Source organism: Saimiri boliviensis, chromosome 15 (genome assembly GCF_048565385.1).
Source record: "Saimiri boliviensis isolate mSaiBol1 chromosome 15, mSaiBol1.pri, whole genome shotgun sequence".
NCBI lineage: Eukaryota > Metazoa > Chordata > Mammalia > Primates > Cebidae > Saimiri > Saimiri boliviensis.
In genome coordinates, this window is record NC_133463.1 from 33,871,853 (window position 1) to 34,016,031 (window position 144,179).

Below are 144,179 nucleotides of genomic sequence, written 5' to 3' on the forward strand. Positions count from 1 at the left end.
GAAGACTGACTCAATGAATTACTGCATGAAGTAGAGGCTTCATTGCCTATTTGTATTTCACTGAGGTGTCAGCAGGAAACAAATCTTTACTGTGTTAAACCACTGAAATTTGACTGTTGTTTCTTTTAGCAGTTAATCTAGTTTATGTATAAGAACAGCAACAAAATCTTTTGTTTTGACTTGAACCGAGATTTTCCTCTCATCTGTCTGCCTCTGCTTTGTGTCTTCTGTGACATTATTTCTATTTCAGCAGTCTGACAAAACTAGTAGTGTCCCAGGAAATGGGTAACAACCCTGCTCTCTTCATAATCTAGCACTTCTAGAGTAAATAAAAATAATTTAGAATCAATTTTAATTTTTAAAAATATACAATTTCTACCAAGGGTTCATTATATTTGTAACTTTTCAAACATTATCTTATTTAATTTTTACAGCAGCTGTGTGAACTGTATATCATTATCCTAATTTCATAAATGAGAACATTAAAGCACAGAGACATTGAATAATCTACCCAATGTGTCACTTATGGATTGACTAGACCTAGCATTTTCAGTAAAGACCCGACACTCTTCAAAATGGATTGCCATGGGTTTCAGCTTTCTTTAAGCACCACCTTCTCTTATCTAGGAGGAAGAAGAAGAGTCTTAGTGTCACATCACAACTTCATCCTACTTCTGGAGTTATAATGTGACCCTTTTGAGAACACATAAAAGCAGATGAGGGCTGCATTTAAAAAGAATGTAACAGCTCTCATTGATATTTGCAGCATCTGATTCTATAGGAACACTTAGAAGACCTCTCAACCATTTAACAATAGCAAATTTTTTTTTTCTGATTTTTGTGTCGCATCTGGCTTATGCTCCAGGACAAGAAAATTGTCTGGAGAGCAGCCAGTCAAAACTTCTCCTACATCCTAGAGATTCCCTTCTGCTAAACAAGATAGAGTTAATTGAGTAAATGTCAGATTACTGAAGAAATGTTGTCTTGTACTGTTTATTGAGTTTTCAGAGTACAGTTACATTTTAATATTCTATAAGAAATACATGATACATAAATCTTTATTTCTATTGAAATTCAAGGAAGGTACACTACTAAAATTAATAGTGGGTCAACTGTCTCATTTTTCCTTCTGTAAATCTCAAAATTATATATTCCATAGAAAAATATCCAGGTGACATAGTATTGAAAATTATGAAACTACTAGTTTACTAGATTTCAAATAAAAATTGCTAGATAGATGTCCAATTTACAAAATTAATAATGTTTATTCAATAATTATTAATAATTTTAAATATTCATTTTTCTAAGGAAAAACAGAAAACCTTATTTAAACTTATTTTTAGATATCTTGAAGATAAAGTGTCACTGAATTGTTCATAATATATATTAAATTTGTTATTTTCATATAAAAAATAATACCCTTGAGATGTCATAGTAAACTGTAAGTCTAAAAATGCTACAATGGCGCAGTAGGAAAATGCTTTACCCTCTCTTTCTATTTCAGATCCCTGGAGTTGATTGTTAAAATGTTTTTAAAATATACATGATTATGCTGGAAAATAAGAAGGATATCTCTTTTTAGTATAGAAACTATGAGAAATTTTAAAAGACTCAAATCAGACTGAATTCGTTATTTAAAACAAAATGACACAGAAATATTGGAGTAATAAAAAACAAAATGAAAACAAACTAGTAAATTGTCAAAAAGTATAGTAATATTAATATCAGACCTTTAGAATTTACAGTAAGCAGCATTAAAGGGTCAGAAATAGATATTTTATATAACAGGAATTTTAATAGCATATAGCAGTAATGGTTTTTTATGAACCAATCAGCATAATTACAAAATATATAAAGTGAAACTAACAAATTTTTTTTAAAAAAGGCTAAATCCACATTCTGAGTGAGAAATTTTAAAACCTGCTATTAGAAACTATTGATTTATTGAGTTTGAAATGCAAACATATAATAAATAATGATGTAAAATATTTGTGTAACACAAGCTTGATCATATATATATATATATATATATATATAATTTTTTTAGAAGTTTATATTCAACAGGGGATTTAGCACAAAGGAGACACATTTCATTTAGCAAAAGAAATCTGAAAATTGGCCTTATATCAAACTACAAAAAGACCTTAAAAAAGCCACCAAAAACTGACCTCATGAACAGGCTATACTCACTGAGGGTGCTGCAAGAAAATAAGAAATTAACCACAAAACATAGCTCTGCTTTAGCTTCCCATCAAACCTATAAACCTATCAAGTAAGGAAGATGCTTCTAAATACTAATTTATTAAGAGGAAAGGATACTTTAATTATAATCTATTTTCTAAGAATATTTATCAAAATGTGTACTCCATGCTCATAATAGAACTCAGAGAAAAATGTATGTACCTAAAAGCATTATTATAAAATAATGAAGATAAATTAAATTAAAATACAGAGCTTAGAAAAATCAGAAAGAAATTAATAAAAATGAAACATATTTTAATACAATAAAAACAAAACAACAAAAATATTTCTAAAGTTATTTAACAGAAATAAAAAACTAGCTTTTAACAGAAACTAATAATCAAAAAACTCTGAAAATATGATTATAAAAAAAGTAAAGGAGAAACACATTAGGAACCCCCAAACAAGAGATCAAGACCATTCTGGTCAACGTGGTGAAACCCCGTCTCTACTAAAAATACAAAAAATTAGCTGGGCATGGTGGCCCGTGCCTGGAGTCCCAGCTACTCGGGAGGCTGAGGCAGGAGAATTGCCTGAACCCAGGAGGTGGAGGTTGCGGTGAGCAGAGATTGTGCCATTGCACTCCAGCCTGGGTAACAAGAGCGAAACTCTGCCTCAAAAAAAAAATATATATATATATATATACATATATACATACATATATACATATATACATATATATACATGTATACATATATACATATATATATATATATACATGTATACATATATATATACATATACATATATATAAATAGTATTTCTCTGGATAAAGTAAATTTCCATATTAGAATACCTATCAATATTTATTAACATACATTATTTGTTCATTTCAATGAGTAGTGAAAAACATTTATTGGAAATAAATACTCATTAATAATAAATACATTTACTAAAAGAAGTCCAAAATAGAGCATTCTTAAGTACCATTTAAGTGACCATCAGATTTAATGGTAAGACATAAAACTTTCTAATTTTTCATCACATGCATGATTGTTACCATTCACCTTCATTTTGTGCAATTGCAGCTTTAAATGAAAATATAAGAGCATTTACCAATATCCAGAATCACTGAAATTAGACAGTTCATATTTCATAGTTCATAAATGCATATGTATATTGTTGTTACTGAACCAGTAGAAACTGCAAAAAAAAAAAAAAAAAAAAAACCTTGAAACTCTTTTTATTTTACTTCTTGATATACACACATTCTACGAATACTCCATGGAAGTAAATGACTTTTATAGCATGTTTACCTCACATTTGCTTTGAGTCTCACTGAACTCCCACCTATGATGGGTCCATCAGAATTCTGCTGTCATGAGACATCATAACTCTATGTCCAAGTGGAATCACAAGAAATGGTAGAGAACTTATTGTGAATATCTCTTCTGCTCATACACATACTTCATTATCCCATTAGATTTCTCTTACAAAAAATAAGTTCAAAGATAAAAATTATTAAAAATTTCAGCAGGGCAATAGCAGATCATTTATCAAACAGGGGAATCTTCTGACCATGGGTGCTGTGGGACTGTATAGTTCTTATACCATGAAGCTGGCCCTGAGTTACAGGTCTTGAAACAGTAAAGATCAGATGGAAGTTTGGGTTTTTGTTAAAGGCTCAGCACTGTTTAGCCTTCTACTTACTGGGATTGGCCTTATCTACTCTTCTACTTCACTGTCCTGTTTTCTTGGCCCAGATATAAAAGTTAGTGTTGTTACCCTCCTGGTTGGGGCCATGCCAAATGGCATAATGTTCAAGGAAGTAGAAAGTTGGAGTTGGGGAGAAAACTGGGGGTGGGGAGGAGTGTGAAGGAAAAGCATAGGGAATTATTCTTAAAACATAATATTAAATGGATACAACATTGATGATTCTCAGCATACGAATATACATTGTTAACTCTAGAATAAAATAATAAAACAAATATAACTAAAGAACTATTATAAGCATAATCTGGAAGTCTAAACATTTTTGACTAAAGCAAATAAGAATAGGAAAGGATAAATGAAGGAGAAAAGTAGAAATGAAAAATAAAACATACATAGAAAAAAATGGTAGACTTATACCTTCCATATTAATAACTATGTTACATGGAAATTGAATAAATATTTTTATAACAAATCAAAGATGGTCAGACTGGAAAAAATGAAAATTCAACAGTATGTTGTATACAAGAGACAGACTGAAATATAAAGCCCCAGATAGCTTAAATGTAAAGACATGGAAATGGATCTAGTAGAAACAGTAGGCATAATAGACCTAGTCTACCATTATTAATGTCAGGAAAACAGACTTCAAGACCAAGTATAACCTGAGATAAAAAGATTAGCACTTCATAATGATAAAATGATTGATTCATCAGGAAATCGTAATAATCCTAAATGTGTATGAGACTAATAACAAACCTTCAAAATATATAATGAAACAACAAAACTAAAGAAAATACAGTGTGACATTGGATAGCGTGATGCCTCTAGCTCTGTTCTTTTCTCTTAGGATTGTCTTAACTATATTGGCTCTTTTTTGGTTCCATAGAAACTTTACAGTAGTCTTCTCTAACTCTGTGAAGAATGTCAGTGGTAGTTTAATGGGAATAGCATTGAATCTATAAATTACTTTGGGCAGTATGGCCATTTTCAGGATATTGATTTTTCCTATCCATGAGCATGGAATGTTTTTCATTAGTTTGTGTCTTCTCTGATTTCCTTGAGCAGTGGTTCATAGTTCTCCTTGAAGAGGTCCTCCAATTCCCTTGTTAGCTGTATCCCAGGTATTTTATTCTTCATCCCAATTGTGAATTGAAGTTCATTCATAAGTTCTCTGCCTGTCTATTGGTGTATAAAAATGCTTGTGATTTTTGCTTATTTATTTTGTATCCTGAGACTGTGCTGAAGATGCTTATCAGTCCAAGAAGCTTTTGGCTGAGACAGTGGGGTTTTCTAGCTATAGGATTATGTTATCTGCAAACAGATAGTTTGACTTCCTCTCTTTCTATTTGAATATGCTTTATTTCTTTCCTTCTTTTGCCTGATTGCCCAGGCCATATCTTCCAATACATTGAACAGGAGTGGTGAGAGAGGGTATCCTTGTCTTGTGCTCTTGAGTCTGTTACTTTATACTACAAGGCTACATCCTACCAAAGTAGGATGGTACTGGTTCAAAAACAGACACCAACGGAACAGAATAGAGATCTCAGAAGTAAGACCACACATCTACAGCCATCTGATCTTCGACAAACCTGACAAAAACAAGCAACGGGGAAATGACTCTCTATTTAAGAAACAGTGCCGGGAAAACTGGCTAGCTATATTCAGAAAACTGAAACTGGACCCCTTCCTTATGCATTATACAAAAACTAATTCAAGATAGATTAAAGACTTAACTCAAAATTGTGAAAACGCTAGAAGATAATCTGGGCAATACTATTCAGGGGAAATAGGCACAGGCAAGGATTTTATGACAAAACATCAAAAGCAATTTCAATGAAAGCAAAAATTGACAAATGGGACTAAATTAAACTAAAGAGCTTCTGCATAGCAAAAGAAACTATCATGAGTGAAAAGACAGCCTACACAATGGGAGATAGTTTTTGCAATCTATCCATCTGACAGGCCTAATATCTAGAATGTATAAGGAACTTAAATTTGCAAGAGAAAACAACCCCGTTGAAAAGTGGGCAAAAGACATGAACAGACACATCTCAAAAAAAGACATTTATGTGACCAAGAAACATATGGAAAAAAGCTCAACATCATTGATCATTAGAGAAATGCAAATCAAAACCATAATGAGATACCCTCTCACACCAGTCAGAACGGCAATTATTAAAAAATCAAGAAACAGATGCTGTGAGGCAGTGGAGAAATAGGAACACTTTTACACTGTTGGTGGAAATGTAAATTAGTTCAACTGTTGTGGAAAATAGTGTGGTAATTCCCTAAATACCTAAAAGTAGAACTACCTTTCTACACAGCAATCCCATTGCTTGCTATATACCCAAAGGAATATAAACAGATCTATTATAAAGATACATGCACACACATGTTCATTGCACCACTATGCGCCATAGCAAAGACATGGAATCAACCCAAATGCCCATCAATGATAGACTGAATAAAGAAAATGTGGTACATATACACCATGGAATACTCTGCAGACATAACAAGGAATGAGATCCTGTCCTTTGCAAGAACATGGATGGAGCTGCAAGCCATTATCCTCAGCAAACTAATGCAGGAAAAGAAAACCAAACACCAAATATTCTCACTGATAAGTGGGAGATGCACAATGAGAACACGTGGACACAGGGAAGGGAACAACACACACAGGGTCCTGCTGGGGGGGATTTGGGGAGGGAGACCATCAGAATAGATAACTAATACCTGCTGTGCTTAATATCTAGGAGATGGGTTGATAGATGCAGAAAACCACCATGGCACACATTTACCTGTGTAACAAGCCTGCACATCCTCCACATGTATCCCAGAACCTAAAATAAAAAATTAAATTTTGTAAAAAGGAAAAGAAAATATAAACAAATGCACAAGCATGGTTGGAGATTTAACACTTGTCTTTCAGTAAGTGATAGAATGTTCCTAAAACCATTGGTAAGGATTACCATGGTACATGTATACCTATGTAAAAATCTGCACATTCTGCACATGTATCCCAGGACTTAAAGTTAAATAAATAAATAAATAAATAAATTTAAAAATGTTCTTAAAAAAAAAGCCATCAGGAAGGATATAGACTATAATCGACATTTAGAGAACACTGCATTCAACAATTTCAGAATACACTTATTTTTTTCCAAATACACTGAGAACCATCCTCAAGATAAACCATATGCTGGACTATAATATAATGTCAATAATTTCCAAAAGTTTGAAATCTTACGAAATACATTTTCTAACTACAATGGAATTAAAAGACAATAACAATAAGATATTAGAAAACTCTTGAATACTTGGAAACATAAAAACACAATTCAAATATGTAACCAACTGATAAAATAACTCAGAAAAAGGGAAATTAAAACATGTCTCCAAGTGAATGCTAATTAAAATACAATATATCAAAATTTATGAGATACCTCCAATGCAGTTCTTAGACGTAATTTTCTCATTTAAATGCCTATATTAGAAAAAATAAAAGTTTAAATCAATGGTCTTAGATTATACCTTAATGACATAGCAAAATAGAAAAATTATGTAAGTAGAGAAAAATAATCATAAAGAAAACAGTAGAAATCAATAAAATAAAAAGCAATAAAGTTAAAAGCCAAAGTCTGGTTTTTTGAGAAGATTAGTATATTCAAATCTCATAAACACTTCTGTTAGGCAGATAAAATGGTACAATACTTTAGGAAAATAATTTGTTATTATATTTTTATTTAGAATATGAACATGTACTACAAATTTGTGATTCTACTCCTGTTATAAATCAAAGAGAAAGTCTTGCAAATCTACACCAGAGCTCATGTTTATAACCACCCTGTTAACTATAGAAAAAAACTAGAAATGACTCAAAAGGCCTACAACTGGAGGATAGATTACTGAGTCATTACCTGGACATTAGGAGGCTACCAACTATAAAGTGTATTATTATTACGTTTACACTAAGAAAGGGAAAAATGCCATCTGGGAATTATTTGTCAGTGGCACCATGATTCCAGAAATGTTTTGGAATCACTGACATATACTAAATGTTCAAGGAAGTGAAAAAAAGTAATTGTGAACACTTTCAATTGGTTTTTAAGATATTCCTTTCCATGTCATTTGTTAAAGAAATGGCTGGCAGCTACACATTTGAAATTATATCAATATATTTGCATGTGTGACTCCATCTTTCTTCCACCTGTGAAATAATTATCTATATAAGTTCTTATATCTGAAATATATTTTGAGATAATTTTTTTTTAGATTTCGGAGATAATCTTGAATTCAGTTCTTCAGAAGGCAAATAAGCATTGGACTATGCATTTAGTAATGTAGGTCCATTCTTTCTGAGGTAGGAGGCAGCACTAAAACTCTGGAGTGGGGACTTGTACACTAGACCAATCTGAGGACTAGCTAAAACAGTTTCCGGGCAGAAGCACCTCCCCATAAGACATGCCCACCCATGTGCCAAGTCAGTTTACCATTGCCATGGCAACCCTCAGAAGTTACTGCCCCTTTCCATGGCAACGACCCTACACCCTGGAAGTTATCACCCTCATCCTAGAAATTTCTGCATAAACCGCCACTTAATTTGCATATAACTAAAAGTGGGTATAAATATGAGTGCAGAACTGCCTCTGAACTGCTCCTCCGAGGACACTGTCAAGCAGTACCTCTGTTGCGGATGCATACTGTTTGTTTAGTAAGAGTTGCTGTCACCATCAGCTAGCCCTTGAATTCTTTCTTGGCAAAGCCAAGAACGCTTCCAGCCTAAGCCTCAATTTTGGAGCTTGCCTGTCCTTCATCCTTTCCATGGAGTTCATTCTGCGTAAGTGCTATGTAGCTATAATTTCAAATAATATACAAGTCAGTGAAAATGTTTTTATGGTTTATTAATATTCTGAGTTTTCAAAAGGAAATTTTTCTATAAGAAAAGCAAACCCATTTTCCAGTTTTTATTAAGTAGTTTAAAATATAGTACTATAAGTTAAAATCAAGACTTTTGAGCATAGACTTTGGGGATTACAGGGATTTCTTAAATGAACTTACATGAGAAATCATTACTTTAAAAGTTTTAAACAAAATTCATTCTGGTTGCCTCCCTGATATTGTTCTGGGGTGACTGAAAGGAAATAGCAATATGTATGTTTGATCTATTAAGTGATCCAAGCTACTCAGAGAGTTAGGTTGGATAATTATTTTGTCTTACAATTTAGAGCAAAGGACTGCTGAATAAGATTAAGTAATTTGATATTGTATTTATCATGTTAAAATATTCAATATGCATCATTCACTTTTGACAGAATCAATTTTGTTAAGATATTTAGCTTCATATTTCTAAAACAAATTTTTTACAAATGATTCAAATATTTTTTTTTCAAATTTCAATCAATATGCATATTCATCTAGGACAAAGGAGTTAGCACATGCAATTATTAAATTCTAGTTTACATTTCAACTTGCCAGAATTTTAAGTCAATAATCTATGTCTTTATATGGTGAATAAATAAGCATATAACATACATCTAGATGTTTTAATTTTACATTAAGCTATTTTCTTCTTTTTCAGTGTCCCTAAGATATAGTTATTTATTTGATAAATTATATTTGCTCTTCATAAATTCTTCCAACATACATTTGGGCCTATGGAGGGATTTCAAATTATACATGTTCCAAGTTTTATAATAGAACATGAGGTAAAAAATAAATAATTGAAGTGTGAATAGCATGAGACTCTTCTACTCCAAAAGTTACAATATATGTGTTCTATCTACAAATCATTTGTAAAAGAAATAGCTGGCAGCTACACACTTGGAATTATGTCCTACTTGGGAGTATTAATAAGAAATATTTAGGAGTTTAGTTATTTTGAAAAGCACTTGAAAGACTACTTTGCAGTAGTTAAATGCATGTAGAGTAAGATGGCTAGTGCCCATTTTATAGATTAATAAACTGCTTGTAGAACAATTAGCTAGGACAAGCTCATCTCACAAAAATGTGTTCATAGTAAGAAATGCAGTGGTAGAGACTCACTATTTGCTGTTCCACCCTTATTTTGAAATCGTGGATACAGTTTTAAAATGTATTCCTATGCATATGTAGAACATATTTTCTCCTGGATGTTTAACTAGACACCAAGGTGTAAAGTTCCAGCAATTTGAGTGCATGCTTCAAACATCTGGAGCTATACATATGGGTAGTATACAGCTGTGTTTATTTCAATGATTACACATTTACATGCATATAATACATTTATTTAAATGTATAGTATCTTATATATGTGAGAATATTCAAACAAATACATTTGCATCTTTAAATATGTAATGAAAATGGACTCAAGTACGTTCACCACTTTTATTTAAATCTTACAGCATTTATTTACATAATATACTTACTAATGTACAATCATAACTCTTTTCTTTTAGTCTAAAACCAATTTTTTTGTTGATGTTTTTGAGACAGAGTCCTGCTCATTTGCCCAGGCTGGAGTACAGTAGTGCAATCACAGCTCACTGCAATCTCCACCTCCTGGCTCAAGCGATTCTCCTGCTTCAGCCTCCCGAGTAGCTGGGATCACAGGCATCTGCCACTGTGCCTGGCTAATTTTTGTATTTTTAGTAGAGAAGGAGTTTCACCATGTTGACCAGGCTGGTCTTGAACTTCTGATCTCAGGCATCTGCCTGCCTGTGTCTCCCAAAGGATTACAGGCGCGTGCCACCATGCCAGGCCACACCAAATATTTTTAAAAGATTAAAGAAAATAAAGAAAGTTTTATAGAGAGTTATTCACATTTAGCAAGCTTTCAGAAGAATTTAGAAGCTCAGCAGGTCAAGAATGTAAAGTTATTTGTAATTGGAATGAATTTCTTTTATTCTAACAATTGCATCACAGTATGATGAATATTTTAATTGAATCTCAAGGCACTTTTCCAGAAGTACTTTTTTTTTTTTTTTTCGTTACTACAACCGCATCAGACAAGATAAACACTTCTGGGTTTGGTTTAATATATAAAGGAAAAAAATTTCACTATTTTAAAGCCACACACATAATAATCTAGTTAAGAGTATTAATATAATCTCATTTAACTCTACCTTTATTTCTGGCAGAGGAACTGGAGACCAGAAAATGATTTAGGAGGACAGAAAATAAAATTAAATTTTGGATTCAATTCCTGGCCATAATATCCTGTGCGATTTCAGAAAGCCTTCTGGTTAGTCTATTTATACTTGCCTTTTTTTTTTTTTTTTTTTTTTTTTGTATACTACTTTCTTTCTCAAGGGCTTTTTAAAAAAGATATGATGGGCTGGCCTAGAGGAAGGTAACTTTTATGTGAGCGAGAGAAAAATTACATTGGATGTTGCATAATATTTTGAAGGAATTTTAGATTTAGTTTACCACAGTATTAAAAATAATGGCTGCAGGCACTTAGATTTGTTGAATGCTTGAACAAACCTAGCCTTTCCTAGCCTGTGTTTCATTGTTCATAGGCTGTGGATAATACTCTCCGTGGGTTTTGTAAGGATTACGTGAGTATTATGAATAAAGCATTCAATATTCGAATGCTTTTCAAATAACATCTTAATATTTCATTCCCATTTTGTAGATGTGAAAATTGAGTACCTAAACATGAGCTCCTAAATCTTAATTGTCGGTCGTGTTTCAGCAATCTTTCCTAAGTTGATTAATCTCTAGTTAATGTTAATATACACTGTTTTCTTCTATTTTGCTGTTTGAATGGTTAATGAATTCATTGTGTAGGCAGACAACGTACACTTCCACCTACAGATGCTCCTGGGAATGTGAATTGGGGTGTGTGTGTGAGATGGGAAGGGTTCAATAACCAAAATAACATATTTTTCCATTTTATATTTACAAAACAAGTCACAGTCTTTGTTTTTAATTTCTGCAGTCACCTTGTGAGACGAATATTAGAACTCCAGGGTCGCAACAAAATGAGGGAAAGGCCACAGGGCGGGCGCCTTTGCGTCCTGGTCCCGCGTAGAGGCGGGAGAACGACCGACCAATCCGAGAGCCGGTTGAGGCCTGGTCCCGCCCCTGCAGGCAGAGCCCCGCCACTTTTCCGCCTCACCCTTTGGGAGTAGGAGTGTGCGGCTGGCTCGTCCCGCCCCTACCCCTGAGTGACAGGACTGTGGACAGCAACATTTCCAGCCGGACAGGAAGTTTGTCGGCCCTTGCCTTGGCAGAGCTGAGGTGTGTGTCCGGCGAGTGCGAGGGGATTTGGGGAGACCTTGCCCAGGATGCTAGGGGTCCGGGACTGAAAATGGGCGCACCTCCTTAGCGAGCCTTAAAGCTTTTAGGAGACGATCGTTCCGTCCCTGGGAGCGGCACTTGGGCGGGCTGGGCGGAGGGAGGCTCTGCAAGAGAAACCCGGAGTCCGGGAAACCCAGTAGGTACGATGATCACTGAAGGACCGGTTCCCGCGGATCAGGGCGCTGGATGCGGGGTGGGGGATGGAGGGTGCCGGGTTCGGTGGGCGTGGCCGTTGCGGTTGCTAAGGAACTCGCGGTTCCCGCCCTGCCAGCGTGTCTGGCGCCTGCCGCTGGGCCCCGATACGTTAGTCCCGCCCACTACCCAAGGTCTTCCATGCGGCTCGGGATTGGCTCCTTTGTGCTGTCAGATAACTTGCGGCAGCTTACTATTTCTCTGTGCAGCTCTTCGAGTTCTGCAGCTCCCTTTTGGGCCCCCCTTTTCCATGGTACTCCTCTTCACTCTTTCTCCTGCTTCCTCTTATTCATGAACGAATATTTGAATGCCAAAACTTTTGCACAGAGGCGATTCAGACAGGACTAGGTGGCTTTATTGGTGGTGGTAAGGCGAGGGGGATTACTTTTCCTAGAGCTTGGTGAATTCTGAATCCATCAGATGTTGGTGTCCACGTGGATGACTAGGAAAAGGGGATTGGAGATCAGGTTTCTTCTACTTGGAGTTCTCTGGGGCTTGTTAGAGCTTAATAAGCCTCCCGAAGAAGTCGAAGCAAGTTATTTCTAGAGAAGCCCCAAGACATAATCTCCCTTTCATTCTCTATTGTGGAGAGGGGTGCTCGACCAGTAGAGCTGTTTTTGCTTCATTCGGCCCATACTTAATGATCAACGAGTATGGGATGAGTTGATAACCTCAGATAACCACTTCAAATCTCCTTTTGTTTGCTCATGTACTCTTGCCCCTAATGATTCAGCCACAGCAAACATTCCAGAGAGAAAACATAAAAGAGCTAAAAAACCTTCCTGGAGGAAGGAAGCTTGTACTACTTGTTAACATCGGAAAGAGCATTGGCCTACCAGTCAGGTAACTGGCAGGGTTAAGAAGTGTTTGTCCTTGGGCTGTAACTCTCGCAATTGTTTTCTTATCTATAAAATGGGGACTGTAAGATATGCCCTTCCTTCCTAAAAAAAAAGGAAGAATAATTGATTGTGAAAGTATCATTAGAACAATGATTACACAAATGTGAAGTCTTATTGATTACACTTTTAATCTTTTTGTCTATATGATCCAAATGCATAAACACGTGTAAATATTGCCATTCAGCTTAAAGTATTTTCAAATTTCCCTTCTGATTTTTTTTTTTTTTAATCTTTGGGTCATTTAGAAATGGGGAAGAAATTCACTCATCTATTCATTATTGATTCTGTATTGGTTCTGTTTAGGTAGCACCTGTAATATCTTGATTCACACTTTTTCCTTTTTAATATCACTAGGTATAAATGTACCTGAAAAGATTGAGATGGAGTCTCGCTCAGTTGGCTAGGCTGGAGTGCAATGGCACAATCTCAGCTCAGTGCAACCTCCGCCTCCTGGGCTCAAGCAATTCTCCTGCCTCAGACTTCCGAGTAGCTGGGATTACAGGCACACACCACCGCACCCAGCTAATTTTTGTATTTTTAGTAGAGACGGGGTTTCACCATGTTGACCAGGCTGATCTTGAACTCCTAACCTCAGGTGATCCTCCTGCCTCAGCCTACCGAAGTACTGGTATTACAGGCATGTGCTACAACGCCTGGCCGGAAACATTACCTTTTAATGCAAGGATGACTAACCTTTTTGGTGTCATTTACCACTTTGATAAACCAAGGAAAGGTATTGACTCACTCCTCAGAAAAACACGCAATTTGAAGCCCTGGATTAAGAACATCTGTTTTTGTTCAACTTCTTTAGGAATAAGGAAATTATTCTCTGCCACTGCCTCATCCTACAGAGAGACTAAGTAACTTTTACCCAAGGCTACATACCTGGGAAAAGAGTGGGGCTTTTGTCTTTCTTCTACAATGCCTCTTACCATAGCATACCTTAGTTCAGAGTCTTCAGTCATCCCCCTATCATTTTTATTTTTTTTTAAGTGCTAATAAACAGGACTAACAATGTTCAGCCAATTGTTGCTATCTTACAAAACCATGTAATCTATGTTTTATTTCAAATGCCCTTTGCTCATAACCTCTTAAAGCATATTCTGGTATTTAAACAAGTTAAAAGAATATTGTCAAATATTTTGAGAAAAATGTGAAATTGTATTTTTGAGATGAGCATTAGATACGTAAACTTTCTCATCTATCCAAGTCCGTTTTGGACAAAGAAAAGCTTATTACTTTTAATACATGCCACTTGAATATCATTACTTGATACTTAGAAATCTTTTTTTTTAACTTAAGTGAATAATCTTTTATAATGTTTTGATTCGTAGATAAAAAATATTGTGGTGGTTTTCACTGTGGCTTTTTTCCTGATTTCTACATTCATACAGAAGTGCATAAATAGAGTTCATTATTTTCTTTGTTCCAATTCTCTATCTAGCTTTACCAATAAAAGTGGGCGTCAGTAGTAGATATAAAAAAAGTTGTTATTGGATAAGGAAAAACTTAAAGAGGTAAAGATCTATTGTTTTTGTAATATGCATGAATGTGTATAGGAGTACCTGTTATTTCTTTAGTACTTGTAATTTTATTTGAACTGTTCGATACTTGACTATTCCTTTCTGTACTCAGCTCAGTTCATTTCTGGTAGAGAAAGAGGGATAAAGACAAGTGGCTTAGAGAGAGCATTACAGTGGATTTAGAGATTTTTAGAGGCTCAATAATACCTTTTTCCATCCTCTCTTGAGTTTGTAAACAGACGTGTGGAGTTTGCCATATCAACTTCAACTTGCAATAACAAGTCGATAGGGTACAGTGCTTTATCCAAAAATCAGACCAAAAATGACTACCAATACTTCCTACCTCCTTTTACTCCTACTCTCTTTCCTAGAACCTAGACTTTAGTTCAGCTGAGATAAAAATTTCAGATTGCAGGACCGATATGCTTACGCACAATTACTGCTTTTCATGGTCTAGGGCAGAGAGGGTAGTAAAAGAGGGCAAATCTTAAGTGCTTACTGGTGTATATGGGTTAGCTCTACGGGTGGAGTAATGTGAACCAGTCACTGATCAGATTAGTCTCTTTTTGGTAAACTTGAATAAGAATTGGGATCTGAGGCCAGGTCTGTAAATCTAGGGCTGTGGTTTTCCATTCTGGGTGACACCTCTGGAGTATTTGAAATATGTCAGGGTGTTTTAAATTATTCTAATGTCTTTAGAGGAAGTACTACTGACTTTTGGGACCCTGAAGTTTAGAGATGATAAATATTGTGTAATGTAGAGGGCTATCAGCTCAATGAAGAATTTCCTTGTCTTACGCCAATGCCAAAGCATCTCCATTGAGAGCCCCTGCTCCAATGGAAGTTCCTCTATGTAGAAACAAGAAACTAGGCCAGATTTCCCCCTAATCTTTGTTCATATGTATCTGCATTTTTTATATCAGTAGATTTTACTCTAACTGTGAATGTCTTAAACAGTATTACTTAAGATTTCGTGTTTTTCTGATATTTGTCCAGAGTGACTAAAATAATACTAATGGAAAATAGCGATACATATTTGATCATATTTGATATTCTCAAATTTCCTATTAAACAGGTAAGGATCATGTAGGCCTAGAGGTAATTTTTCTTTTTTTTCTTTTTTTTTTTTTTTTTTTTGAGATGGAGTTTCGCTCTTGTAACCCAGGCTGGAGTGCAATGGCACGATCTCGGCTCACCGCAACCTCCGCCTCCTGGGTTCAAGCAATTCTCCTGCCTCAGCCTCCTGAGTAGCTGGGATTACAGGCACGTGCCACCATGCCCAGCTAATGTTTTGTATTTTTAGTAGAGACGGGGTTTCACCATGTTCACCAGGATGGTCTCGATCTCTCGACCTCGTGATCCACCCGCCTCGGCCTCCCAAAGTGCTGGGATTACAGGCTTGAGCCACCGTGCCCGGCAAGAGCTAATTTTTTAATACCAATTACATATATTTATACCCTTTTATGTGGTAGAAATGTTCAGTGTATTTCCAACAATAGAGTGAGATAGGTATATGCTTTCGTGAAAAAGAAATGATTCCTACCTACCTCATAATTTTGAAATGTTAAACAACAGTAAAAAGGTAAGAATTCCATACTCAGTGGTTTAACAGTTTTGTTGACTTAGAAGGCAAAGACAGTCTCATTAATGAGACTCTTGTCAGTTGCATGTCTTTTAAGCCACCGAAATTGAGAATGGACATCAGCATAAAGTAGCTTTGTTCTTTGAAAGTAGTATTATTTATTGACATACTTGAAAAAATACCAGCTTAATTATATGGAACAATTTAAAATTTTGGCAATGACAAAAGAAAGATAGGTTAATCTGAATAACATTTGTTTTACATACTTTGAATCTTAAAATATTCAAATAATGCAGGGTATAGAATAATGAACTATGTGGATACCTGTGGCAACGTCCTAATTGTGGATTACAGTTTATTACCTACAGCAGGTGGAAGGTGCACTGCATTGAAAGTTTTAGACTTAGCTCTGGAAGTAGAAATATCCTCTGTTATGTAAAAACAAATTTCCAACCTTTTCCACATACATAGTTAACTTGACTTCCAGTTAACTTCCAGTCAAGTTAACTATGCATGTGGAAAACGTTGAAGATTCGTTTTTTTAACAATATGTATATTATAATACATTGCCATCATTCACAGTGACTCAATATATAATACTGAATCTCTCTGGGCAGAGGTACATCAGATGTTTTTTCAAGATGGGAAGGTACAGTTTTAAAAAGAACCTCCCAGTTTTCAATTCTGCTTTGTCTGTGTTCCTAGGGAGTTAATTCTCCGTCTCTTCTCTCCTCAACACCATCCTCTTTATACATATATGGAAAACATTGGCTTATGTAGAAATTATCTATAAGTTTTTTTTAGTGTCAAAATATTCTGGATAAATTTGCTTTTGAAAATGAATCAAGTGATACAAGACATCATACAAAATCAAGGCAGATGATATCAGCGGAAGATTCAGACGTATACCTATGAAACTCTAAAAATAATCTTAAGCTAAGGAAGAACATCGCAGAGTTATTTGCTATCCAACACATTCAAGACTACATGGCTTCTATGGATAGGAGAACTTCATGTAAAAAGAACTGACAATGATGAAGTGGCAGAAAGAAGATATTAACAGAAAATAAAAAGATGAGAAACTAAAAATATGAGAGCCAAATAAGCTTTTGGTTCCTCTTGTAACACATTACTCCACATTTCGTGATTTAAAACAACACAAATTTATTATCTGGCAGTTCCATAGTTCAGAAGTCTGACATAGGTCACTTTGGGCTGAAACAGAGGTAAGGACGGGGCTGCATTCCTTTCTGGAGGCCTCTAGGAGAGATGATCAGTTTCCTTGTCTTTTGTATTTTCTGGAGGCTGCCCATGTTCCTTGGCTTATGCGCCGCCCCCTAACTTCAAAGCCAGAAACATTGCAGCAATCTGACTTACTCTGTAGTCACATCTCCTTCTGACCACACCTGGAACTGTTAACTACTTTTGAAGACACATTCAGATAATTCAGGACAATCTCTTCATTTTGAGATTCTTCATTGAATCATGTTTGCAAAGTCCCTTCTGCAATCCAACTTATTTGTAGGTTATGGGAATTAGGTCTTGGACATCTTTGGATTGGGGGACATTATTTTACCCACCACAAAAGCATTAAAAATCTATATTTGAGGCAGTAACATTTAAAATTGATGTTGTTATATAGTCAGTGTGGAGAATAGACTTGAGAGGTTATTGTAGTTAAAAAGTTGTAAATCATAAAAAGATGATATATGGAGAATAAAGAATAGAGTCCACTGTATGGCTATTTGGAGTTTCTGAATAAGAGACAAGAAAATGGATAGATAGATGATAGATAGATGGATAGATAGATAATAGATAGATAGATAGATAGATAGATCAATAGTTGTTGCTAAAGAAGAGAACAGAGCATTTGAAAGAAAACTAATTTTAAAAATATAAGAGAAAAAACTTTCCTGAGCTGAAGAAGACCTATGAAGGAAGAAAGGGCCTTTTTAATGTAAGGCATGACAACTTAAAGAGACAAAATAGTCACAAAATTATCAAATTGTGATAATAAAGAAAAAAATGTTTTCCACGTCAAGAAAGAAAATAAAAAAGCATATTATTATCAGGAAATGAAAATTATACAGGCCTCAGACTTCTTTTCTGTAGTATGAAATGCTAGAAAACAATAGAGCAACATGTTTATAGTTAAAAAAATTCCCATGCAGTTTGTAATTCTTGTGTGATGGCAACAGAAAACCACTCTTACTGTATACAGTCCATTCCTGATTTATGATGGTTTGACTTATGATTTTTCAGCTTCATGATGGGTTTATTGATATGTAACCCTATTAGTTGAAAAGCATCAACTTTTTTTATGATGGTTTGATTTACAGTATTTCATTTTTACTGTGGGTTTATTGGGGTATTAGATGAGTTTTCAGTTTAAGGTATTTTTGACCTATGATGGGTTTATCGGGACATAATCCCATGGTAAGTCGAGGAGTATCTGTATAAAGGAATCTAACCTACTTCACGTTTGCTTTTGAGGAAAAAGACCTGAAGATACTAGCTTATTATGAAATAATGCAAGATCAACACAAAAGCCATTGTGTGTGTGTGTGTGTGTGTGTGTGTGTGTGTATAACTGATGGTATACCCCAGATTTTAAGTAATTTGGTTAAATCTAGCTAAAAATTGACTGCTAATTAGAAAAATCATTTGCACGAGAAGATACATACTATAAAAATTAATTCAAAAACAACAACCTAGATTTAAATAAAATTTTGTGAACTTCTGACTTATTTACATCAGAGGGGAAACCTGATAATTCAAGAGTATGAATAGATATAAAAAGTATCCCCAAACCATTGATTAGCAAACTGTGACCAGCAGGCCAGATCTGACTCACTGTATGCATCCTATGATCCGTGAGCTTGAAATGGTTTGTACATGTTTAAATGGTTGAAAAATCAAAAGGATAATGACATTTTGTTACATGTGAAAATTATGTAAAATTCAAATTTAATTGTTTATTAATAAAGTTTTATTGGAACACAATCACACTCATTTGTTTACATATTGTCTATGGCTGCTTTTACAGTACAATACAGTATAGCAGAGTTGTGTAATTGCCACAGAGCCATACATGGAGGCACTTTCATTGGCCTGCTCTGGATCTCAGCACACTAAAATTACAGTCACATTGTTATAATTTGATTTTCCTTCTTGACATGCAAAGCCTAAAATATATGTATCTACAAAACAGAATAAGTTTTTCAACTCATGACCTGAATTGTAAACCTTAGTGGTGTACTTTTCTTTTCAGTTCAAGGGACTCAGATTTATTCAATTTTTGATAAATAAAAGTTTGACTTACCCCAGCATCTCTTTGGTTTTATATGGTTAAGATTAACCTCAAAAATTTATCATTATTTGTATTTTATAATCCACATCTTAACTTTTCCATCTCTATTCCATAAATGAAACACAATTCATGTAAATATTTTATAATATTATTTCCAAAGATGAAAATCAGGTAATATCTCAATATTATAATAAGAAACAATGGGTACTATTACATGCCAAAATTCTAGATGTTTTTGGAGATAAATAGGTACAATATTTAATAAGTGAGTTACATATCAACCAGATAACCACAGATTTTTCTGACAGGCATAGGTGAATTACACAGAGAAAGTATGTAATTAAATGGGCTCTTGAAGAGTACCTATGAATTCAAGTTAGACAAGGCTAGGACTGGACTGAGCAACATTAAAGTAAGTATAATAAGATTTGTGAAACTATTAAGTTGTAAATGGGGTCTTGTGGTTGGAAAACCAAAAGAACTTTAGTTATTGGAGCCTAATCTAGAGAAAAATAGCTGGAGTTGAGGCAGTATGAACCTGCTAGCCCAGACTGAGAAGGCTCTTATATGTCATGCAAAACTATTTTAATCTTGCAAGCAATGAGGATCCATTTCAGGTTTGCAAATGGTAGAGCAATATGATCGAATTGTTATTTTAAAATGGTTCTGAAACTTTTTCAAATACTGTACCATACTTTCTAAAATTCTTTAATTCTATGATTATACTTCCATGGAATAAAAGTTGTTTTGAGGTATACGTAAGTTTTCCTTTAAGGGGGAATATATAAACAATCCCTTAGTTAACCTAGGAGCTTACATGGTAGGTAAACTTATGTGAGCAGACTGTTAAATAAACTTAAATCATTAAAAATGTTCAGAATATTAAGACATTACTTATAAAGTAAAAATGTAATCTGTTCTGGCTTCTTCTGGGTAGAACTGCTTTAAGACAAAACATAATGTATATGCGTGCACACTGCACCACTTTTATATAGGACTTACAAAAATTTCATGAAAGCTTGAGATGGTAGAAGTTTAGCTATAGACCATTTGGATATATTTAGATTTTCTTTGTTTAGTATTTAAAAACAATTTAAATTAATGCTTAGCATTTTTTCTAATAAAATTAATACATTTGTTTGGAATGCCTGTGTAGAATTTTACTGAAAACTTATCTCCTTTGAACCTCGATTTAGATATATAATGAAAATAGTTATTCAGATGATGTTGTCTCATATTTATGTGGACCTTTATATTTAACACATTATTTTCATTGAAAGATTTTATTTCATTCTTCACATATATATGTGTATATGTATATGTGTATCTGTATGTATATGCATACATAAACACATACATGTGTATACCTACACATATGTACATATATGTATGTTTATATGTATACATACATATAGGTGCAAGCATATATGTACATATGCATGTGTACACATGTATACACACATAGACATATACACATATAGACATACATGTATGTGTTGATATATACATATGTATATATACATATACACATGCACATATATGTATGTATACACATAAATTACACATATATATGTGAAGTAAGAATGAAAATCTTTTAATGAAAAAATATGTGTATGTATATGTATGTATACATGTACGTATATGTAAAAGGGCTCTTACTCCATTTTACAGAGGTAGAGTCTGTAGTTCAGGTGAATGATCTGAACATACTCTGATACATAGAGGAAAGAGAGTAAGCTCTATGATCAGACAGATTTGAGTTTAAATCTGTTCCCTGTCAACTTTACATGCTTGGGTAAATCACTTAATCATTAGGAAACTCAGTTTCCTCAGTTTGGAAATTGTACCTATTATACAAAAATGTTATAAAAATTTATGATAGTGGTGTGCTTACCACAGTGGTTGCCACATTAGTTGCTAGTCAACAAATGGGTAGTTGCTGAGATTATTACTAATATTAACAGTCATCACGAATAAGGCTCCAACACCCATCATTTGCATTTTCAAAATCCAAAAGCTCTGCAAAATTAAACTTTATCAAGTTTTCTGCAAACTTAATTGAGACAGAAAACAGACTTGAAATGACATGGGACTATTTATGTAATTAATAGGCATAAGATTTTTCTATAAAGTATTAATGTGCTTCCTTTCAGGAGTATTATGCAATTATGGTAGATGGAATTTATTACCTTTTTATAATCTAAAAACATTCAAGTCATATCTGGCCCAAACATTTTAGATATGGACTGTAGACTTGCATTTTTATGACACTTGTATTTTAATAACCACTTTATTGAGCTATATTTCACAAGCATAAGATTTATCACTTTAAAGTGTAAAATTCAGGAGTTTTAGCATATTCCAAATGTTGTGCAACTACCTAATTTTAGAACGTTTTCATTATCTCAGATAGAAATTCTGTACCCATTATGTCCATTTCCACCCCTTCTACCTCCAACCCCTTAAACAACCACTAATCTATTATCTTTCTCTATTGAGCTTCTCCTATTTGGCTCCATAGAGAAAGACAGAGAAATTCTATTTCCTATAAAGGAAACAATAGAAGTTATGTATTAAGTGGACTTTTGTGACTGACTTCTTTCACTTAGACACATGTTTACAAGGGTCATCCATGTCGCAGCGTTATCAATATTTAATTCGTTTTAATATTCCATCACATACATATATGCCACATTTTATATACCAATTCATCATGAGTTGTTTCTCCTTTTTGGCTATTAGAATAATGCTGCTATGAACATTCATATGTAAGATTTTGGGAAGAGATGTTTTCCTTTTTGGGGGGGGTATATACCTAAGAGTAGAATTGCTGGCCATGTGATAACTCTGTGTTTGGATTTTTGAGGAGCTGCCAAACTTTTGCAAAGTGTGGCTGTATCATTTTACTTTTCTACCAGCAATGTATAAAGATTCTAGTTTCTCCACATCCTCATCTCCACTTGCATTTTTTTAAAAACTCATCCTACTAGGGGTAAAGTGGTATATCATTGTGGTTTTGATCTGAATTTTCCTAATGATAATTATGTTGAGCATCTTTTCCTGTGCATTCTGGCAATTTGTATGTCTTCTCTGGAAAATTGTTCAAATACTTTGGCCATTTAAAAATTGTATTATTTGATCTTTTATGTTGAGTTGTGAGAGTTCTTTATATATATTCTGGGCACTAGACCTTTATCATATATATGATGTGCAAGTATTTTCTTCTATTCTGTGGACTGCCTTTGCACTTTTTTGGTCATGTTCTTTAAAGCACAAAAGTTTTATTTTAATGGAGTGCAATTTATCTATTTTTTTTTTATTTTATTGCTTGTGCTTTTGGTGTTGTATGTAAGAGAATATTTTCTAAATCAAAGTAATAAAGTTTTATTCCCATGTTTTCTTTTAAATGTTCTATAGTTTTAGTCTTTGGATTTAGTTCTGTGATTCATTTTGAATTAAATTTTGTGTATGGTGTGAGGTAAGTGTCCAACTTTATTATTTTGTTGCACCTTTGTTAAATGAAAGTGATCATATACTTCCATGATCACTGCAGCAGTGGAAAGGGAGAGTGGCTCATTATGCACTGGTATTTAGTGTTTCATTGGTCAAATAAAAGAGATTATTCTTTCATATTATTACTCTTGACTTGGATCGTTAGCACTATTTAAAAATAACCTAAAAATTGCTATTTTTAATTATCTCATTGGAATTAGTAAAGCTTGTGTTCCCAAACAATTGGGGTTAGATTTTGAGTTGGTATCATGATTAGACAGCAGTTTGAAAATATTTAAATCTGATGCTCTTATCCATATGAGAGTAATTGCAATATAAAACTAGACATAACTTCATTGCCTGGCATTTAGTAGGTTTTCAGTAAATATTTAATGAACAGAAATGAATAAATCATGCATTACCTGCTTATTATTCCATGTTGCTTTTAAAATGGGCATTTAGAAAGTCACATATATTTTAACATTTATGACTGAATAGATATAATTTTTAAGTCAAACTTGTGCAACTTAAAATAACAGAAAATAATTTTATATCAGTCTCTTTACATTTCTGCCTGACTTTAGAAAACAGTGGAAGCATCTCCTGCTACTTTTCAGATAATTGTTTAAGACACACTAGGTCATGTAAATTTAAATAGATTTTTCTGTTATGGGACTTCTCAGAGCCTTTGTTATGAAAATGTGCCTTGTTAAAATGGGGCATAATATGCAACATTTTTCAAATATATTTGGCATGGAAACATATTCAGATTGAATAAACAACAGTTAGCAAAGTAAGAAACACTTTTTGGAAATGTTTTCACTGTGATTTAGATTCGTGGACAACTAGGGAACTGGACATCATTCATTTACTATTTCTATATACTTTGTTTTGAATTGCAGTAAGAAAAATCACCAACAACATTATTTTTGGTATTTGGAATTGAATTTGCCAGGAATGCAAGCACAGCTACCTAAGTAAAGACCTTGGCTTTGGAAACATCTTACCCCTTGGCAGCTTTCCAGGGTTTAGACTTGGCAGCATCAAAGACACAACGCAAGGTGTGTTTATTTGATTTAACATTTTGCAAAAGGTGTTTTGATTTGTAGTTTGTTTTCTTTCACTTCGTACTTCTTGCTTTGGGTTGTTTTCTTCTGGCAATGAACCTGGGTTCCAAGTGGAGGCTTTTCTTATGGAAGGCAGTATTACAATAAGGAAATGTTTTTACTTGTATTTATTTTGTGACATTTCAGCAAATCCAAATAAATGAAGTAACATTTATAAAGTTATATACATTTATAACTAATTTATTTGTTAAATGTTTGGTATTTTCAATTGCCTAGTAAGATATGTTGCTACATTAAATGCTTGGTCTGTCTTGACATTCAGTACATTATTATACTTTGGTATATTGCAATATTTTAGTAATTATTTATTGGTTTTAATCACTGTTCCTGTATATGAAGTAATGAACAGATTAATATCATCATAAAATATCATTTATTCAACAATGTTTCTTAGTAAATTGATACATTCATTTTTCTCATGTATTGTGGAGAGAGGAAATATGACATAAAAGAAAATGAAGAATATGGGTCCCTGTTTATCTTTGACCTCATCTCGTCCTGTTCTTTCCCACTCCTCACTCTATTCAAAGCCTTTCAATAGCTTTCCATTTTACACAACATAAAATCTAAATAAAGCTTTTAGACTGGCCTAATTGTCTCTACAAGACGTGATCCTTTGTTACTTCTCTAATTTCATCTTTAGCTGTTCTCATCATCATTCACTTGCCCTGGACATACTGCCTCCTTGTTGTTCTTTGTACATGCCAGGCATTTTCTTATCTCAGAATTTTTGCACTTGCTATTCTTTCTACTAAATTGCTCTTCCTCCATATGTAGGAATTGTATGACCAATTTCCTTCCTTTTTTTGTTTTTTTTTGGTCTTTATTAAAAGTTCACCTTCTAAATGGAGTCTTACCTGATGACCATCCAACACTTTATATTCTTTCTTTGCTCTGTAGTTTTTATCACTATCAATTAATCTGTATGTTTACACTTATGTGTATTGCTTATTATCATTATCCCTCATAAGAATATAAGGCATATGAAGGCAGAAGTTTTGGTTTGCTCTGTTTATGCTTTCTCTAGTAACCGGAATGGTCCCTGGCTCTTGATGAGTGCATGTAGGAATGATCAGTGAATTCAGTAAATGTTTGTTTGTTTTTTAACAACTTACTACAAGCTAGCCACTAACAGTTCCTACCTCTGGAGTATACTTTAAGAAAGGAAATGGGTAATTCCAGCAGCCATTTTACTATAGTATTGTGTTACAATAAGAGTATGAGTAGAATGCTGTCATCACTTGGAGAAGCAGCATTTAAATAAGACTATGTTGTACTTGTGAAAGGCTCTGGAGAAAAGTAATATTTGTATCAGTCAGAGGAGCTCAGGTTATACTGTAGAAACAAGCAAGCCCAAATTTCAATGTTTTAACACAACACGCAGACTAAATATCCAAAATGAGTTAGTAAGAAATTGAAGGTTTTATCTAAATATATTTCCATGATCACTGCAGCAGTGGGAAGGGAGAGTGGCTCATTATGCACTGGTATTTAGTGTTGTGTTGGACAAAGCAAATTGCTAGATTTTGAATGTGGAACTTTGAAGTGCAGTATTGCCTTCTATCCAGTAGGAAAGCAGAATTGTAAGTTTAATGAGTTGAATTAATGACTGCTATACCTTTGTACTGATGTAAAGAAGTATAAGATATCCAGATAAGAGGTATTTAAAAGCATTTTCAGATGATATACCTAGGTGGGTTTTTTGTGGGTTTTTTTTTTTGACATTTATCCTTTTTGGTGGTTTCTGAGCTTCTTGAATCTATGATTTGGTGTCTGAATTTATTCTTAATCATTATTGTTTCAAATATTTCTTCTGTTCCTATTTCTTTTTCTTCATCTTCTGATATTCCCATTATATGTATATTATACCTTTTAGAGTTGTACCAAAATCTTTGGGTATTTTGTTCTGTGTGTGTGTATGTGTGTGTGTGTGTGTGTGTGTGTGTGTGTGTGTGAGTGTGTGTGTGTGTATGTGTGTGTGTGTGTGAATGTGTGTGTTTTCTGGTTTTGGAGGTTTCTGTTGATTAATCTGAAGCTCAGAGAGTCTTTCCTCAGCTAGTGTTCAATCTATGAATAAGCTCATCAAAGGCACTCTTCATTTCTGCTGTTCTTTTTTTGATCACCAGCATCTTTTGGTTCCTTCTTAAGATTTCCATCTCTTTGCTTACATTCTCCATCTGTTATTATATTGCTGTCTATTTTACCCATTAGAGCCCTTAGTATATTAATCATACTTGTCTTAAGTTTCCAGTTTGATAATTTCCACATCCCTGCCATGTCTGGTTCTGATGCTTGCATCTCTCTTCAAATCGTGGGTGGTTTTTTTTTTTTTTTTTTTTGCTTTATAGTATGCCTTGTTATTTTTTCTTGATAGCCAGATATGATGAACTGAGTAAAAGGAACTGCTGTAAATAGGCCTCTAGTAACATGGTGGTAAAGTATGGGGTGACAGAGTGCACTCTGTAGTTTTATTATTAGGTCTTGGCCATTTAGGGAACATTGGCTTTTGGACTGTGAACTTCTCAAGTGTTTCTGTTATTTTTCCCCCTTTACTGAAGACAGGATGGCAAGAGTGGGCTGGAGTTGAGTATTTCTCTTCTTCCACGTGGAAAGCTGGAGTGGGCTAGAGTTGGGGGTTTTCCTTTCCCCAGGTCAGTTAGGCTCTGAAAGTACCTAGCAAGTTAGCCTCTGATTAACTAGTTTCTCCTGAGGACAGACCTTGTTAAGAACAGGCTGTAATGAATTTCAAAATGGTTCATTTTCCCCTCCCCATGGATTTTTCTCAGATATTTACTGTGAGAAGCTAGTCGAGCTCTTGGGGGTAAAACAGAGTGTGGGAGTCCTTTCTGTCTTGGTTCAGACAAGTTATTGAATTCAGACTTTTTCATCCTGAGCCTCCAGCAACTTGTCAATTACAGTTCAGGTTTTTCTACCACAGCACTGGTTCCTGTGACACTTTCTACTCATGGGTTTCTGTCTGGTGAGCTGTGACTCTCTGCATTTGCCTCTTTCTCCAACCTTGAGGGGCAGAATTGTGCTCTGTGTGTGTCCTCATTCTTCTTATGAATTCAAAAAGAATGCTCACTTTCCAGTCTGTTTAATTTTTTACTTGGAAAAGGGATGGAGTGCTGACTTCCAAGCTCCTTACACAGAGAAATAGAAACTGGAAATAGATTTTTTAGTAAAAATTTTTCAGTTGGCCCTCCATATCAAGGGGTTCTGCATCCATGAATTCAGCCACTTATACATCAAAAATACTCAGAAAAAAAACCCCATAAAAATTAACTAAGCAACAATAAAAAAATAGAAAAATATAGTAAAATAATTTTTTACATAGCTTTTACATTGTTTAAATGTTCTACAGAATCTAAAGATGATTTAAATATAAGAGAGTGTACAACATAGGTTAATGCAAATGCTACACCATTTTATATAAGGGAGATTCCAACATCTGTGGATTTTGGTTTCTGCAGGAGTCCTGGAACCAATTTCCCCATGGCTATGAAGGGAGACCTGTATAATGATACATGAAAGCTTAATATTCAAAAAGAAAATAGAAAAGTAGAATATTTATATAATTTTTCTTGAAGGTTTTTGGAAGTTATGGTCAGAATGTACTATAAGGGCTTTTCTAAAATTGTATTTCTTGTTTGCCATTATGTGTTAGATCTAGGGTTATTTTAAGTATTTGAGATGCTAAACTTACCATTGAAAATTAAAGGCTTGAGGCCTTTATGGCAGAACCACTTTCATCTAAAGTCAGGCTATTGCTCTAATAGGAGGAACAGTATTGACCTGCACAATGCAAGTAGTGGATATATAAGTGGAATTGTGACTTACAGACTTAGTAGAAAAAACATCAAGAAGTTTATAACTCCAGAAGAGAATATAGAATAAAGTAAACTGTGGAAGTGTTTACCTGGGAAATTTTCTCTTAAAAATTTGGATAATTTGGAATTTTCTACAATGATTAGAGATTAAGTTGCCAGCTTTAAAAATGGGGACTAGTGTGCAAGCTTTTTTGTGCTCACAAGTTTTACATTTTAGAAAGTAAACATTTTGAATACTCATTATTTACATACACTAGGTATGTAAATACATACATATTGTGAGACTAGGTTCTTACAGTAAGTATCTGAGAAAAATTCCTTGGGGGAGGGGAAAAGGAACCATTTTGAAATATGCCACACCACTCTGTTCTTCTTAACAAGGTCTGTCCTGAGGAGAAATTTGGGTATGTAAAAATATTTACTCTCTAAATGTAACTGTTACATGTAGAATGTAACTGTTACTGTGTTGATCCAGAGTTTCAAACATGTATGAACAAGATAGCATATATAATTTGGCATTTTTAAAGTTATCCAAAAATACTTTTGTTGAAGCCACTTAGCTGATTATAGAAGATATTTAAAAGATCAAATAATAGCAGAAACTGTAGATTGTATGTGTAATTAAGTTGTTATACACTTAGGTATTCTGAGACCATTCTTATATACTAAGAACATTAAATAAATGGAGCTCAAAAAAGAGTGTGAGATAATCAAGTTTATGTTTTGTTTTGTTTGTTTTACTATTTGGACTGCATACTGTCTCATAGTAATCAATTAAATCAGCATGATATAATGATGTTGACAACATTTATTTAGCACTTACTATGTGAGAAACGCTTAATATAAATTAACTGTTTAACTATTACAACGTAACTATTGCAACATATGAGATAGGTATTCTTATGAGATATTCTTACTGTACTCATTTTGAAAATTAGTAAACTACCCAAAAGGGCCAAAATCAGAAAAGAAACAAATAGAGAAGAGTTAACCTATCCTTTATCAGGCTCAGATTTTCATAAAATATAGCATCAATTGTTTCCTATTCTATTGGTTGCCGGTTCATTCTAATGATAGTTTCTTTTGCTGTGCAGAAGCTCTTATGTATAATTAGATCCCATTTGTCTATTTTGGCTTTTGTTGCCATTGCTTTTGGTGCTTTACTCATGACAAAGGGCTAATAACCAGAATCTACAAAGAACTTAAACAAATTTACAAGAAAAAAACAACCCCATCAACAAGTGGGCAAAGGATATGATCAGACACTTTGAAAAGAAGACGTTTATGCAGCCAACAAACATATGAAAAAAAAGCTCATCATCACTGGTCATTAGAGAAATGCAAATCAAAACCACTTTGAGATACCATCTCATACCAGTTAGAATGGCTATCATTAAAAAATCAGGAGACAACAGATGCTGGAGAGGATGTGGAGAAACAGGAACATTTTTACACTGTTGGTGGGAGTGTAAATTAGTTCAACGATTGTGGAAGACAGTGTTGCAATTCCTCAAGGATCTAGAACTAGAAATACCATTTGATCCAGCAATGCCATTACTGAGTATATACTCAAAGGATTATAAAACATTCAATTATAAAGACACATGCACATGTATATATGTTTACTGCAGAACTATCTACAATAGCAAAGACTTGGAACCAACCCAAATACCCATCAATGATAGACTGGATAAAGAAAATGTGGCACATATACACCATGGAATACTATGCAACCATAAAAAATGATGAGTTCATGTCCTTTGCCAGAATATGGATGAATCTGGAAACCATCCTTCTCAGCAAACTGACACAAGAACAGAAAACCAAACACTGCATGTTCTCACTCATAAGTGGGTATCGAACAATGAGAACACACGGACACAGGGAGGGGAACATCATACACTGGGGCCTGTCATGGGGTGGGGACACTAGAGGAGGGATAGCAGTGAGTGCGGGGATTGGGGAGGGATTACGTTAGGAGAATAACTAATGTAGATGATGGGGGAATGGATGCAGCAAACTATCATGGCATGTGTATACCTATGTAACAAACCTGCATGATCTGCACATGTACCCCAGAACTTAAAGTATAATTAAAAAAATAAAGAATTCCTAATAAAAAAATAAAAAATAAAATATAGCATTAAAAGAAAACCTTAGACAAATTAAATTTAACAAGTTTAACTGAACAAATAATGATTCTCTAATCAGAAAGCTTCTCAAGCCAGAGTAGGCTGAGAGAGAGACCAGCACAGCCATGTGGTGAAGATTTATGGACAGAGAAAGGGCAGTTATGGACAGAAAACAGAAATTAGGTACAGAAACAGCCAGATTGGTTACAAACTTGGTGTTTGCCTCATTTGAGCCTGGTTTGAACGGTTGGCCACCTTTGGCCAAAACTCAGTGATTGGCACAAAAGTCGACTACAGTCTGTTTACACACGGAAAGGTTACAGGTTACTGTGCAGAGAGAGACTGGATTACAGTTTACTGTGCACAGAGAAACCATTAGGTCAAATTTAGAATACATAAGGAGGCAGCATTGGGCTAAACTTAATTTAGCAATTGCTTATATTTTAAAACTCAAAGCATTTTCAATTAAGTTTACTACAAACACCAAATATGTATGTTTCAAGTTAAAGACATTCATTTTTGACAGACTCAAAAATGTCTGTCGAGTATGTACTATGTACAAAAATTGTCCTTATTGTTTGAGATTCTTCAGTGTAAAAAACAAAGGTCCCTACATTCTTGTTCAGGGAAGCAAGGAAATAAACAATGGACTAAATTTAATATGAAAAGAACTTTTTAATATTTTTAACTAGCTGATAAGTATAAGGTAAAACAACTTTCTCTTGCAACACTGATAATTTCATTGTTCATTTCATTTCATAATATCTACATAAATCATGAAAATAAAGCAATATTGATTGCCTTAAAATGGCCATTTGTTTTAAATGATTAGAGATTAAATATTGTTGACCATTACAGTGGTGAAATTTCTGTCTCTCCTTCCTCCTAACTGAAGATGCAGCCTTCCAAGTAAGCAATTAAATGTCCATTGCCATATGTAAAGCAACTTTGTTTTCTGTAACTACGAACCTAAGTGGTCCTTAGCTAAAACAGAATGAAAGTGAATTAAAAAATAAAAAAAGGTCCTAGGATGTATTTTTCCCATGAAGGACACATTTAAGCATAGTCTTTGTACCTTTACTACAAATGCTCATGATTAAAGATTCAGTTTTGTTCTTTTTGTTTGCAGTATATGGGTGTGTTTTTATGCATATGAGAAAAAGAATAAGGGAGAGAATGAATCTGAAAAGTAGAATGAATTATGTAAGGGCGCCCTATGTGCATTTGTTTCAGTAGCCTTTCAGAATCCTATCACTGTAAATCAGGGAACTGACTAAACACTTACATATATTGTTAAAATAGAAGATGCTGTTTTTCCCTGTCTTATTTTTCTTCTATTGTCCCTCAAGTGATCTCAGTGTTACCATATTTAACATTTCTTTATGTTAGATGTAACCAGTATAGCCCTCTGGACCTCTGGACTGCTCTATTTTGTGAACCATTTTTTATTAATTCTTTCTTGTGAATACTTTAAAGAGTTAAGTAATGGATGTAGTTATGGGCTTCATGATCAAAATAATAATGTGATACAGTGAAAAATTTAAGTGTTCAATCACAAGGCCATTAACAAAGAATGAAAAATAACGAAGGGCAAAAGAAGAAAGGCGGCTTTTTTTTTCTTTTTTTTTTTTTTTTTTTACCCCTAAGGCAGAGTTTCACTCTTGTTGCCCAGGCTGGAATGCAATGCGAGATCTCAGCTCACTGCAATGTCTGCCTCCTGGGTTCAAGCCATTCTTCTGCCTCAGCCTCTTAAGTAGCTGGGATTACAGGTGACCACCACCATGCCCAGTGAATTTTTTGTATTTTTAGTAGCGCCTGGGTTTCACCATATTGTCCAGGGTGGTCTCAAACTCCTGACCTCAGGTGATTCACCACCTCACCTCCCAAAGTGTTGGCATTACAGGCATGAGCCACCATGCCCGGACACGAAAGAAGGCTTTAAGGTAAAGTCCAAACTTAAGTATAAAAAGAACATTGTTGAGAGGCATAGGAAGGATTTTTGCAGAGGATAGAATCTGTATTAAAAGAAAAGTCCAGTCTGTTGGTAACTAGATTTTTGTAATGGAAGAGATAACATGGAAGTCTTTAGAATAGGCTCTAAAAAACCTTCAGAAAAAGTAGAGGTGACACATGTAGTTAAAAAATAAATGGTAGGGAGTATGACACATAAAGGAGAAATACGGTTCAATCAGAAATTATTATTATGGTCAATAATGTGAAAAGAGTTAGAACACAACACTTTAAAATATTAATTGCTTTAGGCAGTTTATTCATGAAATAAAAGTTGTTTACTTTCAAAAAATCCCATTTTCTGATCTGAGCTCAATAGGGCAATTGTAAAAATAGGGGTTCAATGTGGTTCATAGCCTTTTTACTACATTCATTTTTAAATGCCTTATTTTAAAGGGAATGTCCTGGTTTATGATTTTCATACTTTTTCCCTTTTGGAAAGAGGCAGATGGTATGAAAACTGGACTCCCTTATTTAAAGGGAATGTTGATATTTATAACCAAGCTTATCTCCAGCAAGATTTGTTTTTTGCAGCTGTTCCAGGTTGGAAAAAAATATTATATTAAAGCTCTGGCTTGTTTTTCTTTCCATATTTAGGGGGGGAAATCTTCAAAATGTGAAAAAGTGATGTTTGATTTTAAACATGAATGCAATGTAAACTGTGATTTTTTTCCGTCTATATGTGAATTTTCTGTTTGTATGCTGTGATATTACTCTTTTTGTTTCACTGATCTATTTCCTAGATACATCACACTTGAGAAATAATTTACTCATTATTTTCTATATATCATCAAAATATCCTAGGAAATGCAGTAGACTTTCATTAAGACTTAGCCTATGTTATTAAATAGACCACTGTCTAATTTTCTATTTTGATATTTTAGTTTTTTTTTTCTTCCCAGAACATTTTTTTCACTGGGAAAGTAACTTTATTTTTAGTTCTTAGTTACATTATTTAAGATAAGATTTTCTTTTCTTTTTATTTTCTATTCTTTGCTTCTATTTTTAACTAGAAATGCTGCTTTTTTTCTGGACAATTCTGGTACTATTTTATATAACTTAATTGATAATTAACTTTATTTTTTATCCTAAACATAATACATAGATCTACCTCTTTGGGTACATGTTAATATTAGAATGAATATCCATGCCTACATATGCATATAATCTTTGAACAGATGTATATCTATATACATACCTATACGGTACATAAGGAGGAAAAAACAAATATAAGTTGGTTACTAAGCTGTCCACAGCTGCACGAGCAAACACAGACTCTGGCTTAGTCATGTGAGACATCTCCAGACAGGCTGTACAGGATGAGTCAGTTAGATTGAGAAAAGAAAATATATTTATCTGCCAACATCTTCCTCTCATTTCACATTGGTCAAAGCTCACCTCATGGTATATTACTGTCCCTATACTTGCAGATTGTATTCCATGACCCTAGTAGGCGATTGTTGGGGAAGTCAGATCCTACACTGTATGCTTTGTGGCTTCACTGGAATCTGGAAGTGGCAGGAGGAACTGAGCTTCTGTGGATCAGGGTGTAGATAATGCTGTGGCTGTGAAGGTGGTGATAGGACTGTGACTTCACCTTCACTACAGAGGAGGCCATGTCAATCAGTGGTACTGAAAAATGAGTTGAAGGTAATGGCTGGTGCTGTCAATCAGACAAGTGACTGAGAGTCCAGCGCGTAGTGAATCGAGTGAGATACATAAATTGCGCCCAACATAAGATAATGGGTAATGACTGCATCTGGCCAACTTTTTAAAAGATTTTTTATCATATGTAAATATGCCTTTGACAGTACCCATATCACACTTAGCATTCATTATCCATTTAATTTTTTATTTATTAACTTTGTTTTATTAAGATATAATAAATATATATATTTACAGGGTGCAGAAAGATGTTTTAATACATGTATACATTGTGCAAAAACCAAATTAGGACATTTAACCATCATATCCCTCATTTTACGTATTTATTGTTTATTTGTGGTGAGAACATTCAAAAATCTCTTCTCTAGCTATTTTAAAATATACAAAACAATATTGTTAACCTTAGTTATCCTAATCTACAATAGAACACTCAGAATTTATTCCTTCTAACTGTAACTCTGTATTGTTAACCAAAATTTACCTGTACCCTCTTCCTTTTCCCTCCCTCGCCTCTGTTGAACACTGTTCTGCCTTCTGTTTTCATGAGATCAGCTTCTTTAGATTCACATGTCAGTGAGATCATGCTATAGCTGTCTTCCTGTGCCTGGCTTATTTCTCATAACATAGTGTCCTCAAGATTTATCTATGTTGCCATGAGTGCCAGGATTTCATTCTTTGTTATGGCTGGATAGCATTTCATTCCATATACATATGTCCCATTTTTTAATTCACTTATTCATTTATGGACACTTAGGTTGATTTTCATCTCTTGGTTATTGTGCTGTTATAAACATTGGAGTGCTGATACCTTTTTGATAAACTGATTTTGTTTAATTTTTGGATGTATACCCAACAGCTGGATCATATAGTAGTTCTGTTTTTAATTTTTGCTTAACCTTCATACTTCTTTCCATAATGGCTGTGTTAATTTACATTTCTAGGATTATATGTCTATAATCCTAGCACTTTGGGAGGCTGAGGCAGGCAGATTGCCTGAGCTCAGGAGTTCAACCAGCCTGGGCAACATGGTGAAACCCCATCTCTACTAAAATACAAAAAATTACCCAAGTGTGGTGTCACGTACCTGTAGTCCCAGCTACTTGAGAGGCTGAGATGGGAGAACTGTTCAAACCTTGAAGGCATTTGTTATAGTAAGTTGAGATTGTACCACTGCACTCCAGCTGGGCAACAGAGCAAGACTCTGTCTAAAAAAAAAAAAGAAGAAATACTACTGACTTTTTGTATGTTGAATTCAAATCCTGCAGCTTTGATGGAATCTTTAATATTTTCTCCATATAAAATAATGTCATCTGAAAACAAGAACAACTTTAATTCTTTCTTTCCAGCTTGGAGGTCTTTTAATTCTTTCTCTTGCCTAATGGCTCTGGCTAGGACTTCCAGTACTATGTTCAGTAGAAGTGGTAAAAGTGAGCATCCTTGTCTTGTTCCAGATCTTAGAGGAAAGCTTTAAATTTTTCCACATTCAGTATGTTAGCTGTGGGTTTGCCACGTATGGCCTTGATTGTGTTGAGGTGTGTACCTTCTATACCTAATTTTTTGAGAGTTTTTAATCATGAATGGATGTTGAATTTTGTTACATGCTTTTTCTGCATCTATTGAAAAGATCATAAGGATTTGGTCACTCATTTTGTTAATGTGATATATAATATTTATTGATTTGCATATGTTGAACCATCTTTGCATCCCTGGGGTGGACTTCACTTAAACACCATTAATGAGCTTTTTAATGAGCTCTTGCTAGTATTTTGTTGAGGATGTTTGCATCTATGCTCATCAGAGTAGTTCTTTTTTTTGTTCTATCCTTGTCTGATTTCAGTATCAGAGTAATTATGGCCTCATAGAATGAGTTTGGAAGTATTCCCTTCTCTTATTTGGAATAACTTTCGTAAAATTAGTATTAGTTCTTTATTAAATGTTTGGTAGAATTCAACAGGGAAGGTATCATGCCCTGGGATTTTCATTGGTGAGAGACTTTATTACTAATTTAAGCTGGTCAGTTATTATTGTTCTGTTCAGATTTTCTGTTTCTTCATGATTCAATCCTTGTAGGTTGTATGATTCCAGGAGTTTATCCAATTCTCCTACATTATCCAATTTGTTTTCATATAGTTGTTCCTAATTATCTCTTGTGACCTTTTGCATTTTTGTAATTTCAATGTAATGCCTCCTTTTCCATCATTAATTTATTTGAGACTTTTTAAAAAAATGTAATTTGGCTAAAAGTTTGTTAATTTTGTTTATCTTTTCAAAAAATAACTTCATTTGTTGACTTTTTATATTTTATATTTTTTATTTCTTTCTGCTCTGATATTTATTTCCTTCTTTCTGTTGATTATGAGTTTAATTTGTTCTTTTTTTTTTTTTTTTTTTTTTTTTTTTGAGACGGAGTTTCACTCTTGTTACCCAGGCTGGAGTGTAATGGCGCGATCTCGGCTCACCGCAACCTCCGCCTCCTGAGTTCAGGCAATTCTCCTGCCTCAGCCTCCTGAGTAGCTGGGATTACAGGCACGTGCCACCATGCCCAGCTAATTTTTGTATTTTAGTAGAGACGGGGTTTCACCATGTTGACCAGGATGGTCTCGATCTCTTGACCTTGTGATTCACCCACCTCGGCCTCCCAAAGTGCTGGGATTACAAGCGTGAGCCACTGCGCCTGGCCCATTTGTTCATTTTCTAATTCCTTGAGGTACAATGTTACATTGTTTATTTGAGATCTTTTTTGATGCAGGCATTTATTGCTCTAAACTTACCTCTTAGAACTGCTTTTGCTGTATCCCATAGGTTTTGGTGTGTTGTGTTTTTATTTGTCTCAAGAAATTTTTAAGTTTCCCTTTTGGCTGGGTGCAGTGGCTTATGACTGTAATCCCAGTGCTTTGGGAGGCCCACCTACAAAAATTAGCTGGGTGCGGTGGCAGGCACCTGTCATCTTAGCTACTCAGGAGGCTGAGGCAGGAGAATCACTTGAACCTAGGAGATGGAGGTTGCAGTGAACCAAGATTGCACCACTGAAATTCAGCCTGGGTGACAGAATGAAACTCTGTCTCAAAAAAATAAAATAAAAATGGAAAAGTAAATGAATAAAAAATAAAATAAATTTCCCTTTTAATTTCTTCATTGACACATTCATTTTTCCGAAGGATGTTGTTTGATTTCTACATATTTGTAAGTTTCTAAATTCTTCTTGTTATTGATTTCTAGTTTTATGCCATTGTGGTCAGAAAAATATTTGACATTATTTTAGTTTTCTTAAATTCATTAAGACTAGTTTTGTGGTCTAACATATGATCTATCCTGGGAAATGTTCCATGTGTAGTTGAATAGAATGTATATCCTTCAGCAGTTGGTTGGAATATTATGTAAACATCTGTTAGGTTCTTTTGGCCTAGAGTGCAGCATAAATTCAAGTGTCTTTGTTGGTTTTCTGGCTGTATGATCTGTCCATTAATATAAGTGTTGTGTTGAAGTCTTGTACTATTATTGTGTTGGAGTCAATTTCTCTCTTTATATCTAACAGTATTGGCTTTATTATTTGGGTGCTCCAATGTTTGGTGCACATATATTTACAAACATCATATCCTTTTGCTGGAAAACCCATTTATCATTATATAATGACCTTTTTTGTCTCTTTTATGGTCTTAAAATTTAAAGTCTATTTAATTTGATATAAGTATAGCTACTCCACTCTCATTTGCTTTCCATTTGTGCACATATCTTTTTCTGTTACTTCACTATCAATGTGTTTGTGTCCCTAACAGTGAAGTGATTCATTTGTAGACAGTATATAGTTGGGTCTCTCTCTTTCTCTCTCTTTTTCTTTTTTCTTTTAAATCTATTCAGCAACTGTAAGTCTTTTAATTGGAGAATTTAATCCATTTACATTTAAGGATTTAAGGTGATAATTTATAGGGCTGTACATTTGAGAAGACAGCCCACTCTTCTCGCATTTACAGGTGTTCTATGACACGGATAGAACTTCATTATTTTTGTCTAGCCTGTGATTCATGAAGGGCCAGCTGCTGATTATCATGAAGATAATTTGTGTATTCTGTAGTTGACTGGGCCACTACCTTTGCTCTGATGTCAGATAATGCTACTCTCTGGGCTCTGCTGACTGGTGAGTCTGCCAACCAGGCTCTCCTATTAAGTGGAGCTGCTGGCTGGGTACTGTAATGGCTTCTTGTCAGCCCAATTATAAGATATATTTGTTGGATGGGTAATTCTGCTATTTGGGATCTGTGGTTAGGGAAGAGTGCAGGCTGCAAGTTTAGGTGGAGTTGCTGCTCTGAACAGGTGGGACCTGAGAATATGCTCCTTAGGAATGTATGATGAGGATTTGCTTCCCTCTGTGTGTGTTACTCTAGGATGGACTGAATTTAGTGGCTGTTTGACCTCTTGGATCAAGCAGGACTTGTGCCTACATTTCTCCAAAATGCATAGAGGTGGGAATTTCCCTGCCTGAGTTATGTTACAGGGTGGCATTTTTTTTTTTTTTTGGCTGTGTTGAGTCACTGCTTGCCTTCTCAGGTCAAGTAGGTATAGCCCCTTTGCTTCACTGAGGTCTGTGGAGGCATCTCTTTGCCTGGGTAGGGTTGTAGGGTGAGCTTTTTGGTTGTATGGAGCCATTGCTTATTTTCCTAGGCAAAGCTGGTGTGGTTTCTTTCCTTCTCTGATATCCCTTCATGTCTCTGACATCCCTTCATGTCTTTGACATCCATGAAGCTAGAAGTCTTTTAGCCTTATGGGGTCACTGGGTAGGCATTTTGGCTGTGTGGAGCTGCTGTTTACCTTGCTGAATCAAGCCATTCTAGCCCCTTTGCTTCTCTCAAATTCATAAATAAAACAATTCTGTGAGCTCACACAGAGTAGGGAGATATGAAGGTTTTGACGAGTCAGAATGGCATGTTTTCATAATGTTTTAGAAGTTGGCTGATCTATCCCTAGAGTAAAGGTTGCTTAGACACAACCTGGAAAAAAAACTTAAATAAAACCTGACCATACTGATCTTAACTCTCTTTCACCTCCCAACAAAAAGCCCCAAACGTTTTAAAAGAATAAAACAATATTTAGACATTAAACAATGTAACAATTAGAGTTTCATAATCTGGTAAAAATCACTAGTCATGTCACAGAGCAGGAAGTGTTAGTCATAACCAAGAGAAAAATAGTCAATAGAAATAGATCTATAAATGATAGATTTGGTAGAACTACCAGCAAAAAAATGTAATCAGTTATTGTATTTTGAAATATTTAAATAAAATCCTTAGCATAGAAGGAAAATAGAAGGTATTAGAAAGAATGAAAAGAACTTCTAGTGGTGAAAACTATAATTTTTGAATTAAAAATTTTACTCTATGGTGTTAACAGGAGATTGGAAACCGCAGAAGAAAAGTTCAGTGTGCTTAAAGGTATTGCACTATTCACCATGTTGGCCAGGCTGGTCTCAAACTCCTGACCTCAAGTGATCCACACAAAAAAAATAATAATAAAAAAAATTTAAAAAAAATTTTAAAAAAAGATATTGCAGTAACATTGATTCAGAATGAAAGACAGAGTGAATAATTGCCCCTCCCAACAAAAATTAATAGTGCCTTGGTTACTTATAAAACAAAACGTGGTCTCATATATGTGTAGATGTTGTCTCAGAATTGTGGCAAGGACAGGGGAAGAAAAAACAGTATTTCAGAAATCATGTCAGAAGTTATTTCAAATTTGATGAAACCATGAAATGTTACACCTAAGAAGCTCAGAGAAGCCTGACCAGTATAAAAATAGACAAACAGATAGGCACCAAAGCAATTTAATTAAAAAACTAAATTGCTGGAAACAATAATGCAAAAATCCTTAAAAGTAGCCAGCATGGACAAGGAATATAAACTAAAGATAAATTTAAGAGAGTTGGTAATGGATGTATTAATTAATTTGATTGCAATAATGAGTACAAATTGTATACATATATCCAATCATGTTGTATACCTAAAATATATGTCAATTAAATATTTTAAAATATAAAAAGATAAGCTTAAAGATAAGTTTAAAGACTGTTCCACAAAACTATCCCAGATAGTAGACAAAGGACTGTTAGCTTTCAAGTACTGTAAGAATAGTTGTGACCCTAGAGCCCTAGAAGTCTATGTGAAGAAAAATATTCTTTAAAAATTAAAGACAAAATAAGTTTGTTGTCTCTAAACAAAAGCTGAGAGAATTTATTTCTCAAAGACTTGCACTGCAAGTAATGTTAAAGGAATTCTTCAGAAAAAGGGAAAATGAAACATTAATCTACTCAAGGAACAAAGAATATTGGAAATAGTAAATATGTAGGTAAATACAAAAGGTATTTTTATCATTTTTAAGGTTTTGAAAAAGATACATTGACACTTTACAGCAAAAATATTAGCAATGGCTTATATTAATAAAAATGTACATATTAAATGTATGGCAATAATATCCCAAAGGATAGAAGGTTGAGATTGAAAGTGTATTATTGCAAGGTCTTATGTAATATGTAAAGTAGTATAATATTATTTGAAGATAGATTATGGAAAGGTTACATATATATTATAAATTCTAGAGTAACTACAAAAAAGGTAACACAAAGGGATGCCTAGTAAATTAAAAGTGAAGGTGAAATAAAATACTAAAAAATGCTCAGTTAATCTCAAAGAAGCAAGTAAAAACGAACAAAGAAGATGAGATAAAAGTAGATGGGACAAATAGAAAATAAATTGTAGGATGGTGGATATAAATGCAAACATATTGTTAATTACATTAAATAAAATAATAATTGTACATTTGAAACACATATTTTTAACTGGGTAAAAAAGCAAGACCCAACAATATACTGTCAACAAATCTGATTAAATAAATAATGCTGTACAAGCTATCTTAATTGTATCTTCCTCATTCTTGCTGTATAAGCACAGAATTTGGCGTTTATCATTTGAGTGCATATGTGTGTGTAGGTATACAAGTATTTTTCCTAAATAATATTGACTATTGATTTGCATGTTTTAAATTGTTTTGTTAAGTATATAAATACATGTGTCTTTGTTCACACATTTAATATTTATATTTATATGCTTTATATTTCACTTATGAATAAATTATGTGAACATACTGAGTTTTGTTTTTCCTTTTTGCTGTTATTAAAAACATTTTCAGTGAATGTATTTACTAGTATTTTTGTGCACATATAGAATTGTTTCCCTGGTTCATATAACTAGCAGTTGAATTAATGATTCTTGTATGTACATAATCTTTAACTTTACTGGGTTTTATCACATTGCTCCCTCAGATATTTTATTAATTACTATTCTTACCTTATTGTAATAATCTGAGATCCTATAAAAGTTCTACAAGTGACCATGCACATATTTTTTAGAGGAATTCATAGTATTTATAGCTACTTTGTAGATTTTGTTGCTAGAGTAAATTAGAATTTTATATATAAATTTTATATATCATAACCCGGCTGAGCTGTTATAAATAATTTTATACAGATCTAATATTTGTCTGCAGTTTCTCTCCACTTTACCATCCTGGAGTCATATTATTTGTGAATCATAATGTTTTATTTTTCCTTTCCAGTCCCCTGTGCTCTTTCCCCTTTTGTCTCACTGTGCTATCTGGATCTCACTACGTCTTTGTCTTGCTCATACTTTTTAAAACAGGACTTTTAATTTTTCTCTAATAAGGATAATCTTTGCTTTGTTCATTTGTCTATGTATCAACAGAGTAAAAAGTTATTTTCTATTTCAATTTACTAAATTTCTTTGCTTTCTCCCTTCCTGCTTCCCTCTGTCCATACCTCTCTATCTTCCTTCCTTCTCTCTCCCTGTAATAATGAATGCTATTGAATGTAACTTTTACTTTTCTGCATGGATTGAAGTCTGTCAGTATTTTCCTCCTCTAATCTGTTAACAAGAAGAATAGTATTAAGATATTATCTAATGTTAAATTGTCCTTGCATTTTTGTGATTAGCCCAGCTTCATCTTGGAAAATTTTATCATTATGATTATTCATACTGGATTTAGCTTTCTATTATTATGTTCAGGATTTTTATATCTTTGTTTATCAATAAGATTGGCTTGTAATTTTTCATTCTCATAATGACCTTGCCTTGTTTTTATTTCAAGATTCTATTAGCCTTATGAATGAATTGAGAAGTGTGCCAATTTTTAGGCTTCAAAATAGTTTATTTTTTTATATACCTGATGAAGCTTGTTATAGGAATTATGTGATCCTTGAATAGTTAATAAAACTTCCCTGTTGACCATTTAGTCTTACCTGTTTTGTATGTGTGTATGTATGTGTGTGTGTGTGTGTGTGTGCATGTGTGTCTTATTTTTTAAGGGTAGATTTTTAAACACTGATTGATTTTTAAAAAATAGGTATAGTTCCATTCAATTTTATTCTATTGGTTTTCTACCTTCTTGAGCTGCTATTGGGAAGTCTATTTTTTAAGAAATGTGTTTTTATTTTAATTTTCAAATTTATTGATATGAAATTTTTAATAGAATCCTCTTGTTATATAATGTTAATCTCTACTGAATATTGGGTCGTATTCTATTTTATTTCTAATACTGCTTGTATATATTTTCTTATTCTGTCAAGACAAAAGTTTCTTCCATGTTATTTTTGAAAGGCTCAGTTTTTGTCTGTGTTGATCATCTCTTTTGACTCTGTTTTTTATTTAATGATTTATTGCTTTTAGTTTATGACTTTTTGTAATTTATTCTTTTTCTATTATTTTCTTTTTGGTTAATTATGTTTCAATCTTGTCTTTCCTAATTTATGCTTACCCTTAGCATCACTTTGGCTTTGAAAAATTAGTATTTTTCAAAACTTTTTAAAATACATAATACTGTACATAAAGCAACATGCAGGAAACAGAATATGTAGATGGTGAATTTTCACAGAATAAACATGCCTTTAACCAAAATCCTGATTATTTTATTTTAGCAATAGCTTCTAAACATTTTGCAGTTGAAGTGTTTTAATATTTGTAGTCCACAACATTGATGAAGTTGGAATCTGTTATTACCCTTGAACAGGTTATTTCAAATTATATTTTTCATGTTTTCATTTGCTAGCTTTTCTTTGTTTATTAATTTTTGTGAGACTGAATGCTCTTAAAAAGGCCAACAATTAACTATCAAGCAGAACTTTGACATCTTTTTAAATGAAATACCTTCTAAAAGGCATGATAGATTTGATAGAATGGGAATTAGGGAATAGGAGATGAAAGATAAAAAGCTGGAACAAAGTAAAACTTCTGGGTTTTTGTTTGTATTTCAGTTTATGCGTGAGAAATTCTTTTCTCCATAAATGGTTACAGGAAATCTATTTATACTTTTTAGTATTGTACTGTCCGTCTATTTTTGCTCATTTATTTGTTTCTACACAGTAGAGTTATATTAGTTAATAGCCCAGTGCTTCTTTCCATTAACCTTTTTCCACATTGTTTTCTCAATTTTTTAAGCTCAAAATTCTTTCTTGTATTTTTCTAATAGAATAATTCAGTGGTATTTTAAAAGTGTAATTTGTATCATAGTTGATAAATATACATTATAATACCACAATCTGTTTGAAAACGACCAGTCTGCAAAATATTAGCAAAGTGCTAATGCTATAATCACATGGGACTTCACTATAATGAATGCATTTAGTACAGCTTCTATGAAATGGATATATACAAGTTGTTTTTATGCTTTTGACATTTAATTACTAATAAAGCTCTTTTGAATAAGTCATACAGCATTTGAAACTATTATATTAGAAGCAAAATTTCCATAAAGGCATTCTTCTTGTTGTCTTGAGCTCTTTGTTTCCTCTTATATATATAAGCTATTTTCAGTGCACATAACTTCTATTAGTTTTAAGATATATATGCTTAAAAGTTAGTTCTGTCTTAATGTACAAGGATGTGTATTATTCGTTCTAAAATGTAAGGACATGTTTCTAGGCATGAAAATAATTACCCTTAGTCTGATACATATGCTTATGTATTCCATGTTTTTTAAATTGGAAGAGAATTTAGGAATTATGTAAGAAGGGCAATTGCATGACTTTGTCAATGTCATCTAGTCTTGTATTGAAAAGATATGGCTAAAGTTTTATGCCTTCTTCTCTGGTACATTTCCCTACTATTATTTATTTTTTACCAAGGGATAAATATTGAATATCTTTTGGAAACTATCCTTGTATCAAATTAGAACTTTCTTTTTCAGTTCACCATTGAAATAGCCACCATTACAAAAAAAAAAAAAAAAATAGAGGTTTTTCTTTCTTTCACACTTCCTCTCCTGCTCTCTCTGTGTGGATGTAAGTCACTTTTCCTAGTCACTTAAGGATGTTTTCGTTGAATTTGGAAACCTAATTACTTGAAATTGATAATACACATAGAAATGACTAAAAATTAGCGTTAAGTAATGCTTTCTATTAAAATAGATCGATGAGGTTCAGTGAGTGATACGTTATCTGTGTATTTTATAGTCAGAAGTGTGAGAATAATTGTGTTTAAACCTTAGATTTAAGTGATGAATCAATATATAGCAACATCATTTCACAATATATATCTTGAAAGTTAGCAATCTGACATAGACAAGCTGTGTCTCTAATGTGTAAAGACTTATGTAAACCTACAGTATGCAGCTACACGTAGGAATGACACTTTAAGTTTTCTATCTAGAATCTTTGTGCCTTATCTTCAAAGAACACTGATTTTTATTATTTTATATATCTATTTTGCAGACAATCAGATGTTTAGGAGAAACAGACCCCATGGCCAGCTTCAGTAGTAGGTATGGTTGGTTTAAGCACAGTCTAAGTTTTCTTGCCATAGAGTGGAGCATATGTCTGTAAGGCATAAAATAAGGTGATATGTTTCTATGGGATATTTAATTTTTGGTTTATATGAGCATAGGTTAATTATTCTGTATATTTAATTCAAGTAGGTTCTTATCCTTTGTTTCATAGGTGATTCACAAATTTTAAAAATCTTAGGTATTAATTGTTATGCAATTATTACAAAATATTATGCAAAAATCAAATATGAAAACTTTACATTGATAATAATGTCTGACTCTGACAGGTTTCCTAATGTCAGAGACGAAAGCTATAAATATAAATGTGGAAAGGGCAAAGTAGAATGAGAGCTGTGTGATGTTGGATTGAAAATTGGAAGTACTGAGCTCACATCAATACATATATTTCCTAGCTTTCTCTACTTAGAAGGCCTGTGAACAGTATCATTTTATTAGCAATGAGCATGACTTGTCCTCAGATCTTGCTTTCTAAAAACTATACTCCACTAAAGGAGACCTGGGCTCCTTAGAGAAATGGCAGGTTCCTGGACATGAGCAGAGAAAACACATGCTAAACCATGAATATCTTATGTGTCAGAAAATAAAGCGGTTCTTAAAAAATGATGATGATATGCCACAAGGACACAAACCACCTTGAAGGAATTTTCATTGGCCAAATCTAGGACAATTTGGAAATCAAAAATTTTAAAATGATATACATGAATTCTAACTAGTTGAATAAAAAATCTACAAGTACATATTGCTGTAAACACGTATATGAATAAATAAATGAAGAGAAAAATGCTTTTTAATATAGTAAGATACTCATAAATATGGAAGAAATAAGGAATTATGAAATCATCATATGGCATCTGTCAGAATATAAGTAATTCAACCAAGAAACATCAATAAAAAGCTAACCAAGCAGTTGCAAATTTGATGAATAGGATATTCACATAGTTTCAAAGCAGCTCCACACCAAATACTTATTAATTACAAGGGGTAAAAGACTAAAATCTCAGTGAAGAAATTAGGCAGGTACCACCTTAATCAAGTGCCACAAGTTAACACCATCAGAAGAGGATAGCATGCAGTGAGAACACTGTATTGGTCAGTTTAGTTAACAACAACAAAAATGGGAGAAATTTGCTAGTTAAAAGACAATTGAGAATTTCAAGTCGGTTATGCTTTGTGAGAATGAGGCTAGATGTATGACTGAAGAAGTTGGGAGTAGGTATATAGGCCCTGGGAATATATTTGACAGAATGAGGTACCCAAGGAGGGCATAATATATAAAGTGAATGAACTATGGGGAACAAAAACACCATAGTTTCATAGGCAGCTAGAGGAAGAATGCTAGTGAAAGAGGTAAAGAAAAAATTGAAATCTCGAAGAAGAATCAGGAAAGTGCTGACTTGGAAGCCTATGGCTTGAAGTTTGAGGACAGAGTATTCAGTAGTGCCACGTGCCACAGAATGACTTTATAAATAAGGACAGTCTGTCTCAGCACAACCTAGTATTGAGATATTCTCGTATCTGCTTCAGGTATTACCTAAAATATTAATCTGTTTCCTGAAATGCAGTATTTTAAAAGAAGATTTGCCATTCTTTCCTTGTACTGCAGCACCTTATGAGTGATGCAACTAGCTGAGCTATGGTATGTGGTAAATTGTCCTTGTGTGCTTCATAGTTGAGGCAAGGGCTGTTCTGGATGGTCATGGTTTAAGTTTATCTTGATATAATGAATGGGCCCCTCTTTCATTTTCAAGAGTGTTCTGGCTTGGATGGTAAATTATATGGTCATCCTGGTATAGGTCTCTGATGACAGAATATTCCTTTCATTGTCACAACCTGGGGAACTGGTTGATAAGCATGTCTCTTAGCCAGTTTTTTATATCTTTTACTCATTAACCAAAATGCTTATTTCCTTCTGTTACAATCCATCTTAATTAGCTTTCCAATGATCTAGGCCTCCATTTTCCAAACTTTACATAAAATAGAGGCTTCATGGGATGATAATATGCATTTTTTGAGAAATTGGACAAATAACATTGGGTCAGATGGCTAATGTAAGCCCCCTCTTAGATTGACAGGGTACTTACAGAGACTCAGGAAAGTTTATCTGTAGGTTTCCTAAACTTATTAATAGTAGTTTTATCCTAGAACTACCAAATTTTGGGAACTTGGTTCATGTTTTGTTTCAATGTAAGATGCATGTAAATTAAGAAAAATAAAAATTTTAACATTGGATAAAACAAACTTGGTTATCAATAGCGATTTTGATAATATTTAGAGTGTATCAGAACATTTCATCTACACTGAACACAGATAAATTACTTAGAAATTCTTAGTCAAATGCATTTAACATTTGGGTTAAACATAAAAGCAGTGTCTTTTTTTGCTAGTAAATCTTTTTTTCAGAAAAATTTATTGAAAAATCTGAATCATAAGAACTCACTAATATTCCATTAGGGCCAAGAAAGGCAGTTCATAAAGAGGAATTATGATAGAAGAAATTATGTTCGTTTAGTCAGGAATTACAGAGATAAAGTAGATGTCATCTGAGATGTTTACATCTAGAGCTTCTTGTTTTCCTTCATTTTTTAAGCCCAGTTTTTGGTACCAGCTGGATGAAATAAAGTTTTTTATTCATATGATAATTCAATCTTGAGTTTTATTTAATTTTCTTAAGATAATCCAATTAGAGAGATTATAAGCATTGAAGACTCAAAGTTTGTGATCGTTAGATCAATAACCCCTTTTTCAATTACTCTGTCTTATCAGGAAAAGCAGTCTGAAGGTTTGTTGGGTAATAGTCAAGTGAATATGAAACTGCCCTTTCTGAACCTCAGAATCCCTGAAGCTAATGGTACCTTTGCTTCTCATTCCTTTTGTCTGTTTAAGCTCTTAGTATATAGTGGTACAAGCTGCCTGCCTTAGTGGCTTTATAGCAGAATTGTAGATGTCTGTTCTTTTTGCATGTTTGGCTATATATCTGCTCTTGTATTAGCACTTTGTAATCTTGAAAACAGGGTCTGCAGTTTCATTTGCTGGGTACCGTTTTATTTTAATCTTTAAAAACTTTTAGAAAGTTTATATTTTTTAAAAAAACTTTATTTAAAGGATAGTGCAATTTGTGTGATTAATGACTTTTTAGTTTGACTACTAAAAGTTACGTCATAAACCAATTCTAGCTTAACTAACCTATCTTATTTTGCAAATATAATCCAGAAAATTAACTCAAGTACATTTCCCATACTATTGAACTCAAACCCTGGTGAATCATAACAATCATTTTCCTACTTGAAAAAAATCACTGTTTAATAGAAGTTCTCTCTCTCATGTGGGCTTTGAGGTTTGAAGTGCCTATCTCTTTTATATTTGTGACAAGTCCAGAATTTTAAAATATTATTCCATGGGACCCAGCTAATGCAGCCCACCCCTCCCCCAATGATGAGCATTGTTGATGGTGCTTACAAAGCAGCTTTTTGTCTATTCTGGGCAGTATAAATTTAATGTGTTGTTTTCAAGTGTGTCATGTGTCCAGATGCCACAACAATCTGTGCATTAAAAAGACATTAAAATAAAAGTAAGTAAAATATTTGTGGATATTTTTTGGTGGGGGCTGGGTTATTTGTGATACAATTATGTTTAGGTTAATTAATTCTATAAGATTTTGTGAAAAACAAGTGTTTCATTTTCTTATAGCAGTTTTAAACTTTTTATAATGTAGATTTCTAATGCTCCTCAACCCTCCTCAGCCACCCCATACCTACTTCTAGATTACCTGTTTTGGTTAACGACATTACCATCTGTCTAACCCAATATTTTGCCAAGTATGGTCCACTGCCCACCTGAATTTGAAAACTGGCAGGGAGTAAGTGCTTGTTCAAAATGCTGCTTCCTTGGCTCCTCCCCGACATTACTGACTGGGTACTATGAAGGGTGAGACCTGGACTTTGTATTTTAACTATCACTAAAGTTGAAAAACATTGTTATCTTCCGTTTTTCCTCTCCCTCATTGCCCCCATCCAAGCTGTTCCTATATTCTAAAAAGTAAAACACCAAATAGAACTTCCTTTCTACTTATTGCCTTGATTTAGCACTTAGTGGATTGCTTTTGGAACTTAACTGGATCTTTTTTCTAGCCTATTAGTTAATGTCAAACCTCCTAGTCTTTCTAATCTTATTAAAAAGTATCTGATTTGGTTACCTTGCTGCACAAAATTCTTTTATGTCTTCTTGTTGAATTCAGGAAAAGTCTAAAGTTTTAGGGGATTATTAGAAACTTCAACAATTTAATTTTGCCGCCCAACCAGGCCTTGCTGTCCACTAGAGGCTGAAGGGTCTCACAGTCCCCACTCAGGCCTCCCATCTGCTTCCAGCTGTGTTTCTCAAATGCTAATATGCAAAAGAATTGCCTGTGAGCGTGTTCAAAATATAGGCAATGGTTCTCAAACTTTAATGACAGCAATTGCAGGGGAAATTTAAAAACAAAACAAAACAAAACTGAAGACCCATAGACCTTAGCCCCTAAGATTCTGATTCAGTAGGACTGTGATGGGGCCCAGAAATGTGCATTTTCATGATTATCCCAGACAACTCTAATGGTGATTATGGACCACACTTTGACAAATGCTGATCTGGACCCTTGAGTTGCTCCTAATGAATAAGTGATACTAACTAGACTCTTCAGATCTGAGGCTTTCATCTGTGGTGCTGAATTCTAGCCAACTGACCTTTTCTGGAGGGATTGGAACTCCTCCATTTTGCTAAGGCTACAGCTGACTCCTGGAGAGGCCTGAGTAATCATTGCGGTTTTGAGATAAAGCTTGTTCAAGATACTACACATCCTTGTTAACTTTTCTCACTGTCCAACCTGGTATTACAGGCACAAGTCACTGCACCCAGTTCATCATGTTTTCTTTGCAGAACTCTTTCCGTTCCTCCGTAGCATGAATTCCAGCTCTGCACTTGCAAACCCTCAAACTTCCCACCTTCCCTTCCTCTCATAAGGAGATAATGTTGCCTTCTACTTCATAGTGAAAACAGAGTTACTAGATAGAATTCTCTCTACTTTTGATTACCAGACCTCCAGCTTATGTGGAATTTAGCCTGTTTTTTCTTCTTCATGTTAAAGTGACAGATATAGTGGGCTATGATTATTACTTGAAGTGAATGGTGGATTCTTTGCTTTCTCCTCTAGTTCGAAACCTCATTCAATGTTACTTTTTAAAAATGTATCTTCACCCTCTCACTTTCTAGTTATTCCTTCTGTTTATTATTTAGACCAACTCAAATTTTCATTTTTTTATTAGAAACTAGCCCTAAGGAATAAAAACAAAGTATAACAAAAAAACTCTTCCTCAACCTCAGTTCCTTTCTACTTACTGTGCTGTCTCCTTACTTATGTGTATTTGTAATGGATTGCCACTTTCCATCTCTGCTTTCTCGCCTCTCACTTATTTCTTAGCACATAGGAAGTATTTTTTCAAGATTTCCAAGGGAGTAGAGATCACCATTGTCAAGTGACGCTACAAGGACAAATAACACTGATTAATGACCATTTAAATACAGAGACAGCATTGCTTCTTTTTCTCAGCGTATTTTTGAGATCGATCTCTATTGCATATGTTCAGTTTTTTTTGTTTTTGTTTTTGTTTTTTTGGCTAGGTAGTATTATACTGCATGAATAAACCACAGTTTATCAACTCTTCTGTTGATCAGTATTGGGTCTGCTTCTAATTTTTAACGATTATGAGTAAAGCCACTATGACCATTTTTGTAGAAAGTATTTTGTAACCGTATACATTTATCTCTCTTACATAAATATCTAGGAGTCGAACTGCAAAAATTGCTGCTAGTTAACTTTGTAGGAATTGTCAATTTTCTGAAGAAATTGTACCAGCAATTTTAGTTTCTCCACATTCTCTTCAATATTTTATATATGAAATATTTTTTATCTGAACCATTCTAGTAGATATGTAGTAGTATCTCAATTCCAATTTTAATTTGCACTTTGCTGATTACTAGTGGTGTTAAGAACTTTTTCATGTGCTTGTCATTTATGTATCTCGTTTGTTGAAGTTTCTGGTTCCTGTTCAAGTTTTTTACCCCTTTTAAAATTATTAGGTTGTATGCTTTATATTATTAGATAGTTTTTTATGCATTCTGGATGCAAATTATTTTGTCAGATACATATATTATGAATACTATCTGTCTGTAATTACCTATTTATTTTCTTAATTGTGTCTTTTGATAAGCAAATATTAATTTTGATGTAATCCAGTTCATCCTTTTTTCTCTTTTATGATACATCCTACTATGTTTTCCTCAATAAACATTTGCCTCTACAAAGTCATGAATATATGTTTCCCTAGTAACTTTATTGTCTTAGCTACTTTGTTCAGTTGTATGATCTATCGTCAATTAATTTTTGTGTATGGTATTGAGAGAGGGGTTAAATATTTTTGGTTCTTTCTTTTTTCATAAGGAAATATATCTGGTCTAGCACTATTTCCTGACACTGTTTTAGTTCCAACATTTGACTGGAAGGTGAGTCCCAAAAAATAAGATTTTTTTCCTGGAACATGACTTTCTAGGCTTACACAGATAAGGGTCATCCTGTACTTACTTTTCTTATAAATTTTCATATCAGTGTTGGCAAGTGATAAAAATTTTAGAAATCATTTTTCACATATTTAAGTTTTGAGATACTTTTTCTGCAGCTATAAAGGAAATTAATTTGTCAAAGTGTAGGTGAACTGGGCACTTTGATCTCTGAAAACTTTAGAATAAGAACTCTTTAGCGCTCCAGTTTTATACAGTAAGAATTGTTTCCTCGTTGTAATAATTTGTCTCAATGACAATATGGTATCATTAATTTGAGTAATACATATAATTAATTGAAATAATTAATATTACTTATAATATTGCATTTTAATGTTATAATTGTGTATACCTTGTGCACTTCACACTTGATTGTCTTTCAGATGATCCTTTTTTTTTTTTTTTTTTTTTTTTCATTTCCTTAAGTGTGGTGAGCTATCTCTGAAGGTCTGAATCATGAATGATCCCTTTTAGGCAAGATCTGAATGATTGATTACTCAGAGGTGACTCTTGTGTGCAATATTAAAATATATGTGTTCCACAAGTGGGGATGTATTGAAAGGAAATTTACAGTAAATTGCAGAGCATGAGTAAATTCATGGAAACATGAATGAGCTTGTCAAAATCATGGAACTAAAAGCTGAATTTGTTAGTGTACTGGAACATGAGAAAGGAACAAATGACAAATTCAGATCATTAATGGTTCTTTATACTAAGGATTTTTGCTTTATCTAGGAAATGTGTCATCATTTCAATGACTTAAATATGTTAAGTGAATGAACAATTTTAAATTTGTAATATTCTGTAAACGATCAATGTGTGATTAGATCAGGGACAAATATCTTCTGTGTTTATTATTATATCCTCAGCATCTAGCGTGAAGTTGTATTTTCACGATTGGTTCTCAACTTTGATCCAGTCATAACCAAATATCTTTTCTGCCTAATTATAGCTTCATGTTTAACGAAGAGTTTTCTTAAGTTAATGTCTTTCTTTTAGCCTTAAAAACTAAGATAATTATTTTTTCTTTGGTCATGGGTTGAACTTTTTTTTAATAACCTGTGTTTTTACATGTATTTAAATGTCACAGTCTGGATTTAATGCTTTTTCTGGAAGCAGATACATATGTGAAGGCTTCAGATTTCTCATTTCTTTACTTGTTCTTTCTGGATTTCATAAAAAAGGTATAAATGAGCAATAAAATAACTTGGTCGGAAGGTGATTGAATATAATACTACCTTTGTTTGTTTTTAAAGGTCAGATATTATGCTTAAAAATACAGTTGGCAAAATTGCTCTGCAAGATTCAGGTTAAGAAAACATAGTAAAAAAAATGCTGTATTTGATCTTAAAAGTCCTAACGAGTGCAAAATTTTAATTAGATAAAAATTAACTGAATTATTTTAATATCCAATTTAGGTATTAAATAAAATTAGCATTTTTCTTCTTTAAATATGTGTTATCAAGTTTCAAGAACGTTGGAAACTTCTGTGATAATTTAATCTAAAATCATTCCTACAGCAAAATTCATAAATAATAAATATTATCTTATTAATCCATATTTTAGTTTAGCTGGGTCTCAGAGCAAGTTAGTTCCTCAGGGAATGCAGTGTTCTTTATAAAAGAAGGTGATGAGACATAATCTCCAAGGAATTAAATTGTGAAAACAATCTTGGTATTGTACATGCTAATATAAATCTGTTATTCCCTTTCCGCATCTATCACAACACATTTTAAATTGTGGCTGATCTTGTATGCAAATAGCTGTCTTATTAGAAATTGTGGCTGTATGTGCTAATGTCTCCCTGGATTTCTTGGGAGTTTGCTATCTAACCATCAAAGCAATAGAAATGAATTATGATTACTGCAAGTCTTTGAAGAACAAAGAAAAGTCAGAACATTTTAAAGGTTCTGCATGTCTGAGTCATTGACAGTTTGCACCATGCAGATGAATGGGTATCTCTTTAGGTCATTTAAAATAGCCTCAGTGTGTTTATTAGTAAGGTAAAATGCTTTCTGTTTTTTGTGTGTGTTTCTTGCAGCTAATAAAATGTAAGTAATTTGTGTAAGAATGTGTTCTATCATTTTTTTTTGGTCTTATCATTTGGTAAAATGTTATTTTACTTACTGAATAGAATATAATAATTTCAAAGACAGTGAGAAAGTCTAAATTTTAATTAAATACTACCAAACCACTAAAAATAATTAAGAAAAAAAAATTTAAACCGGTTTTTCTCTAATGTATCTTGGCTGAAATCCTTTTGAAGCTTTGTATTCAGTGATTATTATATATATAAAATGTCTGTTCATAGAGCATAGGCCCCTCTAAAAATTTAGATTCTTCAGATTTTTCCCTGGTATAATTTTTTTATGTAAAGCATATTAGCATAAAAGTAAAATTCAGCTACTTGGGTGAAAATATATTTTTGATAGATCTCTTCCTTTTTTGTTTATTATAGGTAGTGAGTGACCTCTAAAGTGTTATCTGTGTTGGGATGTTGGTTTAAACGACCAGGAAGGAATTGGGAGAAGCATAATGAGTAAACACTTTGGCAGATAGCCTTAGTGATTTTCTTTAAAAAAAAAAAAAAAAATCAAGCATAGTCTGCAAAGGAAAAGAAGAAAACTAAATTGAAAAGGGGATAATATCTTGAGTGTTTATTCATTTAATTCAACTTGTTTTGTAAAACAGAGTGGCATCTTCCCTAGCTGCACACAATTAAGATTAAAATAACTTGATTCCTATTTACAATTAATAAATGCAAAATACTATGCAAATAGGATAGCTATATGAATAAATTACAATATATCTATTGACAATTTTTATAGTGCTTGTCTTGACAGAATTATTTTTAATGTTTTAAATTATAAGAAGACTATAAAATTAGTTGCTGTCTTAGTTTTATTTCTAGAATTTTAAAATGTTATCTTAATTTAGTAACTACATATTTTATTAGAAACAAAAATTTAACTTATTTGACTTTGTCTGAATTTGAACATACCTAGATATTGCAATAATACTATAAAGATTGTTATAATTAGAAAAATAGGTTTTTAGCTGACCTTAAAATTTTATTACATATGAATAAAAATTGTTAAGTTGTAGATGCTTTTTACTGCATTGGGTGGGATCATTGTTAACTGTCTGTGTGAAAACATATATAGATAAACAATACAATTTTGTCTGAACAAATTTCAAATGCATTTAGTGTTTTAGAATCTTAATAAAGCTCTTTAGAAAAATTACACTTTGATAATTACATCAGTTTATATGGAAACATCTATAATTATTTGTTTTAGTTTCAGTGATGACAACTATTGTAATAAATAGATGAAAAAAATACAGTACTGCAAATGCTGCAAACTTATTTCTTGTTATCACAGCAATATGAAAGAGAAAAACAATTTGGTTTGATAGCTCTCCTCCATGCAGTCATTCATGATCCAGGCTGTTATCATCTTCAGCACATCATGTTCAGAGTTACCCTAGAGGTCATCTCCATTTCATCTGGATAAATGAGTATACAAGGAAAGTTTTTTTAGGTCAGTACTAGAAGTAGCAAACAGTAATATACTCACATTCTGTTGGCTGAAAATAAGTGATGCACCCACAACTAGCATCAAAGGAGGCTGAGAAATATGGTCAAGTGTACCCAGAGGGGCAGGAGGGGGAAGGAGAACATGTATTTTAGTGAGTAGCCAATAGTTTTTATGATAATTTATCTTTCAAGCCTGAAAATAGCTATGCACATTATTTTTTTCTGTCTTCCCAATAGAGAGAACCTAAACTTTCCATTTATTGCATCTAGCTCCAAGCCAAGAATCTCAAGCTAACACAGAGTCCTCTGTCTCAATTTGACTATGACATTCTTGACTGGGTGCAGTGGCTCACGCCTGTAATCCTAGCACTTTGGGAGGCTGAGGTGAGTGTATCACCTGAGGTCAGGAGCTCAAGACTATGACATTCTTCTACTCTTCTTCAGCATCACAAAACCCTAAGAAATAATGATTAAGCAGTGGATAACTGCTTTGTACCTGCAATAATCATTGCCATCTGTAAAGGGAAGAATGGGACACCCAGAGGAGTCATTGGTCCATTGTGATAATGAAACCTGCTGCCCATGAGACCACTGAGAAGATCCACTGTACTGAAGTAGAAGTTTCAGTTTACGGTCTTTTTGTCCATTTGTCATGGCTCTCCCCTCTGGATGGTTCTTCCTTTCTAGTCATTTGTGAAGTAGATGTTTCAGACTATAGAGTTTGTCTTCCTTGAAGTCTGCTGTATGCTGATTTAAATGTATAGGCCCAAAAGTTGGCTTTCATTCAAAGACTTTTTTAGATTATGTTTCTGGTTTCTTCACAAATGCAGTTCCCTCACATTTTAGTAACATATTTACCATTTCTACTCAGTTGCATGTGCCAATAAATACAGAGCAGCTTCTTTTCTAGATCTAATTCTCATGTCCACTTTTTTTTCTGTGCTTCAGAACTCCTAGGCTTCGCTTTTTCTACCCAATAGTGTCTACTTTGAAGTAATCTGAAATAATAGGCTGAGGTGAGACAGGAAAACCCCTAATCTGCACTCTCTCTCTCTCTCTTTTTTAGCTGCTAAGTTTTAATGAGTCTTTGTTCTTCAAAACCTGTTTCTGGTTTTTTTTTTTCCCTGTTGTTTGGTTCTTAGAAGAAATTTGATTTTGCCAGCATTTTTAGTCCCAAATTACTAGACTTTCCTTTCCTTATATTTTTGCTTGTGACATGACCAGTTCTTGTCTGACCTCATCTTCATCTTTCAGCACCTTACTAGAAGGAATGAGGAACAACTTCCAGGTACCAGTTTGGAGAATACTTATGACTGTAACATTCATATTCTATAAATAATGACACATTTGAATTGAGGCTACAAAATATAGTCTGTGCTAGGAAGAAAAGGAGAACATGAATGTGGTGATCAGGTTGTACTCTCAGCTGCAATAAATTCAATAAAAACCATAAAACTTATAGAGCAGAAATAAATTTTAATTGTGACAAAAAGTACAAAAAAATCAACAAAACAAAAAGTTGATTTTTTAAAAAGATAAGTAGAACTAACAAACCTTTGCTTTCCCGAGGAATAATAGGAGAAAACTCAAATAAAATGGGAAATAAAAAAGAAACATTACAACTGATACCACAGAAATGCAAAGATTGTTAGAGACTGCTATGAACAACTATATACCCACAAATTGCAAAATCTGGAAGAAAAGAATACATTCCTGGGCATATAAAACCTACTAAGATTAAACAGGACAAGACAGAATAGTTGAACAGACCAATAATGAATAATGAGTTTGAAGTAATAATAAAAAAATCGGCCGGGCGCGGTGGCTCAAGCTTGTAATCCCAGCACTTTGGGAGGCCGAGGTGGGTGGATCACGAGGTCGAGAGATCGAGACCATCCTGGTGAACAGGTGAAACCCCGTCTCTACTAAAAATACAAAAAATTAGCTGGGCATGGTGGCACGTGCCTGTAATCCCAGCTACTCAGGAGGCTGAGGCAGGAGAATTGCCTGATCCCAGGAGGCGGAGGTTGCGGTGAGCCGAGATCGCGCCATTGCACTCCAGCCTGGGTAACAAGAGTGAAACTCCGTCTCAAAAAAAAAAAAAAAAAAAAAAAAAAAGTCTTCCATCAGAGAAAAGCCCAGGACCTGATAGATTTACTAATGACTTCTACCAAGCAGTTAAAGAACTAATGCTTTTTCTACTCCAACTCTTCCACAATATTGAAGAGGAGGGAATACTGCCAAACTAATTTTACAAGGCTGGCATTACTCTGATATGAAAACCAGAGAAGAACACAATTAAAAAAAAAAAAAAAAAAAAAAGGAAAACTACAAACTACAAAGTAATATTCCCGATGAACACAGATGTAAAAATCGCAGCCAAATACTACAAACCAAATTCAGCAACACATTAAAAAGATAATGCATCATGATCAAGTGGTATCACCCCAGTGATGCGGGGATACAGAAATCAATAAAAATGATGCATCACAACAACAGAATCAAGAACAAACACCATATGATCAATTTAATTGATGTTGAAAAAGCATTCAATAAAATTTAACATTCCTTCATGATAAAATTCATATTGTTAAAAGTTCTCTACTACCCATAGTGATCTACAGATTTAATGCAATCTCTATCAAAATACCAATGACATTCTCCACAAAAATAGAAAGAACAATCCTAAAATTTATATGGAACCCCATAAGATCCCCAATAGCTAATTCAGCTCTGAGCAAAAAGAACAAAGCCAGAGCATCACACTATCTGATTTCAAGTTATACTACAAAGTTATAGTAATGAAAACAATTGGGTACTGGCATAAAAACAGACTCATACACCAATGGAACAGAACTGAGAAACCTTAGAGTTTACTCATTTTTTATAAAAGTGCCAGGAACTTACAATGGGGAAAGGACTGTGTCCTTAATTAATGGTTCTGGGAAAACTGGATATCTATATGCAGAATAATGCAAATAGATTCCCTATCTTTCATCATATACAAAAATCAACTCAAAATGGATTAAAGACTTAAATGTAAGACATAAAACTATGAAACTACTAGATAAAACATTGGGAAGACACTACAGGACATTGGTGTTTAAAAAATTTGGAAGGGTAAGCTCTCGAAAGCCCAGGCAACAAAATAAAAAATAGACACATAGTGTTACATCAAGCTAGAGAGCTTCTTCACAGCAAAGAAAACAATCAACAAAGTGAAGAGACAAGTTACAAAACAGGAGAAAGTATTTGCAAAGTATTCATCCAACAATAGATTAATACTCAGAATATATAAGGAGCTCAAACAACTCAATAACAAAACACAATTCAATGAAAAATGGGCAAAAGAACTAAAAAGACATTTCTCAAAAGAAGATACAAATGGCCAACAGGTATATGAAAAACATACTCAACATCACTAATCATTAGGGAAATTCAAACTGAAAGCAGAGTGAGATATCATCTCATCCTAGTTACTATGGCTACTATCAGAAAGACAAAAAATACCAAGTGCTGGTGGGGATGTGGAGAAAGGGGAATGCTCATACACTGTGGATGAAAATGTAAATTGGGACAGCCATTATGGAAAACAATATGGAGATTCCTGAAAAAACTAAAAATAGAACTACCTTATGATTCAACTATCCTGCTCCTGGGCATATATCCTAAAGAAAGGAAATTAGTATATGGAAGACATATCTGAACTCTCACATTTGTTGCAGCATTAGTCAAAATAACCAAGATATGGAATCAAGCTAAGAATCCATTAATAGATGAATGGATAGCAAAAATGCAGTCTCCATGCACAATGGAGTATTATTCAGCCATAAAAATGAAATGCTTCCATTTTCAGCAACATGGATGGAACTAAGGTCGTTATCTTAAGTGAAATAAGCCAGGCACAGAAAGACATATATTATCTGTTCTCACTCATTTGTGAGAACTGAAAAAGTGGATCTAATGGAGAAAGAGAGTAGAATAGTGGCTACCAGAGTCAGGGACAGGAATTGGGTAGAAGGGTAGAGAAGCTGGTTAAGGGATACAACAATGAAGTTAGATAGAAGAAATAGTTTCTAGTATTTGGTAGTACAGTAGGAAAATTATGATTAACAGTAATTTATTATATATTCTAAATACCTAGAAGAGAAGATTTGTTACACTCCCAGCACAAAGAACATGTAAATGTTTGAGGTGATGGATATACTAATTATTCTGATTTGGTCATTACTCATTGTATACAGGTATCAAAATATTCCATACATTCCCCCAAAGTATGTACAACTATTGTATATCAATAAAAATATGTTGAAGATTAAATCAAACAGTGCATATGATATAATAAGCATGAAAATATTGATAAATGGTAGTAGTTTTTGCTATTTACATTAACAGGGGCAGAACTAGAACTGAAATTCATCTGCTTTCATTGCATAAGTCATGCTTTTTAAAATAAAATACAAAATACTTGAGATTAAACTTTACCCTTACATTTTATGTAATACAGTAAATATATATATCCAAAATATATATACTTGTAAATAAACATGTTGCCAAAAGCATGCCAAAAGCCCCAACTTATTTTCATATTTACAGATAATATTCTCTAACAGTGTGGTTTAATTGAGCACTCATAGTACTTGATAAGATAAATGTTACCAAAAACAAATGATTGAGAAATTTAATTACCAGCAATTATATCATTGATAATTTATTTGAAAAAATTTATTTGTTTTTTATGAATATTTAATAGAAATAAGTCAAAGGTACTTGTACCCATTGCTTTAAAAATAAATTTTATACAATTAACTATTTCCAAATTTTATAGATATTGCTGTTTTAAAAAGAATTTCATTATAATTGTTTTCTTTTCAGCAGGCATTTTGGAGATCAAAGATGGGTAAAAAAGATGCTTCTACTATAAAACTTCCTGTTGATCAATACAGAAAACAAATTGGTAAGCATGAATTATCTTTGATACACTCCTATGAATTAAGATAAAAACACAATTATGCATATAAATTTTCCTTAATACATATGTTACACAGAAATATATGAGTGAAGAAGGACTTTATAGAGTTTTATGGAAGCAAAAGTAAATGTAGTCCTGCTTGCCATTAAGATATGAACTTCATGTACTTACGATTTTTCAGTGTTCTCATAATTTTAATTAATAAAACAAAAAACAAATATTGTTATTATTAAGGATGAGTGCTTTTATACAGTCAGCATTTTTAACTTTTATAATACATTAAATCATTCCTTTGTATTAACATATTATATATTACAATTTAACATATTATAACTGTTCATTCTGTGACTTAATAATTTGATAACTTCAAAATTCTCCTGTAAAATATGCTAAATAAAGTAGAACAAATGTACTTTTAAGTGGATAGCTAAGCTCAGAAAAAAAAAAAGAGAGAATTTTCCAGAGGTCATACGTGAAAGAAGGATTAAGGAAGACTGCATACAAGGATTTCTAGTTGGAATTGAAACTTCCAAATATACTTGGACCCTCAAAGAGATATTACCCTAGTAGAATGGTGGACTAGAAAATCTCACTCAGCACAGGAAGATAACAGGAAGCTTACCTGTTTTAAATTAGGCTCTAGGTAGAGGGTTTTCTTTTCAAGGATACATGGAATATTTCTAAAAAATTACCTACCTACATACTAGTGACAAAGGAAGTACCTCAAGTTTTAAAGAATCAATATCCTATAACTTCATTTTTTAATCAAATATAGTAAATTAGAAATTAGTTAGAAGCAAAAAGGTAAATTTCCCTTCTTCACCCTACCCTCTCCTTTAGTGTACTTTTTCCCATCTCTATCATTACTTTGGAAATACAAAATAAATTAATAAAAATAACTCTTCTAGGCAACTAAAGGATAAACAAAGAAGTTACAGTAGAAGTCAGAATATAAATAGAAACACTTGATACCAAAATAAAGTATATGTTTATTTCATAAATAAGATACAAAAAGTACACTTTACAAAGAAAGATATATTTCCGCAAAACAAAAGACATGCAAACAAAATGAAAAATATTTGGAATACAGATAGCCAATTAAGAATTTTTATAGTACATATTTAAGGTGTACAACATGACATTTTGTTATACACACACATACATACACATACACACACACAGTAGATGATTACTACAGTCAAGCCAATTAAAATATACAGTACATCATTTCACTTAGTACCTTTTCTGTATGTGGTTAAGAGTTCTAAAATCAACTCTCAGCAAATACCCAGTGTAAAAATACAATATTATTAACGATAGTCCTCATGTGGTATATTAGATCCATAGTTTATTTATCCTACATAATTGCAATTTTATACTCTTGACCTACACCTCTGCATTTTCCCTTCCTTTCAACTCTGGTCACCACCATTCCACTTTCTTTTTCTAGGTATTTGACATCTGTTTTTTAAGATTGAAAATATAAGAGAGATCATGCAGTATTTTTCTTTCTTTGTCTGGCTTACTTCACGTAGCATAATGTCCTCCAATTTCATCTACATTTTCCCAAATGGCAGCGCCCTCTTTTTAAAGGCTGAAATATATATATATATGTGTGTGTGTGTGTGTGTGTGTGTGTGTGTGTGTGTGTGTGTGTGTGTGTATAAAATTTCTTGAGCCTGTCATTTGTCAGTAGACACTTAGGTTGTTTCCATATCTTGGCTATTGTGAATAATGCTGCAGTGAACATGGTATCTCTAAAATGTGATTTTATTTTCTTTGGGTATATACCTAGGAGAGGGATTGCTGGGTCATATAGTAGTTATATTTTTATTTTTATTTTTTTGAGGAACCTCCATACTTTTTTTTTCCATTTCTACTAACAATATACAAGGATTTCCTCTTTTCCATATCCTCGCTAACATTTGTTATCTTTTGTTTTTTTGAACATAGTCATCCTAACAGGTGTGAGACATTATCTCATTGTGGTTGGATTTGCACTTCTCTGATAAGTAGGGAGGTTAAGGACCTTTCCATGTACCTGTTTTTCATTTTCTTCCTTTTCTTTGGAAAAATGTCTGTTCAGATCTTTTGACCATATTCTAGTCAGGTATGTTTAATCAGGTTGTCTTTTTTACTATTGTAAAATAGAAGTTCCTTATATAAATACATGGCCTCGAGTACATATTTTTTATAGTACATATTTAAGGTGCACAACATGTTGTTTGGTTATACGCACATATACATACACATACACACAATGATTACTACAGTCAAACCACTTAAAATATGCATTATCTCACATAGTACCTTTTCTGTGTGTGGTAAGATATACACGGAAAAATATAAAAAATGGTAGGTGATTACTACACACACGGAGTAGGTAATTACTACAGTTTTGGGTTTAAATTCTATTTTGTCAGATGTAAGTATAGCTACTCTTGCTCTTTTTGGGTTACCATTTGCCTGGAAGATCTTTTTCCATCTCTTTGCTTTTGGTCTGTGTGTGTCATTAAATCTAAAGCTAGTCTTTTATAGAGAACATGTAACTGAACCTTTTTTTATACATTGAGGCACTCTATATCTTTTGATGGTTGAGTTTAATGTATTTATGTTTAGAGTAACTTTTGATAGTAAGGGCTTTTTATTGTCATTTTTGTGAATTGTTTTCTGTCTGTTTTGAACTTTTTTTGTCCTTTTCTTCCTCTCTTGGTATCTTCCTTTGCAATTTGATAATTTTTGTGGCGATATACTTTGATTCTTTCTGTTTATCTTTTCTGTATCTGTTATTAGTTTTTTTTTCTTTGTAGTTACCGTGAGACTTCCATAAAACATCAGTCTAGTATAAAGTGATAATAGCTTAACTCTAATCACACACAAAAGCTCCACTCTTACTTCTTTGCAAATTGATTTTTAACCTTGTTTTTTACACAGACAATGTTTTCTGTATGACGTCATTTTGATACTAATGTTTCCTCTCTGAATTAGTATGCAGTCAATTTTGTTAACATTCCCTGTGCTTGAAAGGAATAGGTATTCTCTATTAGGATGCAGTACTACTTATGTTAATTACGGTTTTCAAATCGATTTTGTACTTTTTATATAGCTGTCATTTTTGAAAAATGAGAATTAAAATACCCTAAGACTATAGTTTTCAATTCTTGTAATTCTATCCAGTTTCGCTTTGTATATTTGAAGCTAAGTTTTTGTTGCTGAGCATTTGTAAATTGGTCAATATTTATGATGAGTTTCCTTTTCTATTATATAATGGCCATTTTATTCATAAAGTATTTATGAAGCTTCTGTTTAGAGTTCTTTTTGTTTTATGTTAATATTGGTAAAATATCTTTATTTTGTTAAGTATTCTGATATTTTTCTTATCCCTTTATTTTCATCTATAAATAAATGATATAATTGATTTCTTAATACAGCTTGAGAATCTTTGTTTTTAAGCAAGTAAATTTAATTTTATATAATTTACTATGAATAAAAAATCTGGATATATTTTGATATTTTTATTTATATTTTTCATTTGTAGTGATTTTCCTTGAGTAATCACCACTCTAAGCTTTTTTCTTGACACATTTTGACCATGTTTTCTTTTGCATTCTCCAAATTTTCAACATTTTCTATTCATTTTTTTCTTTTCTTACCTTTTTTGGGAAAGGGGGAGAAAATTCTCATATTTTTGTGGCATATTTGACTTAATAAAGTATATTAATATTCTTATTTAACCTAGACAATAAGGATTTTAAAACTTTTATATGTGATTAATTTTTCCTATCTTTCATGTATGATTTTTAAAAATTGTACGTACTATAATTTAAATATTATTGATGACAGAAGCTCCATCTAATTTTTTTGGCATCTCTAATGATGTTCACAAAAGGTACTTAATAAATATTTAAATAATCAATAAAGCAACTTTCCTAATTCTTAGGTGATTCTTAGTTTTGTGCTATTCTTTTTGTTTTTGTCTTTGATTTTACTTCTCTAGATCCCCAAGGGTATCCTGCACATAAACATTTCTTAAATGTTTGTAGATTTTTTTTTGGTGCTAATCTTGCAAATTCAAGATTGACATTATTTATAATATCTTCTATTTAACTATAATCCCCCTCCATGTATAACTTGTTGGTTGGTTCAGATTTTTCATATGAATTTTCTTGGAAATTAATATATATTTTTTGAGTGACTTGATTGATATTTAGCAGCTTTAAACTTAGTGCTTGTTTCTTAGTACTTAATATGGTATTAAATGATGGTGTATTTTCTGTAATGGTAATGCATGACAAGCTGTTCTGTCCAAGCATTGAAAAAGTATCATTGGTTTGAATTGCTTCTATAAAATAATTAAAATGAAAATATTGCACAAGATTTTAATTTTTAATGATGAATTTACTAAGCCTACTGTCTATAGTCTGGATATTTCTAAATAGTTTTGAGAAAAGTTTTACTTTTTGCATAGTTTACTTTTGTAGATAACACTTACTTTTTTTCTTTAGGGAAATTATGGTATCATTTGCACGATTTATTTAATATAAAGATACCGTATGCTGATGGTAATCTACTGGCTTTGTAGTTATTTTCATTTTATCAATTTGATTGATTAATGTTTTACTTAGTTATTTTCCTGTGAGCATTTGTAATTTTATTCATCTTGAAGGTATTAAAATGCAGGCCATTTGTTTACTGACATAGTTACTAGAGTTTTTTAACAAAATTCCATATAAAAGACTATTGACCCCTAGTTTTGTAATGAGTCTTCTTCAGATATTTGTAGTTCCCAATATAGTAACTGAAAATAGTGTTCATATGGCAGTTGCAAATTTACTTTATATGACAAATTGTATTACTTTTATATGTAATTCAGGTAATGCAAGAAAAGAAAGATTCCAAGAAATGTTTTGCTTTTTGATGAAGGGAAGAGAGATTTGAAGCAGTTGATGAGATTTATTCTAAAAATGTTGAAGGAAATATAAAAGTCTTTATTGTTGATTACCAAATATTATTTGCCAGTATTTTTGGCATGCTGTAAATAACTCATCTTCCAATAATTCATTTGAGTAATTAAATTTAGATTGCAAATTTTTCTTTTCAAATATTTTGACTCTTATCTTTCTGCTTTACTATTGTATCTTAATTGGTGTGGTCTATATAAAAGGACAATAAATTATATATCTTTGTTATAGAGATCAGACAGTGAATAGAATTTGGTATTCATCCCAGACAGAACTATGATTGAATGTATTTGCAAGATTAAAGCACTGAATTTACTTTTTTCTAATTAAAGGCAATTAAAGATTTCTAGACACAAATAAAAGACAATGAATTGAGGAATAAGTGCAGGAGCAAGTCCATTTGCAGGTGAAAAGATGTGCCTTTGAAGCAGAACCAGCTGTATTTTCATTGAAAGAATAACAGTTTAGGAAGCTTTTCTGCATGTGCTTGCTTGATAGCATAATGTACTCATAAGCAGCTTATGCAGTATTCAGAAAATAACAGTGCATTAATTTTTAAAGCAGCAAAGGCAGAGGAAGAGCAGTACTGCCACATGATGATAATGACTGTGGCTACTGTAAAGTTGGCTGTTGAGAAAGAAACAGTGAGCTTCTAGAAAATGAACATTCATAAAACAATAACCAGATATTCACATGATAATGAGCTTGAGCAGCAATATCAACAAAGGGCAAAGATGTAGTCTTGTTTCTAGGCAAGGGTAAGGAATTGAACAGCAAAGAGTCAAAAGCAGTAAAGTAGTCTATTTTTTAAATTAAACTAAGGAAACTCCCATGAAAAACCATGTCATAGTTAAAATGATCACTTTAAATATGAAATAATTCCTGGCATAAAGAAAATTTTAGAACATATAAATGACTGTATTTATTCCTAAAATAGTGTAATATGAGAAATTGTAAATGATAAGGTAATACAATAGTTATAATTTGTATTAAATATATGTCTCATACCTATCAACATTAATATATGTTTTAGTAGGTATCTTTGTATGTACTTAAATGTGTGTGTGTTTGTTTTATAGGGATAGCACTAATGCCAGAGTTAAACATGTTTTATTCATACTAATATATAAGCAAAGGGACTTTTAACACAGGTAATATCTACTAATTAGAAATTATAATTTAAAATGGCTTTTATTTTGTTTACAAAGCAGATATTACAGATTTTCTGTATAGTACATGCAAGCAAAAATTACTAATTTGTGTGCTACCATCTTTGCTACCAAAAACTCCAGACATAATTTGAAAATTCCTTTGCACTGATGTTTGCTTTTTAATAATAACTCTACTTTTAGTTAATACTCATAATCCCTGTTTAAGACTTGAAGCAGGAAATTCTGTTGGTTATGCACCATGAATTTTCAATAATATATTTTTAAACTATATTTAACAGGAAGATACAGAGACAAACTAGTTTGGTTTGTTAAAGTTGCTTGAATTAGGAGCTGTACATACATTATTAAGTGAATCTTTGTCTTCTATTAAGATTACCTTCAATTAAGATGACCTCTTTGTCTTCTGTTAAGATTACCTATGTGATTGGAAGAAACCAATCACAAAGGTAATCTTTTAGGGATTGAGAAAGATGTTTAAAATGATCCCAGGAAGAAGTATGCATTCTACTTTGGTCTTACTTTTATAAGATGTGAGCCATGTAAGGAAATAGTCATGATTCCAGAGAAAAACAAAAAACAGAAATGATGGTAGAAAGAGAAAGTCCTTCAGTGTCAAAATTCCAGTTTATGTCAATCCCTTCAAAAATTGTTCCTTTTCCCTTATATTTTGGAATCAATCGGTCAATCTCAATCTCTTTCTCTTCCATTTTCATGTTATTTCAAGATGAATTTCTGTAAAGGCAGAGGTTGCAGTGAGCTGAGAGTACGCCATTGCACTCCAGCCTGGAGAGCCTGGTGACAGAGCAAGACTCTGTCTCAAAAAAAAAAAAAAAAAAAAAAAAGAAAGAAAAAGAAAAAAGAAATAATTCTGAAAATGATCTAAGGATATCTCCAGCACCCTCCACAGCTACCCAAACATATATCCCAATCAAGCTTGAGCTGCTGTTCACTAAGTCCAGGATCTTAAGTGGCATCGAGTCTTCCTTTTATTCTATTGTGATCTGGACTAAAAGAAGAGGAAGAAATGTTTTTAAATTTTTGATAATAGTGATTTTATGGAGAAATTGATTGTGTAGGGAAAATGAGTGTTACATTCCAGGAGCAAGCAAAGAAATACATGTTCCGGCTGTCATTCTCAGTTCTCTAGTTGGTCATAGTAGTTGTAACTTATGACTTTCCATCTTCAGTATTCATTTTAGATATTCTTAGTTTGAATCTCAGTTCAAGAATCTTAGTTTGCTGAGTGTTCTTGCCTTTGAAAATTTAAAAATTGTATGAAATTTTATCATTGGTCAAAGTAGTACTTGAGTTGTCCCTGGAATTTTCTTACATCTTCCCACATTCCTTTTGACATGCACTATATATTACCAAACCATTTCATTTTTCTTAGGTTACCTCTGTTTCCAGGTAAACTGAACAAAATGTAATACTCGAACTTTGGCCACTGGGGCAATTTCTCTTTTTCACTGTCCTTTGGGTTTATCTCCAATGATAGCTATATTACCATAGCAGTCTATTTCTAGCTGGTGTGAGAATATGATAAAGATCTATCTACAAATGCTTTTTAATATTAAAATTGTGTACCTAATCTTACACTTTATTGAACTAGATAACCTCCAGTTCATGACTGGTAGCTCAGGCCAGATGATCCCTGAGTCTCATGACCAGATCATCAGTTCTCCATTCATTTGGTAGCAATCCAGGAGTTGTTTCTTAGTGATGTTACTCACTGAAGGAGGTATGGTACTGTTCAAATATCCTAGAGACTGACACTTTTCTTTTATTGGGAACTGCTGAAGGCTTGCTTCTATGTCTCAGTTAGCTAACAGATTCCATTGAATCTACCATGTCATAGACTCCAAGAGATAGAGTATCTGTCACAGCAGTCTACTGGAGAACCATTTATTGTCCCATGCTCTGCTCTACTCTAGAAACTTTTCAGGTTCCCTACATAGATAAAAATAAGTATTGCAGGTTTAGAAAGCAAGAACATGAACAACCGTGATTCATCATCCAAGTTAAAAGTTGAAAATACACCAGTAGCTAAGAGGCCTTTTATATACTCCATCGCAATTGCAGGGCCCTCCATCTTTCTGAGAGACAACCACAATATTAATTTTGTATTAATTCTCTTTATGTATTTGCCACTTAAATTTGTGCCAATAATCTATTGTTTAGTTTTGTCAGTTTATAAGGTGAACTTCATATAAATGAAATCTCGTTGTATATATTGTTATAAAATTTGCTTCTACTGAACATCTTGTTTTACGGTTTTATTCTTGCTTATGGCCATCAGTATAGTTCATTTATTTTCTGTGCTTTATTGCATTCCATTTTTTTCTATATAGTGTTTTTTCCTTCTATTCTCCTGGTTTTGGACAATTATAGATTATTCTCAGTTTTTTTTCTGTGAGCGCTATATGAACATACTAACGAAGGACAGATTGTCACATTGAAATATTATAAAATTACTTAAATATAGGCTGTATATAAGAAATTAACCTCATGAGCAAAATAGCTGAATGGAATCTTCTAGTGCTCATTCCCCCACAGAAACACCAAACTGAATATCCACACAAAAATCACCTTCATGAGGACCAAAAATCAGGTGAACCAGAACCTGGCTTTAACATCATATTAAGGAAAGAGGCACTGAAGTAGGGGTTTGAAAGACAATCTTGAGCCATCTACACCACCCCTTTCCCATACTTCAGAATTGGCCATGTTGTGTTCAGAGAGAATCTGTGTAGCTGGAGGAGGCAGAGTGCAGTGATTGCAGGGATTTGCATTGGAACTCAGTGCTGTCCTGTCACAGTATAGAAAGCCACACAGGGAAGAACTTAGCTGGTACCCAAAGAGGGAGCATTTAGACTAGTCCTAGCCAAAGGCAAGTCTTCTATACCGGTGGTACATACCTGAGTTTCAGCAAGCCCCATCACCATGGACTAAAAGGCTTTGGGATTCTAGATAAACTTGAAAGGCAGTCTAGGCCACAAAGACTGAAATTCCTTGGTGAGTCCTGGTTCTTTGCTGGGCTCAGAACCAGTGGACTTGGTGTGCATGTCATCAGAAATGAAAAAGGAGACATTACAAGTGATACTGCAGAAATTCAAAAAAAGGAGAGGCTACTCTGGGTTACTAAATGCCAATAAGTTAGTTAACCTAGAGGAAATGGATAAATTCCCAGACTCATACAACTCACTATATTGAACCATGAAGAAATCCAAAACCTGAATAGAACAATAACAAGTATTGAGATCAAAGCCAAAATAAGTCTTTCAACAAGAAAAAGCCCAGAACCCAATGGCTTCACTGCTGAATTCTATAAAACATTTGAAGAAGAAATAATATCAATCCTACTCAAACTTCCCAAAAAATAGAGGAGAAAGGAATACTTTCAAACTCATTTTACAAGGCCAATATTACTGTGATACCAAAAAACAGAAAAGGACACATTAAATCTACAAGCTAGTATCCCTGATGAACACTGATGCAAAAATCCTCCACCAAATTTTTGTAAACCAAAGTCCAACAACACATTAAAAAGATTATTCAACATGAGCAAGTGGAATTTATCCAAGGGATACAAGGACGATACAATATACACAAATTAATCAATGTGATATGCCGTATCCATAAAATGAAGGACACAACCTTTCGATTAATAGTGAAAAGCATTTGATAAAATTTGACAACTCTTCATGATTAAAAAAAACTCTCAAAAAAACCTGGGTATAGAAATAACATATCTCTATGTAATAAAAGTCATTTATGACAGACTCACAGTTAGTATCATACTGAGTGGGGAAAAACTGAAAGCCCTTTCTTTAAGATCTGGAAAAAAATGAGACTGCTCACTTTCTGTCTCTATTATTCAGCATAGTTCTAGAAGTCATAGCTAGAGCAGTCAGACAAAGAAATAAAGGACATCCAGATTGTAAAGGAAGAAGTCCAGTTATCCATGTTTGCAGATGATATGGTCTTACTATTTGGAAAAACAAAAAATTTGACCAGAAACTATTAGAACCATTAAGCAATTTCAGTATGGTTGCAGGAGTTGATTTTTGTACAAAATCAACATACAAAAATCAGCAAAGAGTCTGAAAAAACTTGAGAAAGTAATCCCATTTATAATAGCTGCTAATAAAACAAAATACCTAGGAATAAACTTAAGCAAAGAAGTTAAAGATTTCTATAATGAAAACTATAAAACAATGATAAAAAATTGAAGAGAACATATAAAAATATTGAAAAATATGTATTTATGTTCATGGATTGGAAAAATCAATATTGCTAAATTGCTCATGCTACCCAAAGCAAACTACAAATTAAATGCAATCTCTAATGAAATACCAATGAAACTCTTTACAGAAATAGAAAAAAAATCCTAACATTTATATTAAACCAAAAAAACCCTTAGAATTGCCGTAGCTATCCTGAGCAAAAAGAACAAAAGTGGAGGAGTCACATTAACTGACTTCAAATTATACTGCAGAACGATAGTAACCAAAATAGTATAGTACTCACATAAAATCAGACATATACACCAATGAAACAGAATAGAAAACCTAGAAACAAATTCTTATATCTACAATGAGCTCATTTTTGACAAAGGTGTTAAGACATACATTAATGAATGGACAATCTCTTCAAAAAATGGTGCTGGGGAAATGGGATATCCATATTCAGATGACTGCAGCTAGCACCCTATCTTCTACCATATACAAAAATCAAATCAAATGGATTAAAGACTTAAATCTTAAACCTCAAACTCTGAAACTACTAAAGAAAAATATTAGGGAACCTCTCCAGGAAATTGGGCTGGACAAAGATACCTTTAGTACAAACAGACAACCAAAGCAAACATGAAGAAGTGATATCACATCACATTAAAAAGCTTTTCCTTTGCACAGCAAAATAAACCATCAACAAATTGAAAGGGACAACCCACAGAATGGGAGAAAATATTTGCAAACTATCTAACAAAGGATTAATAACTGGAATACATAAAGAGCTCAAACAATACAATAGAAAAAATTTAATAATCTGAGTTTTGAATGGGCAAAAGATTTGAATAGGCATTTCTCAGAAGCATGCAAATAGCAAATAGGTATATGAAAAGGTGCTCAAAATTATTAATCATCAGAGAAATGCAAATCAAAAATACAATGAAATATCATCCCCAGTTAAAATGGCTTTTATCCAAAAGGTGCAAGAACAAATTGTTGGTGAGGATGTGAAGAGAAAACCCTTATATCCTGCTGATGGGAATGTAAATTAGTACAACCGCTATAGAAAATGGTTTGGAAGTTCTCTAAAAACCTAAAAATAGAGCTACCAGATGATCCAGTAATCCTACTGCTAGGTATATACCCAAAAGAAAGAAAATCAGGATATCTACACTCCTATGTTTACTGCAGCACTATTCACAAAAGCCAAGATTTGGAAGCAACCTAAGTGTCCATCAATAGATGAATGGATACAGAAAACATGGGATTTATACACAATGAAGTACTATTCACTCATGAAAAAAGGAATGAGATCCTGTCATTTATAACCACATGGGTGGAACTGGAGGTCATTCTGTCAAGTGAAATAAGCCAGATACAGAAAGACAAAGTTGGCATCTTCTCACTTATTTGTGGAGCTAAAAATATTTAAACAATTGAACTCATGGGAATAGAGAATAGAAAAGTGATAACCAGAGACTGGGAAAAGTAGTGGGGAGGGGGAGGAGGGACAGGGAATTGTTAATGGGTACAAAAATATTGTTTATTAGAATGAATAAGATCTGGTATTTGATAAAACTTACTGTACACTTAAAAACAATGAAAAAAGTATAATCGGATTGTAACACAAAGAAAGAATAAATTCTGGAGAGGATGGGTACTCCATTTACCCTATTGTGATTATTATGCATTGCATGCCTGCATCAAAATAGCTCATGAACTTCATCAATATATACACTATTATGTGCCTGTAAAAATTAAGTTAAAAAACAAAAAGCATTTGAAACAGTCAGCCTGCAATATCTGATAGATTACCAACACTGAGCTTTTAAGCAGCAACCTGTTTTACTCAGTCATTATATTCTAACTATTTTATGGTTATTATAAAAATTGTAAATAAATGAAAATCAATGTAAAAATTCAACAAATTAACTTTAAATGTGAAGATAGTAAAAGTAAAGTTATAGAGGAGAAGTACTTCTTGAATGAAAAGTAAGAACCTCTGAAAATCTGCTTTTATATAAAGCCAATGAGAACACTGGTAAAAACTATCAAAATCAATGTTTTCCAGAAACCTGAAATTTAACTAAAATCTTACAACCATCTAAGGAGTGTTTATTCAAGAAAAACAGGTGAATATCCGTAATATTTGCAATCTTTGTGATGTTTTAACTTGCCTTAATGCTATCTTCTGTTCTTCAGCCTTGCAACTACAGTAGTTAGGGAAGACGTTAGTATAGTAGCCACTGTAGAAGGCAAATGAATTTAGAGATATGCAAAACTCCCATCTTCAAGACTCGTCGCTACTTGACCAGTCTGGAAACTCACTGAAAAGCCCCTTTCTCAAAACTTGTTTTTATTTGACCTTACCTGGAGCTAAGTCTGCATGAAGAACCCTTTCTCTGTGGCATTTGACAAAAACAATGAACTACAACTGTTTAACATAGTAGCTGCCTGAAGCATCATTACTAGTTGGGGTTAAACATGAGACTGACGAAAAAACTTAAAAGCAAAAACAAGGGAATGAGATGCCCATAGAATTTTTTAAAAGGTCTGACATAGATTCCTGGGAGTCTGGAAGGCCATGTGCGTGAGCAGGGCTATGCCATGCCCATTAAGGATTTGAGAAGCCTATTATCTCTTACCTCTTGGTGCACTTAAGGCTCTTCACAAGCAGAAGTGAAGGCTAAGGCATAATTGTTAACTTCTGTTATAGCATGGAGATGTACCCCAACACAAAAGTATACACATATACCCACATGCACATACACAGACACACACACAAATACTCGCATAGCTCCTCAGCAAAACTAAGAGACTTAGTGGTTCAAAGCATTTTAAGGAAATATCTGTCCAGTCATTACATGATGTCTTAGTCCATTTTGTGCTGCTATAACAGAATACCTGAGACTGGGTAATTTATAAAGAAAAGAAATTTGTTTTTTAAAGTTCTGGAGTCTGGAAAGTCAAAAGTTAATGCATCATCCTAATGGGAAAGAATAAAAGACAAGAGCACATGCAGGAGAGCACAAGGAAAGGGACCAAACTCATTCTTTTATCACGAGCCCACTCCTGTGATAATTAATCCATTCATGAGGGCCTTTAATAGATGATTAGGTCATAAAGACCCTTTATGACCTAATCATCTATTAAAGGTCCCACCTCTCAACATTGTTGAACTGGAAATTAGGTTTCCAACACATGAACTTTTCAGGGCACATTTAAATTATAGCAGCCCAGCTCTGGCCTTCAAAGTTCATGCCCTTCTTACAGTGAAAATACATTCATTCCATCCCAATAGTCCCAAAAGTCTTACTTCCTTCTAGTATCAACTCAAAATTTCGAAATCCAGAGTCTCATTTGAAATCAGATATGGCTAAGACTCAAGGCGTGGTTCATCTGGAAGCAAATTCCTCTACATCTGTGAGCCTGTGAAATTAACCAAATTGCCAAATTATCTACTTCCAAAGTACAATGCTGGGGCCAGACACCGTGGCTCATGCCTTTAATCCCAGCATTTTGGGAGGCTGAGACGGGTGGATCACCTGAGGTCAGGAGTTCGAGACTAGCCTGGCCAATATGATGAAACCTTGTCTCTACTAAAAATACAAAAATTAACCAGGCGTGGCCGTTCGTGCCTGTATTCCTAGTTACTTGGGAGTCTGAGGCAGGAGAATCACTTGAACCTGGGAGGTGTAGGTTGCAGTGAGCCAAGATCACACCACTGCACTTCAGCCTGGGCAGCAAGAGTGAAACACCTAAAAAAGAAAAAAAAACGGTATTATGTTGGCACAAACATAACACAGACATTCCCATTCCAAAAGGGAGAAATAGGCAAGAAAAAAGGAGTAGAAGATTGCAAGCAAGACCAAAACCCAATAGGGAAAACATTAAATCTTAAAGCTGGAGAATAATATCCTTTCACTCCATGTCCCACATCCTGGTCACATTGGGGCAAGTATTGGGCCCCCAAGGCCTCAGGCAACCCTCCCCATATGGCTTTTCTGGGCTCAAACCACCCAGTAGCTCTCACAGGTTGGAGTCTCTTGCCTGGTTCTTTCCCAGACTGCAACTGCACACTGGTAGCTCTATAATTCTTGAGTCTCTGAGGTGGCATTGCTCCTGTGGCTTCACTAGGCATTGCCCTAGTCAGGGCTCTCTGCAGTGGCTTCATCCCTGTGACAAGTTTCTGCCTGGGCTGTCAGGCTGTCCAGTATATCTTTTGAAATCTAGTTGGAAGTCCCTGTGGCCCCACAGCTCATGAAATGAGCAGGTCTGCGGAATCAGAACTATGTGAACCCTGCTACGACTTATCCCTTGTGCCCTCTGAAGCTGCAGCACAAGCTTCACCTGAATCTGTTTAAGCCAGAGCTGGCATGGCTGAGGGGTGCTGTGCTGGAATGTGAGAAACAGAGTCCCAAAGCAATTCCAGGTATTGAATACCGAGGTTCCCTGGATGCCTCTCTGGAGACCTTGCCCTTAAGATCTTGTTCTGGACCTATTTCGGGAGGGGCATTCTCAGAGATCTCTGAAATGCCTTTGGGGTCTTTCTCTCATTGTCTTGTTGAATAGCACCTGGTCCCCTTCTCTCTCTAGTAATCTCTTTAGCAAAGGGTTGCTTGGTCACACCTTTAGTATTCTCTCCTGAACACACTGTTTTTCTTCTTTACATGGCCAGGCTGAGAATTTTATAAATCTTTCCCTTTGGCTTCTTTTTTTAATTGTAAATTTTACCTTTTAATCATTTCTTTTTTCTTGCATCTCACTATATGAGGTCAAAGGCAGTCATGCAACTCCTTCAGTATTTTGCTTAGAAATTTATTCTGGCAGATACTTTAGTCCATTGCTCATAAAGTCTGTCTTCCATATAGTCTTTGACAACGAAGCAATTCAGACATGTTTTCTGCCAATTTATAATAAGGATGGCCTTTATCCAGTTCCCAATAAAATATCCCCCATTTCTATCTGAGACCTCATCAAAATGGCCTTTACGTTTCATGTTTCTCTCGTCATTCTGATTATGACCCCAAATAATCCTTAAGAAGATTCAGACTTTCCTTGCAGCTCTTCATTTCTTCTGAGCACCGCCCCTCACCAGAATCACCTTTAATCCTTCCTTCATAGCAATACAGACTTATTCTAGCCTGCTCTTTCATATTCTTTCCCCTCCCCTTTGCACATTTCCAAAGCCACTTCCACATTTTCAGGTGTTTGTTACAGCAGCAGCCCTACTTCTTGGTACCAGTTTTCTGTCTTAGTCCATTTGGTGCTGCTATAACAAAACCCCTGAGATTGGATAATGTGCAAAGAACAGAGATTTATTTCTTACAGTTGTGGAGACTGGGAAGTCAAAGCTTGAGGGGCCTGCATCTGGCAAGGGCCTTGTGAATGCATCATCCCTTACTGGAAGGCAAAAGGGCAAAAGAGCGTGCACAAGAGAGAATGGAGATCCACTGTCCACTTAAAGATTTTACCTCTCAGCACTGTTGCATTGAAAATTAAGTTTCCAGCATGAATTTTGTGGGATGCATTCAAACCACAGCAGATGACCACTAAGATAACTACGCAGAGATTTCAGTGATCATATACTATTAATACAGTCGTTATAGAATTAGTTCAGAAAGGTTACTTAACAAAGGGATTCTAATAACAACCAACGAAGAACAAATAACAGTAACAACAAACCTCAGGGGTGATCTAGTTTGCAGAGTTTCCACAGTACATTATCAAATATGTTTGATTTTCAGTTTAAAATTATGAAACACATAAAGAAGTAGTAGGATAGTTTATACTCAGAAAAGTGCAATAGAAACTGTTCCTAAGGAAGCTTAGACATTGAACTTAATTGAGGCCCCAGATTGGCTTCGTAGGCTTGAATTATCAAGTTTTTCTCTACACACACGATTTAATGAGCAACTGTCAAATCTCGACTTTGGTTATTGGCATTACTGATATAACCAAAATCAAAATCAGTTATGTTCAAGGAATAGTCTACATATAAAATCTAGATTATGTAAGTGTTTTTTTTTTTTTTCCCCCTAAGTGTAAGTACTCCAAAGGCAGGGACTTCTGTATTTTTTACAATCATGTGGGCATAGGTATCTTTCTCGAAGCAATAAACATTTAAATGTTGAAAGGCTCCTTGATTACAATGGAATGATCTGGTTTTAGTTATAAAGAACTTAGCAGACACTCCTGTAAATGTTTTCACTTAGTAAACTAAAATCACATATTGCAATATACACTTTTGGATATCATCGTCAACAAGGAGAATACAAATTTACGACAGATGCACTGCTTGGAAAAGTACCAGAAATACAATAACCTTTAACACTGCCTTTTTATTATAAATACAGTTTCAAATATTAATATCAACTTGAATACAAATCTGGAAGTATTATTCTCTAAGAATATAAGAGTGAATTGAAATAGAATATGTTATTTAACCAATGGTTCCATGGCATTTGATTTAGAATGATAAGTTTCTTATTTTAGTATTGACTCTTAGATATCTGAGTGTGTTTTATGACAGATACATTATAGAAAATATTGCATAGCTGTATTAAAAATGTGTGAGTTAAGATAATCCTCTTGCATTTGTTTATTCGTCCCCACCCATAACATCAAGAGATTATTATAGGGCATATACAAGATAACATGGGAAGAAATGCCAGATATAGTATGCACCTAAAGTAAAATAAATAAATAAATTTTAAACAAAAGAAAAAACAAGAAATTATTTTTGACTTTAAGTCTACAATCTTCAGATTTCTTTTAGAAATTTCATTAGAAACTTGCTTTGTAACTCTGAATGGAGGCCTTTGATGTGTCACCATTTTCATTGTTCTGAATTGTTTATGTCTCAGCAGGAATAATGACATGAATAGTTTGACTGTTGAGATGTGAAATCAGAGCAAACTCTTGTCAAGATTTTTTAAATCAAAATTAAATATTGCTAATTTAAAATGGGTCAGAGTAACGTTTTTCTGTATTTTGTTCATTTCATGATTTAAATTTAGATCATTTGATACATATTATGACAATTGGCTTATTTCTAGATCATCAAACCCCATAATCAAATAGTATTTATTAAGCTTCTGCATGCTCATTGATCCAGAATTATTGCTATACAATGGCAGTTAAGGAAAGAGCATATAATCCTTTAAACACAAAATACCTAGCTTTTCAGCCAAACAAACTTTTATGTGTCTAATGGACACAAATACAGTATTTCTTCACTATGTCCATCCATTTGACTCTCATTTGACTACCATTTCTAGTTCTAAACTCTATATGAAATTTTAAAGATACTTTTGAATCATTAGCAGACACATTAAGATATATTGCACATTAAATTTTTATGATATACTTGAGTTCAGACCAACTGCTTTTAAATTTATTTCAATGTGAAGAAGGTGTGGAAATTAAAATTGGAATTTGTATTATTTAGATGAAAGAAATGTAGCAATGAGTTTTATAAAGGAACTGGTGATTGAAAGGAAAGGGAAAAGATGAAAATAAGGCAAAATAAGAATATAAAATAGCCAGAGAGATTATACAGTCATGTATTAACTCTTTCTGATAATTTATTTATTATTATATTTAAGGCTCATTTTGACTCAGTTACTAGTAAAAAGTTGACTAAACAAAACAGTGTATCATTTTAATGAATGCTTTACTATTCTTGTTCTTGTGGTTAAATCTGTATTCTACACAGGCTTTGCAATCCTGTTTTGTTACTCTTTGCTTCAGTCACTAGATGATACACAAAGAATGAAAATTTTATGGCACTACATGTAACTCAGTTTTGGATGCTTTTGGCTGTGAAATGTGGAAGAGATTATTGAAACTAATATCTAAATGTAGCTATCTTATAACTTCTATCTAGCCACATTTATTTTGTTCTCTATTAAGAGGAAACAAAAGAAAAATACGTATTTCTCTAATGAATTCAGGATGGGGCTAAAAGTTAAGTATTTATAGGTTTTTTCTTTAGTTTTTACTTAAAGAAAACTTAGGGATATTTCTCACTTATTTTTTGAATGCTTAATGTGTCAGAAATAAAATACATTTATAATGAGCTGTTATTCTTTTACTTAGGAAGACAAAGTTTATCTATTAATGTGATCTTACATATCCTCATTTACTTGTGTATTTGTTTCCAAATGCCTCCAAAGGTTTATTTTCTTTACTTTAAATTTTGTGTTCTCTAAAATAAGTTTTTATCTTTTTTGACATTCACTATACATCAAATTGAAGATGTCCTTCAGTATCTTCTTCCTGAAAAAGTAAGAGAGAAGGAAGAGTTGACCTTTGGTGACAAGTTTATGGTTACCACAACTGGGGACTGTTTGCAACTCTGTGTCCCTGTTTTACTGTATTTAAACATTCTTTGACATTTCAAATGATTGTTGAATTATATACAAGCATAACTCATTGTCTTAAACTATTTCTTTCTAGGTAAACAAGATTACAAAAAAACTAAACCTATTTTACGAGCAACCAAATTAAAAGCAGAAGCAAAAAAAACAGCGATAGGCATAAAGGTAAACCTCTGTTTATTTGATAAGTTTAAAATTTGATATGTACATGCCATTTCATTTTCTAAAACTGGGTTGCATAAATTTTGAATTCTAAATGTTTTATGACATTTCAAAATCTAAATAGAATGCCAGACTTGAAGGTTTTTATAAAGAATTTACTTAATGGAAAACATCCTTCCTATTCCGAGATTTTTGAAGGGTCTTAAAATGGTGTCACTTAAGTGAATCAGTTATACTTAAAGTTGCAATTTATTTTTTCTCTAGCTACTGTGTGCATTATTCAGACATTTCAGTGATGTATGTGGCCTTAGTCAAAAATTTCTTTTATTTTCAATAAATTTCATTTTATAGTTGTTTAAGCTGTAGTTCTAATGATATATACTGAGATCATTAATATATGTAATTTTACTCTACTTATCTTATTGTTGTCAGCACTCTATGATGAAATTATAATGACATTCCTAAACTTGTTCTTTCAGAATACCAGTGTTTTATCTGCTTAAGAGGGATAAATGCAACTGAGAATGATGTTAGCAGATATTAATTTAATGTGCTAACACAATGAAGCTCAACAAATTGCATTTACATTATTGCCCATGTCAATCTTTAGAGTTGAATTAAACTATTAATAGAAGAATTAATTTGGCAACTCTACTATCAAAGGTGTAAAATAAAAATGACTAGTACATATATTTTATTTAAATATTAACATGTTAAAAGGAGATTTTGGGTTTTATCTGGCAGATGAAAAATCAATTTTTCTAAGTTATAGCTTACAGCAAATGCCAAGGTATTACTACCAAGCTGTAACAGCTGTTGAACTGCCAGATGATATGTTTGGTTGTCTTCCAGAATTTGCTATTATGGTCATGAAACACTGCCTTCTTTTCGTTCCTGATTGCTGATTTTGATCAAGCATTGTTGTGTGATGCAGTATGTTTTCACAACACCACCTCTTCAGTGCTGTGTGTCAGTTTGTAATGAAAAAAAAAAGTAAATTGCCTTTTTGTTTAAAAGAATATTCATCTTTTGAAGTATTTTTCTGATTTCATGTGAAGTTTCATTCATTAAAAAAATTCTTTATGACATGACTTTTTAAAAAGCAGTGTTGAGGTTTTTTTTATGTTTGGTTACTTGATGACCATTTCTTGAAGTGAAAACATTGTCATTGTCCTCAATGGCAGTATGTCACTTAATTTTATCTTTCACAATACAGTGGGACTGTAGTTGTTTTGGTTTGTTTGTTTCTTAGAAAAATGTGGGGAAACAAAATCCTCTTGTGGCACAATATGATGAGAAGTTAAATGTTAGGATTTGAGAAATAGTGCAGATATTTATTTATTCATATACCACCTTTCTACACATCTTTTTTACATTTAGTCTCATAATTGTTGTTATTCTTTAAATCTGAAGAAGTAATAATGTTCCCAGGATGAGACAAGGTCTACCTTATAGTGCAATTATCTAGCACCTTTTTAAAAAACATTGTAAAATTTACTAATCTTTCTATGAGAACACATTTTTCTTAGATTTTATTTAATATTTAAGGTATCTACAGAAAACTTTCAAACTGACATCAGAGCATAGCTCCTTTTTAATAAGCTAGGATATCATTTTGATTTGTAAACCTGTGGAAAACAAAAACCTTAACTTTAAATATTGTTTACTTTGCTTGAAAATTTGTGTGAAGAGCCTATTAAGATGATATGAAACTTTTTAGAATCAGAACCTTGAGGTGTTTTACATTTCAAATCTGGCATACTAATTAGTTTGCCCTGTCAAACTTTGATTGCCTTGTCATGTTGGCATAGAATTTTAAATAACAAAGTTTCTTTCAGCAATTGCCATTTAATGCTTTTTAATTTCCCCAGTGAGTGATTTTATTCATACTGATAATGTCAGAGAAGCAACTAAGGACTAATGAACATCAAACATGTTTTGCTTTTATCTAGTTGATACAGAATGACCATAATATTATAATATCTTATCACTTTACTACATAGTCTTTTGAATGAACCGTAGATACGTTCTTCATATAATTCAAATCTATAGAAAATATGAACAGATACATGGATAGAAAAATTACAGCAAGGAGAACAGCACTGAGCTCAGGATAAGGAGGCCTAGAATTTGCCCCTCCCTTTTGCCCTTATCTAGCTAAGTCTAAGTTGGCACATTTATAAAATGGAAATTTTGCCATTTATCTCATAATGTTGTCAGGAGAGTTCAGTAATACACTAGAAACATTGAACATTGAACTGAACTCATAGAAGTCATTTATGAATTATTAGATGATTGAGAAAATATTTTTTTGAAATCACCATTTCCAGTTTGTGGAAGGCTCTCCTTCAGTGTTTGTCATTGGCCTTAAGATAACCTCCTAAAGGGTACATCGTGTCACCATGTTATATATTACAAAATGTTCTCAGATTTGCTTTGGAGATAGTATTATGGATATTAGTGTTGTAAAGTTTTAAAAACATTACTGATTTTAATATCCCTGTATAAAGATGATATAAATTTCAGTCAGTCTTTTATTACATATTTATAAATTATGAAAAATATTAAAATAGCATAGCACCTGTGAAAAGAAAGATGAATAAGACATGCTCATCTTGGAAGAGTTTATTCAAGAAATCACTTCTAGATTTAATTACCATATCAAATCAACAGTACTGACTGAGAAACATGGACATGAAGAATTATACAGTGGGGCTTAACCCTCAGAGGCTTCTAGCACTTTTTGTAAATGTATGTTTAGTAATAGAAAGTGTTTTATGGAAAAAGTCAGCAATTTTCATATAAGATGTCAATACATTATTCTGAAATCCAGATTTAATTTCTACTGAGAAGGTACTTTTCATTTTGGTGTTTTACAAATATAAAGAAAATGTCATAATTTATGGCCCAGTAATGCAATGAGTGCCACCTAAAAGCTGTTTTCACAACGAAGTTTGCTATTTAGTTGCTGCTTAATTAGATCATTTTTCAAGAATTACAGCATCACTAACATCAATAACTTTTTTCATAATGTAAATACCCATATTTTCTAGCATTTAAAAGGAAAGGATAGGCCGGGCGTGGTGGCTCAAGCCTATAATCCCAGCACTTTGGGAGGCCGAGGCGGGTGGATCATGAGGTCAAGAGATCGAGACCATCCTGGTCAACATGGTGAAACCCCGTCTCTACTAAAAATACAAAAAATTAGCTGGGCATGGTGGCTCGTGCCTGTAATCCCAGCTACTCAGGAGGCTGAGGCAGGAGAATTGCCTGAACCCAGGAGGCGGAAGTTGCAGTGAGCCGAGATCGCGCCCATTGCACTCCAGCCTGGGTAACAAGAGCGAAATCTCAAAAAAAAAAAAAAAAAAAAAAAAAAAGGAAAGGATATTTACATTTGTTAGTGAGATGATTTTTTTACTTAAAAGGTTTATATGAAAAGCACAATTATAATGAAAGAATAAGGATCACAAATTTAGTTTTGTTATATAAATAAAATATCCCAGTGCCAGCCAGATCCTACCAGCAACCCTTTAGGGTTATGTTGAAATGTTATGTTTGTTCTTTTTGATTTAAAGCTAAAAATGGCTAAAGCGGGCAATGGGGTCATAAATGCCTATAGGTCTCTAAGTTATGGTTAGTGTCACCAGCATTCTGCAAGCCTTATTTTCAAATTTTACCATTGTTCAACTCTCCAGACATTCAGCCTCTACAATGCTTGTCTCCTCAATGAAGAGATGATTTTTGAAGAAAATTATTTGCTATACATTTCCACCCAGTACCTTTAAGCCACACCCACACTATACATTGAAGAGATGTAATGAATTAATGGGTCTTCTGAAGTTGTATTCTATGAATATTCTCCATTTCCTACCCCTTAAAAGCCTTTTTATGCTCTAGATGCTCTGAAAGTATATAGTGAAATGATACAGAGTTGTTTTAAGGGCAAGGAGTTGAAAAGCAGCAATTAGAATTGATTATCAATAAGTTACAAATCATGGCCTCCAATCAAGAGTACAAACTTAATTCTTGCATGAAGCGTGGGTGAATGGTAACTGCTGTTGAACAGTTTTGTTGTCCACTATACAGAACAGATGGAGTTTGCAGTTGTGTGTCACTTGTTTATTACATCCTCTTAAAATTAGTAGCTGTGTAACCAGATGGGTCTGGGAGCACAGCTGTGGATATAAGAAAATAAATGAAACCTGTCTGATGCTGCCATGCCCTTTTGAGATGCCAAAGTGTTTCAACTGCAAGAAAGAAAAAAATCACTTTCCTTTGACATTATATTGGTTTATTAGATTTAAAAAATGAAATCTTACCAAAATCTTTAACCTGAGTTTTTCAACCTCTTGGTTTTTATTAATATTTATTTTCATAGTTTGGAAATCTAAATAAATGTTATGAAGCTAAAAATCTGTATAAAATATCTATTTGTAAATTCAACATTCATGTAAAAATTTCATGGTGATTATAAGCCAAATTCATTTTAATGTTTTTAAAGTTAATTTTACTGACTTTATCTTCTTGTGAAGTGTAAACTATATTCATGTAAATGTAAATGAATTGCTTCTCTGTAAAACAATGCCAGGTAAAGGGCATAAGACACAGCAGAAATTATAATATAGCATTAGACCCCTCAGGATACTGAACTGGCACTTTATTTGTTTGATTTGGCCAAATAATATGTTAATATTAAGAAAGTTTCTGGAAGGTATACACACAGACACATATATACATACACATACTTTTTGAGAGATAATATGATTTTCATCATAATATAGGAGTAAATTTTTTAATTGTTATTTCAATATAGTTGATTAATCCACATCACATCACAAATGAAAAATCTGGACTCATCCTTCACAGCTGTGATAAACTACACTGTATCGTGATTCATGAGTGAAGAGTACTCTGTTTTGTTCCCCTACAATATAAACTATAGACTTTAGAATTTAAAAATTAGAGTTTCAGCAAAGTCACTTGTAATGAGGATGTATACAGAGATATAATCTAGAGACCAGTTATAAATGCTTCTTTTCAATGAAAAGGAAAAATTTAACAAATCTATGTTCAAATGTTATCATTAATACTAAATGTATTGAAGCAACACACTCAAATAGAAAATAGATCAACTGTGTAGATACAAACTGCATTGCTTGTATGGAACATCCTGATATCCAAATTATAAAAATATATTAAAATGATAAATTTTATTGTTACTATTAGGAAAAAACAAATTAGCTAAAAATAATAATACCAATGACTCACCCACTGATGTATTTGCCATTTCATTGGGACTTACCAAGTACAAAACAAGTTTCTTAATGGCAAAAAGTGGTAAACAAAAAGAATATGAATGTTAGGTACAAATTACTTGTTCTAAACTGTGGAATAATATGGCGGTTTTATTTGGTGAAACTAATAATGTTAACCAGTCTCTTCTCAGCAATTTCAAGTCTGCTTTTTTTTCTTCCCAGGAAGTTGGCCTTGTACTTGCAGCTATATTGGCACTACTACTGGCTTTCTATGCTTTCTTTTATCTCAGACTCACCACGGATGCTGACGCTGATCTGGACCACGATGAAGTTTAGCTAAGCAGCAATCAATGCATGAAAGGGAAATAACTTTATGAAAGCACGTTTTGGGACCAAAACTTTCAATACTGAAATGGCAACATCTTTAATTCTCTCTGCTGATATTTTCAGTTTGCAGAGTAAATCGTTGCATAGGTGATCAAGAAAAGACCCTTACCTAGCAATGCAGTATAATATGTGCTCTTGGAGACTTTTATTTAACATTCTGCTTTGACAGACACTCTATACATGATACATTTAGATAAAATGGAAACCGGACCCTAAATTTTTCAAATGTTGTTGCCAATTTGTGTGTGTAAATCCATCACTTACAGAATTACTAAGTCTATTTTTGTTCCATATACATCATAAGTAAAAGTATATATTCTTATTTACAGAAACATACTCAAATCACATTCAGAAAGAACAAAAAATCATGGGAAATTTTTTATTTTACAACAAAGACCCTCTCTCTTTCTAGACGTATTTTATATCATTAGAGTGACTATCTGCACATACATCTATAGTAATCTTTTTCCTTCTTTGCCAACTGTTCAGTGCACATGTGCTCCATCAGAAATGGCACCTGGATGACAGAAGCTCAAAGAGTCACATATGTCTCTAAAATAGAGTTCTTTTCCTCTTGGGCTGTCTGAACTGGTGTAAATAGAAAGTTCAGTTGAGCTTGATTTTAATTAACTTATTACTCTATTAATATAACCTTGAAATTCTATTTTAATTATGTCATTCTGGCTGCTTGTAGTATCAGTTTGCCCCTCTTGTTAGGGAGATATGTAACAATCTGTTATTTAATTGTGCAGTCTTTTTCACATAATAGTAATAGCAAAAATCCTACCTACTCAGAATCATCTTCTTAGGTTGTCTCCTAATTCTGAATGATACAATTATTTTATAAAATTACATTTTGTCTCTTGAGAGTTAATCAATTAGAACTCTTTTAGGGAGAAAATAAATAATAGAAGAAAATATATGCTTCATATTATTTTCATATGTAATTATCTGTTTATATAATTTTTCAATGTATTTTGCATTTGTGGGAGCATAATGACCTGTACGTTCAATATTTTTACTGGTAATTCAATTTTTAAATATGTTTTTACAACATGTGAACACATAAAGTTTAGAAACTGGAAAATACCTGTCTACGGAAAGTTATTAGCTACTATCTTATGTAAAGATGCATAGAAAATGAAATTGTTGGAAACATGTGCACAAGGTGTTTTATATTATATACTTTGTATTTATGAATAATAAATAAAATATTAAGATTGTTTTCATACTAGCCAAGAGAAGAAATCTTTGGGAAATATCTGAGTAGTATGGAGGGCTTTATAAGCACTGTTTCTAAAAGATATTCTTTGGTACTTTTGCAAAAAGTCGAATGTGACTGTAGCATTATGCTCTGTAGAATTTTTTCAAGTAGCATAATTTATTTCATTGGTGTGAAAACAGCCAAAGGTTCCAATATCCTCACAAATCATTTATGCCAAACATCTGAGGGCAAAATTTAGCCAGTGTTATTTACTAGATTCTTTCCTTTGAACTCACAAACTCAAGAGACAGACCAAGAGTTCTTATATACTCACCACAGCGGACCAATCCAAGTGGCATTTTTAGGAAAGGTTGCAGCATTTAATGCCATGTGGTATGTCTGTTCGTCAAGTGGGTGGCAAGGGAATATCCAAGCTGGCATTTTGGATATGATGGGCCTTTTACTATCCTGAGTGACATGCCACATGTCAAGAAATACTGCTTTCCGCCCCTACACCCATCACATTTACGTGAACAATTTTCATTTAGTTATTTCCCTTTCCATATGGTGTTAAAAACAGTCATATTAAATAAAGATTATTTCTAGTTTTCAGTGGTAATTTAAATGAGAGGGTATGTAATAATTGCTTATTAGATACTTATCCAAATGAAATGTAACAGAGTTTACAATATTTAAAATAGGTGATTATGCTCTTGGAAATGCTTGAAAAATCATCCTCCTGAAAAAAACTTTACCATTCTGTTTCACCCTTGAGGTGTTTATTTTTGGGGAAAATGTTTTTGATAGTAATAATTATTAGTCTAAATACAGTATAATTAGAGGCAAATTTCATTGCCTAGTTTTATTAATATCCTGCATCTACAGCTAGTCCATTCGTATGACCGATTGATTTATGATGGCTCCAGAGGACTGTAAATTTCAAAGGCTAAACTCTCTGATTTCAGTAAATAGCAGGTAAAGTGACACAATATATGTTTACACAACACTGTTTTCACGAAATGCAAATTTTGCAAAACTCACATTAACTGGGAAGCAGCCAATTCTCTGTAGAGAAATCCCAGATTGAAAGTCTGGTTTGAATCTTTGAAGACAGAAAGGTGATACCCGGTCTGCTGTTTTAAAGGGACCACAATTTTGAATATTGAGTGGTGCTTGGCATAAATCTGAGACTGGCACTAGACACAAATTTTAGACATGGGTATTTTCCCTCCAACAATTCACTGCTCAGAGTAATTCAGAAGACAAAAACAGAAAAAATTGTAATGATCTTTTAAATGTTAGAATCTATTTGTTAACATACTCAGCAAAATAAATTTCAACTAATCCAATAGACTTAAAATATAGCCTATGGAATACTGTGATTGAAGTTTGAAGGCTTGCTGGTTCTTATTTTGCATTTAAGTTTAGACAGGGTAAAGAATGTATAAATTCATTTGAGACGAGAGAGAGTATTGTAAAAATATAACCTCATCTAGAATTTGTTTAAAAACAAGCAAAAGCCTATTTTAGTACAAATGTAGGGTGGGTTGTTACTTTAAAGTGGCAAAATACTTCAAGATTTTCTATCTTTTTAAAGACGGAAGAAATACTCTCACCCCAGCCAATAACTGTAAGATCCTGAGAATATATTCTTATTCATTTCTGTAATTCCGGTAGGGTAGTCATCTCCATATAAATGTAATAAATGCATGTTAAAATTTAAGTTAATGTCTTTTAGTCCTCTCAGAGTCTGTCACAGTTCTTTGTGTAAAGTAGATGATCAAAAATTGTTTGAACTTAATAAATAAAAATTGAAATCACAATATCTATCAATTCAGTGTTTACCATTTATGGTCCTTGGTTGTACTGGGATATATATATGTTTCATCCTGAGTCTCTTTAAGATCAAGTCAACTAGCATTAAGGTCACTATAAAATAGAAACATTGCTCTTCTAGGGAATCAAAAATGCTATTTTTGTCTAAGAATTTATTAAAAACTATACCCAATGTTTGAATTCAACTTAGCATGCATTTTCACTCCAAATGAAAATAGAGCTAAATTTTCATTATAATGTTTATGCGGCTACTAAAGCACTATATTTTCCAGGTTCTAAAATTATATAGTCAATGATAATTCAATAGAGCAAATTGTGTGATACATGAGCCTCAGAAATAAGCTTTTAGAAATTAAACATACTCATTTTAATGTATTACATCCATGACATAAAGTTGTTGAGCCAGAGACTACCTAAGATAATTTTGTATTTTCTCCTTGCCAACAATGAGACTTCTTACACTTACCTGGGGCTTCTCTGGAAGATTCCTACCACTTGTCCCTTAGCAGCACTGCCTTCTTTTATTAGAATTGCTCCAATGCAGCCTGGATAGAATGATGTTTGCTAGATTTTGTTCCGCTTATACCATATTTAGAATCAGTGCAACCCACAGGAAAAAAAAAAAAAATTGTAGCAGATGAATTCAACCTACAAGAACATTCTTACCATGTTGTTCATATTTTAGCTATAAAGGTAAGTATAGCAGAAACTGGGAGAGTCATGTAAAGAACTACACCAGTGTGAAAATATCCATAGTGGATCAGTAATTGAGTTAAAACAATTGAATTATATCTGCGTTCTGCATAGTGCCTCCTTGTTATACAGTTTTTCTATCCCTAGCAACAGATATGTGATTCTTATTTCAAGAAAAATAAGAGACTTTACATGCCAGAAGATTTTTGATGACAGTACTCCCTCCTATTCTTCATTTTTTAAAACAACAACCAAATTGGTGGGGAGGCAGCCAAAATTTGAGGTACCAGTGCCTCTCGAACAGATGTCGCACCATTATTTTTTAGCTCGTTTAGATGAATAAACATGTTAAACTGTGAAGTATTACATTTTAGATTTTTTCATTAAAAAAAGAGACAATCTGTTTACTGTCCTAATTGAGACAACAATCCTTGTGGTTGCCAGTTTTGGCAGTCATAACAATGAACTATAAATATTTGGACCAATCAAGTAAATGGTGACTATAAAGGCTATAGCATGTGTAAAGTTCTGTTTTCACGGGCACCCATCTTAGTATGGCATTTTTTTTTTCCCCTGACTTCTTCAAATACAATTGTTTGTGTGAAACTGAAGTTTCATGGTAAGCCTAAAAGAAATTGATTTCAATATCTAATTTCTTTCCAGCTTATCATCCTTTTTAGTGTTCAACTATCCATCTGCTTGTAACAAATTGCTTCTGCAGTTGCACTATTGAACGTGACAAGGCAGGTCTTCACTGCATTCCCTTCTAGGTATGTCCTGGGATAACACAAAATTTGGAGGCTTTTTCTTTTCATATTTGTATAGTGAGATTGAAGATATTTTGAAAGTCTCTTAAATCGCAGCAATTTTATTTCTAAAATAAGATTTTATAAACAATGTTGTTTATAATTTTTGCTGTAGTGGCCATGAGGTGGAGTTTATCATCTTAGCACCTATTAGGGTGGTTTACATTAAACAGCAGTGTGGTAGTTGGTAGACTAAAGAGAAATAACCCATACATGAAAAATAATTTATGATGCTAGCTCCCAAACATTTGTGATCCAAATAGGGAGTGCCTTTCTAGGTATCTTAAGAGTGGTTTTGCTCCCTTCTCCAACTCTTCAACTTCTACCTTATCTGCCTCAATTCTGATTTCCAGCCAGTCTCTCTGCTCTCAGTTTTATGAACCTCACTTCTACTTTAATAGGTTAGCACTATCTTGTACTTAACAATGTACTTACTGTATTAACCACCTCTACCCTTTTATTTAGACTCGTCATTGCTCCTCACCTACATTTTTGACTGTCTCTTACTTCTTGCTTGCTTTTTTTATCACTAACCATATTACACAAAAGAAGAGAGAATAGTGTAATAATCTCAATCTACCCATTACCTAGTTTCAGTAGTTATCAGTATCTCCCCAGTCTTTCACATATTTTCACCATTTTTTTATACTGAGATATTTTTAAAGCGGATTTCAGATATGATGTCATTTTACTGTAAATACCTCAGCATGCATCTCTAACAAGAATGCTTGTTTTTTTGTTTGTTTGTTTGTTTGTTGTTGTTGTTTTTATATAACCAGGAAGCTATTAGTAGAATTAAATACTTACTTCTTTTTTTTTTTTTTTTTTTTTTGAGACGGAGTTTCGCTCTTGTTACCCAGGCTGGAGTGCAATGGCGCGATCCGGCTCACCGCAACCTCCGCCTCCTGGGTTCAGGCAATTCTCCTGCCTCAGCCTCCTGAGTAGCTGGGATTACAGGCACGTGCCACCATGCCCAGCTAATTTTTTGTATTTTTAGTAGGGACGGGGTTTCACCATGTTGACCAGGATGGTCTCGATCTCTCGACCTCGTGATCCACCCGCCTCGGCCTCCCAAAGTGCTGGGATTACAAGCTTGAGCCACCGCGCCCGGCCCTTACTTCTTAATATAATCTAATACTGTTAGTATTCAGACATCCCTAATTGTTTCCAAGATGCCTATTTACAAGAGATTTTAAAATCAAAGTCCATGCTGCATTTGGTTGCATGTCTCTTAAATTTCTTTTATTCTATAAAAAATAATCCAGGCCATTGACTTGCTGAAGAAAACAGGTTATTTTTCCTTTTGAATGTCCAGTAATTTAGATTTAGTACTTTTCATTGTTATTCATTTTGTTCCTCTATATTTTGTATTTTCTATAGCATGATTATGATATATTAGCCTTGATTAGATTAGTTTTTCATTATTGTGGTTTGTTTGTTCTTAAGCCTAGAGTATTCCATAGTACTTAACTAGTTACATAATATTTCATGGTCTCATTGGTGGTGCTACACTTATCAGTGCGTTGATGTGCTAGTAATGTGATTCTCTGCAAAATAAGGTTTTTCACCAACATCATGTTTCCTAGATTCATTATCTCATTAGGCATTTCAAAATGGTAATTTTCTGTCATTCCTTCAGCATTTGTTAAGTGGAGTTTGATTTTTTAAAAATAATGTTATTTATCCACTATTTAGTCACCCAGGAATACAGCTTATCCGGGAGGGGAAGGATATACTTGAGTCTTTCCCTTTATTAAATTTCAGAGTAATGAGTTAACACTCCCTAATGGTTACAAATGAAGATTTGTCATTGCTATTGCTGTTGCTGCCTTTATTATTATAATATAGTTATATATTTCATATATATGATGTTTCCCCCCATTGCCATCATCATTCTTTTCAGTACTGAGATGAGAATTCAATTATCATGCTTAATATTAGAAGTATTCTCATTAAAATCATGACAGTTTAATGCTTTTACATTGTTTAACATTTTTCTGAAAGTAACAGCCAGTGTAATTCAGTTTTCAAAACAATAGGAATACATAATAAATATGGCAAAAAAGGGAAAAATGAAATTTTAAGATTACATGGTTGACTAGAAAGCTATGAAAATATTGCATAAGATTAATATAACATGTTTCTTTAGATAATATGTAATAATAGCTTTGTTTCTCTCTACATAAACATAATAACTAGAATAATTAAATATCATAATAGAAAAATGTGTTTCACCATTGCAGTTAAAATTATAGACTATGTAGAAAAAATCAGCAGAAATATATGAGTGCTCATTGGTAAAATGCTCTATAAGATAACATAATGAAGTTTTAATTAAAAAGACACCAACTGTCTCCCTGGATGGGAAGATTCAATAATATACAAATATAAATTTTCCTCTATTTTGTAAATAAAAATAGGAACCTTGATCTGTAATATATTGAAGTATACTACAAAGTTATAGTAACTAAAATAATGTCATAGTCAAGAAAAAGTAGATAGGTCAACAGAAAACGGAAATGCAGTGTCCAGAAACAGATCTAAATATATTCATTTAATGTATTATGTATGTCATGCAGATGGAAAGATAGATTATTAATTAAATGTAATGGAACAATTTAGTATCCTTTTAGAAATTAAAAGATGCTTATATCATGACTTAAAACAAGATTAATTCTGGTGGAATTTATGATTTCTATATAAAAAATGAAACCATAATATGTATTAGAAGAAATTACAGGTAGACATCTTTAGAATCTTTTTGTGGGGAAATTGTTTCTAGGCATTGATTTATGAGTTAGAGGAATTACTGTTGGCTTATAATACATTAAATTAAAATCTAACATGCAGCCTGGTACTCAATGTTAATTAAGGATGTGAAGAAACAATCTCTTTCACTTGCTTGAGGTAATGATAATCTCACATACTTTCTGGAAGGCACTTACGTTTCAAAAACCTTAAATTTCATATATACTTTAGAAATTCATATGAAAATAACAGTAGTAGGCAAAAATGTATTAACCACATAAGTGTTTATGACCAAAAGAAATTAAAGTGATGTAAACGTCCAATTTAGAAATATGTGAAAAAGCAACTATAAAATATTAAATATGACGCAATTCTATTTTGTTTAAATATACCTGTCTCTATGTGTTTAAGTACTGGAAGGGCCAGAAGGAAAATGCTCTGCTGAGCTACAACTTGAGTCCATATACCTAGTAGATCTGCCTGCCAGTTTCCATTATATTCTTCTATATTCATTCATTCATTCACTCATTCATTCAGTATTCACTCATTCATTCTGTATTTATTTGTCCAATAACTCTTGCACTTATTAGATGCTAAAATGTCATCTGTCTTAATTTCACAACAAAAGCACTATGGAAAAATATTCACTGAGAAGTTGAAGAACACTTCAAAAAGGAACTGATATTTGAGTTCATTCATTGTTCATTCAAAAAATATACTTATTGAGCACTTGCTACAAAGTCACTGTCCTTTGTGCTTGTAACAAATCAGTGAACCTTAAAAACAAAAATCCTACTCCCCTTATTATGTAATCTGGAGAGATGGTGATTGTTTCATCAAACATTTTAAAAAAAAGGAGGGGGATGAGACAGTATTCCAAGTGAGGGAAAACCTCACTTGACTTTATTTTAATTTCACAATAATTATCCATTTATTTATGTGATTCTCCCACTGGACTCCAAGATCCTTAAGAAAAGAACTATTGAGTTTACTGCTGTATCTCCAATGCCAAGTACTGTTCCAGACCCATAATAGGCACACAGTAAATATTTTTGAATAACTAAGTAGTATACTTCATTTCCTAGAACAGAGTTTCTTGATGTTGGCATTATTGGCATTTGGGGCCAGATAATTATTTGTTGTGGGTGTCTGTCCTGCGCATTGTAGAATGCTTAGCAGTACCACTGGATGCTAGTATGCAGCTAGATGCCAGCAGTACCTCTCCCGCCTGTTATGAAAAGCAAAGATGTTTCCAGACATTTTCAAAGGTCTATGGGGTCCAGAATTGCCCCTAGCTGTACTATTGAGAACAGCTGCCCTAGCACTATGAAATCATATGAAAACTATGGAACAATTCCAGCGAATATCATGTTGAAATCGGGAAGAGTAGAATGAGACTTTATTTTCAGTTACTTTGAGTCTTTTATTAGAAGCATTGTTGGTTAGTTGATGCTGATATCCAGGATTTACAAAGAACTAAAGCAGATCTACAAGAAAAAAACAAACAAGCCTATTCAAAAATGGACGAAGGATATGAACAGATACTTTACAAAAGAAGACATACAGGAGGCTAACAAACATATGAAAAAATGCTCATCATCACTGGTCATCAGAGAAATGCAAATCAAAACCACATTGAGATACCATCTCACACCAATTAGAATGGCGATCATTAAAAAATCGGGAAACAACAGATGCTGGAGAGGATGTGGAGAAATAGGAACACTTTTACACTGTTGGTGGGAATGTAAATTAATTCAACCATTGTGGAAGACAGTGTGGCGATTCCTCAAGGACCTAAAAATAGAAATCCCATTTGACCCAGCAATCCCATTACTGGGTATATATCCAAAGGATTATAAATCATTCTACTACAAGGACACGTGCACACGAATGTTCATTGCAGCACTGTTTACAATAGCAAAGACCTGGAACCAACCCAAATGCCCAACGACGATAGACTGGATAGGGAAAATGTGGTACATATACACCATGGAATATTACGCAGCCCTCAAAAACGATGAGTTCACGTCCTTTGTAGGGACATGGATGAACCTGGAAACCATCATTCTCAGCAAACTGACACAAGAGCAGAAAATCAAACACCATATATTCTCACTCATAGGTGGGTGTTGAACAATGAGAACACATGGACACAGGGAGGGGAGCACTACACACTGGGGTCCGTTGGGGGGAAAGGGGGAGGGGCGTGGGGGTGGGGAGGTGGGAAGAGATAGCATGGGGAGAAATGACAGATACAGGTGAGGGGACGGAAGGCAGCAAACCACACTGCCAAGTGTGTACCTATGCAACAATCTTGCATGTTCATCACATGTACCCCCAAACCTAAAATGCAATAAAAAAAAAAAAGAAGCATTGTATTTTATTTTTTGTCCATGCACTCCTAATTCTGTACTATTTGTTGATTCAGATCCTGTACTGACTACCGTGCTTGTGAGGGATGGGGGACATCACATGGAACAATAAGAGATGACTGCATTTAACCCCCACCTTGCTGGTCACATCCCTAGTGGTACTGCAATCTTGATTTGTTTTCAAAAGAAAAGAGGAGAGACTTTAAGATGTTGCTTCTATCAAATAAATAAGCTATTGTTTTTTCAAGAAATTTTAGACACACTCTAAGACAAAACTCCTAATGTAGTTTTTTTTTTAAACCTTTTTTTAATGTGAGATTTTTAATACCTAACATCTCATCTTGAATTGTAATTCCTAGATGTTGGAGAGACCTGGTGGTAAGTGATTGGATTATGGGGGCAGTTTTTCCCATGCTATTCTCATGACAGTCAGTGAATTCTCATGAGATCTGATGGTTTTATAAATGGAAGTTTTTTCCTGCACTGATGCATGCATTCTTTCTCACCTGCTGCTATGTAAGATGTGCCTCTTCTCCTTCTGCCATGATTATAAGTATCCTGAGGGCTCCCCTGCCACGTGGAACTGTGAGTTAATTAAACCTCTTTTCTTTATAAGTTACCCAGTCTCTGGCATGTCTTTATAGCAGTGTGAGAATGGACTAACATCGTAGCTAAATAATGTCTTAGAAATCAATACTCAATTCTTAGAGAATTTTTGAAACTTTTCTGTGTAACTTTTTTTATGGATGTGCTAATTACGTCTGATCTCCATTTTCTCTTCATTTTGTAATCTGAAATGATTCACATATAAAAGATGCATATATATCATATATATATATAAATATATATATATACCTGTATATCAGTGAAATAATAAAATAAATAAAATAAATACCCTTGTATCCAGTGCCCAGCTTATCAACATTTGGTATTGCTTGACTATTTTAATTTTTGCCATTTGCAGTGTGTATAAAAATATTTCACTTTAAAATTTTCATTTTTTTTAATTACTGGTGAAATTGAACATCTTTACATATACTTTATCCATTTATATTTTCTCCCTGTGAAAGCTCTGTTTACATTTATTGCACATATCTTTTGTGCCTTTAAAATGAGTAAGAATTACTTGTATCTTGATATATTCTAATACTAATTTTTCATCAGTTACATGTGTGTATTTGTGTGTCACAAATACACTATTAGAATTTGTGCCTTACATTTTCACTTTGTGTTATCTATTGATAAAATTCCTGATTTTAATGTAATCAAACATATCAATTTTTTTATTTTTAACAATTACTGAGATTTAAAGAAAGGCTTCTTGCCCCAGAGTCTTGAAAACATATTTGTATATTTTCTTTTACAATTCTTTTTCTTTTACATTTAAATCTTTAATCTCATCTGGCATTGATTTTGTACATGGTGTGAAATCTACTTTTTTCCATTGGTCTAATAATATCTCAGTGAGGCCTACCCTATAAAATCATAACTTCTTCACCCACCCTGGGGCGGCTCCCCTTACCCTGCTTTAATTTTTCTTAAGCACTCCTTACCACTTGCCACATTCAGATGTTAGTTCTATGTTTCTTGTCCCAGTACCATTTATTAAGTTGCTCCCTTCTTTTCATACTGACTCCCTTTCCCACCTCAGTTAAACATCAAGTATAGAGGCTGCGATCCAGGCTCTGTATTCTGGCTCATGGGACTGCCCTGTTTTATGATCTAGATATTTCATTGTCTATCTCTGTGCCATCACCACATTGTCTTAATAACTGCACTGTTACAATAGTCTTCATATTATACGGCTAGTCCACCACCTCATTCTTCAGAAGTGACTTGGTTATTTGTGATTGTTTAAACTTCTATCAAATATTAGAAATAGTATTTCTAGTTCCCTGACAAACCCTGCTAAAAAATTTACACTGAAACTCCATTAAATCAACTTGGTGAAAATTACCATATTTAATATATTCAACCTGCAGCCCAGTGAAGATGGTATCTTTCCCTATTTATTTAGGTCTTTAAAAAAATGATTTAAGCAAAGCTTTAGATGTTTCTTCATATAAGTCTTGTAACTTTTTGTTGGAGTCATTCAGATTACTTTTAATGTTTATGTATGGTAAATATTTATTTTTAAACTATATTACGTATTAGTTGCTAGAGTATGGAAATACAAAGGACTTTCGATCTTATAAAAATAATATTGTTAACTAAGTTATTAATTCTAATCCAGAAGATTCATTTGAATTTTGCATGCGGACATAACAATGCATTCAGGTAATTATAATTTTCTTCTTACTTTCCATCTCTAGTACCATTTATTTTCTTTGATTCTTAGAGTTTGATCTAATAAGTTCATTACCTTATTGGACAGAAACTTTGATGGTGAGCATCTCAATCTTGCTCATGCCATATCCTGCAAGTCTTCATGCAACTTTCATCTTCTTAGTGAGGCCCACCCTATTCCCTGTTTAAAATTGTAAATCCCCAAACATTCTGGGTCTTCCCAGTCCTCTTATATTTCTCTCTAGCAGTTATTACCATTTGACATAGTCATATTTTATGTGCTGGTTTGTTATTTATCTAACACCACCATGAGTCATGGACTGAATTTCTATCAAGTTATTTAGAGCAAATGATTGAATGAATAAAAATATATTTATACCTTATGCTGCCGAATTCCTTATTGGTACACATAGTTTTACCATTAATTCTCCATGGATTTCCAAATGTGCTATCCTGTCATCTGTGAGTAAATAATGTAAGCTGTTCCTTTCCAATTCTTGTGTTGTTAGTTGTTACTGCTTATCTAAGAACATTGAGTAATTAGTGCCATCAGCATAATGTTAAACGATTATAGGGATAGTGGCCATCATTATTCCTGATCTTACTAAGAATTACTGCGTTTTACTATTAAATAAAAAGTTTGCTTTACTTTAGGACTGATCTTGTGTGTGCCTGAGTGTGTATGTGTGTGTGTGTGTGTGTGTGTGTGTGTGTGTGTGTGTGTATGTGTGTGTTAGGGAAGGAATATATACATATATCTAGTCAATGGTATTTAATTAGTTATTTATCAATGATATAAAGTACGAAATGGATTAAAAGTTATCAAATTATCAAATGATATGTATAATTTATGACATATAATTTAAAAATTATATATAATTATACAATATACAAATAAATGAATATATAATTGTGTATGAGTATTATAATTAATAAAATATATAACATTTATTATATAATTTTACATATATAAATCTGTATATATTTTATAGAAATATGTAATATGTAAATACATAATTTACATATAATTTATTAATATATAACATAAATTCATGAATATATATATCCAGTGTATGTTTACATTAAAGAAGTATCCATACATTTTTATTTTCTAAGGTTTATTAAAATAGTTGTTGAATGTTTTAATCATATATTTCAGCATCTATGGAAATAATCACATTATTTTTCTATGTGAAAGTTCCACTATAGGGATGCATTTTGTAATACTGGACTATCCTTGCATTATTGGTATAAATCTTACCTATTTTGCTGTGTTACTTTTTTATGAGGTGCTTCGGTCTGCTAATTATTTTTTATTATTACATCAAATTCACATATGATATTGTTCTTTACTTTTTTGATATATTTTTCAGAAGTAAGCATCAATATGGCAATTGCTTTATAAAAAGAATTTGTGTTGATATTCATAACTATTACATCTTTATTTTGAGTAGCAGCTTTAAGCATTATAGAGTATCCTTAATGCCTTTGCCCTGAATTCTGATTTTTCTTATATAAATATTGCAGTTTTTCCTGTCTTATTGTTTAATTTTCCTGCTGTATCTTTTCCCATCCCTGTAATTTTAGCCTTTTTGAATCACTGTATGTTGTCTGACCCTCACATAGAAAATAAAGTTGGGATTTGCTCTATGAGCCAACTTGAAAATTTTTCTTGTAACGGATGAATTAAACCCATTCTTATTTTTTGATGTGGCTGATATGTTGGTATCCATTCTATATATAAGTTTGTGTTTCTGCTACTATGTGTATTTTGTTATATATATACTGAGTTTCTCTTTTGGTGTTTCTTTGCTATTTAAAAGATATTTTGGTGTTTTTGAAAGTGTGCAATTTTATTCTAATGGTTACTTCAGTATTTATAATTTTTAGTGCCCTTAATATACTTTTTAAATAAATTACCTTTTACTATGTGGTAAAATCTTACATTATACTCTTTTACTCTCGTCTATTACTTATGAAATAGCCAATGATCTTATTCTATTTTTTCTGCAGTTTAATTTTTCACCCTTGTAAGTAACTTGATCTTATTGCCTGTGTACCTTGAATTTTTTTTTATTTTTAAATTCTAGTTGTTTTTCTAGGAGACATCTCAGACTTTCTCACTTTTGAGTTTTCCATGCACACAGTGGGGCTATCGAATATGTAAAAATAAGGGTTTATTTCGTTCTGAAAGATAATTTTAAGATTATAATTTTATATATTATTTCTACTGCATTTTAAAATTTTTCTCCAGAGACTCAATTACATGTGCATTAAACTTTTTTGCATATCTTCCATTTCAAGCAACTTTTGACTCTTATTTATTTATCTCATTTTATTCTCTTCATTGTTTTTCTGCTTTTCTTCATAGTCTCTTATTAAACTTTCAGTAGAATCTGTTATAAATCTGGGCTATCTTTTATTTTTTATTTCTGAAATGGACTTGTCTTTTCCTTCAATTTCTTTACTAAGATCAATCAACTCATTGCATTACTTCCCCTTATATTGTTTTAAATTTCTGATTCTAGTTTATATTTATATCTACCTCTATATCTACATATCTATATGGAATTTCTAAAAGCTTGTTCGAGGATTTTTAAAAATTAAACTTCAAATTAAGCTGAACTCAAAAATTGTGTTAGACTCTTCTTTTGTTTCCTGGGAGTTTTCTTCTTTTTTGACAAATAACATTTCAGTGGCTGAAGTATTTTGACTTAAATTTTCTGTTTTCTTCTTCCATTAGCTCTGTATGGTGTTGGCTTGATTTTTTTCTTTTTTCCTATTCCTGGACATTTTGGGGGTAAGGTCCTTAGCCCAGAAGTTCCAGCTTCTGTCAGTATAGTGAGGCCATTTATTTAATGAATGTTATTGTGGTAAGGGAGAATCAAAGAACTGGCATAACTTCTTACTGTTTAATTTCTGAAAGATCCTCAGTAATCTTTTTTTCTTTCTCGTTTATGCTACATCATCAGGACACAATTCATTCTCTTCTTTTATAATTCTTTCTAAGAAGGAATGCTTAACAAAGCTACCGGCTCCTTTAATTCTACTCACTTTTGAACATCTTTCCTATACCCAGTGTTGTGAACTACAAGATACCATACCCAGAGTTTTGCCACTTAGTATTGTATTTTCTGTTTCTCAGGTCTCTGCCTTGTCTATGTGCTCCACTGTTTTACCACATGTCTTAAGTTTCTTCTTTCTTTCTTTCTCCACCCTCAGGCTGACAGTTGTGTCAGGAGGTTTGTTGTGGTGTGATGTTTATGTCTGTATTTACAGAAAAGTTGATGTTCATAGGATTTTCTGTTTCTTGGTAAGACTGAAGTCCTGAGTCATTTGTAAATGTATCTGCACTGTTTTTTGACATTATCATCTGTGGGGAGAACTTCAGGAGAGATTCAGGTTTAGACAGGCACTGTTATCCCCAGCCTCAGAATTCACTTAGAAAGAGAAGTTCGAATCAATCATTTTGCCGGTTGACTCTATGCAATAAAATCACCTTGGAATTGTTTTCTATAGAATTTTTATGTTTTGCATTTAAAAAGTTTTTTGAGGCCTTCTGTTGTATGTCCATAAAGAACTCCATACTTTATGTGAAGGGGGTTCTTATACTTTCGATTTTCAACATACTATCTGGTATAATAACTTACATATGATAGTTTCTCAATAAATATTAATTATTTGATTATTAAGAGTATTACTTAGCTATTCGGGAGACTGAGGCAGGAAAATTGCTTGAACTCAGGAGGCAGAGGTTGCAGTGAGCTGAGATCGCACTCCAGCCTGGGAGACAAGAGCAAGACTTCATGTCAAAAAAAACCCACAACTATTGTTTATTAAAACAATTTAATATAAGAAATTGGAAGCAAAGCATTTGGTTCATTCATGTTTTTAAAAAGTTTCTTACATGGAAAATATTGAGAAATATCTTCTAAAACAAATAAAATACAATTCATTTTTAAAAAGCAGCCACATTTTAAGGAAAACATGCATCTAAGAATATATTGTCATGAAAAAACTGGAAATAATAGGGACTAATTTCTCCAATTCATATTTTTCTCAACACCTACTCTATGCAAAAAGAAAAAAAAATGAAGATCCATAAATTTTATTCTTTATTTTAACATGTGTAAAAATTAAGGCAACAAAGAATAAGAAACTATAACACATTATTTTAATCTGTGCTATTTATTAATTCATTTAATTTAAATGCAAATTATATGTTTTAATAATCATAAATTGCTTGGCATCAGGTTGTTCCTGGTAATGAGCAGTTCGAGAGATGGCACTTTTTTGAAATTCTAATAAAGCATTCCATGGAGCCTTCTTCCTTTGTGAACATGGCTGTCCCTTGAAACACCCTGAAATACAGAGCTGAAATGATTTAAAACCTCAGAAGAAGGTTTTTAAGGTTGGAATAGGAAGCCACTCTTGGTTTCATGGCTAGATCTGAACATTGAAGTTAAGAAGCAATTTCAAATCAATCATAGAAAGATTTTACTTCTGATCATGAGCAAACAGAGGCCTTTTCTCCGGTAGGTGTCAGGAATCATGTGATGGACACTAATGATGTCTGCTGCCTTTTATCATCTGTCAGGGACAAGTCACATTTATTTCCACACAGACAGTAAGAACATTTAATGAAACAAAACAGCATTATGGAGCTCCAGGTTCCCAATTCTCTTTGGTCCTAGAAATGAGGCTCCAGGTTCATTAAATTGTGGCTTGTGGAGGTATAACACAATTATAGTCTACTGAACCAAAAATTATAATAAGATTGGAAAGCAAGGCTCCAGTATACACTGACCCACCTGTCTCTACTTTAAAAGTTCAAATCAATTCACCAGATCACAGGTTTAGATTATATGTATATGCAGTAGATAGATAGGTAGGGGGAGAGAGAGAGAGAGAGAGAGAGAGAGAGAGAGAGAGAGAGAGAGATTTAAATTATATATATAGTTTTATCACTATTTTTTTTTTTTTTTGAGATGAAATCTCTCTCTGTTTCCCAGGCTGGAGTGCAATGGCATGATCTCGGCTCACTGTAACCTCTGCCTCCCAGGTTCAAGTGATTCTTCTGCCTCAGCCTCCGGAGTAGCTGGGATTACAGGCACATACTACCATGCCTGGCTAATTTTTGTGTTTTTAGTAAAGACAGGATTTCACCATGTTGGTCAGGCTGGTCTCAAACTCCTGACCTCGTGATTCGCTCACCTCAGCCTCCCAAAGTGCTGGGATTATAGGTGTGAGCCACCGCACCCTGGCAAGTTTTGCCACTCTTTAACATACAATTAACACACAATTTGAATAATGTTCATTATTCAAAAAATACAAAAGCTAATAAGAAAAACCCAAATTACATTACGCAGATATATCCTCTGTTAATATTTATATATGTGTGGTTTTGCTGTTTAGCCTTCTAGACTTTATGAATCATTAATATTCATTTAAAAATATGTTAATTATTTGTTCCCTGTTCTCTGTCTATGATTACAAGAACACCCAACTTTTTGCTTTCTTAGATCAAAAGATACATAAATATAGGCAGATACAAGCCTATTGTATTGCTATATCCTTTTTTATTTATTCATTCACTCAATAAATATTTATTGAGTTTCTATTACATGCAAGATACTTTTTAGCAATTGGAAATACAGCAGCAAACTAAAACTGATAAATTTTGGCGTGAGCCCTCTGTGGAGAAGTAGGTAAACAGAGATATAAAATTAACAAATGAAAAAATCCATGCAAATATGACACACATTTTATTCCAGGTGGTGAGAAGTGCTTCGCAGAAAAAGCAGACAGACAAGGGGGAGATCAGCATTTTCATTTGCCCCACTTATTCTCTGCCACAGTCATAATTCAGACTTCTCTTGATTTCACAAGATATGCTTTGACCTCAGGGGCTTTGCAGTGACTCTTATATGCCACAAACTCTTTCACCTCTTTCTAATCTTTCCTCAAGTGTTACCTTCTTTAATGAGGTACCACCCTAACTACTCTATTTAAGTTTTCAACCCTCTGTCCTGCTGGAGTACTTCTAAGCCACTTGCGTTAGTATTACCTCTCCACCGCTCAATGCTTATCACTTTTGAACATCCCACATATTCTACTTAGTTATTATGCATGTTGTCTATTTTCAGTCTCCCTTCACTGGAATGAAAGATTCATAAAAGCAGAGATTTCTGCCTGGTTACTCAGGTGTTCAAAGGGCTAAAACCAGTGCCTTGCGTACAGTAAGTTCGCAAATAATACTTGTTAGGTGATTAAAGTTGAGATGTTGACTAGATAGTTGAATATCTAAGATGAGTTTTGGGGAAAAGTACAGGCTGGAAATGCAAATTTGGGATTCATATAAGGTGACATTTTCAGCCATAAAAATTGAAGAAATGTAGGGAATTAGTAAAAATAGAGAAGTCTTAGGAAAAAGTTTTAAAAATCAGCCAACTGAACCTGGGACATCTCTTAAGTTTTATGGGACATCTCTTGATTTACCACTCTTTTAAGTACTATATTCAAGATAACCTCTGTAATTCTGAGTTGTAAAAAAAAAATTATTATAGTTCTAGTTTCATTAAAAGTATTATAAGATTCTATTTTTTAAGATTAGCCACATGCAATACTGTAACACATAAACTGCACTGCAGAGCCGTCAATGAAGAGAAAACATCTTTAATGCCTTAAGATGCGTAATTTAGAAACCGTTGATCTACAAAATAAGATTGAAAAGGACCTGAGACTTATATCATCCAAAGAAGACTCCATTACTTTCTTTCTCTGTTCTCTTCATCTTCTACCATTTTCTACTTCTTTCAATGGCACATCTTTCTGTAAAAACCTACACAATTCCTCCTCCTTCCCTCTCAGCCAAGTGCCAATCTGCGCTGACTTCACATCCGGTCCATTTCACATCTGTGCTCACTTTTGACTGCTGCCCTCTTCTTCCTACTGTGAGCATCTTATTTCAGGCTTTGACTACTAATATTTTCTGTCTTCTCTTCTAACCAAATGTCACATCTCTATTAGGTTTCATCTTCATTCACTATATTTCCTTTTCACCTTCCTTCATTCCTGACCTATTTTATTTATGCTTATTTCCTTACATCTCCACCACATCTGCCCTACCTGAGGTTACTACTAATCTAAATGCTTAATTCAATGGACACTTTTGAGTTTTTACTCTGCCTGTCTCTGGCATTTGATACTGTTTGAAGCTGTCCTCTGCTTGATACCTTTCCTTCTCATGGCTTCTGACATACCATGTTTTCCTACCTTTTCACTTACCTTTCTGATTCTTTACAGACTCCTCTGTGGCCTCCCTTTTTTTTCTTTTTAGCCCTACATTTCAGTGGTTCTTAGGATTCAGTCTGAGGTCCTCTTCTCACTCCTCAAAGTCTTGTCTACATGAACCCCTAGTCCCAATCTAATCAGCCTCCTCCATTCTCTAATGCTCGCCTACGGTTCCCCTCTCTGCTCTTGGATCATTCTTTGCCTACTTTGTAGGTTCCTTCTCCATTATCATTAGCTACCCAGTCACAGGTCTCTAGTATTGGTGCTTCAAGACTCAACCGAAATTACATTTTCTCTTTCTCATCAGAGCATTTCAACAGTACCTTTCAAAAGATGCTTTCCATAGTCCATTAAGCATTAGTATTATTTCTGCAGCCTGCTATCTTTTTATGACTCCATGTCTATTTTTTCCTTTCTTTTCTTTTCTTGTATGTAGCTGAAACTCAGTCAATGAACTGAATAACAAAATAGATAAATAGAAATGTGCCTTATATTACCATAGCACAGTTGCAGTCACTAGGAAATGGTCATTTAGTTAGCAGCTTCCAGTATGGCCTAGCACACTCCCAAATTAAGGACTGAACAAAAAAATTCCTTGTCTTGTTGAATGTACAATGCTTGGCAAGATATCTCAGTGAGTGGTGGGTGCACAGGTTCATGGGGAGGTACTTTTTAACAGCTCCAACTAACTCGACACTAAAATATAGAAACACATCTACAAATATGCAAATTATAGTGGTCGTGTTTTCCCCATTACTTTCAATGAGCCATTTATGTGTGCATCAATACTGTTTTTTCACATGATTTTATAATGTTTTAGACATTCATTATGCATGACTTCACTTCAAAGTAGTTCTCTGACTACTTTGGCAGGGCTCAAATAAAATTAACATTAATGATTATTAATATGATTTTAATGGAGCACTATATTAACATTTGAGAAGATTAGGGCTTATTACTAATATTTCTTATATGATAAGTTCTTTAACAGTTTTAAAATTTATTATGCTATTATATTAGCCCCTTTTTCCTTGAGCATTGCTTAAGCTTACACTGACAAAACCACTATGTTTAATTAGCAAGCAACAATAACAGCAACAAAAGCAATCATTTATTGAACACTCTGTCACCATAGGCCCATTGGTAAGCACTTTATGTGTATCATTTTCTTTGGTCCTCACAGAACCAAAGAAAGTAGATACTATTTTTTTCCAATTTACATTAAGGAATCTAAAGCTTAGATGATTTTTTTCAAGACGGTTCCCAAATAAAAACGTCTGACTCTAGAGCCAGTTTTTTAACTACACTTATTTAGCTTCTAAATTTCTCTTTCAGTAAGAGATACATTTGAGTAGGTCATACTATTTCCATTTAGTTTGCCAGTTTTTATATTTAACGTCTAAGGTCATGCTGCACTATGTTCTAGAAAAAAAAATTATTCCCAAATAGAGAATTTATTAAACACAGTGTGGTATGTAGTATAGTTTATTGCATTTACATAATGTTTTATTTGATAAACATTAGCTCTAAAGAAAATGAGCCATTTTTATTATACAAAGTTGGCTTTGTTTTAAGTACTCACAAAATATATTTTAAATAATCCATTCTAGACTCTTGCCTGAAGTCAAGTTCTCTGACCTGCTTTTGTATATCAAGACTAAGTTCACCTACCTCTAGTCTTCCGAAACTTCAATTCTTCATGATTAATTAAGAATACCAAGGGTAGACTGACAAACTGATTATGTTTCCTAAAGTTCTAAATAAGTAACCTTTGAAAGCTAAAGGACAATTGAGGCAGACAAATTCTTACAGTCTTCTTATAAATGTAGGGCTTCAACTTTCTCTTACCAGCATTTGTCTTGCCTTTCCTATATGAAGATGATTCTTCTTGACAATGAAAGCAGAACACTCTTGAGGCCTTATCATATCAATTCTCTACTTCTTGTCTGTCAATGTTACACAATTGTACCTCAGCGACAGGCAAACCTAAACCTTCCCTCCCCGACCTTTCTCTTATTTGGAACATAAATAGCTAAAATTTTTTAAATTTGTCTTTAGGAATTTTCACCCACCTCAACACATTTGGAGGCTTAGACTCCCTGATGATATTCTTTAGAAATCACTGCTACTTTCTTGGTGCGTGCTCTTTTTTAATATTCCCTTTTGCATTGAAATCTACTTGAAAGCTCCCTTTGGGGGATATATGTAACTTCCAAATTGATGATTCTGGATACATTTTGAATTAACAAACCCCTTTGAAAATCTCATGAATGCTCTGGGCATTTCTTCCTAGAATAATGTACCTATACATTCATGTTTCACATAAATACAGAGAGTTTTTGAACCAATAACTTGCATTCATGGACCCTGTGGATCAAATCCTGATTACAGTTCTTATTATTGGAGATTTTCCGATTTTTATCTTAAGATTGTCAAGATTATTTTAAGGTAATTTAAGTGTTAATATGAGTAGTTTAATAATTCTTATTTTAGGATCTCACATCATGGATTCATCCCTGTCTTCAGTCTGAATATTGTGAAGACAACCTTCATCAAATTTGGTTACTGCCTGCATTTTCTACCATAGCTGTTTTGTATTACTGGTTTGTTTAAGGCAGTGTACATAATTTTTAAAATTCAGTATTTTGAACTGTGATGTGATTCAAGGTACTTAATATTTCTAAGCTAGTGTTCTCCTCTGCCGAATGTGCTTAGGATCTATCTCATTGTTTGTTTGTTTTATAATATCAAGTGGGAATATCAGCTTCCCTAGAGCAGGAATGTTTTTGGTTTTGTTCATATTGTTGCTCATCATTTGGCTAGGATAACACCTGCACATAGTAGGTACTTAATGAATATTTATTGAGTGAATCAATAACATGCACAAAACTGTAGCAGATGATAGGTCCTTAGTAATGATTCTTAAACACAGTTATTAAAACATCGTGTCAGAAATGAAATCAGCACAAGTGAAGTAAAGAATTTTCTGGAACATGCCTTTTAGCTGATTGTCACTTGCAGCAGGTATTTTGCTCATTGAAAATTCCCATTACTACTTCAATTTTGTCATCACTTCCTCAAAGATACCTTCCCTTACAAATCTAGCTAATGTTAACTGCTTCTGTCCTAAGCCAAGAACTCTTATTAATCTGAGTTTCTTCATAATCTAAAATGACTTTATTTATATGTTTAATTTGCTTTTCATCTCTTTCCCCCACTAGAGAATAAGTTTTCCGAGAGTAAGTACTTTGTCCTTTTCAATGCTCTACCTGTAGTGCCAAGGACTAACAGGCAGTCAACAAACATTTGTTGAAGAATGAATATGTGGTGCTTCCTCCTTCTAGGACCTCAGTTCTTCTCATACCTGCTAATACATGTAGGTCTTAGTATCACAGAACATGGAGCTCTACTTCCTTCCTGTCTAGAGGGTCCAACTTTAGTTATCTTATTTTCTGAGAACAATCCTGACAGTAGTCTTCAGATTCTGCTCCCCTCTTTGTTTGCCATACCTTAAAAACTACTTATAATTCTGCAGCAGACATTTACAGTTCTTCAGCAGCATCTTCTCTTTTATCCTGCCAAACAGAGCGCAAGGTTTACTCAGGTGTCCATACTTCTCCCTGTAGCCATTGCTGCAGGGGAGGTCAGGCCAGTTCCAGCCCCAGTCTCTATTACTCTTAGCAAGCTGTATGGTCTCATTCCCCTTTCTGGTAACTGGCTTGAATGTGGGCATGTGATTCAATGTTGTTCAATGAGATGGTGGAGTGGGATTTCCTGAAGTTTCAATGAATTAATAACCACCTAGAATTTCAATGAATTAATTTAGCACCACATTCTGAGCTTCAGAGAACTCTAGAGAGCACTCGAATATGGGTATAAGACAGCAAGCTTAGAAAGAAACAGTGAAAAAACATGATACTGAGAGAATGTGAATGAATGAAGGGACGAGACAGAATCTAAAAGAGATACTATGAGAAAGAGTAAGAGAAGAATATTTTTCTACCTTTTGCTTATCATTAAATGACTATATGTTAAAGTTTTATTTGATTTTTTTGATTACCTTAAGAGACTCTAAATAGTTCTTCAAACTATTTACTGATAGAATTGAACAAGCAAGTTATCTCCTAAGTATCCAGAATCCTGGAGTTTCTGTAGTAATGTGTGTTGCTGTTTCTTGGTAATGTTCAGCATCTAGTTGCATGACATCATTATACACTCCCTGTGAAGAAGAATGCCTAGGAACGGCCACAGGTGTCTGGCATATTCTGACTGTGGCCAGGAGACCCATATCATTAAGATAATGACCGAGAGTCATTTTTCTTGGCTATGTGTTTGAAATCGAAACAAGAGGCAAAACCAACATAAGTGCCGTTAATTTAAGGCACTTTCTCTCTATTTATCAAAGCTAATTGCAAATCTGGCTCACAATTACCAATTGCCAAAAGGATTAAAATGTCCATGGCACTTGACCTAACAGCGTCCATGGCATTGCCCCTAGATTTAATATTTTCAGGAATGGATCTCATTGCCTGTGATGTTATGCCTAGAAATAGCCCTGCTGTAAAATTAAGTATCAACAATACCTCGGCAATGCTAAAGCAATTCATGATTTTTATGACAGTCTATACCAATGTCTAGCAGCTAAAGCAATACAGCTGGAGGCTAATTAATGGATGCAGGTAGGATCTTCCATCCTGTAAAAGGGAGGTTGCCTGTTCCCTTACCGGCTGCTGGCTGCAGCTCTCATACTGATAGCATGTTGTTGCCAGTGTTGCCACCTCATTAGAAAATTAGCTTTTAATTAACTTTGGAAGCTGTTGCATGGGTTTCAATAGGAGGCATACATTTGTACACATCTTGTTGCAGAATTAAACCGCCTCTTCATGTTTCTAATGGGCCTCTCCTCCCTTGCAGGAAAGCAGCAGTCTAGCCGCTTGCAGGCAGCCACTCCATGGGTAGCAGTGGCCACACAGCTCCAGCCTGCTCCCAATTACAATGAGATGTCCTTTAGTGCCCTCATGAGCAGCCGTTACTCCAAGGCCACTTGAGATATTAAGCAGCAACAGAGAGGACCACAATCCCAGATGCTCCCCTTTCATTCTTCTGACCCCCAACCTGGCTTTAATAGTGCATAGTCTGGGAAGAATGTACCTTACCTCATTTTTATATTTAAGCATCTCTGCCCGAGCACAGTGGTGATAAACCTACAGACAAGATAAATAGCTAGATTATCACTCTTCTCCCCAGGGGAAAGTCGTGCTGTCAATTAGGCTAATGGGGGTTCCAGGCTCAGCTTTGGCATGCCCTAACACCAGGGAAGGCTTTTTGCCCTGGATAGCTACGAAACCCAGAGACAGATTTGAAAAGTGGCTATGACCCTAGGGTGGCCAGCCAGCAAAGAGAGAAGTCAAGAAGCCTGATGATTAATCGTCTGCCACAACAATGGGAGGGTAAGGAAGATGAGGCCCAGGAGACCAGATCTTTTGAGCTTTGTTATAATTACACATTGCCTCTTTCAATTCTACTCGGTGGCTTAAAAGGATATATGGGTGCTCACTGTTTAAGAAGTGAGGCTCCATTCTTGAATAAAAATAAGTGTTCTTTTGTCATACTTTTTCAAAGCACCTACCCTGACATCTTATTTGATCTTATTACCAGTTTCTGAGGGACTTGGGAAAGGTGGCATTTTTCTCGTTTTACGTATGATGGAGTCGTATAACACAGCAAAGGTTAGTAACTTTCCTGTGATCACACAGCCAGCTGTGACATCAGAATAGAAGCCACATAATCTATTGTAAATCTTTACCTATGGTTCTCCTCTGCATCATACTTGCACCTCCAACAATAGAAACTAAATTATAATCTGTTAACACAGTGTATTTGTAATTTTAATAATTACATAAGAGACAAACCTGAAAAGGAACTTTTCCTGGAAAATAAATCTGCTAAACAATGAAGTAATCTATTTAATATGAATATAGAAAGCATAGTTATAGCTCTGATTTTTTTTCTACAATTGGGGGCATATATAGATGAGCTTTTTTTTAGATGCCAGCAGAAAGTGACAGACTGTGCAATGTTGGTATTTTCCATTTGAAGGCAGGTTCTCTGCAGTGTGGAGGTCAGATTATGAATCAAGTGACACCATATTCTGTTTTGACTGGGCAAATTACAGATTTCAGCTATTCTAAGCATTCCATTGGTTTTAGCATTTATTCTGGATATAAATAGTGTAGTTAGAGAGTAAATTTTATAGCATCCCAATTTTAAGGCAAATATTTATTTTCTAGCTGTCTTGCCTCACTGAGGAACCTACCATTCCACAGTTTAACTTTGGGGAGTTTTCAAAAATACTTTATTACTCGTATACTTCCAGTGCTTTCCTGAAAGCAATTGATAGTTGTGATAAAGATGATGTTGCCAGTCATTCAGTCTGTGCCAAGTGCCAGGCTTCATAAACTACCTGTGTTATTATTTCTTTTAATCATTTCCAAATCCTCTGAGATGCTTACCATTATTACTCATGCTTGCCATTATTATTCATATCTCACATAGAGGGAAACTGAGGCTCACGATGATTAAGCAACCTGCTCAAGATTTGACAGCAAGTAAGAGGCAAAGCCAGTATTTTGACTCAAGCGTTTCTAGCTTCAAAGCCCAGACTCTTAACAGCAAAGATTTTTCTGTTGGCAAAGTCTCAGTCCAGATCCCCAGGCTCTTCGCCAGTGTGTTTGACTCCTACCAATGGTGAGAGCCCATGGTCCTGTCTCAGACCTCCCTGGCAATTTTCCCTAGCTTTACACAAATAATTGCTTCTCATGACATGCATATTCCTGAGCTAGTCCTCAAAGACTCTAATTTAGTGGAGCCTAGACATTTCCCTTTCAATAAGCTCCTCAAGTGATTCTGATGCTAGTGGTTTGTCAATCATATTTTGAGAAACACTGATCTATATATTTCTGAGAATTTATTGCATGTGAAAAATTGTGTCTGAGTAGAGATTATTCGTGGCTGGAAGAGTAACTGATAGATCATCTGTATCACTGAAAAATTCTGAAATGAAGAATAACAGTGATGTATATTAGGTACCTACTTTGCACTATACATTTAGCATCTATTTTATTGCATTTGGTCTTTACAGTAATCCTGTTAGAGGTGTGTATGTCTGTATGTATATGTGTGTGTATGTACATTTTACATTGCTGAGGAACCTCTGGAAGGCTGCATAGAGCACTACTCAGGGTGAATCTATCTGTGGGTTGAGAAAGTTGGAATATTAATTCTATTTTCCTCCTCATCTATTTTCTTCCCCTGCTTTTCCAGGCTTCCTTGTCCATGAGATGAGAATGTCTTTGTGATCAGAGAAAGCCCTTGAGCAAAAGGTTTCTCTATTAAAGTTAGGTTCAGGTTTATATCTGTATTATAGCCTACACATAGATTTATTTTTCTGTTCTTAAAATTTTAATTTTCACTGACTTGTTGAAAACGTATAGTTTTTAATTTGTTTGTTTTACTTTTAGGAAAGTGTCAGCCTATGTACATTGTGTTAGGTTTTTACTTTCATAGTAACTTACGTTTGAAATCCTAGGTCTCTGAGGACCATGAGATACTGAAACAGGGGAATCTGGGATGTTGAATATGATGTTTCTTCTTCGTGGAAAGGGTGGGAGATCTGTGCTGCAACCACTGTCTTGGACACCTCAAAGGAAAGCTCAATCTTATTGATACAATGAACTGTCAGGTGAGCTGTCACAGTTTCCGTCAATGATGCCTAAATCAGATGAAATGTTGTTATTGCTCTTTGGGGAGCAGCAGCCGGGTAGAGGAGTTGCCTTCAATAGGCAGTGAGGAAATCACCTTTGCTAATTGAGTCTTTCTTAGGGGAATTGCCAAGTTTGTGCTGAAAGCAGATAGCCCTATCCTTTTCTCCAGGAAGAAACGAAATGAATGGACAAGAAGACCAACAGATAATGGATCACCATTATGTCCCTACCTGTATTTACTGCCTCACAAATCCATATGAAAGTAGGGTAAACTCTGAGCTGCATAAGGAGAAAGGGAGGCAACTCCATCTCTTCACCGTTACCAGAAATTCAAAGATAACCAAATATTGAAAGCTAACATTCTTTGAAAGTTTTTTTTAATATGGAGAATTGAATGATAGAACCAAAAGAATGTGATGTAAGTGTTACAGCTCTTTTAGAATTTGTCTAGCAGGCTTTCCAGTTTTTGCCGAAAAGCCCCGTCACACACACACACAAAAGAATGTGATGTAGGTGTCCTCGAAAGCATATAGTATCTTGAGCTTCACAACAGGAAGTGTTTGCTTCTCTTCTTTCATTCGGAATTTTAGCCAAAGACATTACTGTATGATAACAAGTGCTCTTAATATCAGACACATCTTTCCTTTGAGATCTTCAAGATCATTAATTAAGATATTTTCTTCCAGCAATAATTTCTCTTCTCCAAAATATCCAGATTGATCTGCAGTGGGGGAATAGTCACAGGCTCTAAATACTAGATCCTCAAGAGACTATAGATATAACAAATTCTAAATACAAAGATTACATATCAATACTTAAAGTAGAGTAAACTGCGGGTGTGAAGGAGACATATGAAAGCAGAAGAAGGGCTGGAGATTAGGTCTTTAAGTTCAACCTTGAAGCTCAAGCTTCTCAGCTATCTAAATCTGAACCAAACTCCCATAGCAGCATCACAACTACTCTCGATGGTGACCCAGTGATTTCCAGGCAGGAGCCCCCAATCTTGGCAATATGTTTAACCTCACCCATGAGGATTTTTCCAGTGTGAGAAGAGTTACTTCCAACTTTGTGCCCTGGAAGCCTTCTCACCCCACACCAAATCTTCTAACATTTTACCCACCCATCCCTACCCACCATTGTAACCCAGACAATAGTAACTTTCCCATGTGACAGGAGCTATAGCTAAAACTATTCACTTTGCCATCTACCCCTCACCATTTGCAGTATCTTTAACTAATATTCTGTCTCAATAAATCTTGGGTTTTTTGTTCTGTTAAAAAGAAATAGATAAATAAATAATGTGCTATTTTCCTATAATTTCCATTTTAATTATTACCCAATCCAGGAAATTCAGAATATTACATCTGATGACTCAATAAGTTGGGTGATAAACTCTCCAGTGTCTCTAGTGTATTTTTCACTCCCTTCCATCCTCACTGCTTCTTCCTGTAATCCGTGTCTTATCATCTTTCACCAGCTGCTGTCTTGTTGACTTCAAGTAGTGCACTTCTCCAGTCCAGTTCCATCATTTATTCTTCATACAGATTCAGAATTTTCTTTGTAAAGCACAGATGTGATAATTATATTGCCTTGTCTCAAAAAGTTTACAAAAAGAAAAATACACACATAAAAATAATTTGAATAATGAGAACCATTTCATTCAAATATGAGAAAAGAGCATGAAGCTCTCTCAACTAACTATAACTTCAGTTACAAAAAGTTTGCTTAAAGTATTAAGGTCAGCAACTAAAATAATAGAGTTATATTATCCAAGTTAGTCGAGTGTAAAGCCAGAAATAAATAAAAACCTATTCAATATAGAAAAGGACAGAAAAAGAGAAAAATAAGCACAAAAAAAAGCATGATAAATATTTAAAAATAAATAACCACAATAAATGTAAGCGGCCCCAATTTGCATTTCGAAAGACAAATCCTTATGTTGGGTAAGGAACTACATTTCTTTTAAATGCCAAATATGAGGGAGACACATAATCCTTAACGTTCTTGGAAATTTGGAAGAAAAATGAGAGAAAAATACATGGTGAGATATTTTCCAAACAAAATACAATTAACAGATGAAATACAGGATGACCAGTTAAATTTGAATTTTAGTGATAAATAATGAATATTCTTATTATAATTATGTCCCAAATATTGCATGGGACAAACTTATACAAAAAAAGGAAAAAATGTTTACCTAAATGTTAAATTTAACCAGAATACTGTAATTTTATTTACTAAATCCAGCAACCCTAAACCAAAGGAATGTTGGTCTAGCTATATTATTTTCAGATAAAATAGACTTTAGTTCAGTGAGAGTTTTTTCAATAAGGGATAAACTGCACAAGCCATAAAGTAAATGACAGATCCACCATACTACATTCAAATTGTAAAGCCTCTGATCAAAAAAGATCATTAAAAAAGTGAAAATAAGATGCACAGACTGGGAGAAGACATTTTGGATTCATGTAACAGGTAAAAAATTAAAAATTAAACATTTATAAATTGCTTCTACAAGTTAGGTAGGAAGGAAGGAAGGAAGGAAAAAAGGAAGAAAGAAATGAAGAGAGGGAGAGAAGGGAGAGAAAAAAGAAGAGCAAATAACCCTGTAGAAACATGATCAAAGTATAGGAACAGGCAATTCAAAGTACAAAGCCAAATAGTTAGTATAAGATGATAAACTTCATAATCAGGAAAATCAAGATTAACCAAGAGCTGCCATTATTGCCCAACTGACTATCAAAAATTTTAAATCTTGACAATCCCAGTGTTGAAGAAGATAATTAAAAGAAAAATCACTTTAGCCATATAAATGAGTAAAACCAATCTAGAAATCAATTTGACATCTGTAAGGATGCACATAGGATTAGTATCTTTTGAATGAGATGTTCTATTCTAGTGTATATACCTAGGGCTGTAATGTCTAATACAGCAGCCACTAACTATATACGGTGATTTAAAGTTAAAATTTAATTAATTTAAATTTAAATTATGCTCCTTAGTTGTACTAGCCACATTTCAAGTGCTCAATAGCTGCATGTGGCTACTGGTTATCACATTGGACGGAACAGATATACAACATTTTTATCATTGTACAAACTTCTGTGGGATAGTGACCCTAAGACTGTCTTTAACAATAATTTCTACAAGAAATTGTTTTTTTTTTTTTCCTTTTGGCTTCCACTCCCCCCATAACCAGCAAAACTTCTTCCGTCTCAAGTAGTCGTCATTTCTCTAACTCAATTCCAAGACATTTCCCATCTAGTTTAGTTGAAGCACTTTTTTAAAAAGTTAGAAAATTTTAAGAAAATAGACTCTAAGAATATAAATAAATAAATGTAAATATTGACTCTCAGGAAAGAAGCTAAAAATGGTCCATTTGTCTGAAACAAGTTACCAAACTCGAGGTAGATAAGCCTGCAGATATGTTTTATTTGGTCAATAGTTTGTTTTGGTTGTTCTTAAGTTGAATTTGTTCCCAACATTTTAAAATAAGGAGATTTTATTTTTTTAAAAAAAGTTGTCTGACTTCTTTTTAAAAATAGAAAAATCTGGAAAACTAAGCCTACATCTCTTGACAAAAATCTTTGGTGAGAACTGAGTGGTGAGAACTTTATTTTGAGGTGGCATAGCCTCTCCAGTAGATCCCAGTCTTTCACCACTTCCCTCATTTATATCATCTGCCTGGCCCCCGTATACCAGCTTGGAGCTTATAGCCTCTCTGTTCCCAATCTAGAAAAATGATTGTGGTACTTTCTGGAATGTCCAAATCCTCCTGGGCTCCCAGCTATGTTGTAGTCGTGCATGTAGTGATGCGTGGCTGACCACATCAACCGTCATGAAAATAAATATTTTATTATCACAGGAACTTGAAAAGGCTAAAATATCAATTGATCAAGTTATGTTAAGATATTTTAGTTTGACAGTATGATTCTCTGCATATGTTTATTTCTGGGGTTTTATTTATATAGACATGTCTGTGCTGTATTTATGCATCTGACAACTGTTATTTTGAGGAAATGAAGTAGAGGTGAAGGTCCAGCTGCCCTCAGCTGTTAGAAGTTAATACTGTGTTGGCAGATGCACCAGAGAAGGCTAACAGATCATTCTGTTTACACCTGAATGGAGTGGAGAGAATCACAATGTAAATAAACATACTGTTTTCAAAGAGTAGAAATGTTGAAATCAAGTGACTAATTGCTTTTAAGGAAGAGTACCTGACTATGCTTCACATCTGGCCTGAATTTCTTCCCTTAATTAGGCAACAAAAGCATTAACATAACTAACAGGCAGAGTTTAAATGGTCATTCTTCAGGGATATTGTAAAAAAGAATTGCTATTTGATTGAGTTTGGCCATGATTCAGTTTAATGGTTTGGTTTCTTGACATCTTGGGGTAAGACAAAGTAAGTTAAATGGTTTGGGTGATTAGGGCTAAAAATGGGGGTTGATTTTATTATGAAGACTCCAACCACTCACTCATATACACTTAAGACTTCCTCTGGCATAACAGTAATTTTGCACTCCTTGAAGAACAATTTCCTATTTTCTCTCCCCCTTGCCCCTGGTGAAAACCGTTCTATTCTCTGTTTTTATGAGTTTGACTATTTGAGATACCTCATATAAATGGAATCATGTAGTATATGTGTTTCTGTGTCTAACCTATTTCACTTAGCATAATGTCCTCTAGTTTCATTCATGTTGTCGCAAATGGCTGGATTTCCTTCTCTTTGAAAGCTGAATAATATTCCATTATCACTTTATTCATTCATCTTTCAGTGAACATTTGAGTTGTTTTTTTTAAGAATAATGCTACAATAAAATGAGGGTGCAAGTATCTCTTTCAGATTCTAATTTCAATTCTTTAGGATATATGCCCAAGGTGAGATTACTAAATCATATAGTAATTCTATTTTAATTTGTTGAGGAACCTCCATACTGTTTTTTCTAGTGGCTGCACCATTCTATATTCCCTCCAAATGTGTATAAGGGTTCCAGTTTCTGCACATCCTCTTTAACACTCATTATTTTTTGTTTCTCAGGTTTTTTTTTTCTTTATTTTTTTCTTTCTTTCTTTCTTTTCTTTTCTTTCTTTTTTTTTTTTTTTTAATAATAGCCATCCTAATAGGCGTGAGGTTTCTTTTTGTGGTTTTGACCAGCATTTATCTGATGACTAGTGACACTGATCACCTTTTCCTATACATGGTAGCCATTCGTGTATTTTCTTTTGAGAAACGTCTATTCAAGTCTTTTGCTCACTTTTTAATCAGGTTGTTTGTATGTTTTTGTGTTTTCTCTGCTATTGAGTTGTAGAAGATTTTTATGTATTTTAGATAATAACCCCTTATCAGATAGATGGTTGACAAATATTTTCTCCCATTCTGTAGGATGCCCTTTCACTCTGTTGATTGTTTCTTTGGCTGTGCAGAAAATTTTTAGTGAGATGTAGTGTCTCTTATCTATTTTTGCTTTTGTTGCTTGAGCATTTGGTGTGATATTAAAAATAAAATCGTCTCTAGGACCAATGTCAGGAAGTTTTTCCCTTACATTTCATTTTAGGAGTTTTACAGTTTCAGGTCTTTTATTTTGGCTTTTAATCCATTTTGAGTCGATTTTTGTGTATGTATAAGATACAGGTTCAATTTTCTTTCCTGCATGTGGATATTCTGATTTTTCAACACCATTTGTGTAAGAAGCTATTCTTTCCTTACATTGGTTCTTGGTACACTTGTCCAAGATCAATTGGATATATATATATATATATATATATGGATTTATTTCTGGGCTCTCTATTCTGTTCCATTGTACTCTATGTCTGATTATATGACAGTGGCATTCCATTTTAATTACTGTAACTTTGTAATATATTTTGAAATTAGGAAATGTAATTCCTCTGGCTTTGTTCTTTTTTTTTTTTTTAAGATCATGTTACCTACTTGGGGTCTCTTGTGGTTCTATACAAATTCCAGATTTTTTTTTTCTATTTCTATAAAATATGCCATTGAGGTATTGATAAGGGTTGCATTGAATCTGTAGGTAGCTTTGGGTAATATGGACATTTTTATTTCTTCCAACTGATGAACACAGGATGTCTTTTCACTTACTTGTATGACTTTTCTGTTCTGCAAGATAAGTTAGTTCTAGAAATCATCTCTACAACATAGTACATATAATTAACAATGTGACATTGTATGCTTTAAAATATGTTGAGGATAGAGCTCATGCTGACTATTCTCACCAAAAAAATTCCTTCACAAATGAACACAAGGCAATATTTGGAACTGACAAGTGTTAGTACCCTGCTTGTGATGGTATCATAGGTGTACACATGTGTCCAAACTCACCAAGATGCATACATTAAATATGTGTAATTTTTGTATATCAATTATATCTAAATAAAGCTTAAGCTTTCTCTGGAAATAAATGGAGGATGAAAAAGCAGTAGTTGGAGAAGGGAGGAATCTCCTCACTGCGGTTAAACTATATTGCTAAAGGCGTTGGAAGAATTAGAACTTCTTAACACATGATCTCTTTAGACTACTGCTTTAATCTTTCTGTGTGATCTGCTCTCTGATTTTTTTCCCCTAGTCTATAATTTTTTATAATATTGGTCAAAACTATCCCATTCTTTTCCTTGGTCTTTCTCTTTTTGTTGCACACAGAATAAGAGAAAAGGCAAAATAAGAAGAAAGAATGCTGTAGGCAACCCTTTAACTGGCATCTTACCCTGCCTGTGTTGCTGCATCTGTTGCATTTTTTTTTCCTCTAGCCCTATCTCTTGCCAGATTTTCTGAGTTTAAAGAAAAGCCAAGTCCTCATTGTGATGCCTAAAGCATAAAATATTAAGCAACACTAAAGTATAAATAATGTGGGCTGATTCAAAATGTATTCAATTAACCAGTAAATCTATGATGCAGAATCCATTGTATTCAAATGGGTATCAACAAGAATTCAATGGCAGAGAACCAATCTACCCCTTTAAACAGGAAGGAATGTATTACAGGATATTAGATAATTACAAAATCATCTGAAAGACTGAAGCAATGGACTCTAGGGTGAGCTCTCAAGAATAACTTTCAAAAAAACCTAGGAAACACTCTTCTGGACATTGGCCTAGGCAAAGAATTTGTGAGGAAGATCCCAAAAGCAAATGCAACACAAACAAAAATAGATTAATGGGACTTAAACTAAAAATCTCCTGCACAGCAAAAGAAATAATCCACAGAGTAACCAGACAATCTACAGAATGAGAGAAAATATTTGCAAATTATGCCTCTGACAAAGGACTAATACTCAGAATCTACTAGGAACTCAAACAACTCAATGATAAAAAAATAAAAGACTTCATTAAAAAGTGAGCAAAGAGTATGAACAGACATTTCTCAAGAAATACAAGCATCCAACAAACACATGAAAAGATGCTCAGCATTACTAATTATTAAAGAAATGCAAATTAAAACGACAATAACATATCATCTTACACTAGTTAAAATGGCTATTGAAAGTCAAAAGACAACATGGTGATGTAGATGCAAAGAAAAAGGAATGCTTATACACTGTTGGTAGGAAAGGAAATTAGTTCATTTTTGATTTAGATTGGATATTTGTCCTCACCCAAATCAAATGGTGAATTGTAATCCCCAGTCTTGGAAGTGAGGCCTGCTGGAAGGTATTTGGTTCATGGGGGCAGATCCCTCATGAATGGCTTGAGCCATCCTCTGGGTGATAAGTGAGCTCTGAGTTCACATGAAATCCGATCATTTAAAAGTGTGTGACACCACTCACTCCACTCTCTGTCTCTTGCTCCTGCTCTGGCCATGAGATGTTTCTGCTCCCCCTTCACCCTCCTCCATGATTTTAAGTTTACTGAGGCCTCCTCAGAGGCCAAACAGATGCCAGCACCCTGCTTTCTATAAAGACTGCAGAACTATGAGCCAATTAAAATTCCTTTTTCTCACAAGTTTTTTGGTCTCTGGTATTTCTTTATAGCAGCGCAAGAATGGCCTAACACAAACCTCTGTGGAAAATAGTATGGAGATTTCTCAAAGAACTGAAAATAGAACCACCATTTGACCAACAATCCCACTATGGAGTATCTACCCAAAGGAAAAGAAATCATTATATAAAAAAGACACTTATACTCATACATTAACGATAGCACTATTCACAATAGAAAAACCATGGAACCAATTTAAGTGTCCATCAAGATTAAATGGATAATGACAACGAGGTATATATACATCATGGAATACTACACAGCCATAAAAAAGAATGAAATCCTGTCCTTTGTAGCAACATGGATGGAGCTGGAGGCCATTGTCCTAGGTGAACTCACTCAGGAACAGAAAATAAAATACCACATGTTCTCATTTATAAATAGGAGTTAAGCAATATGTACACATGGACATAATCATGGGATAATAGACACTGTGGACTCCAAAAGGGGAAAGAATGGAAAGAGGGCAAGGGTTGAAAAATTATCTACTGGGTACAATATTTCCTATTTTGGGTAATTGATATGCTAAAAGCCCAATCCCTACCATTAAGCAATATACTCATACAACAAACATATACATATACCACCTGAATCAAAAAATAAAATTAAAAGTTTTAAAAAGACTTTAAAAAGCCACACCATGGAACTGCATCATCAAAAGAATTGCTAAATATAAGTAAATTAAGTGCAAGAAACCTAGTCTTTTTTGGTATTCCTGTGTGTATTACAAAGCCTGGCATTGTTTTGGTTGGGGGCCTCACCAGATCTGAACCCCAGATCTGTCTCATTACTGCTGCATCTGTGATGCCACCACTCGTTGTCCAGGAGAGCTTGACTATTAACATTCTCTGTGTTCTTTGGTGATTGACTTGTTTTCTGTGAGCTTTTGACTTCTCATCTATAAACTTTCCACAAAGTTTAGGAAAATATATAATGATTTTAGGACCAAGAAAGTGAATTCTTACAGAAAAACTGACACAATGAGTGTTAATTCAATTTATTTGTTAAAAGCTTACATCCACATGCAACGTTGTACTCAGCAGTGTTTTATTTTGAAGCAAGCAGTCAACTTGATGGATTGGAAAAATGGTAGAATGGTTGCCTTTTCAAATCACAGAAGTATTTATAATCATAAATCCATGTCTTTGAGTAAGCACGATTGAATTGAACTTAGTGTAGTTCCTCCCTACAGAAATATTGTTTGTGAATGGCAATGGACTAGAATTTAAATAGATTAGATTTATTATATAAATTACACACAAATGCTGAATTTAGCTCTATTGTTTTTTTTTTTTTTTTTTTTTTCTGAGACGAAATCTTGCTCTGTTACTCAGGCCGGAGTGCAGTGCAGTGGCACAATCTCAGCTCACTACAACTTTGCCTCCTGGGTTAAAGTGATTCCCCTGCCTCAGCCTCCAAACTAGCTGGGATTACAGGTGTGCATCACCACACCTGGCTAATTTTTGTATTTTTAGTAGGGCCTCCTGTCTCTAGTAGATATCTTTAGTAGAGCCACCACAGCCGGCTAGCTCTTTTCTTGCATGATTATGGTAGTGGAAAAAATGTGGGTTTTGAACAGGCTCAAGTTCCTGCTCCATAATCTATAAGCTACATGATGGTGCTGAATGCACTTAATCTCCCTGAGCTTCAGTTTCTTTATATAAAAAAGTACTTAGGGTCGGGCATGGTGGTTCACACCTGTAATCCCAGCACTTTGGGAGGCTGAGGTGGGTGGATCATGAGGTCAGGAGATTGAGATCACTCTGGTCAACATGGTGAAACCCCATCCCTATAAAAACTAAAAAAACTAGCTGGGTGTGATGGCACATGCCTGTAATTCCAGCTACTCAGAAGACTGAGGCACAAGAATCATTTGAACCCAGGAGGCAGAGGTTGCAATGAGTCGAGAACATGCCACTGCACTCCAGCCTGGCAACAGAGTGAGACTCATCTCAAAAAGGAAAGCATTTAGATGGGTCTGTAAAGCTCCTGATTCATAAAAGGTACCGACATATGATAGGTACAATTACTGTTGTTGTTGATTGCATCTATATTTATTAATACTTTTAGTCTGGTATAGTACATAGGCAGAACAAATCTGTTAGAGTATCTGAAGGAGAAACAGTATAGTTCTATAATGTAAGTTCTTCCTTATGGAAAGTTTTGAACCTTATATAGTCACCATTCTGCTTCCTCACTCAGACTCTGACTTTTGGTCCGTAGATCCCTGACTGTGGCATCGCATCTGTGAAAATAGTCCCTTTTTACTCTCCTCAACTTTCAACTAATAAATGTCACTGGATCCTTCCAAACAAAAGCAAGATAAAGTGCCTATCTCCTGCTATTTCTTTTATTTTTCTACAAGAAATCGTTTTATTTTTGAAAGCATATTAATTTAAATGTTATTTATAGTTAAGCATACATCACTCCCAACTTATTATAGATTTTTAATTTTTAATTTTTTATATATTTTTAAAATTTTCATCTTTTGTTTTAAGTTGGGGGTACATGTACATTTGTGCAGGTTTGTTACAGTGTGCATTACAGCACTATTCACAGAAGCAAACACGTGGAATCAACCTAAATGCCCATCAGTGATAGACTGGATAAAGAAAATATGGTACATATACACCATGGAATACTAAGCAGCCATAACAAGGAACAAGATCATGTTCTTTGTAGGGACATGGATGGAGCTGGAGGCCATTATCCTTAGCAAACTAATGCAGAAACAGAAAACCAAATACTGCATGTTTCCACTTATATATGGGCGCTAAATGAGGAGAACAAACGGACATGTGATGAGGAGCAACACACACTGTGGCCTGCGGGAGGACAGTGGGTAGGAGGAGCAAGAGGATCAGAAATAGCAGCTAAGAGATGCCAGACTTAATACCTGTGTGATGGGAAGATCTGTGCAGCAAACCACCGTGGCACACACTTACCTGCATCTCCTGCTATTTTTGAGAGAAAAACTAGTGTGCTATGTAGTCCTTGATAGGATTATTGCTGAGTTGACCTTCACGATTGTTATTTCAAGACCTGCACTATCAGAATTTCTCAAGGAAAGGAATGCTTAAATGGTCTATTGGCAGCGTCAGTTGACATGAAGAAATCAGATTCCATTTATTCTAAATAGATATAGGAGAATTGGCTTCTTTCCTCTTAATTGCTTTGATGGTAAATTTAATAACTGGCTAAGAAAGCAGGAAAAGAAAAAGAGTAAGACTAAATTGTCCATCGGTTAGAAATGAACTGCATCCAGGCAGGTCATATTACTGTGTCAAATAGATTACGTAATGTCACATTCACTGATGACAGATCTAGGTACTTCACATCCTAAACAATAACATCTTACAGTATATAACAATAACAAAATTAGACTTAGCTTGCTTCTGAATGATAAAAATGCCTTTTCAGAATATAAGTATTATGACAAAAATCTGTGGGTGTAATGAGCCCTTGGGTATCAGTGAGTCTGAACTATCAAACAAATAAAAGACACACAGCCTATATTTTCCCATGGTGTGAATAGTGTCAAACATAAATATTGTAGCATTGAACACAAAACACCCTATGCAAAAATATAGAGCTTGTTTGTTTGATTCCCCTAATGCTTTAAAAAAAGCTTACATCCAGAGTAATGTAAATACTATATTTAGGAAACTAATTCAATTTAAGGGGTTCTACACTGCCTATACATTTTTCAATTCAATTACTGCCTATTTTCAATTCAAGGTAATACATTGTTCTATGCCAACAAACCTTGTTAGGTACTTAATAATAGCAATAATTTATAAAATGTGACTAAAGTGCTTGTTGAAAAATTAGTCATTACTAGTAATTACTGGCTTCTTCCCGTCATAGTTCAGACAATTAGTTCAAAGACTATTATTAATTTTTAAGCCAATTTTATGGAACGCCTACTATGTGTCTGGTGTTTAGGAGCTTTCCATATACTGTATACTTCACTCATTCATTTTGCTAGTCCTGCCAGATAGATTTTTTAGCAACACTTATCCTCGTCTTTGCATTTCCATGGAAGGGGATTTTCACGTTCTCTCCCAGTTTAGGGAATTTTGAATGGAAAATTTCTGAATTTATCCTCTCTACTTTATATTTGCTCTTCCTCAAGGGAAGAAAAATGGGTAATGTGACTGGTGGGAGCCTTGTAGCCAGTAGGTCACCATCCACACATCCCTTGGGAGTAGGAGAGAGGGTCCTCTTGGCTCTCCTGAGCTGCTGTGAACAGATAACTGAGAGAACTGGAGCACTTGTTCAGTACCCTCTGCCCTTGAAGTAACAGATCCAGGCCATATTCTAGCAGCCACTGTACACTGCTGAGTTCTCTGGTGACTTATCCTTTGGGCAGTGATTGGTGAGCATCACTGCCAGTCACTGTGAGACAGATTCTCTAAGCAGCAGACACAGAGTAAGTATTTTGAGGTGGTTTTGCAGCCCCTGCTCAACCCCATAGCCAGTTGCTGAGGTCGACTGGGGAGAGAGATGAGGCAGGTGACAGCCATGTTGACCTCATTTATCAGCTACATCCTCCATTCCATCTTTATCATGGATCATTATACTTTGAGAGTAACAGACATCCTTAAATAGGATGACACTGACTTTCACTTATCTCCCTGTTGTATTCCTGGGTGTTGAAGGAGACCAGTAATATGTAATTAGGACCCCAAACTAAAACACAACTGACTATCTTTATTTTTACTAAAAGGTGAGGTGCAGAGAGGTGAATTAGTTTCCCCAGATGGCCGTATAAATCAGGTATGAGTTAGAACAGTGGTCATCAAAGGGTGTTGTACAAACTGTCCATGTGACTACAAAGAAAATATTAGAAGTTATATTTATACTTATGTTTGTATTACAAATAATAAAGATAATAGACCCACAAATATTTAATGTGGGACTACAAGTGACATCTGAATCAGGTTTGTATATCAGGCATTCATTTATCACATACAATTTACAGAGTTTCTCACTATGGCTGAGTGGTTTACAGCTTCACTCTCACTCTCTCATTAGCTTTCAAAGTACTATAATGTTTTGAATTGAGTGGATTGAACTACTATATTATCTGGCTATAAGCAAATTAGTATTTTCACAAAATAGGTAAGTGGCTTATAAAGATTCCTATACAGATATTAAAAATTGAAGATAACATTGATAACATAAACAAAAGTGTACAAGGACAACAGAAAACTGACAGAGCTGAAACTTCAAAGTCTTTCAGCCAAATTCAAAGGGAAAATAATGATAATCTAATCAGATCCCAGAAGGACTTCACCCCAAATTTAGAAAATATTATTTAGTATTTGATATACAAATTTCCATTCACTATATTTAATTAATAAAGCTCATTCTCTCTTGAGATAATAATTAATGATAGCACAAAGTAATAATTACCAAGACATTTAAAATCTAGGCACCCAAACCATGAAGCAAACCTCTTTTTTTCTTGATATTTAAAGTTATTTGAAATTTATTCCAGTGTTATAGAAAATTTCATTAAAGGTGACAGCATTTAGATGCTTCTTGAGAACTGATTAATGTAACACTATAATAATACATGCAATTTATGCATACATATAATTCTTTTAATTACTATATTTTTATTATCACGAGGCAAATTTAAAAATGTTTAGAGACCCCTGGATTACATGATTATTGCGAGCCTAAAGGGAGATTTCAGGTAGCGTGATGGGAAATGAAGAGCTGGATAGCGTATTTTACAAATGTATAAGCAACTTAAATCTGAACAGGTATCTATTTAAGATACTGGGCTAAACCAGATGATTGAAGCAACGGACTCAATATAATTATAGCACATTTTAAAAAGATAAATTTCCAGTCCTACTCTTAGATAATAAAAATCCCGACTCTCCAGCTCTAGGGTGAGTAGGCAGCAGTGTAAGAAAAGGAACAGTTCAGAGGTTTATCAAGACAGAGTGTGATGGATCTGCAATTAAAAAGCAATGTCATTTCTGGCAGTATGAACAGAAGTACTTCTTTATCTAGGATATGAACAAATCCAGTGAGACACCTAGGCCATAGTTTGAGATCTGAGTATCTTTTTAAAATAGACTACAAATAAATAGAAGAGCCACCAAAGGACAAGAAGACAAAGGGATTCCGTCCCAGGGATTGAGAATACTAACCTTACAAATGTTCAGAGATATCATGAACCTACTAATATTTAAAGAATAATTGGGAAAGGAGAATTCAAATCCCACATGCCTCTAAGGCAGTGTTGTGTGGCTTCTTGGATTCACTCAACCACTCAACTTCATTTCCCCTCAAAGGTCATTTAGCTATATAGCACAAGCCAAGCTACACAGGCTGGCTGGAGTTTGGGTGGAAGCCTGGGGTCTGAATGGCCCTTATACCCCACAGGCTGGCCCTGCACATGAGAATTCACCCCCCTCCACTTTAGTATTCAAATAGGCAACTTGGAATTCGGCTCCTGGAGTGACCATTGAGAGTCAACTGCTACAACCTGAAAACAGAGGAGTTAGCAATTGCCTGGGGTAGTCCTTGACCAGTAGCAAAAGAAAGTGTGAGGAAACATGACAGATAAATGCCTCTTCCTTGGTGCCTTGTATGAACAATCACATTTTGAGTGGAGACACTGTGGAAAACTTTTCTGTGTTTCCTGGTTCATTGGAAAGTGGCAGTCAGCACATTCTACTTATGCCCACGCCATTTCCTTTCACTACCTCCATCCTGGGCTTGTATCACTTAAATGGAGAATCTCGACTTTCGCCCTTGTCCCAGGCTTTGCTTTCTAGAGGACCTAGTTTTAAACATCTAGTTTTGAGTTGTTACTAAATTATGCAATCGTGTAACAATAAAGAAATATTCTGTGGTCACACATATTTGGAAAACTTTGTATTAAATAACATTTAATAGATTTACTTATGCAATTTTTTTAACGGAATGAAATACTCTGCCATGCTTTTTATATTTCTTAAAAATCTTTTCCCAGGAAGCATGTGTAATGGTGAAATAGCACAGAATGATTTTTTGCAATGCCATTCTAATGGACAGAATGAGGAGCTATTTTTCAGCTCATCTTGAAGAATAATTATCCTGTTGTCAGAATCATTCAAAGATAGGATGAAGGAGCTCCAAGGTGTGTTTTGTTCCCTGTTCCTGAGTTTACATGTATCCTGGGAATACCTACATGACATGGACATAAAAAAGAGGATTCAAGTCAACAGATGAGTTCTAAAGCCCAGTGTAGTATTTAAAGTCTCCTGTTTCACTTTACTATTTAAAATTTTTGCTTTAAAAACTGAATTGTCTTTGCCATTATTTATAGCAGATACGTGGACACTCCAGTTGAAACAGTATGCTTAGATATTTCTTTCAGAGTTGTTTACATTCTCAACCTGTGCTTGTCCACCTCAGCATACAACACAGCAACTGTGCAATGAAAAAGGTAAAACAATTTGTGATACATAATTTCTGACAAATGGTAGGTTTTGTTATAATATTTTTGAAAAATAAGAAACTTTTATAACATTTGATAAATTGTCCAAAATAGTCAATTTAGAGAACATCAGCTAAATGAACTTCAAGCCTTTGACTCTTGATGACTAGTGCCTTGTACTACATTCTCAGAAACATTTAGTTATTTATAAATAATGCCATGATCACACCATGCTATCTCATACTTTTCTTCTTTGTAGAAATCCTCTCTTCTCTCTATAATTGTCTCCTCCCGCCAGCATGCCTGGAAAGTAATTATTTATCTTTTAAGTATCAATACAAAAATATACTCCTTCCCCACCTTCCCCACATGGAGTTAACAACCTTCTCTTAAGCTCCTACTATGTTTTATATCAGGAAGGAGCTAGAAGAAAACACTTTATATGGTTCAAATAAAGAAACTATTTACAAAAACACAAACCAAGGCTGTTGATACTTTCAGACTAAAAATGTTAATGAGCCATCACAAACTCTAGGATGAAGGAGCAAGAGGAGAAAGGAGTGTTTCCAGGGCCAGTGAGACCCAGAGCTATGGAGGAAGAGTTTCTGTCCTGGTGGAACTCAGCCACTGCCAGACACAAGCACCTGAGGGAGGTAAGAGATCAGCAACCCCCGCTACTTTTCTAGAAAGTTCTAAATAACTTTCTGGAAAAGAAAGTGATTTCCAAAGAAAGGAATTACATTATCTAAATTTCAATAATCTAGATACATTAATTTGAAGTGTCAATTGTGCCTCAAGCTATTTATTATTTTCTTGTGGGAGTAAAATGTACTTTTCTAGCTTTCTGAAAAATTGAAGTGCTGATTGGATCTACATGAAATGACAGTAATTGCTTCTGGAATGTCCTTTAATTTGCATATAATTAAATGCAGATATAAATACCACTAGCCAGTAGCTCATATGCTGCTACTCTGGGCACACTTAGCCCTGCTCCACAAGGAGCAGCTCCTCTGCTGCTGCTGTACAGCGCTGCTTCAATAAAGTTGCTTTCTTTCACCACTATCTCACCCTTGAATTCTTTCTCAGGTGACGCCAGGAACACTCCCTGGCTAAGCTCCATTTTTGGAGTTTACCTATTTTTTATCATGAGCAGCCTTTCTTTGGCAGAAACTAATGGAAGATCAGGGGGCAAGGGAGTCTGAAATGTGGGTCCTCAGTGGTGCCTGCCTGTGTCGTAAAAAGACAGAATCTAGGAAGAAGGAAAGATGAACGAAGAATAACGTTCACATTGGCATTCTTATCCAACTTATCACATGAAATTTACTTTGTTTCTATGCCTATCTTCCCTCTCCTTGAACAAAGAGGTATATTTCTTTATCTTTATATTGTTAGCATATAATAGCATGGCAACATGTATAAGTTGGAGAGAAGACAGGACAAAAAAAGAAAGCAAGGAAGGAGTACTTTGAGTTATACGTTAAGTGTGTCTAATATAAAGTAGAAGTGAGATCCCAGTGAGACACTCTCAGAGACAGTAGGAATGGAAGATTTAAAGCTGAAGCGAGAGCTTCTAAGGAGTGACAGGAATAAAGCATTGATCATTTGCAGGATGTACTCCCAACGAGTAGCTTCCTTTTGGCTTTGGATTGTACTGAATTTTATTTTCGTATATTAGATTTAAACTTCATTTTCTAACAATTTTTCTACAACATAGTTATGCCATTATTTTGGAGGTGTCATAACTCTACCATACCTCCAGTAAATTAGCAGTATTTTTAAAATTTTTTTTTTGAATTGACTTGGAGCCAGACCTTCCCTTGACTGGAGCCTAAGCTCACTGCTACTGGGCTTTACATGGTGGTAGACATTTCTGAGGGATAGGGAAGATAACAGGAAGGAAAGTAAACTCCGTAGAAGTGTCACTCCACTGGGTTTTGATATTGGCTTAGCCAGTTTCCCATTTGTGACCTATGCCATCCATCTATAATGAATGAGGATACCAACATTTCTTCCTTATACTCTAGGATCCCCAAGTCCTGAAAACCCCTCTCTCAACTAATACTCTGCTGTTGAAATGTTGTGAACTGTTAAGTGTCTGGAATTTTTTTTTCTAAGAAAAACGATTAAAGTACTTCCCAGTAGGGGGGAAAAAAAAAAAAAGTATCACCTGAAACTTTATGTGCTAATCTTGCTATCTCCATCTTCTAATTTGGACATTTTAAGCTATTCAATCTCTGTATATTATTAAATTATCTCACTCCTCTGGCAGCCGGATACTATTTTAAAAGATTTCCCATTGTTTACCAGAAACCTAATATGAATATAAACTTTCTTGTAAAGTCTATATGGTGGTGCTAAAGTGTTGAATATTTCTGAAATAATTTCAGTGTTTAGAGCAAATGCTAAAAATGTATATAGGTGTTTTTTTTTAAAAAACAACTTCACAGCACTTAGAAAATATCCTTAAGATATATGAAAGGGACATGGTGTGGGGGAGGGTAGTCTAAAATATTTACTTCTTTTGCACTTTGCTTCAAGTGTTTTTTAGAATATTGATAGTATGATTATGAAAAATTTTTGAGGTAATCAAATTTGTACTTTTGGGTAGGGAAAACACTCTATATTGTTTCAAGTTCTTTCTTATTCAAGAATCTTCCACTGTTAGCTATTTCTCTTGATTTAAGTACAGACACACACGTATACTAACTTTCCTCATCCTTCTTATTCAGATCCTGCCCTACTAATCCAGCTTTACTTTCTTTCCACCAGTCCTTATTAGCTATCTTTGGTTCCTATCACTATTATTTTTTAATCCCCATTCCTGACTGTCTTTTATACATTATTCAGTTTAACAAATATTAATCACCTACATGTAATAAAGGCAGATGAGATGTACCAATATAAATATGAACAAAAGGGCCCTGTCATGTACAAGTACATAGTCTTATTGGAGTAAAGAGACATGACAATAACTACGACACAGCCCTGTGAGTGCTAAAGGTGTGCTATTTACAAAATGCTATGAAAGTAACCGAAACAGATAGGACTGACCTCTGTCTGGAAGAGTTGTGAGAAAAAAAAACAAAACTTAATTTAATCTGAGTCTTGAATAATTAAATAAATGCTTGCCAATAGGATTACCAGGGAATTGAACAAAAGTGTAAAATCATTAAAGCAATTAATAATCATAGAAAGTTTTATTAAGCCTAAGTTGACACAAATATTGCAACTCACTCTACAGTTCTTTCTCAAGGAAACTTCTAATTACATAAAAGCATTTTAGGACAAAACCAGTTATTCCCAATACCAGACACCCACTGACTTAAACAACTTCAAAACCTCTGCATGCTAGTTACAGAAGCAGATTCTCTAAGTTCTCCCTCAAGTAAGCAGAGGCTTTCCAGAGGGAAATAGTGTCATTTTATGCAGATCCAACAGCCCTTCAATTTTTCAGAAAGCTAGAAAAGTGCTTTTTACCTCCACAAGAAAAAATACATATCTTGAGGTACAAATCAAGCAATTGACATCTAAAATTAATGTATCTAGATAATTATAATTTAGATAATTTAATTCCTTTTTCTGGAAAGAGAAAAGTTTTATTTAAATGTTATTATTATTTAGATAATGAATGTATTCAGATTAGCCAGATTTATGCTTCTGACTATGGTGGGGTAACAAAAATCAGATTAACCATACTGACTCAAACTACCAGAAAACCAGAATATATGAAGCAATGTTTTAAGACATTGGCTATCAGGCAATAAAGAATAGTATTCCATAGGAGATGCAAAACAATGAACTAAACCCTAGAACTGCATCAGTTTATTGTCTTGAGAGAACTTCTAGGCCCCAGCACAGGGAAAGGAAACCCAGATGAAGACCCACAGCCTCCCTGGGTTGAAGAGACAGAATTGAGATTCCAGGAAGACCAGGGCAGCTAGAGTTTTCAGGACAGAGGGCCAAAGCAAAGAGGGCTTCATGGAGAGAACTCCAGAGATTTTCAAAGAGAATCCCTGCACTCCCATCTAGTATTCAGCTGAGTATGTGGAAGGAAACTACCCATAACTGGGAATAGAACCACTTGAAAGTATTATTGAGAACAGTACAGAGAAATCACACAGGATGGTAATAGTGCTTATTCCTAGCAGTCAGAGTAGAAATAACTAATAACTTGCAGGTCATTTTGTTGATGGTTTTGTATTGGCAGACTAGACCAAAAATTGCATTAGTCCCACTTAACCCATCTTAAAAGCAAGTCCCAAAATAATCATACTATTTCTGAGTAGCTTCACATGTCCCAGGATAAAACTTAAGAATATTTGTGGCAATTGCAAAATTATATAGCACAGTATTCAACCAAAAATTACTAGGCATGAAAAGAAGCAGGAAAAATCAATCAAAATTGACCCATACTTGACAGACAAATTAGAGTTAGCAGAAAAAGACATTAAAACTTATACCAGTGTTCTGTATTTTCAAAAAGCTGGAGATAAGATTGATTATGTTAAGTAGAGACATTGAAGATATAAAAGGGTCCCAAAGCCTTCTTCTAGAGATTAAAATGATAATGTGTGAAATTAAACAATACACTGGATGAGATTAGCAGTAGATTAGATATTAATGAGAAAATATTAGTGAATTTGAAGACATAGCAAGAGAAACTATTCAAAATGCAACACAAAAACAAACAAACAAACAAACAACAACAAAAAAAACAGGCTGGGTGCAGTGGCTTACACCTGTAATCCCAGCACTTTGGGAGGCTGAAGCAGTGGATCGCTGGAGGTCAGGATTTCAAGACCAGCCTGGCCAACATGATGAAACCCCAGCTCTACTAAAAAATACAAAAATTAGCAGGATGTGGTGGCTGGTGCCTGTAATCCCAGCTACTAGGGAAGCTAACATAGGAGAATTGCTTGAACCTGGGAAGCAGAGGTTGCAGTGAGCCAAGATCACGCCATTGCACTCCAGCCTGGGTGACAGAGTGAGACTCCATCTCAAAATAAATAAATACATTAATACAAATAAAAAATCCCACATAAGGTACATGAGCATAGCACTAGAAAACTTTGGGACAACTTCAAATGGCCTAATAATAAACATATTATTTATTATGAAGTTTCTAAGGGAAGAATCCAGAAAAGGAGTTAAAGAAATGATGGCTAAGAATCTTCAATTTTGGTAAAAAGTATAAACCCACAAATCTCAGAAACTCCACAAACCCCATACATGAAAAACAAAGAAAATTAGACCATAGCACATCAAAGTGCTTAAAACCATTAATGAAGATGATCTTAAAGAAAAGAAATCTTAAAAGAATTCAAAGAAAAAAGAAATAATGCAAGTAAGAAAACATTGGAGCAACATCTTTAATGTATTAGAAAACACAAAAACTAAAATCCTGTCAACCTAGAGTTCTTTACCCAGTGATAACATCTTTTAAAATGAAGGTGAAATAAAGACTTTCAGACATACAAATGCTGCAGAAGTGCATCAGCAGCAAACTCATATCTTAAGAAATGTTCAAGGAAGTCATTCAGGCAGAAAGAAAATGATATCCAAAGAAAATATGAATCTACACAAAGGAATGAAAGGCACAAGAAATGGTTAATACATTAGGTTAATTTATACAATTGTATTCTTATTATTTAAATTTCTTTATAAAAATTGAGAAAACAAAAATAAAAACAGTGTAGTATAAGCATTACAATATATGTAGAAATAAAATATGTAATGACAATAGTACAAAGAAAGGAAGAAATGGAAATATACTATTATAAGGTTCTTGGATTATTCATGGAGTATTAATAGCATTACTTGAAGGTACAGTGATGAAGTAAAGAGCCATATACTTATAAGCCCTAATAAAACCACTAAAATAATCAAGTAGAGTTATAGCTAGTAATCCCCAAAATAAGATAAAATGGAATCATTAAAAATACTCGATATACAATGTAATGTAATTTTAACAATATTTTTATTACCTCATATGACAGCAAAAAGATTTCACCAAGGAAAATGAATATAATGTATATCATTTCCTTTTGATGTCCTAATCCAAGAATGTTACATGGCTCAGAGAATAAAATAGAAAATATTTCCTTAAATCAGGACTCCTTTGACACTTTCTGCTGCAGTGCACATGAAGGATGCCTTTGACAAATGTGATGCATCTTCATTGAGGAAGAAATCATTACAAGAGCTCATTGCTGAAATGTTCTGCCTTTTTCTGTCATGCATGAAAAAGTTAAAAAATATGTGTGAGAGTGACAATATTGACCTCCAATCTTTATTTATACTAAGAACAATGGATTCATAAATTTCAGTTATTTTTACTAGTAATGAAATAAGTCATTATACATTTCACAACTTATCTAGAACCCAGACTGTCTAGAGTTAATAAGAGCTTATTCCAACCTATTTTACACTCTTAAACCCAACTCCAGCAAGGAAATTCTTGCCACTTAATGGTAATTTCTCCTCTTAACCCCATCTTCAGTAAATTGGTTGCTTCACTTCTTATTCCCTAAATTGTTGTGTCTATTATATAAGAATTTTAAAATTTTGATGTCTATAGCATAATTCAAGTTAGAAAACATTGCTGTAGATACTATTTTCTTTTCCCAAATATGAATATCTTAACTGTCTTTTTGATGGGAACTGGATGGCAGCCAACACACGACAGAGTTTACTAATGAGACTAAAGTGAGGCAGTTAGTGTTCTTGACTGAGAAGAGTTCTACATTTCAGGTTTTAGATACTCTGGTGCCAAAGGAAAACCGACTTTCAATGAAACGGTATAAATATTCAGTCATTCCACAAACGTATTGAATGACCGTCTGTGCCAGGCACTGAGTTGCACACTGGAGAGGCTGCTGTGAGTTAGACAAATAACAAGCACTGGTGGAGGTCCAATCCTGGGGGCAGGGGGAGGCAGCAGTGAGTAAACATGTAAGTGATAGAAGGCTGGAATGCAGGTAGCTCTGGAGGTGACTGGGGAAGGCAGATACTTAATAGTCCTGTAAGGTTTGAATTTTAGAGTTCAAGAAATAATAGCCAAAAATCTCCAAATTAGATAAAATTTTATAAACCCACAGATCTAAGAAACTCAACAAATCCTAAACATCAAGAATGAAGAAAAATAGACCATGGCTCATCAAAGTCAAATTGTTTAAAGTCACTAATGAAGATGGACTTTAAGAAATGTGGAAGGAATCAGAAAAAAACGATAAGGATTATAAGGATGAAATACTTTTATAAGCAAAATTTTGTATTTTTTAATTGCTACTATGGTTTCTTCTTTTCTTGTTTTTTTCTGACTATATTCCTTTAATATTTTATAATTTCAATTTTATTCCTAACTTTAGGTTGGAAGTGAACGATTTCTCACTTTAGGTAGTTGGTATTTGAAACATCTTTTCTGTGAAGGTAGATTTTTTTGACCCAAAAATAAGAAAAGAAATAAGTTGTGTTTGTGTGTGTTTCCGTTTGTGTGTACAGGCATATGTGTTTTGTGTGTGTGTGTGTGTGTGTGTGTGTGTGTGTGCACGCACGCTTGGGTAAAGATGCCTCAGTCCAGAATTTCAACTTAGTCCTACAAGAGATGCAACTGTATTTATCAATGTCTGTAGTCTCAGTAGATTTAAAATGCTGCTTACTCTTATGGGTGATGTTGACCCGAGTTGTGTTTCTTTAACATGATTTACTGTTTTTTTGGAACATGCTCTCTTACAATTGGATGCTTAGGGAAGACCACTGATTTTCTGCAGCTCGGTACTTCATGTTTAAGCTGAAAAAGACTGGCTGGGAGCCTAGTTGACAGGTGGCACTCCCCATGTTACAGCGGCAGCCATACCCTGAGCCTTGCCTGTCACCTGACAGGTGGAGTCTGCTGATGAATTTGGGACCTTTTTAGCAACATATCTCACCTTTTCAGCTGGACAGTCAGCCTCACAGCCTTCAGGTGTGACTCCAAAGTGTTGTGTTAAAAGCCATTCCTAAAGGCACCCATGGAAAGCAAATCAGTTCTAAGAAAACACTACACATGATCTAATAAATGCACAGCCGTCACTTCATTTGTACTTCATAACTCTAGACTGTTATTTCCCTGAACGAGATATCACCTTTCCTGCAGTGGGGTAATGTAAAAAGAGTGTCTGTGACAGCTGACAGGTGAGGTGGGTCCTTTTGCTATGCAAGCAAGCTTTCTGATCGTGGGCCAGTGGCTCTCACCTGTCAGCAATGGCTGACAGCACGGGGCTCACTGCCAAAAGCAGGAGCCCTGTGACTTTGACATGGCAGATGGGAGTCATGTATAATAGCTGACAAGTGAGATAGGCAACCCAGGGAACATTCTCCTGCGTTTTCCAAGGGCAGGGTTCATATAAAAGGTCTGTGGCTCTACTCAGCTAGCTCAGTGGCTAGACCATTCTCTGTGGTCCCCCCTAAAAAGCAGAGTAAAAATCTTAGATAATAATCAGGATTGGGGGTTTATTATGTAGCCAATATTAGCACATATTTTCTTTGTCCTCAGACCAACTCTCTAAGTAATGGTTGCTATTTTGTAGATGAGGAACTGAGGGCCAGTTGGGTGAGTATCTTAGGGCTGCATGGGAACTAGAGTAACTGGGATTAGACATAGATCTGCTCAGCTCCCAAAGCTGGGCTATTTTCAAAATTCCATTGCTGGCTTCCCAGCAATTTTTTGTTTTTATAACTCAGTCAGTCATTTCAACTTCACATTTGCAGTGCAAAAGAGGAATTAATCATATTAGTTCTTTTTCACGCTGCTACAAAGAGCTACTTGGGAGTGGCTAGTTTATGAAGAAAAGAGGTTTAATCAGCTCACAGTCTTGCAGGCTGTACAGGAGGCATGGCTGGGAGGCCACAGGAAACTTACAATCATGGTGGAGGGCTAAGGTGAAGCAGGCATGGTGTTTGTGTGGTGGTAGGAGAGAGAGAGTGAAGGGGGAGGTGCTACACACTCTTAAACAACCAGATCTCATGATCTCTCTCTCACTCATTATCATGAGAATGGCAAGGGGGGAATCCACCCCTATGATCCAGTCACCTTCTACCAGGTCCCTCCTCTAATTGGGAATTAAAATTTGACGTGAGATTTGGTTGGGAATAGAGAGCCATCATATCACTAATAGTGATGAGAAGAAATAGAAATTGAATTATATAATAAATTGGAAACAATATTACATGGTCCTTTCTGTTGTGTAAATTATTCTCTTATTAGAAATTTAAATAGTTTATTTTTTCTAAGCTTGACATAGCTAGACAACTTGCAGAATTTTTTCAAGAACTTTTTAAAACATGAACAGGTATAAATTTACGAACCCACTTAGAAGCATGATATACAATTCATATGTAATATGAATGTAAATAGAAAAAGAAAACTGGAAGATACCATTTTTAGAAACAGTTCAGTATTGGTCACATTTTACGGGCTACCAGATTTTATTTATTTTAAGAGTAAAAGTGCTTGGCCAGGCACTATGGCTCATACCTGTAATCCCAGCACTTTGGGAGGCCAAGGCAGGTGGATCACAAAGTCAGGAGTTCCTGACCAGCCTGACCAATGTGGAGAAACCCCGTCACTACTAAAAATACAAAAATTAACTGGGTATGGTGGTGGACTGTTGTAATCCCAGCTACTCAGGAGGCTGAGGCAGGAGAATCACTTGAACCTGGGAGGCAGAGGTTGCAGTGAGCTGAGACTGCACCATTGCACTCCAGCCTGGGTGACAGAACAAGACTCTGTTTTAAAAAAACAAACATAAAAAAATAAGACTGCTCTTTTGTTTGGGAAAATATTTTACTAGAAATTTTGAATATACCAGGATAGGGCCAACAATTCTGCATAGAATGGGGAAGTTAAAAACAATGTATAGCTATGGTTGGGTGTGGTGGCTCATGCCTGTAATCCCAGCACTTTGGGAGGCCAAGTCAGGTGGATCACATGGTCAAGAGGTTAAGACCATCCTGGCCAACATGGTGAAAACTCATCTCTACTAAAAAATACAAAAAATTAGCCAGGAGTGGTGGAACATGTCTGTAATCCCAGCTATTTGGGAGGCTGAGGCAGGAGAATCGCTTGAACCCAGGAGGCGGAGGTTGCCATGAGCCAAGAACGTGCCATTGCACTCATCCTGGGCAACAAGAGCAAAACTTCAAAAAAGGAAGAAAGAAAGAGAAAGAGAAAGAAAAAAGAAAGAGAGAGAGAAAAAAAAAGAAAAAGAAAGGAAAGAAAGAAAGAGAAAGAAAGAAGAAAGAAAGAAAGAAAGAAAGAAAGAAAGAAAGAAAGAAAGAAAGAAAGAAAGAGAAAGAAAGAAAGAAAATATATATATAAACGGTGACAGATTGTTTTGAAGCAGCCTTCTCCGGAGTGGAGAAGGAACAAGGTTCAGGGAGCTGGGATCAGGAGAAAGAGGACTGAGGAATGGAGACTGGACCAGAGAGTAGTCAACAGAGAACCATGTCTGTTACCCTAGCTCAGGAAGGAGGAAGGATCTTCACATGGCTCAAGTTACTGTACTTTGGAAGCCACAATATTGATTATCCAGTTTTAAGTTTACCTTCTCTCTAACATAATTTTGAGAAAATGCAAAATTGTGATAGCATAAATAGGAAATTTTCTGTATATGTAGCTTCCTCTTAGCCCAATCCTATCATGGGTACCTGTTTCAGTCAATGATCTTTACATCACATCTCTGTGTTAACAGCGCTGTAGGCTCAGAAAATAAAGAAAGGGATGTGTGCACATGCCCAGAGAAGGCCACTGAAGGGAGGGCCAGCACAGCCCATACTCTGAGACTAGCATGCTGCTGGCAGCATTGTGAAAAAACAAAAAACAAAAAAACCCCACAACTGTTTCTATGTCACAAGAGCCCTAGAAAATAAACGACAACAAAAAGAAGAGGGATCTTTTGTGAGTTTCAGGAAGAAACTTGTGGCCCAGATCACAGAACTGCAGGGTGAAGCTGAGAATGTTGGGTATGAGCCCCACTTCCATGGGGAAATGAGATACTCTGCCACTACCTCTTCTCTCCTATGTGCAAATTACTTCCTTGAAAATCTCATCCTGTATGATGGCTTTAAATTCTATGTGCTGATGATATTGAAAGCTAATGTCCAGCTTCAACTTATCTCCCAACTATCCAACATCTCCACCTGGATATCTAATAGACATCTCAAACTTAGTGTGTCTGATACCAGCCTTTTTTTTTTTTTTTTAATTTACTAATCCTTCCCTAACTTGTCTCCTCCTTAAAGTTCCCCATCTGTCAATGGCATTACCATTCATCATCAGCCCCCAAATCCCCACTACCATCCTTGACTCCTTCCTATCTAACTGCTGTTCTAACACTTCACTGATCATGCTCTATCTAGCCAAAGCCACTGCCCTAACTCTCGACTGTCACAATAGTCTCCTGATAGGATCCTCTGTTCTCATTCTTTCCTCCTTCCCTAGCCTACCTCCCCTGTGCTTTCCAGTCTGTTTCTACACAGCAGCTAATGAGCCTTTTACAACCTAAGGCAGAGAAGATCTTCTTTGCTCATTACCCTTCAGTAACCTTCTGAGGTGTGCCTGTATCTCATCTCAAGCATCTTTGTATCTCAGTAGAGAGCACAGTTCTTGGCACAGAGTGTGTAATAATGTCTGTTTGTTCACGGACTAGATGCATATGATATTTTTTATTTGTATAAAAAGGCGGTAGGAATTGGGGAGGTGTGTACTACTGAAGAAGGTGCTATGTACTCTTCAGCAGCTTTCTTTTCAAGGCTAATTTCACAGCAAACATGGGATTATGTTTTAACAGTTTCTGAAAAATGATAGCAAATGGCAGAAAATCTGTACATTAGCAACATAGACAACTTCATGGCTCAGAAAATGAGAAAATGCAAAATTGTGATAGCATAAATAGGGGGTTTTCTGTATATATAGCTTCCTCTTAGCCCAATCTTTTGTTTTGAATATTCATTGGGGTATGTTCGAAGAGTGAACATTATTTTATGCGTTTGGCAAAGAGATAAAGAGCTGAATGGCTTATGTTTTTGCTACCAAGGAAGCCCATAAAATGGGCCCAAAGTGAGTTTTCAGCATACACCAGTCAGAGGTGATTAAAGGTAAATTTATTTCACTGCTCCTTCTCTATTTGCCGAATCCTGCTGTTTTGTACTCTTCAATGGCTATCAATATAATCTTTACAAAGTTTTGTCCCTTTACATATGTCCCTTAATATCTTGTAACAAACATATTTCTCTCTTCGATAGCCTTACTTTTAAAACTCTTTTCTCCAGAAAAGGTCTGTACTGAAAGTCCTAATTATTTCAGAATATTGTGGAAAAAGCTCACATCGCTTTACTGTTTTACAGATTCATAACCAGTATATTCCTGATCTTTTCACACCTCCTTCTGAATTAAGACTTGAATAATTTTCTTGATATTGTTAATCTAGTGGAATTTATCTTCTGTACTAGAAAAAAAAAAACATACCATAGGAATAATTATGTCTATCCATCAGCTATTTTTTTTTTTCTAGAAACAAGGTCTCACTGTGTTGTCCAGATTGGTCTCAAACTCCTGAGTATAAATGATCCTCCTGCCTCGGCCTACCAAAGTGCTGGGTTTACAGGCATGGGCCACCACACCAGGACAGTGTTGAGGCATTTTAAAAAGTACCTTGCTTAGGATAACAGCCCTCCTGAAAACAATGAAACACTTTATCTGGCACATAGGATGCACTTAACAAACTTCCTTTGAATGAACAAATCAGTGACTGTGGAAGTGAATGAGTGATTGAGTTTGTGACTCTAGAAGCTTTTAGACTTGACATGTTAATTCATAGACAGATGTGAAATTTCAATGCAATTTGAATATGATGCTCTAAAGTAGCCAATAATTTTAGTATTATAATATATTTCAGGATGGTTTATGATGCAGGCCATAATCCTGTCACAGAGCATATGAACATCACCTAATATAGTGTTTGAAACCTTGCCAGGAAAAATTATCAATAAGAACTAATTTTTACCCTAATTAAAAGCTAACTTTGTTTCATAACCAGCTTGTCTTAATTGCCTTTAAAGAGTTGTTTAACAGATTTAATCATTTATCTAAAAATATTATCCTATATATTTGAGACAAATAAAAGTCAGGAAAGTGCTGTTTTAAATTTGTGAAAAAGAAAAGAATTAAGAAAGCCTCACAGTTAATTGGATGAGTAAAAGTCATGGTTAACTTATGGATAACTTAGTTTGCCTAGAATTTTTCTGTTTTTTTCTTTTTCCTCTCATTCCTCTCTGGGCTTTATAAACCTCTACTCTCCTTCCACAAGACTCCCACATCTGTTTCTTTACTTTTTTCTGAATTTCATTTTTCACTCATTTCTTCTAACAGTCGTTTGATCTCTCCCTTTGCCAGCAACTCAGTCTTGTTATTCTACTATTTTTACACTTTTTTAGTATATCCATGATGGAATAAGGCTGTGCCCTAAAAGGCATCTTGCAGAATTTGTCTCCCAGTGGTAGTTTTCATTATGGGTCCTGATTTGGATCTGCCACTCCTTTCCGTATCTATCCCCAGGACTGACTATATTATTGACAAGACCTAGTACACACTGAAAATGCAAAGCCCCTTATTAAAATTTTTTTAAGAATTTGGAGACAACAACAGCTGAGCATTAAACCAAGCATTGAACCCTTTTAAGCCTAAGATTCTGTGTGACTGTACGAGTCACACACCCATGAAGCTGGTCCTGAGCACCTTCACCAGGTAACTTTGCAGTTTCTACGTTTGAGTGTGAAATATATATTCCCATCCTAGTGCTGTTGGACTTGACCATGTGATTTGCATTGGCCACTGGGATGTGGACAGATGTGACAAGTGCCAGGTCTGTCTGAGCTCCAAAAGACATCAGGTATCTCCTTGTGCGTTTGTTTTTCTGCCATAGCAGCGTGGAAGCCACGTCTCAATTAACTCATTGGGCCATGAGAGAATCAACCTGTAGCATAAAGTTAAGCCCAGCATCAGGTAGCCCCAGCAGTGAGCAAAAATGAATGACTGGTGTTTTGAGCTATAACATCTTAGAGTATTTGTCCTACAAAAAAAACCAAGTAATACACAAAAGGAAAACAGAGTTCACCTAAGGGACCCTATCATACAAAATAAGAAAATTATTCTTATTTGTTGATCCTCAGTTCTTCCTTTCTAACACCTCTCCTCTGTGACCCAGCTCAGGCTGTGGCCCAGTTAGTTGTCATCTGAAAACTCTGATTGCATCTTTTCTCCACCAACCCAAGCCGTACACTTCGACCGCACACTCTAAACTTCACGCAATGCCTGCTTCTCCAGCTTCATCCTTTGTTCTGAAAGAGCTTAGCTCCCTCTCCTACTAGGAATGACATACCAAAAAAAAAAAGAAAAGAAAAGAAAAAAGAAAACACCATAACGCGAGACACCAGTTCACATTAATCCTGCTTATGTCCCCTTTGGCAACATTCAATAAATGACATACAATCTAAAGTCTTTATACTACCTACATCTTTGGCCTCGCCTCCCTCCATTTCTCTGTTGTTCCCTATGCTCCATCCACACAAGCCTTCCTGCAAAAATGCCATATTTATTCCCCCCTCACAGCCTTTGGTCATTCTGATAACAGACTCCCTAGTCTGTGTTCACGTTCTCCCTGAGTGCTGCCTCCACCAGTCTACTCCCATTCTTGTCCTGCTGTACTCTGGGAGATGGCATGTCTAAAGGGATAGTGGAAATCAACGGGGCAAAAAACACAATGCATCATAACGAAAAATAGAAACAGTGAAGAATAGGGACCAGTGACCGCATTTGGGGCTGTTACATCCTCTGGTTTCTGAATGGAGAAAGCAGATAGGGTGAGAGTTCCTTCCTACACTCCCACAGATTAAAAAAAAACAAAAAAAACCTTAAAATACCCTGCCATTACGTGTATACCTATGCAACAAACCTGCACGATCTGCACATGTACCACAGAACTTAAAGTATAATAAATACATTTTTTAAAAAATAAATAAAACTGATAGATTATTTCTGGAAAACCAAAAAAAGATGTGCTGCCATTGATTTCTACCTTTTTCATGAGGTCAAGTATGAGATGGCTATTAAGAGGTAGTCCACAATCCTGCTGCCTCATATTTATAGTTGATGAAATATTATTTTTTAAAAATTGAGGTATGATTGATAAACAAAAAGCTGTACATATTTAATGTGTGCAACAGGATGAATTTAGAGATACGGATCTGTATCCTTATCAACAGCCTCTGCCATAAGTCTCCTTTATCACCAAATGTTTCCTCTTGCTCTTTTTATTTGTTAATGTAGTCTTATTATTCTTGCGTATTGAGAATACAACATAAGCTCTATTCTCTTAGCAAATGTTTATATATGCAAGACAATATTGTTAATTATAGGCACTTTACCATACAGTAGATATCTAGGACTTTTTCACCTTGTATCAGCAAACTTTGTACCTTCTGACTAATACCTCCTTGTTTTCGCCTCCCTCTGACCCCGGGCAACCACCATTCCTCTCTCTGCCTCTATGAGTTTTACTATTTTAGATTTATTATCCAGGTGATACTGTTCTTGGACCAAACTGAGGGCTGCTGTTTCTCGTGGCCCAATCACCAGACTCAGATGAACGGAAATGAAGAGAGTTGTTCTTTCTGCAACTGGTTACAGGGAGAAAGTCTGGAAATTATCACCAGACCAACTCAAAATTACAAAGTTTTCCAAAGGTTATAATACCTTCTAAGCTATATGTCTGCATGTCAGTGTGCATTCATCTAAAGACATAAGTGATTAACATTTTTAAAATCTACAACTAAGGTCTGAGTCCTGAAAGTCTTTGTCTGGAGCCTCAGTAAATTTACTTAATCTAAATAGGTTCAGGTTCTGTGGTGATTACCCTTATCTTGCCTCATGCTGAATCATGGAGGTTTTCGAAGTTTTCTCAGACCCCCCAATAAAACTTATTTAATCTTAAATGGGTCCTGTTAAGAATTCCTGGGCCGGGCGCGGTGGCTCAAGCCTGTAATCCCAGCACTTTGGGAGGCCGAGGCGGGTGGATCACGAGGTCGAGAGATCGAGACCATCCTGGTCAACATGGTGAAACCCCGTCTCTACTAAAAATACAAAAAACTAGCTGGGCATGGTGGCGCGTGCCTGTAATCCCAGCTACTCAGGAGGCTGAGGCAGGAGAAGTGCCTGAGCCCAGGAGGCGGAGGTTGCGGTGAGCCGAGATCGCGCCATTGCACTCCAGCCTGGGTAACAAGAGCGAAACTCCGTCTCAAAAAAAAAAAAAAGAATTCCTTTGTTATTTTGTCATGCTTTAGGTCCCAAGAAAGGCCTAGGCAAAGCTCTTGGTGGACTTTTGTTACATTCCAACCTTTGTATAAGGATACTGGCCTTTATTAAGCTTTTGATATTTAACTTAACCACTCAGTTAGTACTGAAACAGTTGTTATGGAGGCCTGCATTAGTGATTCCTGGCCTGAAATACTATCACATAGTACTTGTCCTTCTGTGGTTGGCTTGTTTTATTTATCCTGATGTCCTCCAGGCTCATCCTGCTCTCCTCAATGGCATAATTTCCCTTTACTTTTAGGCTAAATAATATTCTATTGTACATATACAACACATTCTGTTCATCCATTTATATGCTGATGGCCATTGAGGTTGCTTCCTATCTTAGCTGTTATAAATAATGTTGCAATGAACATTGGAGATCAGATACCTCTCTGAGATTCTGATTTCTATTCTTTTGGATATATACCCAGAAAAGTGGGATTTGGGGATCATAGGGTAGTTCTATTTTTAACTTGTCAAGAAAACTGCATACTTTTTTTTTTTTTTCCGTAATGGCTGTACCATTTGCATACCAACCAACAGTTTTAGAAGAAATTCTCTTTTCTCCACCTTCTCACCAAAATTAATTTTTTGTTTTTTGATAAAGCCATCCTAACAGGGGTGAAGTGACATCTCATTATAGTTTTGATCTGCATTTCTTTGATGATTAGTGATGTTGAACATCTTTTCATGTAACTTGTGGCCATTTGTGTGTCTTCCTTGGAGAAATGTCTATTCAAATTTCTTTAACCAGTTTTTAGTCAGGTTATTGTTTTTTTGCTAATGACTTGTAGGAAAATATTTTCTTGATTCTGGCCAAACGCTGTCCCCATGTCTTAATTTGGGGTAATTGTGCTAATTATTTAAAAAATATATCTTTATAGTATTTTAAAGGGAATTTGAGAGAGAATATAATAGAA

General features: G+C 34.3%; 1 protein-coding gene and 1 non-coding gene across 9 annotated transcripts; both read left to right on the forward strand.

Moving 5' to 3' along the window:
* The first annotated feature begins 8,608 nt into the window (after positions 1-8,608).
* Positions 8,609-87,455, forward strand: TRIQK (triple QxxK/R motif containing). 8 transcript variants are annotated; one of them, XM_074386868.1, is made up of 6 exons: positions 11,996-12,114; positions 24,075-24,233; positions 55,178-55,291; positions 59,783-59,864; positions 78,702-78,787; positions 84,262-87,455. In XM_074386868.1, exons 4-6 carry the CDS (start codon positions 59,804-59,806, stop codon positions 84,373-84,375), a joined length of 261 nt encoding a protein of 86 aa, XP_074242969.1. In that variant the 5' UTR covers positions 11,996-12,114; positions 24,075-24,233; positions 55,178-55,291; positions 59,783-59,803; the 3' UTR covers positions 84,376-87,455. The 8 variants fall into 8 exon arrangements, with proteins under 8 accessions (XP_074242971.1, XP_003938818.1, XP_003938817.1 ...); XM_074386869.1 differs by having other exon boundaries at positions 59,786-59,864; XM_074386870.1 differs by lacking the exons at positions 11,996-12,114; positions 55,178-55,291 and adding an exon at positions 8,609-8,731.
* A 24,395-nt stretch (positions 87,456-111,850) lies between these two features.
* LOC120362417 (U7 small nuclear RNA) lies at positions 111,851-111,912 on the forward strand. The gene has a single exon (XR_005578326.1). It is a non-coding gene; the product is annotated as a U7 small nuclear RNA (small nuclear RNA).
* The last annotated feature ends 32,267 nt before the right edge of the window (positions 111,913-144,179 follow it).

Bases quoted from the DNA above. Each gene is read 5' to 3' on its own strand.
- TRIQK (XM_074386870.1), top strand. From the start codon at position 59,804: ATGGGTAAAAAAGATGCTTCTACTATAAAACTTCCTGTTGATCAATAC. The intron at 59,865-78,701 runs GTAAGCATGAAT...ATTTCTTTCTAG, and splicing joins TCAATACAGAAAACAAATTG to GTAAACAAGATTACAAAAAA. The intron at 78,788-84,261 runs GTAAACCTCTGT...TTTTCTTCCCAG, and splicing joins AAACAGCGATAGGCATAAAG to GAAGTTGGCCTTGTACTTGC.